The sequence below is a fragment of the Meles meles genome, chromosome 16 (assembly GCF_922984935.1).
Source record: "Meles meles chromosome 16, mMelMel3.1 paternal haplotype, whole genome shotgun sequence".
Classification (NCBI taxonomy): Eukaryota; Metazoa; Chordata; class Mammalia; order Carnivora; family Mustelidae; genus Meles; species Meles meles.
The window spans coordinates 55,074,698-55,215,429 of NC_060081.1; the positions used below are offsets into that span (position 1 = coordinate 55,074,698).

A 140,732-nucleotide genomic window follows, 5' to 3' on the forward strand; every position below is an offset into this window, starting at 1 on the left:
TAATGTCTCAAAGGCTTCTTGTCTTTCTGCCACCCTCTGCCCCATTTCTCTGCTCCAAGGGGGAAATATGCCACCGGGGCTGGCTATTTGAGTCTTCCAAGGAGGAAATTCAGCTTCAGCATTGTCCCTCTGAGAGAGGCCTCTGAGGCCGCATGTTGGCTTTGAGTGTCCCTGGTGCAGGAATGATCCTCCTGTCAACAGAGGGAGTTTACTCAAGATTGAAGAAGTGGAAAGGAATTGGGGCTGACCAAACCTAGCCCTATTCTTAGAGTACCTTCATGCTGCCTTCCCATTCTCAGGGCTTCCTCTGGTGGTCATTCCACCTGTCTGTCTGCTGCACTGCCTTCTTTCCCCTGCACCCCTTTCTTTTTGTCCCCGGGCTTGTGGACTGCCATAGGAACCCCCCCAAATCTTCTCTGTTGCACAGAATAATTGATCTGTTCCCAGTTTTGATGGGAGCAGGGGGACTTGGATACCCCCATAATCTCCAAAACCCCTTCAAAGCCATCCCAAATAAAGTCACTGCCCAAGAAATCGTAGCAGTATATTGTGTTTTTGTAAGCACTGCCCCCGCACAGCTGCCTCCCCCAGGCAAGCTCTCTCAGGCAAACTCCTGCACTCGAATTTGCCTGTTCAAATTCACTGAAGGGCTTAGTAGGGCAAGGGGTCTTCCACCAGAAAGTTTTGCCTTCCAGGGAAAGCTGCTGGGAGTATAAAGGCATGTTCCCCCACATAATCGTCACGAAAATTCTGCTGGCTGGGAAATGCTCTCCTGATTTCACAGAAGTGGAATCAGAGCCTCCTGGCTGGGGTTGGAAGGTGGTGGTGGTGGGGGGGTGTCTGGCCTAACAGCCCCAGGCTCTGGGATGTCTATCTTTCCTTCTCTCCTACAGCTTTTGCCCTACGTAGGTCCAGCTGGGCTGAGGGCAGTACCCCAAGTTACCGCTGTTCCCCTTGCCTGTGCTCAGGGGATCACAGCTGCCTGGACGCCTCCCCAACCACAGCCCTGAGGTCCTTGTTCACGTCGGTCTCCGTATTCTGTCTCATGCTCTGCCCTCTAGGCATGTGGCGGGATGACACTTCTCTGTCCCTTTGAGATTGTGCGGGGTCATGTGACCAGCCGTGGTCAAGGAAGTATTAGAAGTGACATCGTCACCTCAGGCTGGAGCTCTGTTACCAAGTGGAGACCCTCTCCCTCCGCCATGAGAGGGGGGCTGCTCTGTGGCCATGGGCCCCGGACTGAGAAGCGATGGAGAGCCCTCCAGCCCTGTATGGCATGCCACGTGCAGGAGAAAGGACTTCATGTCAGGAGCTGCCAGGATTGGGGTCGTTTGTTGTCCCGGTGTGACCAAGCCTCCCTTGACTAGCACACATGTGCCTCCAGAAAGCAAAACTGGGCTGGAAAGGAGAGATGGCGTGGAGGACGTTCTATCTCTGAAGACCTGTTTCGTGTTCTTTCCTGAGATGCTCAGTGTGGTGCGGCCACAGAGGAGCGATGGTTGAAGTCCTCTCCACACCTAGGGTGGGGCTCGAAGTCACCGCCGAGGTCAAGATTGCATGGTCTACTGATCGAGCCGGCCAGAAGCCCAGAGGAGAGTTTCTTATACTCAAGGGACCCAGAGACCCTTTCCTCATGGAAAAACACTGGGGTAGTTGGGAGGCAGAAGATGGGGGTGGTGCTTGGGGCATGGCCTTTACTGGGGTTTCCATGGAAAGGCAAGACAGGCAGGGTGAGTTTAGGACTGGCTAGTTTGAATGATTTCGGTGGGCTCTGGGCTGTACGGGTAGCCTCTAGTTGCCTGATAGCTGGTCTGGGGATGATTAAAGAGAGGAATATTGCTTCCTGGGACTCATGGGCCTGATAGGGGAGGTCTGGCTCCAGATCTAGAATACCAAATGCCCAAGCCAACTATATGGGGTGACTTGGGACCAGTAGAGTCCCAGGTGATGCTAGGTTTGGCCCTTTGCTGGATCTTAGCCCCATTTGACCTGAGCAACTGAGAGCGCTTGTTGCCCGTCCAATATCTACATTCCCCTGGTTCCTTCCTAACAGAACCCCAATATTACCTGGCAGCATGCCCAGCCAACAGACAGCATTTCTCAGATTCCCATGCAGCTGTGTGGCTGTACAACAAAATCCTCGTCACCTAAGTAGGTGGGCTTCCTGTAGGAGGCCGACTCAGCAGGAGATAGGTTTTGTGTTCTGCTCCCTCCTTCCTGCTGCCTGGATGGTAGCTGTCATGTCTGCAGCACCCACAGCCATCTCGGGTGGTGCAGGGAGTGCGCAGTGAGTGTGAGAACTGTGAACAGGGGGAAGATGTCGCATATAATAAATGCCTCATCCAATAGCCTATAATAAATGGACTCTGCACGAGGACGTGCCATGAGTCTCATGTGCTTTTGTGCCCAGCCAGAGAAGCCCTGCCGTATCAGGTAAGCGACAGGGACCCTGAAAGAGGGTGTCTCTGGGTAGGTTGAGGGGACTGGGGACATTTTCTCCAGCCATGAAGGGGAGCAACTAGACAAGTGGGGAAGTGGGGCTCTGAACATACATTCTAGAACTTTCTTCACCTTCATTCTGCCCTAGTCCCACCCGAACCCATGTACCCCCACCCTCCAGCCTTCTCCAGGGCTACCTCTCTGCCAGGCAAATGTAATTAGAGGGAGGGGTTTTCCCACCTGGCTTTCCATGAAGCCTTCGAAAGGGCGGTCAGGATGTGGGGCGGAGAGGGAGAGAAGCCCAGTGGGGAGAGGCCCCCTGGCTTTACTGTGAGCCAGACCAGCACCGAGGGAGTATCCTCCTCTGAGCAAAGAGGCCTGCAGAGGCAGGGGACAGGCAAACTTGCAGTCTGGCTTTGTGCACTAGTCTCAGTCACCAGAAGCACAAAGCAATGACTTGGTCCTGGCAGTTTCGAGCCCTGGTTCACGGGTCTGATGGATGTGGGTTCCATAGCGCAGCCCTCCACTCACAGGCACTGAGCTTTCTCATTTGTCAGGTGTAGATAGGGATCGAAGCTGAAGGCTGTGAAGCACTTAATGCTGTGCCCTCAAGAACCCTGGGGGGGGGGGGGGCTTCCCAGCCCCTGGTCTGCGTAGACATCGACCATTTTCATTGCCTGCCCTGTGTTCAAACCCCTTTCCCATGTCAGGTGCACCCCTCGCACCTAATGATGCTCCCAATAGAGGAGCCCCAATGTACCAGCATGGTTTGCAGTGAGGCTATCCCAGGCACACCCATCTGCACAGACCTTTGAAGGAACCCACGACCCAAGGAGGCAGGGGTGCCCAGACCCATTTGTTGGGAGTCATCAGGGACAGAGATCTGCAGGGACCGACCAAGTCTGGGTGTCAGCAGGACAGACTGCCATGCTGGGGTCCCATGCAGGGGTTGAAGCCAGGAGAACTCCCAGCTGGGTTCTCTGACTCATAGAGCCCGTTGGCTCCCCTGGGTGTTCAGTGAGTTCCTTTCCTGCTTCCGTAACCCCCAGCCAGTTTCTGTTGACTGCAACCACAAGACCCAGCTGACTCCCCTCCCCGGCCCCAAATGCTGATCCTCCCTTTCAGGCTGTTCTCTGAACTGCTGACCTTCCCTTACTCCAAGTTGCTTGTGGGTTAATTGCTTTTTCTGTGTCTTTGGCCAAAAGGCCTGGCTGGAGTGATCGACCCGCTTTTGCCAGGAAATTACAGAATCTGACCCAGGCCCAAAGGTAGGGTGGTACATTTAGGGTAGGACACATTTGCAAGGGGAAAGCAAGCAGGTTCTGGGTTCAGATCCCTGTCCTAGGACTTACTGCATGACCTCGGGCCCACAAACATCCCTCTGTGCCTCAGTTTCCTTTTCTATTACAACACTCTAGCAATTTTTTTTTAAAGATTTTTATTTGTTTATTTGACAGACAGAGATCACAAGTAGGCAGAGAGGTAGGCGGAGAGGAGAGGAAGGGAATCAGGCTCCCCGCTGAGCAGAGAGCCCAGTGCGGGGCTCAATCCCAGGACCTTGAGATCATGACCTGAGCCAAAGGCAGAGACTCAACCCACTGAGCCACCCAGGTAGGTGCCCCTAATATTTTTTTTTTTAAAGATTTTATTTATTTATTTGACAGAGAGAGAGATCACAAGTAGGCAGAGAGGCAGGCAGAGAGAGAGGAGGAAGCAGGCTCCCTGTGGAGCAGAGAGCCCGATGCGGGGCTCAATCCCAGGACCCTGAGATCATGACCTGAGCGGAAGGCAGCGGCTTAATCCACTGAGCCACCCAGGCGCCCCTAATATTTTATTTTTTAAAGTAATCTGTATACCCAACATGGGACTCTAACGACTGCAAGATTAAGAGTTGTCCCCTCCACCGAATGAGCCAGACGGGTGACCCTCTGATCTATATTTTTAACACGCATGCCCACTAGAGGTCTGTGCTGCAGATGGTTGGGGCCACTGCTCTCGGAAAAATATAGGAAGCCAGTGGGGAGCAGAATGGAGGTGGTGAGGGCCCAGGAGGTTGGGCCAACATAGTGATGGGATGTGGGGTCTCCGACATTAGCTTCACTCTCACTAGAAGCTTCTGCAATAACCATGTCAGGGACAGTCCAATCTGGATTTATGTTCCAGAAAGGATGCAGCTAATTTCCGAATGTTTGATCTTTGACCTCATTACAACAGTAATGGACACATGTCTTCTCACTTGGATAAGGCAGTAATCCAATAACACGGATATTCTAAGTCCAAATTTAGTTAGCCCTTCCCGGGAAGCCAGGCATTACTGCAAGTACTTTTGTCTGTGCTAATACAGGCAAAGTGAAATTATTCTCCCCACTGCTCAGGTGGGAAACTGAGGCCCAGAGAGGGAAAAGTTACTTGCAGGAGGCCACACGGCCCGGGTAGGGATTTGAGGGCAGGCAGGCTGGGATTCCACAGCCGTACGAGAAGCTGTGCCCCTTCAAGTTATCACGGTGGGGTATAGTGAGGGACTTAGAGGCTGGGGCCACAGGCAGGGGCTGTGCTTCCAGAAATGGGGCTCGAGTGTTGGGTGGGCGGGAGTGGGAGGGAGTGCGGGGCATCAGACTCCCGGACCTGTGACTCACAAGGGCTTGGGCCACCACCTGGAAGTTCTCTGACTCAGCTGCTCAGGGATGGGAATGACTCTGAGCCCAGGCAGCTTTATTCAGTTCACGGCCAAGGCCTGGCCTTACCACTCAGGCTGTGTGTCCTTGGGCAAGGTGCTTCACTCTCTAAACCTAGGGCCTGCTGGGAAGACTATGAGATTGGGTTATGCCCTGAGCGCAGCACGCAGAGGGCACTTGAATAGCCCGCCGTCCTCACACAGTGACAGTACCAGAGCAGCCACAGCCCTGGGGTCCACGCTGAGTCCAAGCACACAGCTGGTGCTTCTTGCTGCCTGGCAACCGTCCCCCCTTCTTCCAGAAAGAGTGCTTGTGTTTCCACTTGAACCAGATGACTTGTGTTTCTATAACTTGCAGCCAGATTGCACGAGGAAGTCAGAAACTGGCATTTGTGGCATCTTAGGCTCTGCCCATGCTTCATTCCACTCATCCGCAGGACCAGCCTGCAAAGCCGGTACCACGACTCCCATCTGTAGATGTGGAAACGGAAGCGCAGAGAGGTGGACAACGGCTGCTGTCACAGACCTGGGCCTTGGATCTGAAGCCCCAGAGGGGCCCATCTTTCATTTTTTTAAAAAAGATTGTATTTACTTAGATAGATAGAGAGCACACAAGCAGGGGAAGTGGGAGTGGGAGAAGCAGGCTCTCCACTGAGCAGGGAGTCCCACACAGGTCTTGGACCCAGGGCCCTGTGATCTGAGAAGGCAGATGCTTAACCATCTGAGTCACCCAGGTGCCCCAAGCAGCCCACCTTTTAAATAAGAGTGAGCCTGTGCGTTTGTAATTGATCAATGTGCCAGGAGGGCATTCGTTCATTCAGCAAACACTTAAGAGAGCCTACTGTGGGCCAGGCATGGTGCTAGGCTCTAGCGACAAGGACCCCACAGCCAAGCCCTTGCCCTCAGGGAATTCCCATTCCAAATGGCACAGACGTGTCCCCCCACGGGCCAAATCCAGGTGGCAGTAGATGTCGGTGACATTACTGTGAGAGGACCCAGACCACCTGTGGGCTCAGCAGCAAGGGTGGGAGTGGCTAATCACCCAGTGCCCCCAGAGCACTCCTAGGGAGTTTCTGTGCGTGCACGGCCTAGTGGACACCTGTGTCTTAGACTTCTGAAGGTTGTTCATACGAATATGGAATGCAGCAGATACATAACCCAGTTGGAGCACAAGTTCCAGTTTTTATTTTGAAAACAGCTGCTGTTGATCCAATAACTAGGCCCTGTCCTCAGGGAGCTTCGGGTCTAACTGGCAGCCTGACCCACACAGGGCAGTCCAATCCGGAGGTCAGAGGCTGGGGAGGCCAGATGGATGGGGATGACCAGGGGCCTTCCTGGAAAAGGAGCTCTGGGGTCTGGTAAGGGCAAGGGAGGAAATCCAGAAGTAGCAGGCAGGCACGGGGATGGAAAGGTGATGCGGGCGTGAGGTAAGTGTAGAAACTCGGACTGAAAAGGCAGTAGTGGGGACAGAGATTAGTCCTGACCCTTCCATAGGGAGCCACTGAACTTTGAGCAGGGGCATGCCCACAAAGCTCCACCTGGGTGGTCCGGAAACAGAGTAAGAGTGAGAGAGGGGACGTGCTGGAACACCACAGAATGGAAAGAAACCCCTGAATGTGTGTGGGGGTGGTTTGGGGCCCAGTTTGAGCCTCAGCTCTGTGCTGACCTGCCATGTGACCACGGGCAAGTCCCTCACCCTTCTGGGTCCATTTCCTTCTCCATCTCCTCTCCAAGGCCCTTTCAGACTATGACTGGAGTAAACTGAAGTGTGTGCAGATTGTGTATTGGGGGATGGGGGGACTCATGTGATTCCACTAGTGTCACTATTTTCTAGTTTTCTTGGGCCTTGAAGACTTGGCCTAAGATGGGTCCATCACCCATGGCTTACCTCCTACTTCGGGCCCATATGGCTCAGCCCTTTATCTATGCCTCAATTTCCAGTGGCATTGGTCTCACCGCGGAGAAAACATGGCCTTGGAGCCACTTTCCAGCTGTGTAACTTGAGCAGTCCTTTGCCTCTCACACCTACTTAGCAGGGGGGATATGGGACATTGAGATGAGGGCTTTAAAGCACGATTAGTGGCCACTGCTTCCTTGCTGTTGTTCCTGTGAGCTTTCCTGGGTAGGACTCCTGGCTGTAAGCTCTTGGGAGGCTGGCGGTGTCTCCTCTGTGGGGCTGCACACCAGCTGGGCCCTCACTCAGGCTGGGATGCCCCGGGGCTGGTGCAACTCTGTCCAGGCTTGTTACGGGGACTGTGACGTGGACCTGCCTGGCCGGTGAGCAGTCCCGATACTCACCCCGCCCTGGGTGGGTGTCCTGTGTTGGTGCCCTGTGTCACTCCACAGGGACTGCCCGGCACACAGGTCCCCAGTTCCTGCCCAGCCACCAAGAGGGACAGGCACCCTTGTCCAACCAAGCTCACCAGGACCTAAACTAAATTCCTACTCCTTTTTTGTTTACTTTTATTTATTTGGGGAGAGAGGTAATACCTTTAAATTCTTCAAAATTTAAGAGGTATCAAAAAAGTGTACTATAACCAAATCCCCTCCCAGCCCAGTACACAGCCCCTTATTCCTCTTCCTGGAGAAAAACCATCTAAACTCCTTTTTAAAACAAGCTTAATTTGCTCCCCCCTTAGAAAAAATTATAAGCACTAAAAGCAAAAACTAAGTTCAAACCCAACCCAACCCACCCCCCACTACCTTGGAACACATGTCCAGAATTTCAGCATTTTTTTTTTTTTTTTTTTTGAGGTGGGGCAGGGCAGAGGGAGAGGCTCCATGGAAACCAACGTTGGGGCTCGATCTATGGTCCTGAGATGACAACCTGGACAGAAACCAAGTCGGACACTTAGCCGACTGAGCCACCAGGTGCCCCCCCAGACTTCCAGCACTTCAGTATACGTCCTCCCAGACTGGTTGCAACACACACTCACTTTTTAAAAGATGAAAACCAAAGAGAAGAGCAGAATCACAATACTGATTTTTCAGTATCTTGCTCACTGTCTCGGGAAACTTTCCTTGTGGTTTTTCCTTAAATGACACGAATAGCTTTGTGATCTCCTACAAATAAGGATTTGTTTAGCCAGAACTCAGTGATGGGCATTGGGGATTTCTAGATTTCCTTATTATGAGCAACACGGTGATGGGCTCCAGGACCTCAATGCCTACTTGCTTACTGGAATAAATTACGAGGATGCTGCTGCACAAGGATGACATGTGAATTCGTGAGGCGTCCCATATTAAAAAAATAAAAGGGGGTAAATGCTGGGTCACAAGTTATGGCCATTTTTTTAAGGCCCTGGATGCCCCCTCAAACTGTCCTCATGTTCAGTGGGACTGATGTCCAATCCAAATCTGATTTCCTCAAGGTCAAGAAGTCTTGGTTTCTATCCCTCCCACCAGGGGCTGTGGGCCCCTAAACTCACCTCCACATCTTGACTAAGGCCCTAACCCTCCTCTGGGCCTGGTGACTTGCTTTGTTTATACATGCACAGGGCCTTTACCTAGCTCCATCCGGGTGAGTCAGCTGACTGGGGGGCGGGCACCACCCTTCCCAGAGCAGGACCTGGCTGGGACAAGGGCCACCTGTTCCCAGGGAGGGGAACAGACTCTTGGCAGTGGCTGACAAAGAACGCCAGGCAGCACCCAGGTGGCAGGTAAGAGCTGGGCCCCGTACTGACCAGGACTGAGGTCAGTGAGGTTTGTTCTTATGCCAATTGGCTCCCAGGCAGTTTTCTTTCAAGGTGCCTCCCTCTGGGGGAACAGTGTTGACAGGGGTCTCCTTCTTTGATGCCTGCCCTGGGTCAGGTTTGAGGACTGAGTGATATTTATCTGGATATCATGGGGGCTGCAGGCTCCTTGTGACCTCCTGTGATAGGGCTCGGGACATGCGGCTCACACCCTGCTCATCGAAGGGGGTCTTTGGAAGGTCAGGCAGAGTGGAATTCCACAGGGAGCAGAGAGTATATGCCTCAGTTTCTGTTACTTATGTCTCCGCCTGCAATGGTTTCTACCCACTACCCTAAGTAGGTGGGAAGAAATCTGCTGGGGAACAGGGCCAGTGGCTTGGCCTCACTCAGAAATGGTTTCCTCGTGTGGACGCTGGACACATCCCCACACAGTCAGGGGCACTGGACAAACTAATGGAACTAAGGGGGACAGTCTGTGCCCCGCACAACACGGGGCCTCAGGAAATGGTGCTTCAAATGAGGCTGCTGTGCGCGGGGGAGACACACTGGGTCGTTGCACAGAGCAGCTGGAACTAACGGAAACAACTGTTTGTGTTTTCAGAGTTTTTCTTTGTTTTACAGTCTTGATTTCCAAACTAGTAACAATTCTCACACCACCATCACTACTCCCTGGGGCTCCCTGTGTCCACCCTTGCCCTGCTGGTCTGTTCTCCCAATGTTAGCCAAAGGGGGCCTGTTAAAATGTAAGTTGGCTCAATGTTCTCCAGGGGCTCCCATCTCAGCAGAGTAAATGCCAAATGCTGGCCACGGCCCCCTGGGGACCTGGCCCACTCCCATCCTCTCCTACCTCCTCACCACTGGTCCCCCTCTGAAAGAGACTCCAGTCTCACCGGCAAGATGGTCTCTAAACAAGAGGCATCCCCACCTCAGGGCCACCGCAGTGGCCATGCCCTCAGCTTTGATGCTCTGCCCTACCCCTCTAGGCTTTTACACAAGTCCCTTGTCACTCCCGACCGGCAGTGAGGCCCTTGCGGATGTCTCCACACTCTACTCTCCATCCTGCTTTATCTTTCTCCCTGTGACTTTGACAAGTGTGACACACTTTTCTGTCCAGCTAGAAAGAAACCCTCAAGGATGGATTTTCCTCTTGCTTACTGCCTCTGTACCTAGAACAGCACAGGGACTTAGGTGTTCAGTAAATGTCCTGAATGAACAGCTAACGATGACCGCACGCCCTTTATGTGCTTGGTACTGTGCTAAGTGCCTTCCATATATATCTTCTCTCTTTTTAAGGATCTTTAAATCTTCACAATAACTCTGTGATACAAGTACTGTTACCCATATCACAAAGGGAGATATGACACCCAAAAGGGACTTGTCCATGCTTGCTCTCACGAATTAGAGGCAGCAGCCTGAACCCAGTCCTGTCTGCCTCCCAGGTCTTGCTCCTGCTTTGCCTCTTAGGGCCCTGTACTGGGGAGCACCTGCATTCGCCGAAGATGTTCACAGCTTTCCTCTAGCAGGCAGTACAGCCCTGAGGAGGAGGAGGGGGTACATGCTGGTTGCCTAGCAACAGCCTCTTCCTTTCTAACTCACCACATCCCTGGGCTAATCTGGCCTTCCAGGAGCTATTCCTCTGACACTCTAACCCACGCTTCCCTCCCGCACACACTGTCTTCTGAAGGATGGATGAGTTGTCCACAGGAACAAGTAGGAGTCCCAGATTCAGCTCTTTGGAACAAGGTGTTCCAAGAGAGTGTTCTCATTCCAAAACCCAAAGGTGGGAGCGGACGACCCTTTTCAGCCCTGCTGATCTCCAACCCGACTGCTGGATTGTTGTGGGTGGTATTACTGCTTTTATCAAAAAACACAGAAGTTCAGAGTTGGAAATTCTGTAAAGTGCAGGGAAAGGAAAATTCCTTTGAGAGAGATGGGTTACTTTCCTTTCGCAGGAGCCAATTAATTGCAGGAAGCCAGCACTGAGCTGAGGAACTCTTTCATTGTCAGACTGTAGGAAACAGGCTTTTAATCCACCTCATTAGAGCAGTGGTTTTGTGTGTGTGTGTGTGTGTTTTTTTTTTTCCTCCCTTTCTAGGCCCAGAGTTTCTCTTCAAAGGACTTTTTTGGGGCTTTCCCTTCCCTCTGTGTCTTGCTTTCCCATTCCTTTAAGAAAGAGTAACTGGATTCCTGCCGTGCGCCAGACACTGGGCTCAGTACTGGGGAGGGAAACCGGCAAATAAAAACAGCACAGAGGAAATCCAATCCTAGAGAATGTAGAAGACCTTGCTCACAGAGGTGCTTAGTAAACATTAGTGGAATGAATGATGAATAGGTGAATATGAGGTTCTGGGGTCTAGAGAAGGGAGGTTTGATTAATTCCGTGAGTGTGTGTGGGTGTGGGGATTTGAGGGGAAAGCTTAGAACTGAAGGAACAGGAGTTCACCAGATGAACAAAGGGGAGGGAGAAGCCGTGAATGGCATTCAAGACAAAAGGACAGGCACCTGAAAAGGCAGGGAGGCATGAACTAGGAGTGTGAGTTCTAATGTCAGCAGTCAGTCTGGAATGAATGAAATGCAGGATGAAGTGTGGAAAAGTGAGGAGGTGTGACCGCAGTAGCAGGAGTCAGGTCATGGACATCTGAATGCCAAGCTGAAGTTTAGAGATTTATCCTGAGGGTAAGAGCTCTGTAGGGCTTTAAGAGCAGGAGCTGAGGTTAACTCCCAGATTTCTGGCTCAGACCAGGAGGTGGACTTGGTAGGACAGCTGAAGAGGGGCAGCAATGTTAGGAAAAAAGGAGCTCAGTTTGAGTAACCTGGGAGGTAGTAAAGATCTGGAAGGCAGCTGGACTCTTGGGTCTGGGCCTCCCTATCCTTGTAGTAGCACATTCCACACTCACTCTCTTGAACCCTCCTCCTTCCTTCCTACAAAAGGCTTTCCTGGTTGCCTTAGCCTTTTGTTCTGCACCCCCTAAGCCAAACTGCCTGAATTCCTTACAAGAGCAGTGGGTCTGATTCTAATGTGCGAAGTGATCTGCCTGGCCAAGCAGAAAACCCCTACTCTGGGTAGTGGGGTTCAATCACCACTCAGCTACTCTGGGTGGGATCCTGGGGTGGACCTGCATTGAGTGGGGGCGGGGCACTTGCAGCTAAGTACCTGGTCAGAAGTCGGGGCCAGGCAAAAATACCTGGTGGGAGGGTCAGTGATGTCACAACAGGCAGGAAATCCCCGGGAACTGAAAGCGCTTCGGAAGCCTTAGCGGGTGAGGGGGCTTCTATACCAGCAGCAGGCTGCGGGGAGAGCAGGCATGTCTATACTCCCCTTTTCTCCCACAACAGCCTTAGAAACTGAATCTTATCAGCCATCAGGGAACGGATCACGCGCACCCTCCCTCCTCTGGAAGCCGTAAATGGTCCTCTGGAGTCAGGGATGTGGGGGGACACTCGCCTCTTTAAAGCTCGATTTGCTGCGCGCGGCCTCCAGTCGGGTAAAGAGGGGACAAGGGGCCGATCCAGCCTTCCCATCCCTTACTCTGCTGCTTTACCTGACTTCTTTTTGTGGGTGCCGGCGCCAGCCACGGGCACCTGGAGAACGCGAGAGGCCGAGGGGATTCTAGCAATCCAGTTACCAACCCAGCCGGCGAGGAAGTCGCCATTTTTCACCCTGCTACCGCGGGGCAATCTGGGAGCCACCCGTAGGGGCGCCCTGGCCTGCGTGGGTGGGACGCATGCGTTCTAGATGCCGCAGCGCGCCCTAGCGCCCGGGTGGGGACTCTGCGCAGGCGTCGTAGCCCGGAGCAACTGGAAGACGTCGCTTCCGGCCGGGTTAGGAGCTAAGGGTGCGTCAGAGTGGGAGAAGTTCGGAGAGTTTGAGCGGTGCGACGGATTTGGAAACTGAGGCTTGGGGTGAAGAACAGGCTGTAGCGACTCGTGGGGCTTTCCTCAGCTCCTCATGCATGGACTTTGTGCCTGCTTGCGTAAAGCGAGAAGATTGAGGCTGAGGGAGAAAGCGGGTTCGTCCCGAATGGTGGTTCCCGGTGGGTGAACCAGCCTGATACCGTGTCCTTATTATTAACGCGAAACACGAGCAATGAAAGTAATTTACAGTAGGAGAATACGCTCTTTGCAAAAGCCGAAACAGGATTACTTTGCAAAAGCCGAAACAGGATTACTCCAGATCGTGTTTGTACCTAACTCAAAATGAGTACGTTTGGATTTAAGAGAAGACAGTATTCAACTGAATTCTGCCACAGTTTGTATTTGACGTCTCCAGTCAAAGGCTAAGTGTGTGTGTACAGGTGTGGAATTAGTATGACAGCCAGGCACACGTGGGCGTGTTCTGGTGAGAAGCGTTGACACTGATTTCCCAAAATGGCGAACAAAACAAAGCATAACCTCCCTTGGTTAACCTGGTGTTTGCATGTCTGGATAACATACTGCATATTAAAACCAGGAAGTACTGTAGTTGTGTATGGAACAGGGTACAAGCAGGCTTTATGCCCACATAAAGGTTTGGGAGGACAGTTTGTTGCAGTAAAGGAACGTTCCAGGAAGTCCAGATCTCTGTTCGCTGCTTCCTAAATGTTAGTGATGTCCCCTCAGTCTCGTGACACCCAAAAATGCCCACAGAAATTTCCAATCTGTTCTTGGAAAACTACTGTTTTACTCAAATAACATTTTTTGCCACCATGCATGTTTGCCATTGTTGTAGGGAGGCGTAGAGTGTGGTGAACAGGACACAGTCCCTGCCTGCCCTTGTGAGGTGAGGGATCCGATATGACAAAATACCCAGACGTCAATAATGTGATAAGATAAACAGCTAGACAGTAGAGAGCACAAGTCAGGGTTAGGAACACAAGAAGACCCAACCAACTAGCAGGGGGGCGTCCCACAGCCTGAAAAGGGCAACCCAAGAAATAGCATTTGAGCTAAACCTTCAAAGAGTACCCCACAGGGAGGGGTGGTGTGCCAGAAGCAGCAGGTGACTGCTGGCCCAGGTGACTAGTTCTTGGTGCACAGTAGATACTCAAATGACACGAGTGCACAGACGGATGATTGAATGAGGCACTAAGCATATTTGTTAACTGGGAGCCCTTCCCCACTAAATCATAAATGTTAAAAAGCAGGGGAATGCCTACTTCCTAATGCTGCCCAGAGCCCGAAACTGAGTGGAGACTCACAGAAGGTGAAGGTGGTGAAGCTCCCAGATACAGAGAAAGTGTTGTGTGGTCCTGGCCTGGGAGTGATCTAGGCCAGTGGATCTAGGAAGTGGATCTCTGGTTTTGCTCTCCCAGAGGGTAGCCACTAAAAATACAACTGCTGTGCTGCTTCAGTGGTAGAAAAAGCGGGGCAGGGGTGACCTCTCATTTTCACATATACTCCTCATGCATCATCCTCATAACAAGACTTATTTTTGGCGGGTGGTACCTGCTGAGGACTGTCCCAAGAGAAAAATCGCCCAGAATGTGTGCACGTTGGGGAAAGTCACAGGCAAAGAAAGAGGTCTACTCTCCCTGCTGGTCTAAAGGAGGTCAGAGCCAGTCTCCCTCCCCCCCTGGGACAACCTCTGCCCTCTTGAGGTAATCATTTCTGCCACAAAGACCAGACGAGGGCAAGGATCTGGAGCTGCCTGCTTCCAGGAGGCAAGCAGGTGATGTAAATTTCTGGCCAGATCCTTTGGGAACCAGGAAAGCACAGGCAGCCCCATCTAAGAGGCTGGCTGCAGCTCAGCCTGGACTGGGTGTCGCTGTGCATGATTCCTGCTCTTGCAGTGCCAAATATTTTGACTTTTTTTTTCAATACAAGTTAGAAGTGAAGAATTTTTTTTATTCCCAGACTTTAAAATACTGGTACTAATTCTAATTCAAATTTGAGAAAACAAAAAACAAGACCGAGAGGTGAAGGACCTCTGGTCCTTGTTTCCATCCTGGGAAGGTGGAAGGACGTCAGAGAAGGTGTACACAATAAAGGGGGTCCCTAAGGTGGTCACAGGAACTGATCGAACTGCACCAGGGGTGATGGGACTCCAGCCCTGCCCCGGTCCAGATCCTCTGGGTATCCCCCCTGAGTGGCCCACAGGGGCTTAAGTCATCCTTATCCATCATTGTTCCTCTCTTTCCTCTGCACCTGCTGCCTTGATACCACCCCTCTACCCATGTACACCATTCCTTCTAACTTTCTATCAAATTCCTCCTCATTCACATCCCACCCCTAGCCCCCATGCTGTGTGCAGACCTCCATCATCTTCCCGCCCCTCCCCAGGCACTACACCATCCTCCAAAGGGTTTTGCCTCCTTTCTTGTTCTCCAGATGGCAGCCAATAAGCCCTTCTGCAGGAGCCTGCAATGTCTTACCCATCCTTAGAGCCCCCGGTGGCTCCCCTCTGCTCTCAGTGTCTAGCTCACTTTCCCTAAGCTGGCCTGCACAGACTCCTGATTCCTCCAGAGATTGGAACTGGTGGCTCACAGGCCGGATGCAGACAGGTTTTATTTGACCTTGCAGAATACTTCATACTTTGAAGTTAGTGGCCTACATGCAAAACCCAAGACAAGGAATTTAACAAGATCAGAGCTTTGCAAGAAGAGTGGAAGCCTAGGCTAAGATCAAGGCTGGAAATGGGTGGTATACAGTAGGAACTCAAATACCCAGAAGTGAAGAGGGGTGTGGGAGCTGGGCGAGGGGTTCTAAATGTCCTGCTGCCTCTCTGTTGTAATGAAGACCCCACCTACTTAACACTGGACTGACTTCTGTGTAGTTGGGGGATGATCCTGGACACACCCCTAACAAAGGCCGGGTGTGCAGCAAGTGCTCACTATGAACCTGCTGGATTTGGGTCTTGAGTGACCAGAACTTTTAAGCCTGTTGGAACTTTGAAAAAGAATTTTTTTAAAAGATTTTACTTATTTGAGAGAGAGAGAGAGAGCACAAGCACGGGGAGCAGCAGGCAGAGGGAGAAGCAGCACCCTCCCCCCACCCCCTATGGCTGAGCAGGAGCCTGATGAGGGACTGAGTCCCAGGACCCTGGGATCATGATCTGAGCCAAAGGCAGACCCTTAATCAACTGAGCCACCCAGGCATCCCTCCATCTGGCCTTTGAAACATGGCAGGGAAGGACTTGATCCCTAGTCCTGCTCTTCCCGGCCAGCATGTCCTGGGTGGTCCCCTGGGTCCGTGGTCTAAAGCCCAGAGTCAGCTGAACAGATGGGATGGAATTTTGCAAGGGTGGAGATGATGGGCTTGGGAATAAATCAGACTTGGGTTCAAACTCCACTCCCCCATCTCCAAAATACAGAGGATACCTTCCTGATTTCTTTCTCGTCCTGAGAGTCCTGAGTGGCACACATGGTGGGGGGAGGTAGACATCCCCGCTTCCTCTCACCCCTCCTCATCCTCTGTACCCTGTAGGTGTTCCAAGGAGGCGCCATGTCCACCCTGTACCCATCTCTGGAGGACCTGAAGATGGACCAAGCTATTCAGGTAAGGCACTAGGCATGTGTGAGCCTAGGTCCCCTCGTGGGGCCTTTGTGATTGCCCCAGGGTAAGTAAGGGAGGCTTGTCTTGGAAGGTGCTGGGTACTGGGTCCCTGGGCATGCAGGTCACCCCTGCAGGACCTGCTGGTGGACAGACGTCTAGAGGCTAAGGCAGTGGAGTTAGATCAGGAATGGAGAAGCCCAAAGAGCTGCAGACAGGCCTCTCATGCGTCCTAGAGCTTCCTCCATCCCAGTTCAGGTAGACTCCACTGTAGACAGGCTTCCAGAGTAAGCCCCATAGTCATGGCCTTTGGCCTGCTCATCCCCAGAAGCTCCTTCTTCTTTCCATCCACCTGTGGTTCCAGTGGGTTTTGAGAACTTGGGACTTTTTGACCGAGAATTTCACGGGGAGGTAGACCTTAGTGTTCTGGCTGCCTCAGGTAGTAAGTGGGTCATGACATTTGGTGGGTTGTAGGCTATGGGGAGAACCTTCCCCAGAAACGTGGACATGTACAGAGACCACATTTACACCTCCAAGGTTCATGGATACCCCGCCTTAGGCCCGCCAGCATAACTAATGCCCTGACTCCCAGCCTCAGGAGCCCCAGGCTCCAGGGGTTCTGGGAGTCCTGGCCACAGCTGACCAGCGCTCCCCACCACTCTCCAGGCCCAGGCCAGAGCTGCATCCAGGCTGCCTGCCCTGCCTGTCTCCCAGTCTTCAGGTGAGTGAGCCCGGGGTGGGGGGGAGGTTGGGGGGGGGGGTGCCCCTGACTGACAGTGACCTCTTGTGGCCACTTCCAAGCACTGTCTCTTGCCTGCCCCTGTGCTGTGAGCTTCCTGAACGTTTTACCCTCAGCAGAACACTTTGAGAGGCACCCCGAGAAAACTGTGGCTTAGTAAGAGCACGAACTCCCCTGATTTGGAGCTACCTTCTGAGACCAAGGGAGGAAACCAAGATGTTTGTGGTGGTCCCTTGAGTTGCTGTTGGCAGTCTGGATTCAGGTCCTGTGGCAGCTAACTTGACCTCAGACCCACTCTTTCCCTCCTTGCCATGCAGTTTCCTGGGAGCCGCCCCGAGTCAGACACCGGTCTCCTACAGCTCCTGCAGCCCCCCAGCCCCTGGATTTCCTAGGAGCCGGGGCCTCATGGCCCCAGCACCGGCCCTGGGCTTGGTGTCAGATGTCTGCCTGGTGCCAAATAAAGTCTGTGGCGTTGAACACCAAAGTGGCACAGGAGGGATTCTGTGTCCCAGGCTGCTCCTGGGGAGACCCCTGCCCCTCAGCCCTTCTGAAGAGAGAAGAACCCCCATCACCAGCGAGGGTTCCCTTGCATTCTCAGGAGTAAATAACACCCCCAGGCCCTGTTTCCTGATACAAATGAGTGAGCCCATGGGAGCCAGGCAGGTGTGGCCAAGGTCACACCCCTGAATAACACCTTTCCTCTCCCTCCCATTCCCTTCCCGTCAGTTTTGTACCCAAGCCTGGCAGAATTGGAAAATTACATGGGTCTTTCCCTCTCCAGCCAAGAAGTCCAGCAGAACCTGCTTCAGATTCCAGAAGGTGCTACCGTAGGTATTTGTCCCTTGCCTAATGTGGACACAGAATGTGCCCACTCTCCCTCCCTCTTGGTGTTGCCATGTGAACAGACTGGACTCTCCTCTTCCCCAGCATGTCTGGGCTGTTTCTTGATGGCGCTTTTCATTTTGAGCCATCATTTAAAGGGCTGTGGGGTTTCCTGCAGACTTGGGCCACGGAGGACCCCTGCCTGCTCTTTGGCCTCTCTGGCTTCAGGCGGCTGGATGCGAAGGGAAGGCATTAAACCCAGCCTGAGCCCGGAGGCTTGTAACGAAGGAGCTGCCCGTGCCTTGACAACTCTTGCATGGACAGGCAGGGAGCAACTTGCCACCTAGCTCTGATCCCCAGGTGAAACGACCGTACTTGCTTGACTCCTGCTCTCCAGAGTTCAGGGGAACGAAAGAAATGTTCCCTCCTGAAAAGATGTTCATTTAGAGCCCCCATCCCCACTCAAACCTCCTGCCTCCAGCATCTTCTTGGGCTGTTGGTCAGTGGGCTGGTTGGCCATCCTGTCCCCACGCGGGTGAACATCGGTGGCAGAGCCCAGCTGCAGGGTCTCCTGAAGTGAGGCTGGCAAGGATGAGAACTGCCTCAGCCGTGGGCCAATGAGGGGCTCACAGGAGGAAGTCAACCAGGATAGGGATGCGTGGGGCCCTGGGGTGCTGCTCCACAGTGACCCCCCTCTCCCCCGTAGTCATGCTGTGAAATACAGACAAGAAGCCAAGAAAGTCATGTAGTATATACCTCACTCGGAAGCCTTTGACTGAATCCCTCCTTGTTCCAATAATGAGGACATGAGTGCCTTTCACCTAAATATTGATAAAAACATGACAGATGAATTCATTTTTATAATTAAGAATGTTATGCTTAACTTTTTATTTTTAAATAATCATAGATTCATGGGAAGTCACAAAGATAGTGCAGAGAAGCGTACAGAAAACCGTACCCTCACCCAGCTTTCCCAGGGCTTATGTGGGAAGTGGCGTAACTGTCCGATAAGGAAAGCGGGCATTTTGCTTTGGTCCAGTGAGTGTCTGTAGCTCTGTGTCACTTTGTCACCTGCAAAGATAGACCCACGTAGGTACCAGTGCAACCAAGGCACGGATAATTTTGTCACCACAGAGGTCTCCCTCTGGCTGGTGCCTCGTGATCATGCGCACCCTCTCCCCCGACCTCCCCTAACCCGCTGGCCACCACTAGCCTGTCTTCTGCCTCCACTGTTGTGTTTCCGGATGTTACCTACACGGGATCATATAGTGTTTTCAGATGGGCTTTCTCCGCTCAGCATAATGCTGAACAACCTTGAATTTTTTCCAGGTTGTTCACTATATTAGTAGCTCATCCCATTTTCTATATTTGTTATTTGTTTATTTTGTTTCATTTTATTTTAATTGCAGTATAGTTAACCTACAGTGTTATGTTAGTTCAGTACAATGCAGTGATTCCGCGCTTGCATGCATCACCCGGAGCTCGTCGCGGCACGTGTGTGCTTAGTCCCCCTCACCCGTTTTTCCCACCTCCCGCACCCTCCCCTAGCTCATCCCGCTGCGTTATTAATATTCCATGGTATGGATGTACGGAGGTCTGTTTAACCCATTGAGGGTCATTTTAGTTGTTTCCAGTTTGGGGCCATTATAAACTAAGTTATTATGGGTATTTGTGCAGAGTTTTTTTTATATGGACGTAAGTATTCATTTCTCCAGGATAAATGTCCAGGAGTGCAGTTGCTTGGTTGTAAGATAAATGCACGTTTTACATTTTTAAAAGATACTGGCAAACTCTTTTAAGAGTGGTTCTACGATGTTATTTTCCTGCCTGCAGCTCCAGTTCCTCCCCATCCTCACCAGCTTCTCTTTAACGTTAACTGTTGTGATGGGTGCGGAGTGACGTCTCTTCACGGGCTTAGCTTGCATTTCCCCAGTGGCTGGTGATGCTCAGCGTCTTGTCATGTGCTGTTTGCCAGTTGTAAATTCTCTTCAGTAAAATGCTCTTCATATGTTTTGTTCATTTTCTCAATGGATAGTTTTTTTAAGTCAAGTTTTTTTTTTTTTTAAGATTTTATTTATTTATGACAGAGAGAGGGAACACAAGCAGGGGGAGCTGGAGAAGGAGAAGCAGGCTTCCCGCTGAGCAGGGAGCCCGATGCGGGACTTGATTCCAGGACCCTGGGATCATGACCTGAGCTGAAGGCAGACGCTTAATGACTGAGCCGCCCAGAGCCCCTTAAGTCAAATTTTTAGAGTTCTTTATTCTAGAACTTTTTTTAGCGTTCTTTATTCTATCCTTAGATAAGTTGCTTGTAAAAATTTTCTCCCAAGTGTGAGCAAAATTTTTAGTTGTGACAAGGTTCAATTCATGGATCTTTTTCTTTTGTGGATGGGGCTTTGCTGGCCTGTCTAAAGACATTTACACCAAGCCCCAGATCGAAGGTTTTCTCCCTTATTTTCATCTAAAACCACTATGGTTCTATGTTTTACATTTTTTGGAAGATTTTATTTATTTCAGAGAGAGAGAGAGAGAGCAAGCAGGGGGAGGAACAGAGGGAGAGGGAGAGAATCTCTAGCCAACCCCACTGCAGGCCTTGATTCCAAGACCCTGGGATCATGACCTGAGTCAAAACTGAGTCACATGTTTAACTGACTGAGCCATGCAGGCACCCCAGGTTTTACATTTACATTTATGATGAGGGGCGTCTGGGTGGCTCAGTTAAGCATCTGCCTTTGGCTCAGGTCATGATCCCAGGGTTCTGGGATCGAGTCCCGCATTGGGCTCCCTGCTCAGCGGGGAAACTGCTTCTCCTTCTGCCTGCCGCTCCCCCTGCTTCTGCTCTCTCTCTTGTTCTGTCAAGTAAATAAATAAAATTTGAAAAAAAAATTTGTGATAAAGTTTGAGTTAATTTTTGTATAGGGTGAAGCTTAGGTCAAGGTTCATATTTTTATCTGTGGATGTTCTACTGCTCCCATGCCCTTTGTCAAAGACTATTTCTTTTCCATCAAACCGCTCTGGCACTTCCGTTAAAAAGCAGTTGGCCCTACTTTTGTGAAGCTACTTTTGGAGTCTTTGTCCTAGTCCATTGATTCATGTGTCTGTCTCACCACTGTTACCAAACTGTAGCTAAATAATAAGTCTTCAAATTTGATGGAGTGATTCCTCCTGCTTTATTCTTTTTGTCAAAAAAAATAGCTTTAGTTAGTCTAGTTTCTTTGTCTTTTCATATAAAATTTAGATTAACCTTGCATATATCTACAAACCATCTTGTAAAGATTTTTATAGAAATTGCATTTAATTTTTTTTATTTGACTTTTTAAAAAGATTTTATTTATTTATTTGACAGACAGAGATCACAAGTGGCAGAGAGGCAGGCAGAGAGAGAGGAGAAAGCAGGCTCCCCGTTGAGCAGGGAGCCCGACGACTCGGGGCTTGATCCCAGGACACTGAGGTCATGACCTGAGCTGAAGGCAGAGGCTTAACCCACTGAGCCACCCAGGCGCCCCTACATTTAATCTTTATATCAGTATGAGGACAATTGAGGGCTTCACTATGTTTTTCTAATCTGTGAATAGAAAATACCTTTCCATTTATTTAGATCTTCTTTGATATCTTTTATCAGTCATTTTTTGGTTTTTGTTTTCAGTATACAATTCCTACATATGGTTTTTTAGACCTACTCCTATTTTTTTATTTTTGAGTGATTATAGTTGGTAGTGTACTTTTTAAAAAAATTTCTTTATTTTCAGCGTAACAGTGTTCATTGTTTTTGCACCACACCCAGTGCTCCATGCAGTACGTGCCCTCCCTATTACCCACCACCTGGTTCCTCACCCGCCCCCCCCCACCCCGGCCCCTTCAAAACCCTCTGGTTGTTTTTCAGAGTCCATAGTCTCTCATGGTTCATTTTCCCTTCCAGTTTCCCTCAACTCCCTCTCCTCTCCATCTCCCCATGTCCACCGTGTTCTTTGTTATGCTCCACAAATAAGTGAGACTATATGATACTTGACTCTCTCTGCTTGACTTATTTGATTATGCTGGGCGAAATAAGTCAAGCAGAGAGAGTCAAGTATCATATGGTAGTGTACTTTTAATTTCAGTTTCCATGTGCGTGCTGTTAGTGTATAAAAAGTACAGTTGGTTTTTGTGTGTTGATCTTGTATCCTGTGACCTTGCTGAACTCGCTTATTAGTTTTAGGAGTTTATAGATTCCTCGGAATTTCCTATTAGATTATCACATCATCTGCAAATATTTCTTTTTTTTTTTAAAGATTTTATTTGTTTATTTGACAGACAGAGATCACAAGTAGGCAGAGAGGCAGGCAGAGATAGAAGGAAGCAGGCTCCCCGCAGAGCAGAGAGCCCGATGTGGGGCTCGATCCCAGGACCCTGAGATCATGACCTGAGCTGAAGGCAGAGACTTTAACCCACTGAGCCACCCAGGTGCCCCAATCTGCAAATATTTCTTTTCTAATCCATATGCCTTTTATTTCCTTTTCGTGCCATATTGCTCTGGCTAGTTATTCCAGTACCATATTTAATAGAGGGACATCCTGACTTGTTCTGGGCTTTAGGTGGAGGGAAAGCATTAATTTTTATACTTCTTGCTAACATTTTTTTTCAAGGCAAAAATCATGTCCTTTTTCCCCCTGATTGCTCCTTATTTGCTGAAAATTTTTGTTGTATTTTTAGTTGGATTTTAAAATGGTCTTCTCCTGATCCCAATGTGCCTTGCAAAATGAGGGTCCCTTTTTTGTGTACCCATCCTCTCTCTGTCCTCATTTTCCTGGCCGTTTTTCAGGGGCACAGACTTTGATGCCCCCTAGTGGCTTCACGGAGCCATGTCCCCTAGCAGCCCCTGCAGAGAAGAGTGTAGTTTAGGGATGGGATAGGGCCCAGGGACTACATTCTTCTTTCTCCATCCTGATGAGGCCCCAGAGGCCAGCTGACTCCACCCTGGTGTCTGCAGACAGCGGGCTCTGGCCCCTCGCTGGGCCAGCTGGTGGCACCACTGTCTGGGAACAGCCTTGGCACACGGCGTGCGGAGATCAAGCCTGGGGTACGTGAGATCCACCTGTGCAAGGACGAGCATGGCAAGACAGGGCTGCGGCTGAAGGCCATTGACCAGGTAGGGCTGGGGGCTGGGCAGGAGAGGTGGGGGCATCCCCCCCACGCATCTGCCACCAGTCTGGGAAGGGGCGAAGTGGGCCTTGTCCACAGTAAGGAAGGTGCAGAGCAGGCAGGGGAGCGGAGGCCTACCAAACCTCAGGCTCAGGTTCCTCCTCTCAACCTCCGTTCCCCAAGGCCTCAGGGCTGGTGCTGGGTTCTAGCAGCAGGGACCCTCCACCTACCCCTCCTGGGCTCCTACTGCTCCTTCTCCCCTCCCCTCCATCAGAGGGATCTGGGTTCCAGGCAGCTGTCTGTAGACAGGGGAAGCCAGGGGTGCTAATGCCATCGTAAGAAGCTAGGCAGTCCAGGGGCTGGGGATGTAGCCTCCAGCTAGGGTTGAAAGCCTGACTTAGCTGCTCCCTGGCTATGTGGCCTGGAGCATTTCCTCCCTAGGCAAATGGGGTAACCCCTGTCCTGCCCGCACAGAGCTGTAGCTCCTAGACCATCAGGAGAACAGCAGCAGGAGGGACCCGGGCTCAGAGTGGGCTGCGCAGCTGACGTCAGGGTCCTGCCTCCTCCAGGGGCTTTTCGTACAGCTGGTGAAGGCCCACAGCCCTGCGTCTCTCGTGGGGCTGCGCTTCGGGGATCAGATCCTGCAGGTTGACGGGCGCGACTGTGCCGGGTGGAGCACGGACAGAGCCCACCGGGTGCTGAAGAGGGCATCGGCCGAGAAGATCATCATGGTCGTTCGGGACAGGTGGGTAGCCAGGCCCCCAGCCTCCCTCTCTGCCTCCAGCCACGTCCCTGGCCCAGCTCACTGTCTCTTCCCACCAGGCCCTTCCAGCGGACCATCACCATGCACAAGGACAGTGTGGGCCACATTGGCTTTGTCCTCAAGAAGGGAAAGGTGGTCTCTGTGGTCAAAGGGAGCTCTGCGGCCCACAATGGGCTCCTCACCAACCACGCCTTATGTGAGGTGAATGGGCAGAACGTCGTTGGGCTGAAGGTAGGCCAGCAGGGGCTGCAGAGACTGAGAGCTGGCTGCACCGAGGGAAGGTTCGTCCCTGCGGGTGGGCTGCTGTCCCTCTCCAAGCCTGAGGTCCCTCCTCCTCCAGTTGCTGTGAGGGTTCTCTAAGATGAGGGAAGTAGAGCTCTGAGCACAGGGCCAACCCCATGGGAAGTGCTCAGTAAATACAAGCTATTGCCTGGCAGCCAGGGGAGCGGTGGGGTGGGGGTGAGGGCGAGCGCTGCCAGGACAGGGCGCCTGGGGAGGGGGCTGCTGGCTGTGCAGACACCTCCCTCCTCCCTCCCCGGTGATACTGGCTCACATTCCCCGTAATAGGAAGATTTTAGAAAATTGCTGCTCAGAAACTCACTTCTAGCCTCTGTTCATCTTTGGAGGGTGTGTGTGTGGTGAGTTTTATCTTTAAAAAGCAAGAAGGAGCAAGGGGTCCAGGGTCTAGTGGACACTGACCGAGGGGTGGGCGCCTTCAGGGACTGGGGATGATGAGTCATGTGGCTTTTGGTTCCTGAGCAAGTGTAAAGGGCTTGATGCTGACTCGCTGCCACCTGGACCATGAGCGGTCCTCCATCGTGGCTGTGGCTGAGAGGGAGGATGCTGTCCCCTCCTGCCTTCCGAGTGCAGGTCTCCCCTGGCTGAAGCGGCCTTCTGCTCTGCAGGTGGCATGGATCTAAGCCAGTGCCCCATCCTCTCAAGGGCCGTCACCAAGCCATTCCTGTCCCATCTCTGCTTCGTGTGCTGGACAGTCTCCCCACCATCTTTAGAGGCTTGCTCTGGTGGCTCACGAGCATTGTCATCAGGAATTTCTTCCTGACGTGGGTCTAAGATCCCTCCACCGTGTGTCTCCCCTCCCTTAGGGCTCAGGCAGGACCATCCAAAGGGAACCCTTTGTCTCTAAAAGCTGACACCGCCCGTACCAGTTCTGAGTCGCTGTCTCTCCAGATACTAGCACATCCGCCCCCTTTAAGGCCTTCCACAGTTCTCTGATCTTAACTTCCCCGGGAGCAGACACAGTACCGTGTGCGGCAGACCCTCCCTTCTTCCATAAAGGCTCACGGCTTCGTGAGAAACTTGCCAGTTACCCTGGCAAACTGTGGTGCTCAGAGGCTCTGAAGACTGGGGTTCTCCCTTTCCTGGATGGCCCCACATAGCTGTGCTTTTTGAGATGGTTTTGTCTCCGAAAGCAGATCCGTTTCCACCCTGTGGCTGTCACAAGTCCCACTAGCACGGCTGAGCGCGTGACCAACTTAGATGTCTGTGATCGGTCGCTCCGTCTCTGAGGAAGGGCCGGAAGTTCTGCAGCCATGCTTCAGAGTTTGGTCTGCTTGGCCCACTTTTAGAGCCTTGTCCTTTCTTGTTCTCCCCACGGTCTGAATGGTGTCCGCAGACCTTCCTTGCGTTACTGGGCAACGAGGTATAAGATGAAGGCCTGTGAAGGGTCTGCTCGGCTGGCTGGCCAACAGGAGCCCAGTGGCTGGGTCGTGCACCTGACGGCCCCCACGCAGGGTACTTTTCTTGTGCTTTGGGGCCAGAGCCTGCATGTGACTGACTCCCACACACTGGCCTTTGGGGGTGGGGAGCGTGCTCGTCTTTACTGCAGGGGTCTTCCATTCTTGCTCAAACAAGGCTTCGCCTGGTGTTTGCCTGGGACCCTCACCTGATGGCAGCAGGGTCCTTTAGCCAGGGCCTTGCTGATTCCCCTCCTGCCCACCCCCCATACTGCAGAGGGGCCTCAGAGTCCCCCCTGGCTGCAGGTGACTGCTCACTCACCTCCTTTCCAGGACAAAGAGGTCACAGAGATTCTGGCCATGGCTGGGAATGTTGTCACCTTGACCGTCATCCCCATCGTGATCTACGAGCACATGGTCAAAAAGTAAGGCTGTCCCCCTCCGGCCTTCCCCCTCACCTCCCCACCTCCCCCCACCCAAAGCCAGGAGGGGCACACTGGGCTCAGTGTCCTCCCTTCCTGGTGGCTGATGGCTCCCAGTGTGAGCCCTGAGAGTCTTAGAAATGGAAATGAAGGCCCTGTGGGGGATGCCCTGGCTGGCTGGGAGGAGGGGCACCTCCTGCCAGTTTTGGCGACTGTCCCTGTTGCTGTATCTAGGTTGTCCCCCACCCTGCTGCACCACACCATGGACCACTCGATCCCAGCCATCTGAAGCCAGGAGAGAGAAGCTCAGCTGTCCCAGCCTCCCACCCTCCTGCAGGAAAGGGCGAGTCCTAGATGCTGGGGGAGGCCGGCTGCCAGGCCAGGGCTGTCCTGAGGGGGCACCTTCCGGGTGGGCAGCCACTGAGGCACAGGCCCCCTCAGGGCCTCCGGCTGGGAGCTGCACAGGGTCCCATAGGCAGCTCCCTGTGCTGGTTGAAATGCAGGGCACGTAGGCAGGCTGGCCAAACACTTCTTAAAGTTGCCGCTGGGTCCCTTGTAAGATTTTTGCTGCCTCTGCCAGCAAAGAGTTTCACATTTTGAGAGAACACAACTTCATTCTTCGTTAAAATTTTTTTCTTTTCTCTTGGCTTGCTGTGTGTCACAAACTGTACATAGTACCACTGCTTTTGAATAGATGGGATTTTAAATACAAGCCCTCTTCAAAAGTAATTGAAAATTCCAGAATCCTTGGTCCCATGACATGCCACGCCTGGTTTTCTTCTGAGCAGAGGTGACACGTGGTCTTTGAGAGCAGGGATTTGGCCAGTCCCGAGGTGCAGTGACTGGAGAGGGGGAGCCTTGTGGGACTCTGGAGGAGGGATGCTGGCCTCAGAGCACCCCTGCTCAGCCTGCTTCCACATCTGCGGAGCGGATAGGAGGCCCACTTCAGGGGTGCTGGAGGGCCTGCGGTGCACCGGAAGGCCCAGCAGGGCTGACCCTTGGTGGGGGGGCAGGGGAGGCCCTTCTAGATCCTAGATCCTTTGTGGGACCCAGGACAGGAGTGACTGTCCCATGCTGCGATAGGCACACGGCGGTGCTGAGCCAGCACGTGGCTGTCTGGTTCCCTCCACCTCAGAAGGGAGCTCTTTCCCCTCAGCCCTTCCCTGTGTGTCCACTGTACCTCTGGTGGGATGGTTTGAGCCCCTTGCATCCCTCCTCGGGGGTGCGGGCAGGGAAAACACGATGTAAAGAAAACAGGCCAAGGGGCTTGCTGTGTTTTCATGCTTTAATTCAGAGCTGTCTGCTGCGGGTACAACTCTGTCTGAACAGGACAAAGGAGACAAAATGAAGACCCTCGCCACCTCCCCTTTCCCATACCCCCTGACTTCTCCATCGAGGGGATGGCTGAATGGGAGTGTGTGCTGTGACTTGTTGGTACTGTCCCCCTGGGTCAGAGAAGGGGGTCAGGAGTTCCCTAGGCTCAGGCCCTCGGTAGGCCCCAGAACGTCGGCGGGGCTGCCCCTCCCCAGGCGCTGTCAGACGCCCCGCTGCTAACAGTGCCTGGGAAGCCTGGTCAGTAAAAAGCTAAGCTCTCCCCTTGGGAGATGCTCGGAATAAACTCCGCAGGAGGCCAGCTCTGTGTGCAGAGTCCCAGCCCGTGCTTTGATTGCTGCCTGAGCCCAGAGCCAGAGGAGCAGCAGGAAGGCCCAGACCCAGGCCCTACGACTGAGCAGAAGCCACTTCCAGCCACCGGGCTCCAAGGGACCAGCAGTTCAGCAGGTGCTTCCTGGTGAAATGTCCTGTGGGAGGGAATCAGCTCCAGCCCGAGGCCGGACGGTGGAGGGAGCCCCCCCCCCCGCCCCACCCCCGACGATTTCTGCTCCAGGAGCCGAGGGCAGGAGGGCAAGGCCAGAGCCCAGCAGGAGGAGATATGAAGCAAGAAGGAAAAAGGGGAGTTTTGGAGGAGGAGCACTGGAGGGGGCAGTCCCCCCGCCTTGGCCTTGCCCTCCTGCCCCACACTCTGTGCCCTGTGGTGCTGGGGCCGGGAGCCCAAGCCAGCAGGCCGCTGTGCTTCCCCGCTCGCTCTGAGCCTCGGGCGCCGCGCTGCCCCCTTTGCATAGATGCGGACACTGAGCACACGCGTGGGCACGTGGAGGGCTGGACCGGGGCCGCCAGCCGGCGTGCTTTCGGGGTCCATCCCGGGGCCAGGTGCAGAGCCACCGCCTCCACTGACATGAGAACGAAATGCCCGGTGAAGGCCCCAAGAGAGAAGAGCCTTGACATTGTGCACGAGGGCTCCGCAACCCTGAGCAGCGGCCCCACTCACCTCGGGCGCGGCCCTTCACCGGGACCTCCGGTGGGACCCAGCGGGCTATGGCCCTGACCACTGAAACACGAGACACAATAGGAAGGCCACAGAGAGCAAGACACAGACAGGAGCAGAGGGGCTATGTGGCTCGACTGAATTCCAGTGTGAAAAATATATAGATTTCATGTTGTCAAGTATAGTCAGACATTTATTTTCTCGGCAAAGCTTGGACTATTTCTAAGGAGACGCTACGCAGCTCCGTGAGTGCACAGCACGGGAGGCGGGGTCCACGGCCAGGGCCGGCTTGGCTTTGGATTGGGTGTGTCCACGGCCCCTCCATGGCACAACCCCAGCATCTGTGGGGCAGCCCCAGCCAGGCCCAGGACTTCAGGTGCGCTTTGGCTGGGGTGGTGGTGCTCTGCAAAGGACAGGTGGTCTGAGGCCCCAGTCAGGGCAAGGAGGCTTTGGAGGCACAAAGCGTGTGGCAGAGGGGGCTGCCGGCCCCATGGCTGAGCTGGCTGCCCACTCCCAGTGCATGCAGGGCCCCCCCTTTGATTGGAGGGTGCAGAGAAGAAGGGCGGAGCCCCCAACTCAGGCGGCGGCTGTGGGAGCAGCGGGGGCGGGTGAGCAACCTTGGCAGAGAACCAGAGTGGCCTCAGGGCCAGAGGAATGAGTAAGATACAGGGTCCCGCCAGCGCCACCCGCCCCCTACGTGGGGCCTAATCTCTGAAGAGTGGGAGGGGCCACCAGACAGGTATAAGCCCCACAGGGGTGAAAGAGCGGGTTTACTTTGTCAAATAATAGTGGTGGTAAAAGGTCAGCAGCTTTGCTGGGGGACCCAATGTGGGGTCCCAGGGAAGGAGGGGGGACAGTGAAGCTTCCCAGGCCAAGTGGCCTCAGGCTGTGAGCAGGGAGGCCACAGGGCTCCGGCCTGCCCTGCCCCATCCCTGCCTGGGAGACGACCCGGGTGCCCTGCTTTGGCTTGGACAAACATCATGGCTTCCATATCCCATCTTGCCGTCCATCGTGCTGGCTTTCCTCCGGAGGCAGCTAGGGCCAAGTTTAGGAGCCCTCACTAGAATGCAAGCAGCCCCTCAGTGGAGATGCTGGGGCGCATGAGAGCCAAGCCCCAAAGTGAACATAGTGCAAAGTGGAAGCTGGGCCCGAGGCCCCCAGAGAAACTCGGGCTGAGCTTCAGGGGCCGTCATGGCCTCTGGCTTCTCAAACCAGCGGAGGATTGCCGAGTCCAGCCCGCCTGCCAGACTGCAGGACCTTGTCTCAGAAGGCTGGAGGAGCGCCCCTGACCTGCCAGCCCCTGCCTCCTCCTCTCAGGCCGGCAGAGGCTCCAGCCCCAGCACTAGCCTGTCTGGCTCAGCTCTCACAGGAAGAACGATCTGACACAGGCAGAAGCGTGGAGAGGGAAACGGAGCCTGGGGAAGGTCTCAGACAGACAGACACAGAAGCCGCACTGCGCTCTGCCGCCTCTTGCCCATCACCGGCTTTCCACCGGCCCATGCCTGTGTCCCGACTACACTTCCGAATCCCAAAGCGGGGAGCGGCTGGAAGATGCTAGAACTGCAGCCGGGGCCCAGGGGTTGCAGACCCTGCTGAGAGTCCTGGGCCGGTAGCGTGTACTCTGGGCAGCAGCTGCCTCCACGCAAGGAGGTAATACTGGCCCAGAAGGCTGGACTGAGGGCAGTGGGTGGCTGGGGAGGAGGCTTGGATGGGCAGCAACGGGATGGGCCCCGGGGTGGGGGTGGGGAGGCTCCCCTGGGCACCTCAGGACCGGCCTCCCCACAGCAACACCCCGGAGACTTCTGGGCAGGGGTGGGTGGCCCTGTGTGAAGGTCCAGGTGGACAGGGCTGGGTTGGGGGACCTCCCCTCCTCCTCTCTCTGCAATGTGTCCCTTCCATGGGCCTCTCTGCCTTTGGTCTTTCTTCCCTTGTCTCCTATCACAGTTTGGGGTGCCTTCCCCCAACCCTGACTCCCGGCCCTGACACTGTTCACATCCCCTACCCAAAACTAAATCAAGCAGCTGAGGCCCCCGGGGCGTGAGCAGGAGGAGAGCGGCACCCCTACGATCCTTGGTCAGGCCGTCAGCGCCGCTGGCCGGGGCCGCACGCGCTCACAGCTGGGAGCTGCCGGCCGCCTGGCTTGGGCCCTGCTGGCCCAGCGAGCGGCAGCTGATCCTGCGGATGGAGTGCAAGGCCACAGTGCAGCAGCCCCGCAGCAGGGAGCTGATGTTGTAAATGGGCTGGCCCTGGCGCCGCTGGGAGCGGCACAGCCAGGCTACCGTGGGCACAGCCGGCACCACCACGGCCAGCAGATCCACGATGTAGTGGCGGCTCCAGTAGCTCTTGGGTTCCTTCTCGGCGGCCGCCGCCTCCTCCTCCTCTTCCATGGGGCACGCCACACTCACCGATGGGCCTGGGCTGGGGTTGGCACCGGGCCGGTGTGGGCTCGGCCCCCGGGTGATGGGCTCCGGGGCCTCTAGCTCGTCCCCCACCGTCACCACCACGGCGGAGTTGCGGTCTTTGGGCCCTGAGGGGTGGGGCTCCGGCTCTGGGCCCCTGTTCCCCGATTCAGGGACTGCTCCGCAGACCTGGGCCTGGGTCACTTTCTCCAGGATGGCGTCCAGGTCCGGCTGGTACTGCACGAAGTCCGTCTGGATGGCGCGCTCCTGCATGCAGCTGGCCTGCACGCCGGCCTCCAGGCCACACAAAAGCTTCTCGTAGGTGTTGCTGGCAGGGAAGCGGGGGCCCAGGCCGAAGCTGTTGTGCAGTGAGCCCTCCTCGGGGCCGCAGTCTACCCCCGATGACAGCAGGCTGCTGGCCTCCAGCGCGTCCGTCCGGCTCAGCGTGTCCTCGGTCCCCGCGAAGCCGCTGTCAGCCCCGTCCTCTGCAGAGGCCCCAGGGTGATCGCCCGGGGGGCGGTCGCCGCAGACAGCAGGGTCACTCAGCTTGGTGTAGGTGGAGCTGCGGGTGAGGGAGCGAGCGGGGGACCCGCCGGCCGACTCCCCAGCGCCGTCGTCCTTGGCCGTGCCGTTCTGGGCCACTTCCATGCTGTGCAGCAGCGTCTCCAGCTTCTTGTTCTGAATGTTGATGTCCACGAAGTACTTCTGCAGCCCCTTGTCCTTGTCGATCAGGTTGTTCTTGACGGTGTCGATGACCTGCTTGAGCTGCTTGATCTCCTTGCGTGCCTCCTTCAGGGCCAGCTGCGCCTCCACACGGTGGCACTCCTCCTCGATCCAGTCCTCCTGCATGCGCGACAGCTGCGTCTTCAGGTCATCGATCTCGGTGTCCCTGGGAGCAGAGGAGACACACATGCTCACTGCCTGGCCTGTCACCGCCACCAAGGACAAGCAGGAAAGGACTGTCACCAAGAACAGAGGGCCTGTGCCTCCCGGCCCAGAGTTAGACACAAAAGGCCTGACTCAGTGCCTCCTTCTCACTCCAGAGGGGTGGGGGGTGGCCAAGGGACCTCCTCCCTCTACTCCCCGGGGTCGGGATGGGGAGGAAGGAACGTCCAGGTCCCTCTGCATCCCCAGCCCCGGAGGCCGAAATGCAGATGACTGTCCCCACTTAAATCCATTACCTATAGGAGAGATTAGACAAGAACGATGCCCAGCATATAAACAGATGCCTACTGCTATAGAAACCAAACACACCCATTTTAAAATCTTAACATAAGACAGTAAGAACTAAACATAAAATTTCTCCTCCGTGGGAAGGGACACGGCCTCCTACGAAAGCCAGTAACGAAGACTATCCGTGGTGGGGTCCGGCCAGAGTCATCCCCCCCCGCCCCCTGGGGGAGATGCGGCAGACTGCCCTGCTTTACTGATGGAACTTACTGCCACTGGGGGGGGGGGGGCGGGCTGCCGGCCTCACACCTCCCCTCAGTTCCGGGGATGAAACGTGGTGGGTGCGACAGAGGAAAACGGTGACCACAGGTGGTTTTGTCCACACCAGTCATCACTGCTTTGTATCTACTGTGAGGGGGATGGGCCAGAAAGATGGACAAGAAGGCACAGGCCACTCCTGAGAGAAGAGGCCAGCAGCTGGCAAATCAGACACAGGCACCCCAAGTCACAGATGAATCTGGGGTGCAGGGGAGGGAGGTGCGTTAGAAGCCCCTCCTGTTCAAGTCTGGTGGAAGAGGCAGCACGAGACAGGGCAGGATACAGTGAAGGCCGTGACGGGGGGAGGAAAGCCACTCCCGAGCCGGCAGATCCTGCAGGGTTGGGGGGTGGGGGGACATATCCACCCCTGCACCAATGTGGCCCACTTGCCCCACATTTACGGGAAAGTAATCCACGCAGGGTATGACCATCACTCTAAGGGTGATGAGCCCAGCAGAGGGACCACCCCCGATCAAGCACCATGCGCTTAGCAGAGTCGGATAGGTGAGTCAGTTCAGGAAACGAGGCCAGGAAGCATGTGCTGCGCTATGTCGAGGGTTCTGGGCTGAGGCACTGCGGTGGCTGGCAAGATCAGCAATGGAATTCTCTGGAAAGGGGTGGACTAGACCGCCCAGCAGGACACAGACCTGTGATGGCAGCCAGTGAACCAGAGCTCCTAAGAGTGGCAATGGCAGATGGACCACCGGACATGGGGGGCCATTATTGGGGTTCATTCTGGGGAAACCCACCACACCAACGCTGAGCGCCAGGAGGGAGAGTGAGCTTGGGGGAAGGGATGGGGCATGCTCAGTGGGGCGGGGCTCTGCCCCTCTCTCCTTGGAGCTGGTGGGACCCCAGGCCAGGGAGCTCTGCCTTCCCCACCCTGTCTAGGACGTTGCATTTGAACTGAGCCTTGAAGGGTGAGTTTGCCAAGGAAGCAAGGTGGGGGCGAGGCCATCTCAGGAAGTGGGGACACAGCAAACAAAAGCACAGGGCAAAGATGCTTCTTTACAGAGAAGTCAGGGTTACTGCAGGGACGAGTATCAAAGTGAACATGGGGAGCGTGTGCGGCAAAGGGCTGCCACAGGCCCCTGCAGGACTAACAGGCAGAGAGTGGCCAGGGATTTGAGGTGGAGGCATGTCCACGCCAGGGCGTCGTGCCCAAACCACACAGGGCAGATGGGCTGCCCGAGCCGCTGGGCCAGCCCTAGAAAGGAAGCCAGGAGACGGGCTGTCTGCTTCCTGAGCACAGGAGTGCAAGCGGCCAGGCAGACCCAGGCCACCATCGAGAAGACGACGGGAAATAAAAATAGAAATCCCAACTCGACAGAGAAGGAGGCCACAGAAGGCCACCTGTAAGTTCCCGTAATTCAAAACCACAGCAGATCCAAACCGCATCAGCTATCACGCAGAGCTCTGGTGTCTGGAAGACATGCTCACGCATATGAAATGCTTCCGTTTATATGCGATGTCCAGAACAGATGAATCCATAAAGACAGAGGGACGAGAGGCTATCCAGCGGCCTGGGCCATGACTGCTAACCAGGAACGGCATGGGGTGATGAGAATGTTCTGGGACTGGATCCCGGTGAGGGTTGCACGATTCTGTGCCCACACTAAACATCGCTGAATGGTACACCTGAGAGAGGGGGCTTGTACGGGCCGTGAATGACATGTCCCTAAGGCTGCAGTTTTACAAAAAGAGAAAAGAGGTTAGAAGCCATGGTTATGTCGGCCTGCCCTGCCCCCAGGCCCCGGGGCGGCCCAGAGTCGGCTGCGTGTTCGAACGGACACCGTCCAGAGGGGATGACGAAGAGTCAGAGGGCAGTGCTGAAGCTGCGATGGTAAAGGTGAAGCCCGTGGCCCAGGACGGTAGTAGCCAAAAGGGTCAGGATTTGCCCTCAGGTCTGGAGATTGAGCTTAGAGGTCACCGTGGGGGCTCCCGGGGACCCCTGGGCTGAATAGGAGCGCAAGAAAGGTCTCTCATGATCTCCTATCGTCTGTAAGCAGATGAGCCAGAAAGGCCTCCGGGGCCTGAACCGGTGGGCCCAGAGCCCCCTGGTGACTCCCTGAGCAGAAGCCAAGGGGGGCCGAGGGGTTGTTTCTCCCTGGCAGAGAAGGTAAGACAGGAATATGCCCTGTGCGCCCCGCTCCCCAGGTGGAAAGGAGCCAGGGGCTAAGAAGTGGCCCAAAGGGGCTGCCAGGCTCAGACTAGGAGAGCACCGCCATGGGTGTGGTGAGGACCAGGAGGCCGGCCGGGAGAGCAGCCGAGGGAAGAAGGGGATGGCTGGGGGCTCCAGAAAGGGGATCCTACAGGGCTCCACTGGAAGGGAAAGGGCAGGCTGGGCGCCTGAAAGCCCTCAGCCGCTCCTTCCTCCCAGAAGTGCCCCGGGGCCCTGCGGCCTCTCCATGTGGTGAGGGCAGCGTGCCTCCAGGGCTGCCCCTGGCCAGTGGCTCACCGGTCCTGCAGCCGGTCCTGGGTGTCTTTCAGTCGCGCCCTCAGGTGCCGGATGCACACCTCCTTCTGCTGCAGGGGCGTCAGGTACTGCTCCGGGGTGGGCGGCTTGACGCCGTGGTTGTCGCTGCACAGCGTGTACTTCATGGAGCGCCTGCAAGGGGACACGTGTCAGCGGAGAGGGGGGAAGATGCCCTCACTGTCCTGGACCCATGACCACCGGATGGCTCCGGGCTAGGTCTCCCCCGGCGGCCGGTGTGGGCCTGAGAACGAGCAGGCCTTCTGGAAGGTAGGATTTGTTAAAGCTCTTCTGAATGAAGACCCCAATGGGGAGCCCGGGGCTCTCCTAGTCAGGGGTGAGGACACAGGATGGAGCAGGCGCATGGCCTGGCACCGTGTGGGGCGCTCTGCTGATGCTGCCATCTCAGTCCTAGAGGGGAGTCCCAGAACTCCGGTGTGTGGTCTCCGAACCCAGAGAACGAGGTGGGGGTGCACCCCCCCTGCGTAATTCTCCCAGGGCCTGTGGGGGTGGGGTAAGGACTCACCCCTGGGTAGGAGGACACACCCCCAGAGCTGAGAGCCTTTACGACCCCGAGGGGGGACCCGGAGCAGGCATAACCATCTCTAAACCCACGCCCCGGTGCCCTCCTTGCTGTCCTCATGTACATGTGGGCTTGCACGACTATGCACATACATGTACTCGGTGTGTACAGCCGAGTACAACGGACCCCGGTCCATGCATGCCTGCACGCCCACCTCCGTGTTTGCACACCCGTGCCTCCCACTGCCCTGTGGCCACCCTCAGGGACACTCACAGGGACTAGCTCAGCAGCCACACATGGCGTCACACAAATGCAGACGCTTTCCACCCCCCACCTCCTCCCACACGTGTGAACACCCACGTTCTGGGCAGCCACTTGCTCACAGCTGTGCCCTGAGGTGGTAGCAAGCCAGGGGCACAGGCCACCCAGCCTGGGGTGGCACAGACGTGTGTGTGTGTGTGTGTGTGTGTGTGTGTGTGTGTGTGTGTGAGTGAGACTCCCTGGTCTCAGCACTGCAAAGTAGAGGAATTCCCACTCAGTGGAGGAGGAGGGAAGGCCAGAACTTGTGCCCATGAAGGACAGCACCCAGTCCCAATATCCCGTGGCCCAGCTGCCTCCACCCACAGCCTCTGGCCCGCTGCTTGCTCTGGAAACCTCCTTGGATCATGGCCTAACGGCCCAGGGCAGGTTGTCAGACAGCCTGGCAAAGTCCCGTGGCCATCCCACGCTGTTCCTTCAGGGGACAGGGACACCAGGTTTAGGGAGGGGCAATGACATCCACAGATCTGAAGAAGATAGGCCCAGGTTTGCTGAAGCGGCCACACCGGAGGCAGTCTGGAAGGTTCTGGGGGAGCCATCTAACTTTTACTGAGGAAAAAGTAGCTCAGACTGTCCGCCGCTAGCGAGAACATGTGGCTAGAGGTGCAGAGAAACGGGAACAATTCTCTCCTGCTGACTCACCTTGTCATCCCTGGGTATGACTCAAGTCCTATCACATGCTGGCCTGTTTTTGGCATGACAAGGGGCACGTGTCATGGGTTGGAGCTGGGGACATCCCCTCTGTGGGCCACCATGCCAGGACTTGGGCTAGAGGGGCGCAGAGCGGCGGTGAGTGGGAAGGGGCTCCTACCTGGGCCCTGGGCACACGAGTTAAACTAGGACAGTTGAGAATTGGAGAAGAAGCTGTTTTCACTCTTCCATTTGCTTTCATAAGTGGCTTTTTTCTAATATAGTATTTCACGCTCATACGTTTTTAGTCAATAGCTCTATCTTTGCAGAAAATATATGTAAATAACTGAGAAGGGGGTGCCTGAGTGACTCAGTGGGTTAAACCCTCTGCCTTTGGCTCAGGTCATGATCCCAGGGTCCTGGGATCGAGCCCCACAGGCTCTCTGCTCGGTGGGGAACCTGCTTCCCCCTCTCTCTCTGCCTGCCTCTTTGCCTACTTGAGATCTCTGTCTAATAAATAAATATAAATTTTAAAAAATAATATTGGAAAGAGAAATTGAGCTTTAATAAATAAATAAAGAAATAAATAAGTAACGGAGAAGAAGAGGATACTGTAACTCGTGGGTGTCCGCTGTTCCCACCTCAGGATGCCTGTGTGCACTAAGACCACAGCCAAGGTCCCCCTGCTCACGCATAGCCACCACTGTCCACATGGGCAAGAATACCCTCCCACGGGGGCGGTGCTCAGCCTCAGGGCTGGGATCATCCCCATGCACTGCAGTTAAGATGTGCACTGCAAAAATCTGCTGCTAATGAGAAGGTGTTCAAGTTGCCAACTGGTTTTGTGAGCACATCATCATGTTCACGCCCCCTGCACTTGGGGTGGGGTCCTGGCCAGGAGGCTGGGGCATGGGTCCTGCACGCGTGCATCACCCATTACATGCGTCAAGGTGGAAAACTCTGAGAATGGCTGCCTCGGCGCGATCTGAGTATCACTTCCCACCAATGACATCCTCTCCATTGGAAGAGCAAAACCAGCCTTCCCATGTGGCCAAGGGAGCCACAGGCCAGCCTTGGTTGCTCGGGATGCTCATGTGGGACCCAAGTCCTCATGGTGGCAGCTCCCCTTTATGGGCCACCTGCAGACATCGACTCAACGAAGCCTGCGGGATGTTAGCCCCACTTGACCGATAAGGGAATGCAGGCTCAGGGACAGGAAGTGTGAACGCCCAGTCTGCGCTCCCCGAGCTCCGGGCTCCACTGGGGGATCCGGATGGAACGCTTAGCATCACTTCACGTGCCTCCCCAGCCTGCTTTTCTGGTTCCATTCTGCCATTCCTGAGCGCACAACATAGCCTCTGCCACATCCGACTGCACTCGGCCTCCCACACCGGCTGCACCCCTGCTGCCACGCAGGTGGCCCCCGCCCGAGTAGCTTGCCCCTCTCCATTCTTGCCTTTCCCCCGGGAGAACCCCAATTCTGTGCACGGAGGCGGGGTAGCAGGGACAACGCTGGTGGCCCCCACGCCACCTGGCCGGCAGCCGCAGCCAGGGCCGTCCCCCAGTGCCAGCCGGCCAGGTGCGGATGGCATCCCTGGCGTAGGTGTCCCTTTTCAGAAAACATGAGCTTCTTGTCATGGGGGTGGCCTTTCTACCTTCTCGCTTCCTGGCTCCAATGCTGACCTGATGCCTAGGGGTGTAGGACTGTCTGGTCAGGGTGAGGACAAAAGCTGTACCCCAAGGATGGTGAAGCAGGAAGACAGGATGGGACTCCCGACACTTCAGGGAGCTGCCTGCTGCTGGGCCCCGGTTCTGGGAGCATCACCCCTGGCTCGTGTAAGCCCCGGTCTTGGGGACAGGGAGTCCCAGAGCATACAGACAGGAGTTCCGCTTCCCCCTCTCGGGCAGGAACTGAGCCTCTGGGGAAACGAGCTGCTGGAGGCCAGTGAACGCCGGAGTCAGCCAGTGCCTGCCCAGCCACACGGGGCACAGGAGCAGGGGCACAGCTGGCCAGGCCCAGGAGTGGGGGGGGCTTACCTGGGCGTGGGGCTGCTGTCGCTGCCCTTGCAGGAGCCTGAGTTGCTGCTGCTGCTGAGAGAGGAGGTGCCGTAGGCGTCCCGCACGCTCACGGGGGGAGAGGTGCGCCTGGAGGCAGGAAGAAGAGGCAGGTGCTCGTTCTGGCTGGCGGGCAGCTGCGGGCACTGGGCAAACACCGCCAGGCCGCTGCGGCCCAAAGGGCCCCCGCTGCGGGGTCATGGGCCGGGGAGGGAGAGAAGCAGAGGAGAGAGGGGGACGCACAGACAGGGGTGACAGAACAGACAGCGCAAATCAAGATGGAAAACCAGGTGGAGGCCGCTCCTCCTGGCTCCCCAGGACAGGAATGGAGGCTGGACGGGGCCGAAGGTGGGGTCCCGTTTGCCCTCGCTAGGGGTCCTCAACTTCCACGGTCCCCTGAGCCCCAGGGAGAGCCCTGCAGGGGCTGACACGGGTGGGGCAGAGGGGGCATGCAGGGGTAGGGACCGGACGAGGGGCACACACAGGCCAAAGGGGGGCGAAGCGAGCCAGGGCGGAGGAGAGCAGGAGACCCCTCTGGTCACTGGGAAGCTCGACAGCAATACTGAGGTGGAGGGACCCAGGGGTTTCCACGTCAGAGAACTTTTTACCCTCTGTGTCACTTGAGCCCTTCAACAGCTCCTGGGGGAGGTGAGCGTTAGCAAGCCTGCTCTAAGGCTGGGAAAACTGGGGAGATGACCTGCTCAGGGACACACTGTAAGTTGGTGGCAGCGGGGGTGGGTGGGGGCAGAGACCCTCCCTCCTCCCACCCTCCGAAGCCAAGGGGACACTCACCTGCGGGATCCAGCAGAGGCCCGTCTACTGCCCGGCAGGGACATGGCCATGAGGCTGCGGGTCCGGGTGAGGGGTGGGAGAGGCGGTGTCCCCGGGGCTGAGGAGAGAGGGCGCGTTGGGGGTGCCGCGGGGAGGGCCGGACCAGGCCATGTCATCCTCTCACTGGGGCCGCTGCCTGGCATGGCTCCTCCTCTTACCCTTCGGCAGGACACCCCAGGACCGAGCAAGGGCCTGGTGGGCCAGGCGCTAGCCACGGCGGCCTTCACCAGCGATGTTACCACACTCCTGTGCCCTGACTCAAAGTCTCGGTCGTCAGGGCCTTGGGAGCAGCCAGAAATCATAGATCCAACCCCGGGTTCTCCAGATGACGGAGTGTGGACAGCGAGCTTGAAGGCCTTGCCCAAGGTCACACGGGCATCGGGGCAGGGCCACGTGACCACCAGCGCAGCACTGTGTCCTCAACGCTACAAGCCAGGCCCCCCGATCCCTGACTCGGACCCCACCCCGCGCTGGACAATCCTCCCTCCTCGGCGGGGGCCGCAGGCCGGAGCACTCCTGGAGCAGGACCAGGAACCCCAAGTTAGGCTGGGCTAGTCTCGACGTCACCTTCCCAGAGTGCCCGCTGGCGTGTGGCTTAGGGCTTCCTGTCTATAGGGGAGACAAGACAGACCAACAGACCGGCACACGTGTAGAAAGACATATGGACAAACACGAATGTGAAAAGGTACCACATCCCTGCCATTCTGAGACAGGCTGCACACATCTCTGGGAGCATGCTTGGGGCCTGCTCATGCAGTGGGACATGCAACTGCCCCCCCCAACATGCGTGGGGCACACGGGCATGCTGTACCCCTCTATGCAAACATGCGTGCTGACTGGCATGCGTCAGGACAGAGCACAAGCTCGAAGCAGATGAGCAAGGGGACAAATGGTTACAGAAGCTCTCCTGGGGGCGGGGGGGCGGTGGTGGTTCTTGGTGGGCAGGAACAAGTAGGAAGCAACCAGGCCTGCAGAGACCCATCCTTGGCACTCTTAGGGCAGCCCTAAAGGGGTTTAAGGAGGCGGGAAGCCCCCCCGTTGGGCTGGACGTTGGCTGTTGTAGGAAGGAGTCCTGCACTGGGCATCATTGCAGAGCTCCGGGAACCCGAGATGGAGGGGTCTGGGCTCTGGGCCGCCCCGAGTCCTGTGCCGGCTCCAGATAGCCCTGTTCCCTCCTTCCATGCTCAGAGCAGGGACAAAGGACAGGAGCCTGGGGTACTGGAGACGTGGCCAAGGACACCGTGCCCCGACCTTCCCCCATGCTGGAGAGAAGCGTTCACCGAGCCCCACTGCGCGCAGACCCCGGGCCAAGCTCATTACGTACAGTGCGCCATGGGCTCCTCCCAAAAACCCTATGAGGAAGCGCTGTGATTAGTCCCCATACAGATGAGGAAGCTGAGCCTTCAAGAGGGAGGGACGCACCCCATTCACACCCCCAGCATGGGGCAGGGCCAACAGGGGGCAGGCCGGCACCAGCTGTTGAGGCTCAGACAGAGCCGGGGTCAGACTCTGGAGTCCCCTGGCCAGGCATCACCCCTTCCCACGTCAGGGCCTCTGGGGAGCCCGCTCGGCCTGCCCGGTGGCGGAGCTGCCTCCTAAGGGGACAAAGGCACCGCTCAGGTGGCCTGTTTCCTGGCTGTGACACAGAACGGAGCCTGTTCCCCTGGAGGGCCCAGACACAGGCGGCATTGTCGACCCGGAGGTGTCGGGTGCCCTGCGCAGGCCTGTGACCTGAGCTGCTCGTCCCAGCTCGGGGAGGTGTCCCACCCATCATGCCCCGGTCACGTGGACAAGGCCTCCTGGCACCATCGGGCCAGCCCCTGGAGGAAGAACCATGGGACCTTAGTGCTCCCCGCACTTGTCAGGAAGACCACCAAGGCACTGCCTATGGGCCAGAGGGGTGATTTGTTATCAGATTTGGGCCCGACATGCCCTAGCTCATGGCCAGACAGACCCTGGCTTCTAGTCCCGGGCAGCCTGGCTTCCCTGGAGCCTCACCCCTTCCCTTCTTGCTTTTGGGATGATGCACTGAGGGGGCAGTGCCCTCAGGAGGACTTCCTGGCAGAGGCAAGACTCGGGTCGAAGGACAGGCCTCTCTCTTCCAAGCCAGCTTGGGCCAGGGTTGCTACGGAGCTCAGAAACTCCAGGTGGAGGCCCAGGCCTCTGTCCGGGGAGGCAGGCCACATGCATGGTTTGCCTTGGAGCTGAGTTGGCCTCAGTACAATGAGGGCTTTGTCTCAGCGGTCCCTGCTACTACCTTACCTCCCTCCTCTTGCGCTTGCTCTTCTTTCCTCCCTGGCCAGGGGTGCTGGGAAGGGGACAACATTTGTACCTGGATGGACCCAGTGGTCTCCGGGGAGCCCAGAGCTGGCCATCCCTCTGGGACAGAGGTGGAAGTGGCATTTCCCCTGCTGGGATGGGACCTTGTAGGCGGGATCCCTCGTGGGAGGGCAGAAGCCACCCAGGCGCAAAGAGAGCCACCTCTCCAGGATCCTGCTCAGAGGCTGGTGCGCTCTCTCCAGTCCTCCCTCCCCTTCCGGGCCCCAGAGAGGAGGCAGGTTGCCATGGTGCGTGTGTCGCCCGTGCCGCGTGCCTGCTCCCAGAGTCCCCCAGCCCTGTGCCCAGGCAGCCAGAGCCGGCTGCTCGGAAGGGAAGCTGCGAGGGAACCCCTTACTGCGGGGGCTAGGCTGAGAGTCTCTTTAAATCATCTCAACACCAGAGTAAAGGCAGGCCTTCCCTCCAACCTCCTCCACTTCCCCATCCTGCCTGTCCCCCGAAGGCCTACACTGGGGGTCCAGGGGATCCAGCGGGATCCAGGGAACAGGAGACAAAAGGATACAGAAATAGAGCCAAACAGATCTGGGCTCAAATCCCAGCTCCGTCCTCCGGGTGCCTGCCTTGGGCAAGTCATGCCCCTTCTCTGCATCTCAGCTTCCTTATCTGTGACAGAAGGCACCTCGTGGCCTACTGTAGCTGGGGCTTGCCCAGCACCGTACACACTCAAAAGTGGGACTCGCCAGTATCTTGGAAGTTGATCATTGCAACACAACGTCAGCTTCAAAACAGAAACACAGTCAAGGCATTACGTGGCCTCTCAAGGGTCAGAGAAAGCGTCTCCAAAAAGAAAGTTACACTGGGTCTTGAGGGATGAATATGAGTTCGTCAGTCAGAGAAAGCAAGTGGGAGGGAAGGAGAAGGCTGGGCAGAGGCAGTGAGTCGTTCAACGGCATGGCAGCCGAGGAAACCAGGGTGCCTGGTGAGGTCAGAGGCACAGTGGCGGGGGGGCTGCAGGACGAGGCAGTGCCAGGCCACACAGAGCCACCTAAGCCAGGATCGTGGGCAACAGGAAGCCAAGGAAGGGCCTTGGAAGGGGGACGGACGCGATCGGACTTGCAGTCTAGAAAGCCCCTGAGGTGGGGGCCTTTGCGGAATGTGGCTGGGGAGAACATAGGCGGGGAGACCAGGTGGGTTATCGAGCCCTCCCAGGTGAGACGTGAGAAGAGCCATGGTCAGGGGGCCGCAGAAGCAACAGAGGTGAGGCCATGGAACCTCGAGGTGCATCAGGGGCCCCGATTATGTAAAAATTAGGCATTACTCTTGATTCTGGCATTCAAGGCCTGCTCCTCTATACCCCTGCCCCGTGTTCTCAGCGGCCCTCTGGGAAGTCCCCGCCAGTCACTCCTGCTGCTCTGCCTGGGCCATCAGTCCAGCCTGCAGCCTGCTCCCTGCCTGTCCTCATGCACACATCACGTGCCTTCTGCAAGGCTGTGCCCCGTGGTCCTCTCCCCTGGACTTCTCCCCTCACTCACCGTCATGACCACTCAGCATGCATGCCCTGGGGGGAATGTCAGGGAACAGCACCCTCTGCGGAGTTCATAAAAACAAACACAATCCAACACACTAGTCTTAGTAACACGGTGGTTTGAGCAGGCACATCTGGGAGGCCAAGAGTTAGATTAGATGGTCTCTAGGACACTTCTGGGTCCAGCTTTCTCTGATTCTGGGCTGTTAAGGAAATGATGGACTTTCAATGAATGCTTTCTCTCCTTCCATTCCTAGGGCTCCTGGGTTTCAGCTTCCACCCCTGCAACCTGAGAAAGCTGCACTCTTCAAAGAGACACTGGCCTTTTACTCAGTGTCATGGGCAAGAAACCAGGCACTTGCGTTAATCTCATATTCTAGCTAATTGAAAGTCCCCATACATACTAGAAATGATTTTTTTTTTTTTTTTTTGCAAAGACTCGGCCATCAATAGAAGAAGAAAGCTATCCTGAAATCCAAGGGAACAGAACAGCCTGTGTCTCATGACTCAAGCCTCTGACAGCTGCAGAAAGCAGAGCCTTGCGATCAACAGAACAGAACTTGGGAGGGGTCCTCTCTCTGCCAAGACAACACGAGAAGGCAGAACATTCCTCCTGTCAAACAGCAGAGCGCCTGGTGCTCCTCGAATGCCAAAGCCAGGAGAAGCAGGAGGTGGAAGGCTGGCCCGGGTCTGTGCCAGCAGCCATGCTCTGCGTCTCGGAGGATTAGTGTACCAGGGCTCTCCATGGCCGAGGAGCTCAGTAAGCCTTCCAGTGGCTTCGTGACCTCAACAGCCCCTACGGTTGTCTACATGCTCAGAGAAACTGAGGACCTTTCTCCCTGAACTTGGGAAGCGGGCAGCGGTGCCATTTCCCCAGCTTGCTGCCTGTGCTCTGCGCCAGCTGCTCTTGGAGCTGGACCCAGAGATGGGAACCTCTGGGCTCCTTCTCACTGCGGCCACCCCAGTGCGGTAGCTGGACACACAGACCCATGACCTGGCCAATGCCCGAGGCCAGAGGGACAGTGCGGAGGGCTGCGATGGCCACTCCACAGCGGCCTTCAGGGATTAGACTTGGATTCCAGGCCTTGGTGAGCGTCAAGCCCTGTGGTTTGCAAACCATTGGGAGAATTTGCCTCTGGGGTGTGTGGGGTGGGCTCAGGCCTCCTTCCCCGCTTCACCTGCAGGGACCCCCCCTCCCCACCCAGCATCTGACCCACACGTGCAAGGTCTGCAGGCAGACTGCTGCTCTAGCTAATAATGCTTCGCAGTTTAACATCTACGTACTGTGTCTTTTCCACAGGGAGCCAGTTCACGTCTAGAAGGAGGGATGCTATCACCAAAAAGAAGGACTATAACCAGTGTGGGGGCAGGAGGGGAGAAGCCGGAGCTCTCGTGCCCTGCTGGTGGGAATGCAGGGTGGCTGTGGGAAAATGGGGGGGCATTTCCCCAAAACATTAACTGTAGAGTTACAACAGAACCTAACAATTTCCCTGGTAGGTAGATGCCCCGAAGAACAGAAAACAGGAACTCACACACCAGCTGGTTTAGGAACAGCAGCACTATTCACAGTGACCAAAAGGAGGAAACCAACCCAGGAGTCCGCCAGAGTCCAGTGACTGGATGGACCAAACATGGTACATATGGTGACTGGCAGGACGGCACCTGCCACAGCATGGGTGAACCGTGAAATACACCAGATGAAAAAAGCCGGACACAATAGGCCACACGTTGTCTGATTCCATTGATATGGAATGTCCCTAGCAGGCAAATCTGCAGACACCGGAAGTGGATCAGTGGTCACCAAGGGCTGGGAGAAGGAGAAAGAGGGCCTGACGGCTAGTGGGAGGCTCTTTTGGGGAAGATGAAAATGTTCTGGAACTAGATCGTAGTGACGGATCACAACACTGTGAATATATTAAACCCCCCTGAATTGTACATTTTTTGGAGGCGTTTCTTCTCAAATTAATTTATATTCAATTAATTAACATATAGTGTATTAGTTTCAGAGATAGAATCTAGTGATTCATCAGTTGCTTATAATACCTCGTGCTCATTATGTCATCTGTCCGCCTTAACGCCCGTCACCCAGTTACCCCATCCCCCTACCGACCTCCCCTCCAGCAACCCTCAGTTTGCTCCCTAGAGTTAAGAATCTCTTACGGTTTGTCTCCCTCTCTGCTATCATGTTATTTTACTTTTCCCTCCCTTCCCCTATGATCCTGTTTGGTTTCTTCAATTCCACATATGAGTGAGATCATACAATCATCGTCTTTCTCTGATGACTTATTTCACTTCGCATAATATCCTCTAGTTCCATCCATGTCATTGCAAATGGCAAGATTTCTCTTTTTTTGATGGCTGAGTAATATTTCATTGTCTGAACTGTACATTTTAAAAGGGTGGATTTTATGGTGTATGAATTTTTGTCACCATAAAAAAAACCACATTTTTTAAACCTACATTATATGTGTATATATATTAAATGAACAGACAGGCCTGGTCCAAAAAAGGGGAACTCATGTAGGGTGGCTCAGCCAGGGGCCATGGGGTAGGAACCAGACGGAGCCCATAGCCCTCTGCCTGACATCAGTCGGCTGGCCCCAGGCCCTTTCCTGGAGCTCCTGACTCTGGGTCAGCCCGGAGGAGACAGGAGACAGAGTTTGCCCCTTTGGAAGTTTTGTGCCGCCACCAGCCCATCTGATTCTTGCTCATTCCCGGTGCAGGGAGGCCGGGTGGACACCGGTCTGTCTGATGTGTGGGAAACCTGAAGCTGCAGAGGTGGCAAGACTGCCCAAGGTCACACTTGGATTTACAGGCCGTCGGCGCCTGCATTTCTACCGCATCAGAAGGTCTCATAATATAATGCAACCGGGACACATATCGTTACGCTGCACAAGAGAGGAGAAATCTGCTTTCCCAGAAGACTCAGACCATGTGGAAGAGAGGGGGTGTGAGGTGCTTCTGCAAGCTTGGACACCACCAGAACAGGAGGTAAGCAGAGGAAGGAACAGCATCAAAAAAGACATTTCTCACGTGCCTCTCCCCCAACCAGTGTTTCTCTCCGCACCCCCCAGAACCCAGACTGTGGGTAAAGGAGAAGCCATCACGTGAAGACCACCGTTCTCCCCTCCCAGCAGCCCTGACATCCTGCCCCTTCGCCGGGCTGCTGAGTGAGCTCTCCTCCACTGAGGGGCCCTCAGCTCCTTCCGGCCACCTTGTTGGGTCCCTCTTGGTGACCTTGAGTCTCAGTCATGGTGCATTTGGTGGGAGTCACCCTTCTGACCCCACCCTTCTGTCTAGGACCCAGCCCACAGAGTGGGTGGACAGATAGATGGAGGGCTGGGGATGTCCTAGGCCATGGGAGGATGGAGAATTTCTGGCTTTTCCTACCACAGCTTCCCAGAGGGAGATCTCTCTTTTCCATTCTTCAGACAGTCTTTGTTCTACCACTACCTCGGGAGCGACTCTGGAATTCCTGGCGCCCTCTCCCAGCCCAGCCACCCTGGGGTGGACTCCTATGTGGGCAGGGGGCAGCAGGGGCACACCAGTTTCTGTCCCCGCCCTCCAGCTGCTCAAGGGCTGCCTGTCTGCAGACATGCACGGGGAGGTAGGGGACCCGAGGGGCTCTGGTGCTGGCCTAGCTCAGTGGCCGCCTGGCAAGTGACTCTGGCAGATGGAGGCCCTCAGCGACCTTGGCTGTAGCATATGCTCTCCTGGGCTTCCTGGCTGATAGAGCTGTCAAGCCTGAGCCTGGCTCCTCTCCCCACCTCCTCCTCGCAAACTTCCAGCTCTAAAGCGCCAGAGGAAGGGGAAGATGGAGGGACCTCTATGTCTCGGGACTATCTTGCTGGCCCAGGTCTTCTCCTGGCCCCCTCCCCACTCCCACATTTACCCCCAAGTACCAACAGGGCAAACACGCTCTCAGAAGTCCAGAATGGAAGGGATCCTGGGTAGACTTTGTCACGATCTATCATTGTGCAGCGAGAGAACCCCCAGCCCTTGCCCTCATTTGGATCCAGGCAGAAGTTCTAGAAAATAAGAATGAAGGGTAGCTTTCTGGGTAAAGAAGTCATGGAAGGGAGGCCTAGAGGTAAGACCGCATACGTCCCACCCAGTTCAGGGCCGCTCACAATGGCATGCGGTAAAACATACACCAAAACCGGGGAGGGCAGAAGGGAGTGCCACAGCCCGATGACAACGCACTGTGGACGAGGCTCAGAAGCAGCTCTGAGCTTCCTGGCCACCAGCGCAAAACAAGAAATGCTGCCCAGTCTCGCTCTCACGGTTACAGGAGAACAAGAAGCAGACCAGTTCTTCAGGAGACATAAAGATCTTGAAATGAATGCTACAAGAGACACGTCTGCATGGGATTTGCAGTGGGGAAGGACTGCCCATTGGGAAACCTGCAAGTTCAAGGAGGGACAAGCCCTCAGAGCCTACCCGGAGGACCCTGTGTGTGCCGGTGCTCCACTGATGGGAGGCTGCAGGACACATAAACACATGGGACACAAGGACCGAAGAGATGTGGGCCTGTCATTCCCTCTGCTTGGGATCACAGCCCCTTTCCATGGAGAGCCCCTCCCCATCTGAGATCAGATGGCGTCCATCTTCCTGGGAACCACATCAACCCCAGCTGTCTCTGGCTCTCCCTCCCTCCCACTCTCACTCTCCCCAGCATTGCTTCACAATCTAGCCCAACTGCCACTCTTTCCTAAGCAGAAAACCACAGATTTGCCAAAGGCCACAGTGTGACCTGTGGGAGCAGAGACATGATACCAAGGAGGGCCAGCTGATTCCCATCCCACCAACCGTCCTGGACATGCTGCTCCTGCTGGGATCCAAGTCTCATCCATCTCCTTGAAGCTCCTGGGGGCTGCGCAGGGGGACATTAGTCCCACTGGCCTAAGGAGGGGGGACACTAGTCTGGCCCAACCGGTGCTATTTGAGCCCAGGAGCCACGCCCCGCCATGTCAGCATGCTTCATCTCTCTTCCCAGGTCTCCTTTCCTTCCCAGCGGCTGGCTTCCCTGCCATCCTCAGCAGATGATCCCTGTCTGGCTGATTTCCAGCGGGCATTGCTCATGTCAGGCCCAATTCTTTCACTGTCGCTAAGGTCGGGGGCCTTTTGGCAGGGCCTGGTATGGCTCACACTTGCTAAAGGAGGGTGGGTAATTATAAACCTTTCTCTCAACCAGTCTTCCCTCTCTGAGGAGCTGCCCCACCCCTTCATTTACTGAAAACGAGCAGTTAAAAATGCCTTAAAAGGGGAGGCGCCTGGGTGGCTCAGTGGGTAAAGCCTCTGCCTTTGGCTCAGGTCATGATCCCAGGGTCCTCAGTTCGAGCCCTGCATCAGGCTCCCTGCTCGGCAGGAAGCCTGCTTCTCCCTCTCCCACTCCCCCTGCTTGTGTTCCCTCTCTTGCTGTGTTTCTCTCTGTCAAAGAAATAAAATCTTTTTAAAAAAAAAAATGCCTTAAAAGGGAGATTCTGCGACCATCTGTTTGACTTTGAAAGTCCTTTGAATAGTTAAGGTTAAGAGGCTTAGTCTAAAAGGCAGGAACCATGGCTTTGGCCTCCAGTATAGCTGGATTTGAATTCCAGACTCCATCACCATCTCTGGGACAGCAGGACTTGACTTCTCTGAACCTCAGTCTCTTTACCTGTAAAATGGGGCTACTTCCAGTTGTTGCACATGGTCAGCAAGAGGGCCACGACATGCCTAGCAGGAGCCCAGCGTACACAGCGTTCCACAAACAGGAGTCATTATTTACCAACCCGAATCTAGTCTTAATTCTGGTGTTATTCATACATATTACATCTTCACCCCAGTCCAGAATCTAATCTGAAATATTATAATAACTAGTATCTCAGGGGTCCCTGACCACAGAATCATTCGTAGGCACTTAGGTCCGGTGCAAAAAGAAGAAAAAGTCACAAACCAATCCTTGCCTACCAAATGGTGGGATTTCAGGACATCGCCACTTTGATCTAATGGAAGGTCTTAATAATGAACACATCCAAAATACGAACTCCTGCTCTGGATGTGAGGCCTCCCTGCTCCCTCTCTGGCCCAAGCCAGCAGCTCCCTCCAGGGGATGCACCCATCAGTACCGAGGGCTTTTTGTAGTATGACTCTGGTCCTGCCGCTCCCCTGCCCAAAACCTTTCCCAGTGGCCCATGCTGGAATGGAAGCGGAAGTCCTTACTCTGGCTAATGCTGAGCCCTGCAGACTCCCCCCTCCTTCTCCCTCTGACCTTCACCTCCTACTCCCCTCACGCATGCTGCCCTATAGCCACACTCCTTTTCAGGGCCTTTGCACAGGCTCTTCTCTCTGCCCAGAATGTTCTCCCCGACCTCTGCCCGTGTGTTCTCTCTCCCCCTGCGGGTCTTTACTCCAAGGCCACCTTCTCAGTGAACCTGCCTCGACCACTTTGTTCAAATAAAATACAATCCTTCCTCCCCAGCACTCCTTCTTTCTGCTCATGCATTTTCTCCATAGTTCTTAGCGACAGATGGTTCTATGTTACTTTATTTCCAGAATATAAGCTCCAGGAAGGTAAGGAAGTCTATGCCTTTTGTTCTTTATATAATTCTCAGCACCTAGATCAGTGCCTGGCACATCAGAGGCCCTCAATAAATATTTGCTGAATAAGTGGGGTGATGTCATCATCCAAGTACGTGCAGGCTTCTTAGCAAATCAAAACGGGACGGGGGCGGGGGGGAAGCTCCATGGCCCTGGGTTAATATTATTATATTACATTATTATAGTCCTTCGTACACGTGGTGCTTTCCTGCTCGACCATGAGCCGAGAGTTACCTGAATCATCAGGATGTAGCAGGGACCGGAGGGCAAAACCCTTAATAACCACACCTGAGGGGAAAGGATGAAAGCCGGCACTTAGTCAGCACCCAGCCAGGCCCTCCGAGGAGTCCTGGGGGCTCCACATTTATGCTCGTAATTCACACTTACATCCCCCCCACAGCTTAGGGAGTGTTCTCTCCATTTTACCACCAAGGAAGCTCAGACTCGGGGGACCCACTGATAGGTATGAGGTGGCAGTGCTGGGAGGGGGGCGCCCAGGACCAGCGCAGCTCCCCCTCCCAATTACATCTCCGCACCAGAAAGCCCAGTTAGTTGTGCCAACAACTCCTAATCTTGGTAGCACCCCCCCAGAGAAGGATGAAGGATACACGATTCTAGGGAAGCCTCATTATCTGCAGATTCTGTATTTGCTAATTCACCTACTCGATAAAAGTTATTTGTATCCCCCAGACCAATACCCACGGTTCTGGGGGACGCACACAGCGGGTGAAGAACGTGAGCTCCTGATGTGCACGTTCCCAGCTGGGGTGGAAGTGACCTTGTTTCACTTCTTATACTGCAAACAGGTCCTTTCTGCAGCCTTAGTTACCTTTTTTTTTTTTTTTTTTTTTTTTTTTACATTTTTGTGCTTTTTGTCGGTGATTTTGCTGCATAAAATGACCCGCAGTGTAGCTCGGGGGCTAGCGTTTCCACGTACAAGAATCTGTGATGTGCGGCGAAAATCCGTGTGTCAGGCGATATCGTTCAGTAGGAATTACCGAGCTGTCTGTATGAGTTCCACATGGATGACATCAACAGTTTATATTAAAGAGTTGTCTTTAGACAGAAACACCCTAAACTGAGGCAACGTATCGATCCGTGGACGGAAAGGGTGTGAGCATTGGCTCGCCGGAACCCAGCCCTGTGTTCTTCCTCCGCAGCGGCGGTTCTGTAGTCACTAACTCCAGGTCTGCTGCGGCTTCGCAGAACACACCAGGGCAAAGAACAAGCATGGACTACACTAAGCCCAGCTCTCCAGGACACTAAGCCCAGCTCTCCAGGTTGGCACACCCGGGCCCAGCTGTGTGTACGCACAGTGTGCACACGTACTCCCACTCCGCGTGTGCTTGGCTCCAGGTACCCAACATCCCCGTTAGCCCCGGCACCTGCCAGGTCCCCTCCAAGGGGCATGATGGTCGCACACAGGGCCAACTTCCTTGTGGGCGTGTGAGGTTCATCATGGTCAGGATGATGAAGCCAGGCTGTGCAGGCCAACTGCCAAGTGCTGTGCCCAGTCCACAAGCCGCAGCTGGGGCAGTTTCTGGCAGGCAGCAGGGCAGAGCCTTTTAAAGTCCATGTATCAGCCCAGGGCCCAAGAGAGCCTCTTAGGTCCACCTCTTCCTAGCAGACTGGCCTTCCTCCTCTGACAGGCGTGGGCCTCCTTCCGCCTAGGCCCCTCTCCATTGGTAGACTAGGAGTCCAGGAACCAGACAGCCAAAGCCAGAAGGTGCCAGAGATGGTGACTCCAGAGGTCCCAGGTGGGCAGCCCACAGGCCACATCATCATGCCTGTAGACCGCTTTCCCTCGGCCTGCATATGTATGTATTTTCATCTGAGTTGGCATTAATAAATTGAGACATTTTGTATTTTTTAAAAATCTAGATTGCAGGGCACCTGGGTGGCTCAGTGGGTTAAGGCCTCTGCCTTTGACTCGGGTCATGATCTCAGGGTCCTGGGATCGAGCCCCGCGTCGGGCTCTCTGCTCGGCAGGGAGTCTACTTCTCCTTCTCTCTCTCTCTGCCTGCCTCTCTGCCTGCTTGTGATCTCTGTCAAATAAATAAATAAAATCTTAAAAAAAAATCCAGATTTCTGGCTTGTCTGTCTCTGCATGGCTCTGACCCACTGAGGCTGGGAGGCAGTTCCTTTTGGCTAGCGTTCTTATCCGTGCTCTTGCTCTCACACCTGGGCTGTTTTGCTTGTTAGCCGCCTGGCGTTGGACGTTGGAACCTCTGGTCTAGTCCAATCTCTCTAAGTAGGGGGTGGGTGGTTTGCCCGAGGCCCCAGGTCAATCAGTGGTGGAGCCAGGACTCAAACCCTAGACTGAAGCTTTGCATCTCCAGCACTGAGAGGCACAAGGAGGCTGGGAACCTGCAGAATGGGGACGTGGACTGAGGGGGAGAGTTTGTTCAGCTAGAGGCTGCTGAGGCCAGAGAGTTAAAGCAGAGAACACCTGCTCTGCCTGCTGTCAGCCGAAGGCACTTCTCCCCACCTGCTGGCGAGCTGACCCTCCCCACCCTGTAAGATAAACTCCTGCACAGGCTCTGTTGACACAGTGCTCTCAGGTGTCCCTCTCACCTATCCTGTCCCACTCCCCACCTCCCTCCTGTCCCACTCCCCACCTCCCCCGCCCCCACCTCGAAGTCAAAGATCTTCAGAATCATAAGGGTAGGGGGTGCTGGCATGCCCGGCAGGGGCTTAGTCCTGGGGCAAAACCTAGTTCTTAGCAGAGAATCCACTGTGAGCGTTACCTTCCTCATCTGCAAAATGGGGTATCTGTTGGCAGAATTTAATTAGGTAATGGCCCAGTGAACACTAGTTTCTTTCCCTTATTTTATAAATAAGGGAAATAAGGGCCTGGAGACAAGTGAATGATTCATTCCAAGAAGTTCATGGAATTGAAAGGGACTCCCTTAGCTCCCACTGGATAATTTTAAAAGGTTAGATATAGTTATATTTGTGAAGGTATTTATTATAGTTATAAAAGTAGTGCAATTAAAAAAAAAACCTTTCAGTTTTGCTACTCAAAGATAAACCACTGTTTAATTTCATTGCCGTTTCCTCCAGTTTTTTTCTAAGCACAGAAAAACACGGTTTTGAGGGGAGGTGGGGAAGTGTTTTTACGTCGTTATAAGCATGGTACATATGCACCTTTACAGCTTTTAAAAATTTAACGTGGTTTAAGAATTGCCTATGTCATGGCATGTTCTTTATAAAAAATATTTTTCCTAAAGATTTTTTTTTTTAAAGTAACCTCCATACCCAACGTGGAGCTCGAACTTACAACCCTGAGATCAAGAGCCGCACGTTCCACCGACTGAGCCAGTCAGGCGCTCCTATAAAAGGTATTTTATGGGCTGCACAGTTTTCCATTTCATGGGCCCGTCATGGCTAAGTTAACGTCCTCCCTTGTTGACTGTTTAGACTTTGCCACTAGCAAAAAAAAAACCCGCTACCATACAGACCTCTGTGCATAATTATTTTCCTGTATGCAGACCTACTTCCTCAGGATAGATCCCCGGGGGTGGGTTTATAGCCTCACCAAGTATGCTGCCAAACTGCTTTCTGAAAGGCCTGAGTTACCAGGTGATTCTCTCCCCCGTCGCACACGCACATCGGCTGTGTTTCCCACTTGACGAAACCACCGGCGCTCAGCTCTGCCTCTTAAAAGGCAAGAAGTTCAAGCTCAAACAGGAATTATCCAGGATGATCTTTCAGTGTTTCTTCAGCTTTGGGCCAAGTATCTTCACCCACATGGGGCAAGGGGGAAACTGCCAGAGGCACCGAGCTCAGGAGTGGCCTGACTCCAAGCAGGACTGAAAGCCAGTCCCCCAGAGCCTCTCCTCCCTGCTGACAACAGCACTTCTTCCCCATATGGCAGATGTGGCGGGTGGCTTCAGTCCACGTTCACCCAGCCTCTGCTGTGTGCTGAGTGCTCCCTAATGGCCCAAGACTCCCTGTTCACAGTTCCTGCCAATGAGGGGCTATGACAGGAGGGAGGGGGCCAGTCCCTCTGCAGAACTCAGGAGAGAGACCCGTGAGCAGTGAGCAGGGCTCTGAAGGATGGGTGCAGAGCTGCATCCCAGATGCTGGTGGGGAGGGGGTAGGGGCCAGCAGGAGACAGAGAAGGAGGACAGCTCAGGGGCAGTGGCCCAGGGGAGTGGAAGGGGAGGCTGGACACAGGCGGAGGGCCTTTGGAGCCTATGAGTTCTGAGCAGAGGAATGACAATGTCGGGTTCATCTTATAGGAGATGATGCTGTCCCAGCTGTGCTGGGGATGGGCTGGAGAGGGATGGGGAGGGGCACCAGGAGACCCTAAAGGGGAGCAGAGGAGAGGGAATGAGAGCAGCAAAGATGACTTCTAGAGAAACTGAGGACGGAGGCTCCTGAGGGCCCAGAAGAGAGGGACGGTGGGGAATGAGGGCACGGGGAGAAACGTGGTGGAGGTGTCTGGGTAGGCTCGGTGCGGGGTGAGGTGGGGGGCAGACACCACTCACCGCCTGCCCAGTGTTCACTCTCCCTCTTGGTCACAGGACCCTAGTGTGGGACAGGGGTGGCGACTGCACATCCGACCTGACCCACACAAGCCCACAGAGCAGCCTCAGCAGTACTGGCCTCGCACCGTGAGCCGCAGCACCCCGCCTGGGCTCACAAATGTGGCCGCAGGTCTCTTAGCCCGCAAAGGCCCAAAGAGGAGTGGGCCTCATACTTCCGGCCGCTCGGATCTCCCTAGGGGCCGGGGACACGGTGGATTCCAATTCAAGGCCCAGCAGACACCTGCTGACAGAAGTCAGGCAGCCTAACAGAATGATCCGGGAGTCCTGAGAACCCCACGAGCTCACCGTGTACTGGGAAAGCAGCCCAGAGAGGGGCCACTTCTCCTGGGCCACAGCCTGACACAGTGTCAGCAGCCAGGACCCTCAGCTCTGCCAATGACTGACTCACGAGCCTCAGGGCACAGCTCCCTTGACCTCTTGGTACCTCAGTCTCCCCATCTGTAGAATAGAGAAAACACTTTGCACCCAATGGAGTGGCTGTGCTAACCTGGCAACTGCCTTCCTCGCCAGCCTGCTTCTCATCACGTCTGAGCCCACCCTGTGAACTCATGTTTTGCCGATGGCAGTGCCCTCTGCCCAGAAAGCCCTTCCAAGCTCTCCTCATCCTCCTCATCTTCCAAGCTCATCTCGAGCAGGGATGCCTGCGTGTAGCTTCATAGGAGCTGGAGTTCCCACTTGCTCTTGGGGAGCCCCTTGGTCACGCTCCCTTCAGAGCGCTTCTTACACCACAGGAGGTAGGCTGTTTGCACACAGGCTCGCCTGTGTGGAAGTCTTCCACCTTCTGAGGGTTTCTAAGCCTGTGCACGAGCACGCACACACGTGCGCACACACACACACAGAGGCATCTGGCGTAAGCAGCAGGTGTGCTGATGGCTAGTGGTGGGAGGCCCTGGCAGAAGAGGTGATGAGGCCTTCAAGCAGACACCACCCAGCCCAGAGCAAAGCAGGAAAGGCTGCCCAGTGCTGCTCCAGCCAGCACAGCCCCAGACTCGGCCCAGGGCGAAGCCAGCAGACCTTTCTTAGTGGATACACAGCTCCTTCTCCTCTGCCTCCCAAAGGCCGCTTGGTGGCCATAGATCACGCCCACACATACTCCATGTCCTTGGAACTGGGCAGCCAGATAGAGAGCTCCAGGCCTCTAACTCATGAGCTGTGCCCACCTTACAGACCAGGTGTAAGGTAGGTCAGGCTCAGGAAGGTTCCCTGACTTGACATGGGTCAAGCAACAAAAGGCACAAGGTACCCCTTCCTCTCGAGATCAGAGGTCTGTGTGGGCTCTGACACCACACCCCATGGGATCTCAGGGACCGAGAAGCTGTTGTCATGTGTGACCTTTAAGAACTCTAGGAGCTGTCCTTTGTATTCTGCATGCAGCAGAGAAGACATGGATCCAGAAGCAGGAGTCCCTCAGGAAGCCAGTCTCCTTCAGAACCTTTCTCTCTGTCTCTGTCTCTTTCTCTCTCACCCACATGTGCACATTGAATCTGTAACTCCCACTGGGTCCACTAGGGCAACAGACACATATTTGACAAAGAACTTGCATCCAGAATGTATAAAGAAGTCTCACAGCTCAGTAAGAAGAAGACCAACAACCAAATGATTAAATATTAAAAGTGGGCAAAATGTTAGAACTGAAATTTCAAAGAAGCTATATGGATGGCAAACAAGCACACGAAAAGATGTTCAGCGGCATGTGTCATTAGGAAAATGCCAATTAAAGCCATAAAGAGATCCCACTGCACACCTATTGGAATCGTTAACAGGGAGAAGACGGACCACACCAAGGGCTGGTGAGGCTGCGGGTCTGAAGATGGGATTATAGAATGGTACGGCCACTCTGGAGACCCTTGGGAGGTTTTGCCCAAGAGGATGGGAAAGTATTATCTACACAAAGACATAGACACGCTCCCATCAGCTGTATCTGTGATAGCAAAAAACTGGGAAGAAACCCAACTGTCCATCAGCAACGGAAGGGATCAGCTGTGTTTTTTCTTCATCCACACAATGGAATACTACTCAGCAATAAAAAGGAATATATTGAAAACCACATGAATCCCAAAATAATTATGCTGAGTGCAAGAAGCCAGACCCCCCAAAGGCAACCAAAAAAGCACACACTGTAGGATTTCATTTTATATAAAATTCCAGAAAATGCACAGTCAATGGACAGCAAGAGAGAGCACATCAGTGGCTGTCTGGGGATGGGGGAGGTGCGAGAGGGAGGACTTACACAAAGGGGCAAGAGGAAACTTTCGGAGATGATGGATTTATTTGTTATCTTAACTGGGGTGACGATCCACACTGTGTCAAAACTTACCAAATCGTACACTTTAAATATGTGCAGCTTCTTGCCTGTTGACTACATTTCCATAAAACTGGGAGAAGGAGAAAAAGGGGAAGGGGTGGGGGAAAGAGAAGGAGAAGCAACCCCAGCAATGAGTAGTGTTTCTCAGGAAGCCAGGCACACACGCACGCGCGCACACACACACACACACACAGACACACACATACACATACAGACACTGAGTACGAAACTGCCATTTGGCCTCTAAGGGTCTCTCAACCCAGGATTCCGGCTAAAAGGGACACCAAGTTACTTATCATTTGCTCATGACTTTTCCAGGACTCCCGCCCACCCCATGTGTGTGTGGCTCGAGCTGGGCCCTGGGGCTTAAGAGATGAAGTTCCTTCTGCCAGCCATACTGCGGCTGCTCCAGAATTTGGCCTCGACCCTAAGCCACATGCTTCAGACACACTAGCCGGGTTCCCTTCCACTCCATCTGAGGTCCTTCTCTGCTCTAGGCTTTGCCCCCCAGCAAAGGCCAGCTTTCCCTCTGTGCCAGCCACACAGCTGGGCTGTATGTGCGGAGGGCACTCGTGGGCCGACCCTCAGCATGATCTGAGCAGACAGCAGCAGACCTCGGCAGCAGGGCCAGTGTGGCTTCCAAAGAATGGGACCTGCCCCCCAACTCCTGCACCAAACTCCTCACACCTGTCTCTCAAGGGTGGCTTCTGTGCCAGGCCTCATAGGCCGCCAGCCAAGCCCCCTCTTTGGAAGATGCTGACCCAGCTTCCAGAGCCCCTGTGGCAGGGAGGCCCAGCCAGCACCAGCTTCAAGAGGGACAATGAGGTATCTGGAGGCCTCAGTCCTGGGAGACGAAGCCGTGGGCCCAGAAGAAGGAGATCTCACAAAGTACCAGAGTCATCCGACCTTGTGGACACCAGGTACCCTGGCCCAGGTCTGCAGTTCCAACTTCATCGCCTTTCCCTGCCCTCACTCTCTCTTGGCAACTGTGGAGCCCTAGGGGCTGGTATCTAGAACTTCACATGGGAGGATGCCCATGGAGGGTCGGCCGCAGACACATTTTGATAGACAAATGTTGCCCGGTTGGCCACATTTTAGAAACAAAAGATGTCACAAACATCCCTGTTCTTGTAAGTCAGAGGATCCTCAAAACACGGGACCAGCATGCTGGCATGGCGAGAGAGGTGGGAGCAGGCCAGCTCTTGCCAGCAAGTGCTTGGCAGGGGGCTATAGTCCCCGACCAGCCTGGAGCCCCATTCTGCCTCTGTCAAGACAAGGGAACTTGAGGTCCCTTGCTCTCCATGTTTTATTCTGGCATCTAGACCTCCTGATGACCTTACAAGGTAGACAGCCTCATGTCCCCATTTCACAGAATAGAAAACAGGGCAGCGTGACTCCAGAGCCAAACACAAGAACACGTCTGCGATGCACAGAGAAAAATGTGGACAGCAGAGTTTTTAATAAAGCAAAATGCATTTAATTTGGAGTATCTTTTTTTTTCTACCTGATATTACATAGTCTTCTTGCTTTGGGGGTAGAGGTGTTAAAATGCTCTTTCTCTCACTGTACGGCAGTGGTAGTAAACAGAAATTTGTTTAAGTGTCATTTGAATGTCCATCTGACAAAATACAAAGTTGGCAAAGCTAGGCCAGATTCCCAAATGTACTGATCTTTGAGATCTGAGAAGCACTGCTCTGCTATATAACCTTCCAGTCCCAGAATGACAGCATGCTTTTGCTCTTTCTCTTGGTTAAAAAAACAAAAAACAAAACAAAAAAAAACCCCACCAATCCTAAACCATCTCTATCTGCACCTCATCCTGCCTTTGAAGAGGTGGCTTTTGAAGCGAGCCTTCCCCAAGCCCCCTCCCTCCAGCAAACCTGCAGAGCCTTTGCTCGTGCCTCTTGTTATATTTCTCTCATTCCTCCTCAAGTTATAGTTACCTGTATCCTACCCACATTTGCTCCCCTGAAGAGCTTACAGAACAGAAGAAAGAGCTGGTCAGTCAGCGCTTGAAGGACCCTCAGACACCTCCACCTCTGCCTGTCGGTTTGTGGGTGTGGAAAAGCCAAGGCCAGGCCACCCAGGGAGTTGAGGGCAGAGCAGAGTGGAGACGAGGACCTGCGGCTCCTGATCCCTGGATGCTGGCTCTTTCCACTTTCCCAGGCTGCTTCCCAGACACTCCCTTCTGGTTGGCTCAGCATCTCGGTTCAGAGGACAGTGCTGAGCATGTAACAAATCCTGCATGAGTATGTGTCCATTTGGAGGGACAGAGCAGCCCGAGGGACACAGGCCTCTTCTCTGCAGGCCCCCTGCTCCAGCTCCATATCACTGGCATCAAGCCTTCCCTCAGCATGAGCTGTCCATCCAGTGAAGAAATGGCCCTCCAGCCCCTGGTGACCTGGATGCAGAAAGACCCCATATGGCTCAGAAATACAATCCCAATTAGGCCAGAGTTAAGATCCCAGCCTTGCAGCGTAATTTTGGGCAAATGCCTTCACCTCTCCAGGTGTCAGGTGCTCCAGACAGGTGGCACGCTGAGAAGAGAGATGAAGAAATCCCCAAGCTACTGGCTTAGCAATCTAGCACTAGACAGGGTTGCCAAGAGGAATTTCAGAGAGCCTTGCCTCTAGAAGCCTCTAAAGACAGGAAAGGTTCTTGGACTCCTGGGACAAATGGATTATTCCACTAGAGCTGTGCCAGGGTGAGCATGAATGGTCCCTCAGACTCCATGGCCACTTTTTGTGTTGCTGGGGTCCAAAAGCCAACAAATCTTTAGAACAGTCTGGAAATGTCCTAAGCTGGGTGGAGGACGAGGATGATGCTGATTCATAAACTCAACTCCGAAAACAAGGATGTGACAATGGCACCATGTCTCTCGAGCCTTCCTGGCCCTCGGAGTAAGAAAGGTCTTCTCCCCTCTCTGACCTGCCATTACACACCTTTATCAGTGTGCATCATGGCTCCTAGACAGTTTATCAGACCTGCATGTTTAGATGTTTGTCTCCTGCTCAGGTATCAGTTTCTTGAAGCGAGGGATCACCTCTTTTTTTTTTTTTTTAAGATTTTATTTTTATTTTTTGATCGAGATCACAAGTAGACAGAGAGGCAGGCAGAGAGAGAGAGGGAAGCAGGCTCCCTGCCCAGCAGAGAGCCCGATGTGGGGCTCGATCCCGGACCCCTAGGATCATGACCTGAGCTGAAGGCAGAGGTTTTAACCCACTGAGCCACCCAGGTGCCCCTCGAGGGGTCACTCTTACTCTTTCCTGTATCCCAAGCACTTAGCCCAGGGTCTAGCTAAGAAATAATAAGCAAATGCTGACCAGCATTTAACTAGACAAGGAACACCCCCCCCCCCCCCCACACACACACTTTTCTAGGACAAGGTGGCTGTTAGGTCTCTGTCCATCTACAGGGTGGAAATGCCAGCTTTTAGAGGGAGACCGGCTTACCCAAAGTTACTCAGTTAACACAAGGGACCAGGCTAGAGGCCACCCCGCTGACTCCCAATATGGCGTGCCCCCAGCTCATCAGCTGTGTGACTCTGGGCGGGGCTCTTTCTCTCTCCACCCCTGCTTTGTCTCTGGTGAAATGGGTCAAAGTCATACCAGGATAACCTCAGGAATAAATGAAACAGAGCACAACCCATTGGGAGCACTTACATTGTGCATCTCTCATGACTATTGTTCAGGCCCAGCAGTGAAAGGGCACCCACCACCCACCAGCAAAGCAGGGCTCATGGTGAAAGGAAGGCTTCCCACCCTGACATACACGCTCTTCAACCCAGCAAGTTCCCTGAAGTCATCACTTTGGGGAAGCACCTGATCTCCGGTCACGGTCCCTTCACTGCTTTCCCTTCTCCAAACCCCGAGGCACATGCACAAGAGCACACACAATTCACGGTGATGACAACAAAGTCTGCATGGGGTTGGGGAGAGAAACCTTTGGAAGAGCACACGCTTCCGGGTCAGACAGACTGGTGTCAGGCAACATGCTGCCCTTCCTATCTGTACCACCACAGCCAAGTCAGTCTCTCTCAGCCTTGGGCTCCCCAACTTCCAAACAGGTATAATGTGTGACGAGGACCACCCGAGGTAGGTCGTGGCCTGGTAGTCCACAGATGAAACTAAGAGTAATAATACTTGTCCCATTTTCATTTAACAAAATGCACATGACAAAACGTCAGACCAGAAGGGGCTTTAAGGATCAAGTCATCCAGTCCTGTCATCTGGACTTGTCATCAGGACCCAGAGGTCCTGACTGGCCTAAGGTCACACACTGAGGGAGGGGTGGAGTGAGACCTGGGGCCTGGGTCTCCAGATTTTCTACTGCGTGTGCACTTTGGCCCACTTGATTCTCCTCATCTGCCCCCCTCCCAATACCCACAAGCACAGCGACAGGCAGGAATCACGTTCTTCCCAACCCTCTTTCCTTCACGCTCCTCTTAAACCAGCAGGCACCATCTGTTTGCCAACGTCACCCCTCTCCCAGCCTCACTGAGCCCCTTCCAGCTTGCCTCGAGGAGAAGATGAACCAACTGCTGGCTACTGGCATTAGCACTAATGACACTATTAGTACTAGTGATTAATGGCCACCAGCAACCTGCACAGTGCCCTGGGCTTAAGAGTGCTTTTCCTACAACCGTCAACCTATTCCTGCAGTTTCTCCCTAACCTAGTGGGCTTAGGGACATAACTTCCCCAAACTCATTCAACGTTTACTGAGCACCTACGTTGTGCCTAGCCAGGGGCTAGAGGTTGAAGACATAGATAGGAAAAAGACAGGGCCTCCGTCAGAGGCACTCACAATCTAATGCGGATTTAGGGCAGGTGGGGACATAACTTCATTTGGCCCAAATGATGCAGCAGCAAAATGCCCTGCCCCAGCCTGTGGGGAGGCTTCTTTATCATGCTATCAAGAGGCAGAGTGTATGGGGCGCCTGGGTGGCTCAGTGGGTTAAGCCTCTGCCTTCGGTTCAGGTCATGGTCCCAGGGTCCTGGGATCAAGCCCCACATCAGGCTCTTTGCTCAGCAGGGAGCCTGCTTCCTCCACTCTCTCTCTGCCTGCCTCTCTGCCTACTTATGATCTGTGAAATAAATAAATAAAATCTTTAAAAAAATAAATTAATTTTAAAAAAAAAGGCAGAGTGTATCTGTGGAATACATTGAAGCAAGAAACGGTGAGTGCTGGGCTGGAAGGAGAGCAGGAGGGAAGATAAAGAATAGGAAATACAGACACCAAACACTCAACTGTCAGTCTCAGGGAGATTCTAGTGAGAGACTCCAGGGAGGGCAAGGAAGCAGCAGCGGGACCCCTATGGGATCAGGAGGCCCCAGCCCCTGACCCCTGCCAGCACACAAGATTCTGATGCTTCTCTTCCCTTAGGGGCTTTGCCCTTGGATGCCAAGAGTTTCCAAACCCAGTGCTGGGCTGTATATGCCTCCTTGGGACCATCATTTGCTAGAATGATGTCACGGCCCTTGCAGTGGAAATGTTTGTACCTCCTGGATGCTTCCTAGGCCCTCAGCCCAACATACTCCAGCATTCATTATCCCCTGGCAGGGATGCCATCCGCAGGGACGTGGAAGAGATCTGTGGGGTGGGAGGCAGGGAGAAGAAACTAAAAGCAGCCGCCCCTCTTCTCTTCCCTGAGTCTGTCTCTCAAGTCCTGCAACCCATGAAGACCTACTATGTGCCAGGCACAGGCACTGTTTTAGGTGCTTCCTGACATTTCTCATTTAATCATCACTCAACCGTCTGAGGCATGCCTGCCTCTTCCCAGATTTACAGGTGAGGAAATTGAAGCTTGGGGATGGAAAGCAACCCCACGAAGGTCACCCCAGCTATGGAGTAAGGATGCCACTCTAGGACTGCCTGGTGCCTCCTGTTTCACAAGGCTCACAAGGTCATGTTTCACTAGAGAAGCCCAGAGTTGAAAAAGGCCAACTGAGGAAACCCGAATTATTTCATAAGCCCAGACTTAAACTGGGTTGCTTTCGAGGGGTCCCCCTGACATGTAAGAGCTACTTGAATGACATGTCATAACTATACAGACCATTGAATCCAACTCCTGCATTTAACAGATGAACAGACAGACACCCACGCCTAAAGGATTTTAAGATGGCTACTGGGGGCCTACTAGCAGCCTAAGGGACTCAAACCCCACTCTCTGGCACTTTCCCTACACCACCGTGCCTGCAGAGACCACCTTTTCCTGGGAAGTTCCTCCAGCCCATCCCACACCTCCAGATGGGCAGAGAGGGCAGAGGAAACAGAAAGCCGTGTGACCAGGCCTCTCCTCAGAATGCAGGGTCGAGGAAGGGAATATGAGGCTTCCCAGGCTAGCAGGTGTTCTGCTGAGGAGGGAGGGAGAAAGCATCCTTTCCCGCGGGAGCTCCTGGAGACTGAGGCTCAGACCTCCCACTGTAGGGGTCATGGCTATGTTTTCCAGATCTACTGCAGAGCCCTGCCCCCTCGCAGGGGGGAATGTGGTAAAGAAGCAGTCGTTGGCACTTGACCTTGGCTTGGGGGGGGGGGGTTCCACCCTTCTTCCAGCCTTCTTCCACCCTAGGTACCCTTGCTCTACCTCAACAAGGGAAAGGGGCTTAAATATTTGCTAAATGCAGGAAGAGGAAGACATTTAGGAACGGGATGGTCCCCAAACCTCTCCTAATCGCCCACCTTGGGCATCTTCCCCGCAGCAATCAGCATCCAGTAATTAGTGATTTTCACGGTTTGGGGGTGGGGTGGGGGGGATGAAGGGAGGGTAGGAATGAGTCACAGTTAACCCCTCCTCGGCCGGTGCCCTCTGAGGGATTCTACCGCAGCGGGCGGTTCCCAGCGGCCCCCGCCCGCCCGCCCGCCCGCCGGGTGCAGCGCAGGGCCCCCTTTCGACTCCGCCGCGGCCTCCTCACCTGAGTCCGCTGGCGTTCCGCAGCCCGCCGGCTCGCACCGCTCCGGCCCCGCTTGGCGCAGCGCCTCTGCAGTCGCGGCTGCGGCTGTCTGGCCCTGCTCAGCAACCTGCGGCGGCGGGGGAAAACACACAGACAGGGGCGGGTGAACGCGGGCGGGGACACCGGGCGGCCGAGCCCCCCGCAGCTGCCAGCTGGGCCGCAGGAGCCAGGAAGCCCGGGGGGCAGGTTGCTTGCCTGCCGGGCTCTTGGTCCAGTCTGCTTCCCGGCGCGGCCCGCGCCTCCCCTCCCCCCACCCGCACTCGGCACTCGCCGCTGCAGTGGGCGCAGCTGGGCGGTGGGCCCGGAGGTCCCCGGGGTCCCTGTCATCACCTGCGGAGGCTTCCATGGCTTCGGCTGCCCTGCCCAGGCCGCCGACCTGCTCTCCGGAGCCCCTGCTGGAGGCGGCTCGCCAGGGCTGGGGCTGCCGGGAGGGAGGGAAAGGGAGGGTGAGGTGGATGGAAGGGACCAGCCAGTGGGCGGCTCGCTGGCAGCTGCGTAAGCGGCCCGTCTTCACTTTCCTTCTTAAAGAGATAGTTGGCATCTTGCTCCAGAGGGCGTGGGAGCCGGGGCGCGAGCACGCATGGGGTGGGGTCCTCTCGCACCTACACGCCACCCTGTGCTCAGAGCTGAGCAGTGGGGCCCTTAGGAAAGCGCATTGTCCACGGACAGGCGGTGGGATCCTGGGCAAGTCCCTTCACCTCCCTGGGCCTCAGTTTTCTCATCTGAAACATGGGTCGATGATACCAATCTCACTTCCTGGCACACCGACGTTTTATGTTAACTAGTAATGGCATCAGAATTCCGTGAGGAACACTTTTCGCTTCTGAGTACCCGGGTTACTTATTTAATGTGAACAGCATTTGGACTACTAAGGAAAATGAAGGCAAGAATCTTAAATATCTGAAAATGAAAATGTTTGTCTTTGAAGTATTAAGATGGTTAATCTTTGAAAACACAGAGAGAAAATCACATCCTGAATTAAATGTTCATTATACACCTTTTCCCTCTGTCTTCCATCTGCTAATGCAGGGGGGATAAGGGGACCAAAGAGCCCAGAAAAGTGGCTTCTCTCCCTAGCCCTTCCACTTCTAGCCATGCAAGCTTAGATAAGTTAACTAGTTCTCTGGACTTGTTTCTTATCCACTCCATGTGTAAGAAGTGGGGAGCAGTAGAAAGGGGCTCTTCTGAAGCACCTTTCTGGTTAGTCATTCCTTGCCTCAAAACCATCCCTCGCTTTTCCAGATCTTGGCTCAAATGTCACTGCTCAGGGAGGCCTTCCCTGACCACCCTACATAACATAGTAATTTCCTCCTCCCCTACTCCTTTTGCCCTAGTTTTGTTGTATTTCCAGCTGACATGTTGTATATATACTATTTGTCTGTCATTGTCACCCTTACTAGAATGTACGCTCTATGAGGGAAGGAACTTTGTACTTTCCCTTGCTATTGTGGCAGTGCCTAGAGTAGTACTTGACACTTACCAGACGCTCAGTAAATACTGAGTGAATGAGAGAGCAAGAACACCTTGTGCCAGGCCCAGTCTTCCATACGAACTAGCCCAGATGCCATCCTTGTCTTCTAAGATTTAGGTCAAGTCTGTCTACTCTTGACAGGGATGAACTTGGTACCCTCTGCCCTCCACCTAAGCTGAAGGAGAATTTGTAAAGTGATTTTGCCCACTTTGTATCATGATTCTGCAGTACTGGCCTGGCGAGAACAGTATTTATAAAGTACAGGGGAAATTTTTTTACTTTAAATTTACTGTTACTTTTCAAAGTTAAATCTTTTTCTGTGGCTGGAATGTGTGATAATCCTCCTCTCTGTAACAATGCCTATAATTCTGAAACTTATGTCTACAAATTTTTTTGGTGTTGATTGTATTCTTCCTTCTATTCTATTAACTTGAATTTTCCTTTCAGATGGCCGTCATTACATTATGCGTTGTGGAATAACATGGCAGGGCAATTGTAGCAGGAATAGGAAATTGTAGTTGAAAAAGTCATGTGAAATAAGGTCTGCTGTCAAAAAACAAAACAAAAACAACCTAATGCTGCATTAGCAAGTTAATCAATAATATGTTCTATCTGCCATAAGGCCCACTTAAATTGTGTGACTTCTTTGCACTTGAAGCCAAACCAAAGAAAACCACACAATTTGTTTTCTTATCAGGAGATAATTTCGAGGATCCTCACTAAAATAAATTTTGTCTGTCCCTATGAGTTTTGGGGTTTGGTTTTATTTATTTATTTATTTATTTATTTGGCTTGGTACTTAGAAGACTACATTTCCCAGAAATCTCTACAAGCAACTTCCCCCAATCAAGAGAGCACCTGCACCGACATTACTTCCATCTGGGATGGTGTTAGCTAGTAAAGAATTCTCTCCTCAGCATTATAAGCACGTGATGAAGAGAACCAGTATTTAGTTATAATGTAAATTACAACAAATGTGGATTTTAAGCATAAATCAAATTATTCTAAAGAAGTTAGTAATTTGGGGGTGCCTGGGTGGCTCAGTTGGTTAAGTGGCTGCCTTTGGCTCAGTTCATGATCTCAGGCTTCTGGGATCAGCCGCCCTCTCCTCTACTGACAGTCTGCTTCTCCCTCTGTCCCTCCCCGCCACTCATGAGTGCACGGTCAAGCTCTCTCTCTGAAATAAATAAATAAAATCTTAAAAAAAAATTAGGAGTTTTATTTTATACTAATTACGAGATACTCAAATTTGCTTTATTTCAAAAGCAATTTTGTTTCCTATTCTGGATAAACAGAATAAATTGAATGCAGGAATAAAACCTGAACAAGTAGCAGCTACATGAGGAGTCTGAAGAGAAAATACTAGCAGGCAAATTGGGGAAGAAGGCCAGAATTTCCTGGTTTAGTGACTAGCAAACTTACCATTTTTGTTTCCTCTGGAATCTCCTGGCCTCGTCTCAAGGCAGCCCAAATCTGGATTTGGAGAATCAACACAGAGAAAGCTCCCAAAGCAGCTCTCTAGTTCTGACCTGAGGTTCAGGAAAAGGAGACCCTCTTCTGTTCAGTGTGAGTGGGGGAAAATAATTTTTCTTCTTTAATCTTTTCTCCATTGTCTCATGACCCAGGCCCCAGGTGATCCTGCAGTGGTGGCTAGGACAACAGGGACCCACATGTCTCAAACTCTGAGAGAAGGAAAGACTTTTCCAATCAGAGTAACTGTGGTCCTGAGAGAGGGTGAGCCTCTGCTTTGTCTCCTTATGTCTTCCCATCATTTGGCTCCAGAGGCAGGTGCAAGTGTGGGAAGAAGCCAACAAAAGAGAAGAGTAAATAAATATCCACACTCCAGCTTTCTGATGAACCCCAAAGAGAGAAACCGAATAATAATAATAATTTAAAAATGATAATAATTTTCAGTTACTAGTGAAAACTTAAGGAAAAAATCTTGAAAGCAATCAGAGAAAAACTATGTATTAATTAAACAGGAAGAGTGATTTGAATAACTGTGGATTTCTCAATCAAAACCATAGATGGCAAGAAAAAAATGGAACAAAATTTTTAAATCACTGAAAGAAAAGATCAGACAACCAGGATTCCATATCCTTCAGGAATAAACGTTTATAAATACATTCTCAGATAAAGAAAAGCTAGAAGAATTCATTGTCAGCAGACCTGCTCTGAAGGAACTGCTGAAGAAAATTCTTCAGACAGAAGGGAGATGATATAAGGAAACATGAAATATAAGGAAGGAAAGAACAATAAAAATGGCAAATATCTGGGTAAATTTAAGAAACTATTTTTCTCTTCTTGAATTCTTTGAAGTAAGTTTGACAGTTGAAAGCAGAAATCATAACACAGTCCGATGGGGTTTCAATATATATAGATAAGACAATTATAATATAAAGGAGGAAGTGTAAAGGAAACTACTATGATGGAAGGTTTCTACACTCCACTTAAAGTGGTAAAATACTGATTCTAAGTAGGGTGTGAAAAGTGTATATATTGTAATTCTTAGGGATCCTTAAAAATATCTATAACAAAAGATATAATTTTAAAAAACCAGGTAAATTAAATGGAATTCTAAAAATATGTTCAAATATTCTAAAATAAGGCAAGAAAGGGGGAACAGAGAAAAAAAAATGGGGGGAACAAATAGTAAACACATATTAAATGGCAGATCGATGTCCAAACATACCAATATTTATATTAAAAATAAATGGTTTATTTTTTTAAAAAGATTTTATTTGTTTGACAGAGGGAGACACAGCAAGAGAGGGAACACAAGCAGGGGGAATGGGAGAGGGAGAAGGAGGCTTTCTGTTGAGCAGGGAGCCCAATGCAGGGCTCAATCCCAGGACCCTGCGATCATGACCTGAGCCAGAGGCAGATGCTTAATGACTGAGCCACCCAGGCACCCCCAAAATAAATGGTTTAGATACATCAATTAAAAAGAGATAATCAGAATGGACAAAAAATGACTTAAATAGATGCTGTCTATAAAAACTCACTTTAAATATAATGATACAGGTAGTTTAAAAGTAAGACATAGAAAAACACATACCATGCAATCATGAAAGCTAGAGTGGTTTAAGATGAGAAAAAGTAGACTTCAGAGCAAAGAAAATTACCATGGTTAAAGGGAATCATTATACAAAAATAAAAGGGTCACTTACCAGGAAGACATAATTGTAAATGTGTATGCACCTAATAAAAGAGCTTCGAAACACATGAGGCAAAAGCCATCAGAACTGAAAGGAGAAATATACAGATTCACAATTACAGCTGCAGAGATGAATTCTCTTTTCTCAGTAATCAGTAGAATGAATAGACAGAGAACAAGCAAGGATAAGGAGAAATGAAGAGTACTGTCAATCAACCAGGTCCAATTGACACTGACAGAACACTTCACCTAACAACTGCAGAATATATGTTTTTCAAGTGCCATGGAACATCCGCCAATACTGGGTCATAAAACAAACCTTAACAAATTTAAAAGAATCAAACTCATTTAAAATATGTTTTTTTGACCATGATTTAAACTAGAAATGAATTACAGAAAGATAACAGGAAAATCTCCCTTGAAAATTAAATAATATCCTTCTAAATAATCTACAGGTCAAAAAGGAAGTCTCAAAAGAAATCAGAAGATAGGCGTGCCTGAGTAGCTCAGTTGGTTAAGTACCTGCCTTTCACGCAGGTTGTGATTCTGGGGGTCCTGGCATCAAGCCCTGCATCAGGCTCCCTCCTCAGTGGGGAGTCTGCTTCTCCCTCTCTCTGCCTCTCCCCCCAGTCATGTTCTTTTTGTCTCTCTCTAATAAATAAGTAAAATCTTAAAAAAAGAAATTAGAAAATATTTTGAACTGAACAAAAATGAAAATATATCAACATATGGGCAATGCAGCTGAAGCAGTACTTGAAGGGAAATACATAACATTAAGAGTTTGAATTAGAAAAGAAGAAAGGTCTCAAATCAAGTAAGCTTCCATTTTAGCAAAAAAAACCCTCAAAACAGGCTAAAGGAAAGAAATATTAAATATCAGAGCAAAAATTAATGAAACTGAAAAAAGAAAAACAAGTGAGAAAATCAATGAAACCAAAAGCTGGTTCTTTGAAAAGACCAATAAATTTAATAAGTCTCTAGTATGACTGAAAGGAAAAAGAAGATACAGATTAACAGTATCTGGAATGAAAGAGGGGTTATTACCATCGACCTTGGAGACATTAAAAGGATAATAAAGGAATACCCCAAACAACTCTACACACATAATCACCAATTTAGATGAAATGGAACAATTCCTCGAAAACTACCAAAAATCACTCAAAATGAAAAAGATAACTGAATAGGCCTACAACTATTTTAAAAATTGGAATTCATAGTTTAAGACCTTCCCAAATATAAATCCTCAGATACAGATTGTATCATGTGTGAATTCTACCAAACATTTAAATAAGAAATAACACAAATTCTATGTAGTCTCTTCCAGAAAAAAAAAGAGGAGGAAACCCTTCCCAAGTTATTTTATGAAGCCAGTATTATCCTGACACCAAAACCAGAAGAAAATCAATAAGAAAAGACAAATACCCTTATGAACTAATATCCCTCATGAATACATAGGCAAAAATCCCAAACAAAAACAAAACACCAAATCCATATGAAAATATGTTCAACATCTTTAGTTATTTGGAAAATGCAAATCAAAACTACGAGATATTTCACATTCACTAAGATAGCTATTATTTTTAAAAGGAACAATAATAAGCACTGACAAATTGGAACTCTGATACATTGCTGATAGAAAGGTAAAATGGTGCAGCTACTTTGAAAGACAGCTTGACAGTTCCTCAAAAAGTTAAACATGGAGTTATAATATGACCCCAGAATTCCACTCCTTGGTATAAATCCAAGCAAGATGAAAACATGAATATACAAAAACTTAAATACTCATGTTCACAGCCACATTGTTCATAATAGTCAAAAAGTGGGAACAACCACATGTCTACCAACTGGTGAATGGATAAACAAAATGTATATCCATATAATGGAGAATTAATTTAGCCACTAAACAGAATGAAGTACAGATTCATTCTACAACGTGGATAAACCTCGAAAATGTTATGCTAAGTGAAAAAAGTCAGACACAAGACATATACTGTGTGAGAGTCAAAAGGTGCATTAGCGGTTACCTGGAGCTGGGGAAAGAGGGAGTGAGGAGTGATTGTACTAAGTATGGGGTTTCTTTTTGAGCGATGAAAACAGTCTAAAATTAGACAATGGGAATAGTTGTATAACAATGTGAATACACTAAAAACATGAAGTGATCATTTTAAAAGGGGTGAATTTTAAGGTATGTAAATTATGTCTCAATAAAGCTGTCAAAATAAATTAGCAAACTGAATCTGGAGATCAAGTAGAGTTTATCCTGGAAATGCATCGTAGCCAAGTAGAGTTTATCCCAGATATGCTAAACTGATTAAAAAATTCAAAAATCAATTTGTGAAATCCACCATATTCAGTGTAAAGAAAAACCTCATGAAACAATCAATTCAGAAAGTGGCAAAATTAACATCCATTCACACACACACACACACACACACACACACACACAACCAACTCTCAGCAAACTAAGAATAAAAGGAATATCCTCAACCTGACAAAAGTTATCCCTCCCCCCCAAACCATTATAGCTAATATCATACAGAATGGTGAAGGGGAACGCTTTCCTTCTCACACTGGGAACAGACTGACAAGGAAGAAATAAAACTGTCCTTCTTTGTAGACAGCATGACTGTCTATGTATAAAATCCCAAAGAATCTACCAAAAAACAAAAACAAAAACAAAAAGCGCAGAAACCAAAAAACCCTCCTGGAACTAATTTTTAAGTTTAGCAAGGTCACAGAATACAAAATTAATTGTAAAATTGCATGAATGACAAAATTGTAGAGATGGAGAACAGATTAGTGGTTGTCAGGAACTAGGGAGAAGGGTACAGAGGGAAGCAGTTCTGGCTTCAAAAAGGTATGACAAAGGATCCTCATGATGGAGCTCTTCTGTTTTTTGACTGTGGGGGTGGTCACATGAAGCTACATATGTAGTAAAATTGCATAGAACTAAACACACACAAATGAGTGCATATAAAACTGGTGAAATATGAATAAGGTGAATAGACTGTATCAATGTCAATTTCCCATGATATTGTACTATAATTATGCAAAATGTTACCATTGGGGGAACTGGGTGAAGAGTATACAGAATCTTTCTGTTATTTTTTACAATGCCATGGAGTCCTACAATTATCTCAAAATAAAAAGTAACAAAAGGTCACTTGTAACTCATACTGCTAATGTGAGTGCAAAAATGTACATCTACTCTGGGAAATGATCTGATAATTTCTTATAGAGTTAAACATGCACTTACCATTTGAGCCAGTAATCCCACTCCTAGCTATTTGCCCTAGAGAAACTGTACACGAGTGTATTTAGCAGCTCCATTTATAATTGTCTAAAACTGGATACAACTTCAGTGTCCTCCAGGGGGTAAATGAATTCAGCAATTAATAGTATCAAACCACTGGTAAGTGCAGCCACGTGGACAAATCTCAAAGGCATACTGAGTGAAAGAAGCCAGTCTCAATAAGGTTACGTATTATTTGATTCCGCATATATGACATTCTTAAAAAGACAAAACTACAGTCATGTAGAAGAGTGGTTGCCAGGACTTAGGATGGGGAAGGGAATGATTACAAAGTGATAACACAAGGGAGTTTTGGGGGATGCTGTTGGTATCCCAAATGCAGTGATGGTCACAGGAATCTAGACTGTGTGCCAAAATGAAAAAGTCAGTTTTCCTGTATGTTAATTTAAAAAATAAAAGACTTTTTTGGGGTGACTCTAAGTCGTGTATGTATCTTTCAAAAAACAAAAGACATTTTAAAAAAGACAATTTTGACATTTCAATCCTAAATAATTAATATGTTCAAAGAATTTAGAATTTAGAATTCCATTTGCAGCATAATTCCAGATTTACAAGGGGATTGAAGAGAGTACTACAGGCTTCACTTTGAAGTATACTATGGGGTTCACAGAGCATTATATGAAAATTTCCTAACTAAAACTTCAACCAAGAAAAAAGAAAAACAATGGTTTTAAAGTAAAAAATGCTCAGTAAACACCAAGTAAAAGAACATTTATTTTAATGACCTTTACTTGAATTTTAGTTTTAGACAACATGCTGAATAAGTGTCTGTTAATTTTTTAACATAAGAAGACTTAGTTTTGTTGATACATGAATGATAGTTATAAAAATCACTAAATAATAAATAAAAATGTTAAATGACCTATAAATAGACTAAAATCCACTCAGATAATTTAAAGCAAAGATGAATTTTAGAACCTTTAAATTAAGACATTAGATTAAAAACCACAGTGTTAGGTCAAATCAAGGATGGTCTGCATTAGAATCAAATAAATTATTGTCTACAGGGAAGTAAGGGAGTATTAATTATTAATTACTCCTATACAATTTATGTAAATGATCCAATATAAAATGGCTTTTAAAAATATCATTAAATGTTTCTTGAAGGCAGATAGTATTTTAAAAATGTATTCTAAATGCAACATTCAAGTCAGGGAAATGGTAAATACTATACATTTAAGTTAGCTAAGTTAAAAATATTACTCAGCTACAATTAAATATTTCTGTAAGCACAGAGGTTTCAAATTCTGGCTATGATTATTCTGAATTTACAAAGGGGAAATAGGAGTCAGCCTATATATGAAATGGATCAGACTTTTAGCTACTTCCAGACAGCTTCTGCATTAAACTGAATGGTCTACACAGAAATTCCAATGATTACATAAATCTGCATGTTCTGGATTTCCTTCACATTTTATGGAACATTGGTCCCACTGTAGCTATAATATCTGCATAGGGAGTACTCTGGCTCAGCTCGATAGCCTGCTGTTTTTTTAGGACAAGAAAGCTATAAAATTTGGCAGCAGCTTGTTTTCGGTCACTATTTCTGCAGAGTTTCATCAGACTAAAGTACTGCATTCCCATCTTGTTGGATTCCTGGGAAAATATTAGAAAAGAAGAAAGGAAAGAGAAACAACATCATCAAAGGTAGAGCAGGCTGTGGATGCATCATCAGTAAAATATTAATATTTTTGATAAGTAAGTGTGAAGTCCTAAAATGGAGAAATGCAAAAGACTCATTAGTAAATTTAAAAAACATTATTGGTCATTGAGTATAAGCTTGGTTCGCATGCAAAAGAACTCTTAAAGTGTTATACAAATGTTAGGTCTTTTAAAAATTTGATGTTAACATAAGTGGCTTTGTGGAAAGTGAAGTTAGTTTAGACTTGCAGGCAGAAAACAAGCCACAGGACTTTGGGAGGCTTCAAATACAATGAAAATTATTAGCCCTATTAGGCTTCTTCTCTTTAAAGGTACTGGGAGGTGGGGGTGACTATAAACAACTATGGTGATAAATGTAAAATTACATTTATATCTTAGTGGCAGAAGAATATGACTATATAAATATCTCCCAGTTTCCTGACACAGATTAAAAAGATGTTGGATTTACCATAGGGCACCTATGAACCTACTAGAAAAAACTGAGATACAGTATAGTAATTGTGGATAAAGATAACTCCTTTTATGAAGACTTGTACCTGGAATCAGAGTTCTAGAATGGAAAAGTATAGTACAGTATAGTACAGGGCTGTCTATAGTACAGTATAGTTTTTTTGGTCAGAAATACTGTGATGAATACTAGCCAGTATGGCTTAAGCTTCATACTCCTTTGATAGCTGTGAAGTATTTTTAGAAATACAATATACAGGGGTTTTTTTTTTGCTAGTCCACAACATTTAGCAAACTAATAAATTAAATACTTTATCATACTTTATCTAAACAAAAGGACAAGAAAAGAAGAGTATCAGCAGCCTTTCAGAGGTGGCATATGCCAAACCGCTTATTCCCTCTTGAGGAGACAAGATGTGGATTGACTGGCTTTTTCCCCTGGAAGAGAAGAGGGACACCTTTTTCAATTTCAAGAATCTTTTTGAAAAACACCCCAATATGCAAGACTGAACACTCATGCTTATTTTTCTGTTCCCTCCAGAAAGCCCTCTAAAATGAAGGTTAAAGAATACAAGGTGACAAAGGAAGGGGATAAAGACAAAGTGAAAGACTGACTGAGCAGAGTAGAGAAAGTTAAAATCTAAGTACCAGCAGGAAGGAAACCCAGCAGAAAACTAGTTAGTGTGAGCTACAGAACCTTGGAAAAGCTCAGGAATTGCAGGTAACAGTATGTTGGAAGATAGAGATAAGAATTCCTCAGAAGTCTACTTGGGAGCAGTTAGACCCTCAGGTCCACTCTACCAGTTCACTGAACCAGGAGATCACAACTCCAATACCCTGCCAGGAGGCAGGAAGTTGCCTTTCCAGAGATTTTAACGACTGAGACTCCAGAGTTGGGACACCAAGCACTGTGGATGGTGGAGAAGTGTCATACCACAAGCTGGGAGTTAAGTGAAATTCTACAAACTAAACAATGAGACAGTCAAGGTTTCCCCTTCCCCCTCTTGGGTCCTGAATCACTGGCATCATGCTTTTTATCTCCTAGGCAGTAGATTTGAATATTTAGCTGGGAAAACTGACCATGGGTGCCAGGGGATTAGGGGAACGACAGATAATGGCACCTGTGTGTATGCAAGTGTGTGTGTGGCGGGGGGGGGGGGGGGGGGAGGCATAACCCAATTATCTCACTGTTAAGACCGTAAGTCTACAAGCCCCACCCTTGCTTATATAACTTCCAATCTGATTTTTGCTGTCTACTCTATTTTTTTAAAGATTTATTTATTTATTTTAGAGAGAGAGCACAAGCAGGGAGGGCAGAGAGAGAGGGAGAGAGAATCTCAAGCAAACTTCTCGCTGAACACAAAGCAGAGGTGGGGATTGATCTCACAACACTGAGGTCATGACCTGAGCCAAAACTGAAAGTTGGGTGCTCCACCAACTTTGCCACCTAGGCAACCCTTTGCTGTCTCACTTTTAAATAAGAACCGATAAACAAAGATCTACCAGACATTTGAGTTTAATTTCTAACATTCAAGAGCATTACTAACATTTAAGAGAATCACAAAGCAAACAGAGACAATGTAGGGACCAGAAGAAAACTATAACCTATGAAAGAGAAGACTCTGTATCCATAAAATGATGAGGAGGGGGGAGGGGGACCAGTGGGAGAGATGGGACAAAGGATTATCAAGAGGCACAAGGAAATTTTGGGGGGTTGTAGATACATATGTTCGCTCTTTTGATTGTGGTGATGGTTTCACAGGTATATTCATGATGTCAAAACTTATCTACTGTATAATTTAAATAGGTGTGATTTATTGTATGTTAAGAATACTTCAATAAAGCTATTAAAAATTAAATAAATGAGAAGATTAGGATGCTAAAACTAAAAGAATAATTAATAACTAAGAAAAAAACTTTGGAAAACAAAAGAGGTGAAAGTAGAAATACAATTCAGTTAAAACTGGAAGATAAAGTTGAAGACATTTTCTAGAGAGTAGAAAAAAAAAGACAAAGGGAATTAATATAAGGAATAAAACATTTTTTTTTAAATTAAGAGGGAATTCAGAGGATCCAACATCTGACCTATAGGCAATCCAGAAAGTTAGAATAGATTAACAGCAAGGAGGAAATCTAAGAAATACTATAAAATTTCCATGTTTCTGTAGTGTAGTGGTTATCACGTTCGCCTCACTATAAAATTTCCTAAAATTCAAGGACATGAGCTTCTAGAATAAAGAACCCATTACCTGCTCAGCACAATAAATGAAAAAAGACCCATATCAAAACACATCATCATGAAATTTCAGACCAGTAGGAGCAAAGAAAAGACCTAGAAGTTTCCAGACAGAAAATAAAGGTCACCTACAAAGGATTGCCAACCAAGCAGCATCTAACTTTTCAGGAACAACACAAGAAATCTAGATATGTTACAAAGCCTTCAACATCTGAAAGATATTATTTTCAAACTATGTTCAGAGACACCCAATCAAGTTAAAGGTAAAATAAATAAATTTTCAGACTTGTACATAAGGTGTATATCTCCTATGCACTCCTTATCTCAGAAAACTATGAAAGGATGTTAACCACCAAAAAATCCAGTAAAGGAAGATCAAAGCATTGAGAAATAGAGAAACTAATATGGGAAAAACAAAGGAATTCCCATGTTATGATAAAGGAATGTCCCAAGACAAAAACAATGGAAAAGACCTAGAGAGCAGCTAGTCCAAAGAGAACAAGAAGATGATGAGTTCTGGAAGGAATATCTTCAAGAAAACATACTGGAACTGATCAATCAATTGACATATTTGAGCATACTAAAAGAGGTTTCATTATATTGTCAGAGAGTTTGGGAAAAGAATTAAGGATGAATATATAGACACTAAGTAAATGGGAAAAACGAAGCAATGATTAACTCCAAAAAAACCTACTATGAAGTTCACAAGAAAAGAAACGTAATTACACTAATTTTTACACAGTCTTTGTAGCAGTGACTACTGATTGTTCCTTAATATTCATTCTTGTCTTCTTTCATAGCAATAGAATAATTAGCTGAGCTCAAGGTTGCCAGATAAGGACTACATTTCCCAGCTAGATGTGGCAAGGTGACTAAGTTCTGGGCAATGAAATGTGAAAAGTGATACACACAATTTCTGGTTGTACCCTTAAAGGAAATTTTGCTGCTGAACAGAATGCAGATGTGGTGGGTACTGAGCCATTTTTTATTCTGAGAATAAAGGAAATGGGATAAAGGTAACCTGGGTCTCTGACAACTTTGTGAGGGTAGGGACTATACCAGATTATACTTTACCTTTTGAAACCATTGATACTTTGGCTCTTTGTCAAAGTCAAACCTACATCATAACTATTACAATTGTAACAATGTAAACATTGAATACTGTGCTAAAAACAGACTGTGGTGAGAAAGCTATAACTAAACTAAATTTTCATTCTACACTGAAAGAAGTCAACAGATAAAATAGTAAGAACATGAAATTAGAAGTATAGATACAAACACTAAAAGAAACAGCTTAATATAGTTGCCTTTGGTGAGCAGGACTTAGGAATAAGGAAGATAAGATAAAAAATTCCTGTGTTTCCTTCTTAGCCTTATAGCATAGAACGATCGAACTTCAAAAATTATATACATTTATTATATTGATAAAAATATGTAAATTTTTTTGAGAGAGAGAGTGAGAGCAGGGAAGGAGGTGGGAGGGGCAGAGGGGGAGAGAGAATTTCAAGCAGGCTCCATGCCCAGCACAGAACCCTACTCAGGGCTCCATCTCTTGCCCCTAAGATCATGACCTGAGCCAAAATCAAGTCAGATACTTAACTGACTGAGCCACCCATGTGCCCCAAAATATAAGTTAAATTTCAAAATAATCTGTTTTACTCTGAAACTGTTATAAACTTAGTTCCATATAGAGAATTAGTTCAGAGCCTGCTAAACACAAGAATGGGACATACATTGGATTTCTAGGAGCATGAGTATAGGTAAGAAGTTGATTAGAATATGCAGGCACCAAAAGCAAACTCCCACAGTGAGCCCTGGGTATACTGCTCAAACTAATTTCATTCTAGTGGAATTTGGTCTCAACAAAAAAATAATGAAGATTATTTCATTTTTATTAACATCTAGAAGACTGATGTCAGCATTTTATTTTTAAAAACAAAAATAGGATTGACAAACCCTACCATCTTACCCTCAAACTATTTAAGATCTGAAGAATTCTTCGATTCCATCTCTCTGTCTCAGTATTATGTTCATTCTCCGATGATTCCTGTTTGAATGATTGATAAAATATTTCATTTAAACAAATCTTACCAAATGCTTACTATTTGCCAAGCATAGTGTTAGCTGCTACAAGAAACCCAATTATAACACTGGGTCCTGCTAAAAAAAGAGCTTATAGTCTGATAATAGAGAGACTAGGAAACATAAAAATATGTATCGATCCTTTGCAGGATTATATCAATGTTACCTAGGCAATGAGGGTCTCCAGAAGAGGAGATTCTGCAGTCTTTATTAGTAGTGCATCCAAAAGCATTATGTCTTTACTCTCAGAAGTAAAATAAGCAGTGACTTTTGGTTAGGACTATCCCAGCTCTAGTCAATTTGAACTGAGTTGACAGGAATAAACATAAATCTTAGAAAAACTGCCTTGTAAAGGCCTTTATCTGAACTTAGCTGGTGACAGAAGCTCTAATTAATACGTGATGTTTAGCCATCTGTGTACAATTGGATTAGAACCTTTTTGATTTCAAGGGTAACTTGTCATATTGACAAGTTATGACACTTGTCATATGACACTTCCTGTCATATTCTCTGAATAGATTCATTCTTTTCAGTCTTTAAAATTTAGCCATCTTCAGAGACACCTCAATATTTAAAAATCGTCAAGTTGAAATCCCTTCACAGGAACTCATTCTAAGTTCTTATCAACTAACACTTTATGAGCTAAGAACAGAACTGGGCATAGGAAAGGTGCTGATGAATCTGACAAAAGAGCAAGTCTACAAAGTGCAGGGGTGGGAGGTTGTGGAGGGGAGGAAGGTGGCACAGAACTGACCTACTTTATAATTTTTCCTAGGCTAGCTCTGACCATGCAATCATCCTTACCACAGGTACACTGTTAAGTGTCACTTCACGTGTACCTTTGGAGCCCAGACACTTCCTGTCTGTTTTCAATTTCACAGACTCCAAAATGATTTCAGAAAGTTCCAGCATATTCTGGATGATGTTCTGAATCACTTGAAGCAAAGGGGACTGACTGCGGAGTCCTCATTCCTACCAGTTATACTGGCTTCCTGGTCCTGCCTGTATAGCATTCTTTCTTACATTCCAAAGGGAATGACCCCAAAATATGGTCACTTTATTCTGAAGAGTTTTCCAAATCCCCTCAGCTATAATTTACTCTTATTTCTTTCTGGTCTGCCCTGGGATAAATGAGTTCACCCAATTACTGGTACTTATTATATTGTTAAGTACACAAATGCTGCTTTTCAAATATAAAAAAGCAATGGCCCAAGTCTTTGTTAAAGATCCATGAGACCACAGTTTCACCTATAACTGCACAACTAAACTAACCAGGAAAATGCTTAGAAAAAGTAGTCTATGCGCTTTGTTGAAGCCTGTCTACTTGATCTATCCGGACACCCTACTGCTGAATCCATTGTGTGGAAAGCCCAGCGGATTATTAAAACAGCTGAACTTGTGCTGTGCTGTGGTTCGCTTGACCATGTAGGAAAATAACCTGTGTCTACTGGAGCAAAGAGAAAGGCGAAAATGAATCACCCCACTTCTGGCTCTAAGGTGTTCAGGTATCTGTCCTGTCCTAGATTATCTAGAGAATCCAGTCTATTTTTCACATTTGAAAAAGCAATCTAGTAGTCTTGGAACTCAGTATAAAGATTATTTATTTAAGAACAAACTACCGTCTGGCATTAATAGGTATTTTGATATTATTCGATAAGAAACTTTAGCTAAAATTCATTACAATCTTAAAAATGCCTTCAGCACTGTGGTCCAAAGACTGGAGAAATAAGAACATGATATGTATGGAAGCAGGTGAGTCAGATATTACTTCTGGCTTTGCTATTGAATTGTGGCCTTTCAGCAGGACCACTTTCTTTTTAGTGGTCTGATATAGGCCTTGAGCCACATAATGTTTTGGGGGGAAAATGCTATGTTTTGTTTTTGTTTCTTGTTTTTTTTTTAAATTTATAAATAAAGTAAAATTTCAAACACCCTAGCATGTACCTCTATTATAGCTCTGCTTCTTTAAAGATGTTATACGTCAAAACAGTGATTTGCAATAGTTTTAACTATGACTACCTTTGATAACATAAAAATTTCACAATTTTCTTTAAAATTATTTGAAGTTTCAAAATAAGTTAAAGAAAGAAAAAAGGTCAAAGCAATTCTGAGTATGTCTTATCAAACTACTTACATACCTCTTTGTTGAGATCACTAATTTAATAATTCTAGAAGTAACATGGCAGCTCTAAAACCAATTTTTAGGTAAATTAAGTGGTAACTATTTAGGAACAAAGTTTTTTGGTTTTGTTTTTTAAGATTTTATTTATTCATTAGACAGAGAGAGAGAGCGTGTGCACAAGCAAGGGGAGCAGCAGGCAGAGGGAGAGGGAGAAGCAGGTTCCCTGCTAAGCAGGGAGCCTGCTGCAGGGCTCCATCCAGGACCCTGGGATCATGACTTTAGCCGAAAGCAGACACTTAACTGACTGAGCCACCCAAGCACCCCAGGAACAAAGTTTGTAAGAACATTCTCAAGACTATGCATATATTTACCAACTCCACTGTACAAGTCTCATTTTCTTGTGCTAAGATGGCATTCATTAAAGAGGATTCCTCAGTAGCTAAAGATACCATTTCAACAATATCCTGCTAAAGCAAATTAGGGAAAAATAGGTAAGTCATCACAGTAGTAGTAATCATAGGAGCAATTTTATTTTGTTAAATGCTTTAATCACATGAAGGCTCATTTCTAAAATTAATTTAAAATACTACTTGCACTCACAAAATATTATTTCTGAAATATCCCAGACAGGCTGCCCTGTTTTCCATATGCCTCCACAAATGAAGAAATGGCGCATCCCTGCCCTCTTTGCTGCCCATCCTTTCCACTCCTACTTCCTTCACCACTGACGACCTCATATCAAACATCTTCATAGCTGTGTGGCTGTGATCACTTTCCTTTGAAGCATTTTGTCTAGCCCCAGCCCTTACCTCTATCCTCACACCAGTACCAGGTGGTGGAGGAAGAACTATAAACAGAGGGCTGAAAATGGGGGAAGGGATATTAATATCCCTACCTAGGGCCATGGCAAGATTCTTGCCACCAAGGCTGGAGCTGTCACTGGCAAAAGGGAAGAAAAACTGTGTCTTCTGGAAGGGGAGCAAAGGCATAAAGGAAGAAGGAAAAAAAGAAAGCCAGAAATTCTCCATTCCTTATCATCTCCTTTTTTCATTGTTATAGAAGTCACAGGCCCCTTTTTCATATTTAACAGTCTTCAAGTTAGGAGCCTACTACAACAAAGGGTATTTGATTTTTCACTTTATCTTTTAAAATTTTTAGTGAATGTAAGGAGTTGCATTTTATTCTTTAATCTACATGTTTGTGGAGACTTATTTTTTTCTCTTTTAATTTCTATGAATAGTCTATATTTTAGGTACTCTCCATTTTGTAGTTACTTTACATAAAAATGGTTTAGGAAGAATTGAAAGCAATGAATCAGAATCAATATTTTTGTCTTGTCAATATTTCCCATTCCTGATTATATTTCACATCTGTTCACCATTTTTAGAAGCACAATAAGAATGGAATTGAAAATTAAAGCATAAGTATAGAGAAAAGGAGTTAAGAGGGTCAAGAGAACTCATATATCAATCACTTTACTTCAAGCACTTGGGAAAATCTATCTTGTTAACATATTAAAAAATCGTGAACTAAACAAGCTTGCCTGATTATAATTTTCAGTAGGTGCACTCTAAGAAATGCTTGAGCCCAAAATAAGGAAGACAGTAGTACTCACAACCCAGTATCTCAATATCTAGTATACTATCAAATATTCAGTAAAATACATTATTTTAATGCATTATGAAATTGTTTTTCCTTCCAAGGGCATTCAGTTCCAATGTGGATTGACTTTGAATTCCCTGAGTGGCTATCAATATACAGTGATGAAGGAACAAACCAGAAAAGCACTAGTTTATTTTTATCTGGTTTGGTTATAATATTTACATTTGTACAACCACTAAAGTGACAATGGGGAATATATTTTAAAGTGCACTGTTTCCAGTGATGCTTTTATTTTTTTTTAAGGATTTATTTATTTATTTATTTATTTATTTGACAGACAGAGATCACAAGTAGGCAGAGAGACAGGCAGAGAGAGAGGGGGGAAGCAGGATCCCTCCTGAGCAGAGAGCCCACTGCAGGGCTTAATCCCAGGACCCCGGGATCATGACCTGAACCAAAGGCAGGGGCTTTAACCCACTGAGCCACCCAGGGGCCCCATCCAATGATGCTTTTAAAAAACTATGTTTTTTGAATAAAAATTACTTCTTCAAATAAAATTTTTAAAAAATTTTATTTGGTCATGGATTTTAGATAGTCTTTTGGATTCAAGACTAAGATAATTATAGGTCTAAGACATAGTCTTAGACATGAGAAGAGTGAATTTATGATCAGGAAAAAAACACAGGTGTACTTTCCAGAGTCCTAAAAAATTCCATGCTATATTGAATGTGGGGCCCAGTAGGATTCTTGGGATATAACTGGATTCAAGTACACTCATTTATTTTATGTATCATGCAAAATGTTTCAGTATGAAACTACTTATCTTGTGATTTACTATACAAAACTTCTAGAAAATACTGTTCTGTAGATGAAAATCATGCTTTACATAGTACTGCCACTTACTAAACAAATTACAGAATAAGATAAGATGGAATATAAACTATAATGTAAGAAGACTTATCAGAGTTCCAAGGTTCCTTCATTCTGTATCAGAAAAATAATATTTTTATGATTTTCTTTGATTAACTTACCTCAGAACTAGTATTCTTATTGATATCCCTATGAGAGCTACAGTTAGATCCATCAATCACATCCTTCCACATTTTGGATTGATTTAAGTCTCGCTGGGAATTTAGTTCTTCCATTACAGAGGTCTCTGAATTATTAAGGAAGTAAAGAAGATTTCACCAAAATATCTTTCAATCTTAAACTGGAATATGGTTGTTACAAAAGAAATCTTCTGACAGAAAACTTGGAATCTGAGAATTTAAGCAGAGTATACAAACTTTCTTATAGTTTCCCAAGTCTCACATATTTGTCTTCTCTTCCCCCTTGTCTGGTTCTCATCACCTCCACTCCCCATCCTCCACCAACTGTCTCCTCCACACTCACTCCAACACATGCATTCACAAGACAACATGGAGAGTTCAAGTCCATCTTGGTGTATGGTTCAGTAGATTTTTTAAAAATGATTTTATGTATTTATTTGACAGAGATCACAAGTAGGCAGAGAGGCAGGCAGAGAGAGAGGGGGAAGCAGGCTCCCTGCTGAGCAGAGAGCCTGATGTGGGGCTCGATCACTGGACCCTGAGATCATGACCTGAGCTGAAGGCAGAGGCTTAATCCACTGAGCTACCCAGGTGCCCGGTTCAGTAGATTTAATGTCTTCAGGACAAATGATCAGGAAGCAGAGATTCGCTCACTACCAAAGCTGGTTTTATTATTCCTTTAAAATTGTCACAATAACAATCAGTAATTTTTAATACTCCATGTATCCCTCTGAGTGGATGGAAGTGTCTATGTCTCAGGTTAATTGTATTCTTTAAATGCTATTCTTATCACTAGGTGACTTATCATGTTCCTTGTCTTAAAGTGAAACATTATCCTCCTAGATAAAATAGTTTCATCTGTTGAAGGTTTATGAGTAGGGATGTGGGAGATAGGGAGGAGTGAAATTAGGGATAGGGAGATAGGGAGGAGTGAGATTAAGGAGGTAGGGAGGAGGAGAAAGATTACGAAGAATCCGCATGAATATATATACCTCATCTTTTTAATGTAGTTTGTTGGATGAAAATTAACCTGTAGGCAATGCTGATGTAACAATTTCTTTAAGCTGAAATACTCTTCTAGAGACAGCATTTATACTTGGGAAATGGAACTGGACTCCATTTTCACTTGAAATGTAAAATGACATTTTTGTTTCTACGACATTCCCCTCAACACCAACAGTTAGGATGTCTCACCTATTATGTTTTTGCTTTCCACTTCTTCCCTTACTGATTCCTTCTGTATCAATTTTCTTCCAAGTTTAAAGCCAGAGGACAGAAAGCATTTTGTAAACAACTGTAAAAATATACATTTTAATTTCTTGTTTTTCTACAAGTAAAACAATTCAATAAAATACAAACACATGTGCCAAAAAGTGAAAACTATAATTCAAGCACACATACATCAAGCAAATTAACTCAAAAGGAGGTATTTTTCATAAGTTTATATTCTGTTGTATACATGAACGTAAATATGGATTTACTTATTTATAACCAAACACTGTACCTACATAAAAAGATGCAAACTGTTACCATTTTCAGTTCAGCATGAGTCAAATCCTGGGCAGCAGTTGACAGAAGTGTGTCCACTCCTCCCTTCTTCTTCCACATCATCAATCTTTGGGTAGGAGGTGCAAGTTCCAAAACCATGAGTGTGTCCGCAAAGGAAGTAAGCTGTTTATGCATAATTTTGCTACTGATCTCCTTGATTGGATCTATGAGCAATTTCCTCTTTTTGCCTTTTCTCTTCTCAGCAATGTCTAAATATAAGAAAAAGGCACAAATGTGATTGGTTGTACAGCTTTGTAAAGTGATATTCTAGGCACTGCATATCTAAGAAACATCTACCACAATGGAACCTACGGAGTTGCCATGGGAAGAAAATCCCTTTCCCTCTACTAATAAATTTTGCTTCACAAGGTTTTTGCACAGCTAGACTATCTGAGCAGCCAACAGTGGATGCATTTTATAAAGTGTTCGTTCAAAGTGCTTAGGAGGGACTCTGTTGACCTAGCAGGCAGACAACTGAGGAAATGCGGAGCAGAGGATATAATCAGGGAAGTAGCTCAATCTTGAAGTTCCCTAAAATATCTATATAAGAGGATATTTTGAAACATTAATTTGTATCTGTTCAGTATATTTTTCCCTCCTCCATTGAAATTCATACATAAATTCCAAGTCAGTAGCTAGGTCCATGGGATTTCACTCCTTTTAGATAATTTTACCAGGTAGAAAGAAGAAGTCAAGCTTTTCCTTAGTAAAGATGCAAAAAGGGAAGATGAGATTTCCCAGAATGGGTGAAGATCTGAGATCAGATGGAGCCAAATGGAACAGTAACCTGCCTGCTAATGTGCCTTAGTAAAATCCTGGGAATGTGGCGAGATCCCAGAAGGGCTGCCGTGTGATGATCCCAGAGGCTACATAGACTGGGACAGCGGGTACCACAAACTGTTTTGATTGTTGACCAAAGTTTCCTTTCTACCTGTCACACCCCTCCCCCAAATTTTGATACTACATAGCTTAGGCCACATAGGGGAAATGTACAGATTCAAATTTTTGCCAACCCAGTGAGATAAAAACTCAGAGTTGCATAAAGTAGAGAAAAAAGCTTGAATGCTTTATCCCTTGCATGCCTGAGTTTATAACTGAAATTCATATCAATTATACTACTTAAAACTATGATGTCCTTACAAGGTCAAGTTATATTCGATTCATATTTATCTTTTATTCCTAAAAATATGCATGAGGTTAAATTTTAGAGGTCATAGGCTTTGCTTTTGATCCTTTTGTCTTATTTTACATTCATTTGCGTGTTTATCTATCTTCCCAGACTGTAAGCCTCTTAAAAGCAGTACTATGTCTTCTTCATTTCTGTGCCCAACAGAGAGTAATGGTTCAGTAACTACTGGCATTGAACTCGGTTTTAGATTTTCCAGTTTCCCACACTGGTTATGGCTTGACCACAACTGACTATAATGAAAGGATCACCTCAAATATCTTCCACACCCTTTCCCTATCATATTGCAAATGTTATTACTGGGTTCACTCCCTCCAATAATATTTCACAGATTATCTCACAGTAAATAAGATAATAGTGTATCAAAAATAAAAACTAAGCCTGGGAGGCTTAGTCGGTTAAACAGCCAACTCTCTTGATTTTTGCTCAGGTCATGATCTCAGGGTCATGAAATTGAGCCCTGTGTTGGGCTCCACACTCAGTGGGGAGTCTACTTGTGGATTCTCTCTCTCCCTCTCCCTCTGCCCCTCCCCCTCAAATAAATAAATCTTTAAAAAACTTTTAAAAATAAAAACAAAAACACGATTGAGTCTGACCTGAAGCATCAATTGGGTCAAGAGTAAATCCTTGTTCTTCATTTGATAATGTGTCATCCATTTTTCCATTTTCAGGTAGACATATATACTCTGGATTATCTGGTTCCACTAATAATACCACCATAAAAGGAATTATTAAAAAATAATAGTTATGTTATAACTTAGATGCTTATATGAGAATAAAAGCAAAAGATAATGATAATTGAAGACATATTGTTAACTGGAACCAAATCTGATTTTTAGAATCACGTACTTAATGGAGTTGAAGAGACACAGAGATTACGTGGTCTGAGGCAGAGTGTTTAAATGCACTTACATACCAAATAAACCCAATTCTGGTTAAATACTTTTATTGTAACTTTCTCGGAACCTAGTTTCCTATTTCATATTGTCCAGGGTCAGACTCAGGAGAGTTTGAGGGACAACATTCTTTGCTATATTTCAGTATACTATTTTGCTACTTAAATTATGCAGTTATAAGGCTTAATCTGAATATTAGTATCTGTTCACTTTCTCCAGAAAGGATAATTTCATCATACCCATTATAGTATCAGGAGGCTCAGGAGGCAGAGAAATTTCTCTGCTCAAATGCATGTCTTCTAACAGGATATTCTGATCATCTTGCAGTAGATTGTCTTGAAAAACAATAAATACTTTTGTCATACAAAGTTGAATCTGTCATTTGTTCACTAAACATTTGACACTATTATATATAAGGATAAGGTACAACCCTACTCAAGTAGATTTGATTGGTTACACAGACTTGTATTTCAAACTGGATAATGTAAAATTATATATATATCATTTCCTTTCCTTTATTAAATAGATGTTTAATTTCAGGAGATATTTACTAAACTAATACCAAGATAGTAACCTTGTCACATAACCATGTTTAGATTTCAAATCAAGAAGTAAAAGCTTTCAAAATTCTTTAGTAGAGATTTAAGGTAGAACCAAGTTTTTCATAATTTTGAAATTTCAGAAAGTTTGCTATAACCAGCCTTTTAAAGCAAGCTAGAGAATTTTAAAAAAATTTGTTACTTAACTATCAATATCTTTAGAACATGTGTATTTGGATTTCCCAGTTTTTGTCTACCCTATTTCTATGATTATTTTATAAAAACATCATGATATAAATATAAAATTATAATATAAAATGTCAGACAGATCCTTTAGCTGTTTCACAATTTCTGTTAAGGAAAACAATGTTTTCTAATATAAGATCTAATATATTTTGTGAGGAATATATTAACTCCACTCCTTCCCCTTTAAAAATTAGGAATTTGTAAAAATAAAAACAAGTGGTATTTTATAACCTAAATGAAAAATGTGTTTAAATAGATAGCTATTCACTTAGACCTAGCCTAAATGTTTAAATACACCATAGATTTTGAAAAACTTGTGTAAAAAATATATTGATTTATATGACACAGGGGCATACCTGAAATTTTAGTTTGATCTAATAAACCTATTAATACATTCTAGTATGACTGAAATAAATATCTGATTTCTATATAACCAGACAGCATACCAATCATCTCTCCTGCAGCCCCTTCATCTCCAAATCCATCTCCACTGTCATAGAACAGAGACTTTTCTCCAGCAAGGCTTCCAGAACTATGTTCAACTAGAGGACCACTGGAATTCAGCAATATGTTGTCATCAAAGAAGCTATGTCTTCTGAGAATTTCAGATTCTTCCCCTAAGTGAATATATATCATTAATACTGAGTTAGCCATAGAAACATAAAGTTTTAGGGTTAGATGGAAATTCAGATATCTTCTTGTATAGACCCTCCCATTTTACAGATAAGAACAATAAGAGCTTAAAAACTTATTTGAGGGGCGCCTGAGTGGCTCAGTGGGTTAAAGCCTCTGCCTTCGGCCCAGGTCATGATCCCAAGGTCCTGGGATCGAGCCCTGCATCGGGCTCTCTGCTCAGTGGGGGGCCTGCTTCCTCCTTTCTCTCTGCCTGCCTACTTGTGATCTCTGTGAAATAAAAAAAAAAAATCTTAAAAAAAAAACTTATTTGAATTGTTCAACTAATGTCACTCAGTTAATCAGTGGAGACTGGATTTTTAGCCTAATACTTTTTCCAAAGCAATGGGAAAAAAACATTAGGATTGAGTTTTTAGTTGTAGTTCAATTTAATAATTTCCCAGAGGGTTATTATTGGCAGTGGAACAATTTCTTCTGCATTAGAAAGGTCATGTCTGGGGCACCTGGGTGGCTCAGTGGGTTAAAGCCTCTGCCTTCAGCTCAGGTCATGATCCCAGGGTCCTAGGATCGAGCCCCACATCGGGCTCTCTGCTCCACAGGGAGCCTGCTTCCTCCTCTCTCTGCCTGCCTCTCTGCCTAGTTGTGATTTCTCTCTGTCAAATAAATAAAATATTAAAAAAAAAAAAATATTAAAAAAAAAAAGAAAGGTCATGTCTGCTTGATCAAGCATTATATCATATAATTTCAGTTTCTTGTGTTGTTTATCCATAATGGAAGTTTGGGAAATAAGAGGCATGTCTGTCTTCTCGGGAATGGAAAAGTGGGTAAAATATTAAAGAATGGGCTTATAATATTCATTCAATAAATACCTATTGAATGACTGGGTATTAAGCAATCTGCTAGGTGTTGGACATACAGCACTCAAAAAGAAAAAACGCAGTCAGCTAACATTAACCTTGTACTTATTATGTGCATTATATTATGTAACAGAAAATACTATTACAATCCTTATTGTACAGACAAGGAAACACGTCCACAGAAAGGTTTTATAATTTGCACACAGTCATACCCTAATAAATGACAAAGCCAGGATCTGAACCTAGCAGAGACAGTGACAGTATCAGTGTTAGAATTTCACTGATAAAATATATTGCAAAATGGCAACTTATGAGAGCAACTCCTAAGACACTGACAGCAGCAGATAAAGTGAACGCCCTGCTTCAAACTGACTTGCTTCCAGATTGGCTGTCAACACATGTATATTCTTTCCCTTTCTTGGGTTTGAATCTCAGGTCCAGGAGTCTGAAACCAGTGGTCAGACAGAGTTGGGGTTTCTCTTCCCTCTCTCTAACAACCATGTTAGTATTAGTAAAAAAATAATGAAGTATCATTTACATTAAGAGTTCTCTATAGGCCCACACCTCCTAGAAAGGAAAACTTGAAAAAGGGAGCCTTCATTGCACTGGATTAAATATTTGTTCAATAGAAGACTGACTTAAAAAAACAAACAACCCTCTCCCCACCAAAACCTAAAAATATGTTCACATTTTCCAGAAGCAGCTTGAAAGTTCCCCAAAGAAAAGCCAGCTTTGATCAATAAGATAATAAAATTTATCAACAGACACTATATTCTGAGCATTGAGCATCACGATACAAGATTACTCAAAAAAATTTTTTTAAATAATCATTGCTTTCAATCTTATATTATAGTTCAGAATAGTATTGATTAATATTAAACATTTCTCAGAAAACATTAGGTTTGAGCTAGTTTTTGGAGGAGAGAAAAATCATTTATTGGTGAAAAGAACTGAAGGAGGGAATAAGGGAAGTAACTCTCTGATGTTGCTAGTAGTATTTCAGTTTACAAAAAGGGCAGTCAGGCTCAGAGAAGCTAGATGATTTGCCCAATATCACACAGCAGGGCAAGAGAGAAAGCTGATTCAAACTTAGATCTATTGGGATACTAAGAACATGTTCTTCCCCTTTTTCGAATTGTGGGAGACACAGACTGAGAACAGCTAAATTGTATTTGTTGGCTGGTAAGACATTTAGAGCAAAAACTCTGTAGTGAGAGTATAAAACAAAGAAGGTAATATACTTGTGGAGGGCCTTGAGGATAGGCAGGGGTGTCTAAAGTAAGTCGTAGGAATCCAAGATACTTAAGTAGAGGAATATGACATAAAAAAATGAATTTAAGGACAATTGTTCTTGCAGAGATATAGAAAATGTGGGAAGAGACTGGGAGATATGTAGGAGGGTATTATAGTACTCCAGGCCTTTAGTACTTGTGAAATATATATATATATATATATTTTTAAAGTAGACTCCACGCCTAGCATGGAACCCAGTGTGGGACTTGAACTCACAACCTGAAATCAACCTAGGCTGAGATCAAGAGTTGGATACTTCATCAACTGAGCCATGCAGGCACCCCACTACTGGTGAACTAGGGTGGCTAGGGAAATAGAAAGAAGACCTAAGAGGCATTTCCAATTTTTTATTGTTGTAAATCAGCACTGGTATGAAGCTTACAGAAAGTGTAGTTAAAAGTGATCCTAGGGGGGCATCTGGGTGGCTCCTTCAGTTAAACATCTTACTCTTGGTTTTGGTCATGATCTCAGGGTTGTGGGATCAAACCCTACATGGGGTTCCACACTGAGCACAGAGTCTGTTTGAGATTCTTTCCTCCTCCCTCTCCCTCCCACTCTGCTCCTTGCCCCCCCCAGCTCTTTATCTCTCTCTCAAATAAATAAAATCTTAAAGAAAAAAGGTGATCCTAAAGTTCAGTCCTAAAGAAGAGTAGTAGCATTTACAGGGAAATGTTTAAAGAGTTCTTGGGCAGTAGAAAATATGATTAACTTTTCGCCAATGTATTACATTCTAAGTCTTGGGGTTACAGACAGTAAAAGATCCATGCCCCTCAAAGTATGGTCTATGAGTTGGTCCTCGTCCATGACAGAGTAAATACACAAATTAGAGGTAAAGTTTAGAATGTCTTATAGCAATTTTACAGAGTAGTTTTATATATGTTGAATTTAATAACAAAAATTGAAGCATATATTTTTATTTTTAAACTTTTAATTTTTCCAGTGATCAATTTTTTAATATTTTATAAAAATATTCCATGACAGACCAGAAATTAAAAAAATTATAAAACTTGTCCTGCACCAAATCATTTAAGAACACAGCTATGGATTGCAAGAGTTATGGAGGGAGAGTTAGGATAAGAAGCGGAGGTTAGGGGCGCCTGGGTGGCTCAGTGGATTAAGCCACTGCCTTCGGCTCCGGTCATGATCTCAGGGTCCTGGGATCGAGCCCTGCATCGGGCTCTCTGCTCCGCGGGGAGCCTGCTTCCTCCTCTCTCTCTGCCTGACTCTCTGCCTACTTGTGATCTCTCTCTCTGTCAAATAAATAAATAAAATCTTTAAAAAAAAAAAAAGAAGCGGAGGCTAGGGGCGCCTGGGTGGCTCAGTGGGTTAAAGCCTCTGCCTTCGGCTCAGGTCATGATCCCAGGACTCTGGGATTGAGCCCCGCATCAGGCTCTCTGCTCAGCAGGGAGCCTGCTTCCTCCTCTCTCTCGCCTGCCTCTCTGCCTACTTGTGATCTCTATCTGTCAAATAAATAAATAAAATCTTAAAAAAACAAAAAAAAAAAAAGAAGCAGAGGTTAGAGATGTAGCTCAAGCATTACTGCCTTGACCACCCATCCCCACCAAACACAGATTTAGGCTGTCTCTCTATGCTCACAGCTTCAGGTACTATAAACGAGTCAAAGATGAATATGACACAGATCTTATCATCTTGGGGTTTTCAGATTAACACAGGATATAGATAATATCATGGTATAAGACAGAGGTAAATGCCATAAAAAGAACAAATACTATATGGCCTCGATTCTAGAATACACTCAACATTTTCTGTTTCACAATCATGAGTATGTATTTAGCATCTGGTATTTTCTCCTTAGTCCCAAGCCATGTTAAAATCTGTTTGTCTGTTTGTTTTTTTACAATTGATATCATCATATACTGGAGGAATTATATTTTGAAGTCACGCTATATGTAACACACACGTAAAACCTTATATATATGTTACCACAGCAAATGTTTATTTGCATGTCTCTCTCCCACCCGGAAGCTCCTTCAGGAAATGCCTCCGCAAACTTTGTAGTGCCTGTGCCTATGATAGCACCTACATATATTAAGTATGCAAAAATGATTGTACACTAAGAAGGCAAGTTTACAGCCTAAGACTGAGTCTTGGCATTGACACCTCTTTAGAAAAAGGTAAAGGCAAACTTACTGAGAGTTGCTTTTACACAAGAGATTCATTCTAAAGATATTTCTAATGGTGTAAAGATAGCTATTTCTATTGACATTGTTTCAGTACAAAAATGCAAGTACAATTGATTAAAGCTTATAATTTTAATTTCTCAAATATTCTCACCAAAGCTTCCAGCTTGGAAAAGTAGGTCATTACCATAATCTCTAAGTGTGATTTCCTCTGGTCTGCTTTGGTTCTGAGCAAAGTGTTCTGAAACATCAATAGCACTATGGAGAAAGAGAAGATTGACAAAAACATGGGAATAGAACCCAAGGATTTTGCAGTATCCTGAAAAAACCCCAAACCCCTAAAACAAAAAACAGGTTTTATCATAAAATTACTTTTATTTTCTCAATAGTATTATTTACAAACACTAGTTTATTATACATGCATATATACAAATGATCTCCAGGTTGCCAAATCCAGGGGTCGATTCTCAGTGCTTATCTTACACTAACCAACCGCATTTGAAACAGATGTTCACTCCCTCATGGAAGAGTCTTCTCTCGACCTACTTACTTCTGATTTTTTCTCTACCTCACCGGCTGCTCTTTTTCCATCTCCTTTAATAGTTCTTCCTCATCAGACTATTAGCTACTAGGAATGACCCAATGCTCTGTTCTCAGATCTCTCTCTTTTTAAAACATTACACACATTCCCTGTGGGTCTCTTATGACTCATGGGTGAAGTTTCAACAATATGTTCACAGTTTTCAAATTTATATATCCCAATCCAGACCTCTTTCCTGAATTTCAGACCCAGATATTTAACTACCTGCCTACTGTCCTTGGATGTGCAACAATCCTCTCAAAATTTATGTCTAAAGCCTAATTTAGCCTTTACCCTGCCCCTCTTAAACCTGCCATTCCCTAGTTATCCTCATTTCATCAAATGGTTAACTCCATTCTCATGCCCAAATCATATGATCTCTCTTTCCCTTAAAGCCATATCCAGGGCGCCTGGGTGGCTCAGTTGGTTGAGCGGCTGCCTTTGGCTCGGGTCATGATCCTGGAGTCCTGGGATCGAGTCCCACGTCGGGCTCCCAGCTCCATGGGGAGTCTGCTTCTCCCTCTGGCCTTCTCCCCTCTCATGCTATCTCTCATTCTCTCTCTCAAATAAATGAGGAAAATCTTTAAAAAAAAAAAACAACAAACCAAGTCTTCAGGAAATCCTGTTGGCTATGTCTTCAAAATATATTCATAATCTGACTGTGACCACCTTGATAACATGAAGACTGAGAGTGAAGTGATCACAGACACTGTCATTTCTCCCTTGGACTTCTTTTTTTGTGTTTTTTTTGTTTTGTTTTGTTTTTTGTTTTTGTTTTTTTGGCAGGGGTAGTCCCATTTATTAAGGAAGAACAAGACAAAGACCACAGGAAGGTTCCTTCAAGGACACAGAGGCCAGGCATCCTGACCCCACATCTGTGGGCTGCTGGTGGGGAGGACACATCCCCCAATTAGGCCCTCAGGCTCCCACAAACAGGGCAAGGCTGTCATGTCCCCTTCCTGTCCATCCCAGTCATGAATCCTGGGATCCCTCACCCAAGGCACTAACTCTTTTCAACCACCAATGCCCTCCTTCCCCCATGTCCCCTGGGCCTTCACTTTCAGATATGGTCTGGTGTGGGCAGGGAAACCCTCTCAGTTCTGGGCTCTCCCCCAGCAGCTCCTGGTAAAAGCTGGGGTGGAATTTCTGTTGTAGCCCCTGAGGGCAGGGGCCCCGGGCTAGGTGTTAGGTTGGAGGGGTTATCTGGACCTCTTACTGAAATAATCTTCTCATAGGTTCTCTGCTTCCTCACTTTCTCCCTTACAGTAAGTAGCCTGAGAAAGCATGTTGAAATCAAGTAAGATCCAGTCACTCTCCTATTCAAAACCCTCCTATGCTTCCTATCAGAGTAAAATAAAAGTCCTTAATGCGGCCTACAACACCCTACATCATTTGCACCCTTTGCTACCTCTCTGACCTCATCTCCTACCACTCAGATGCTCATTTATAGCACTCCAGTCTCACTTGTTTCCCTGCTGTTCCCTGAAAATGTACGATGTGTTCTGCCTTAGGGCCTTCCCACTTGCTCTACCTGGAATCTTCTTCCTCAAGTTACTGAATGATTTGTTCTTACACCTCCTTCAGGTTTCAGTTCTAACCCTTAAAACAAAAAAACAAAACAAAACAAAAGCCTTTCCTGGCCAGCCTTATTTATTTACTTTATTTTCTATTTCTTTTCATATTGCTGATAATTTCCTGGCATATTGTGTACTTATTTGTTTATTGTTTGTCAAAATGTAAGATTCTTGCAGACAGAAACTATTGTTTACAACTATCTCCTTTGTGCTTAGAACAGTGCCTGGCATATGGAAGGCACCCAATAAATACTTACTGAATGAATGGAAGAACATACTGTCAATAGTGCAAACTACATTCAGCAAATATAATGATATATTTTTGGCATTGTATTTCAAAATTTCACACTGAATTTAAGTTTTGTGAACTGCATGTGTTTCAGTTGTTACCTAGATTTCACTTATGTTCATGAAATATGAAGGTGAAAACAACAAAATATCAGGAAAATCAAATTGAAGGAAAATAAATTTTAAAAATTTACTTCACATTCTGGGTGTCAAAATCATGAAATTCTTCTGGCAGTGTAATAGTGTTGTAAGCAGCTTCAAAACTCTCTTTTGGAAGGTCAACCAGTCCTGAAAAGAATAAAAAACCACATTCAATGAGCAATAATGTTATATAAGTAGAAAATCCCAACTCCTGACCTTCTTCAGTCCATTCTCTACAAACAGCCAGAGTGATATTAAAAATATTTAAAAAGCAATCAGATCAGCTCACTTTTGTGCCTAAAATGATTTAGTGACTTCCCCAGTGCATTTAAATAAAATCCAAATTTCTAATCAGGGCCTCTGGAGCCCTATAAATCTATCAGCATCATCTTTTCCTCATTCACTAGACTCCAACCATACTGGCCTTTTTTTCCTCCAGACCTTTGGTCTCACAGTTCCCTCTGCCCAGAATGCTATTCCCTCAGGGACTTTTTACATGGCTGGGTACTTCTCATTCTTGAAGTCTGACGTTAAATTCTATCTTCTCTGAAAGGCTTTCCCCAATCAGCCTAACTCAAGTAAAGTTTTCTGTTATTTTTTGTTGTAATACTCCGCTTACATTTCTGCATAGCACAATCGCAATCTATAATTATTGTAATAATTAAAAAAAACTTTTTGTTATTTGATTTCCTCACCAAACTGGAAGAGACCTTATTTGCCTTGTTTGCCCTTGCATCCCAGAGCCTAAATTAGTGTTTGGCATAAAATATGGGATCAATAAATACCTGTGGATTATATAAATGAAATAATAAACAAATGAACCATATTTGTTGAGTATAAACTTATGTAGAGATTCTGCAAATATTTTAAATAAAGAAAAAAAACCCTGTCAACCCCAATTCAACAAATATTAATTGAGGGAATAGTATGTTCAAGGCACTGAAACAAGTACTATAAGAGATTCAGAAAATAAACACGACAGAGATGTTGCCTTCAAGGAGCTTGCAAACTAGTGTAAGAGGCAAGGCCTGCACCTAAATAACCATAATACGAGATAGAAATGATGAATATCTTTAAGTTTAAAGGCATTATATTTATAATGCATGTAAACCTCTAGCACTTTTGAATGTCTATAGATTTTCTATAATGTTTCATAATAGCATGCTGCTTAGAGTCCTAAGAATTCTGAAAATAATGACAATTATAATATCTGGCTTTTGTCAATTACACTTCATCTCACAGAGGCAGAAACAGATACAGCAAACTAAGCAACCCATTAAAACTGATCTCAGAATTTCTTACATAATTGTGGTAGCTTTACATATGTTTTTATGTAAATATGCAGGAAAATTACAAGTTTTTGAAAGTATAACCTTTACCTGAAAATACAGGAAAAGAGCAAGGGAAAGAATATAATTTGTCCTTAACTATGGAAACTTAGAATCAGTGAAAAGAAAGTTTATATTCATTATACAACCTGGAGTTATAGAGTACCACTAATTAAAATAGCCCTCCCCAAATAAAAATGCCAAAGGGAAGCAAGAAAGTGAGACAAATGAACATTGCAAGTATACCTGGGCGAAATGTCATCTTCATTTTAAGCAATGCTTCACTGCAATCTGCCAAAAGATATTTTGCCTTCCTATCATAGATTCGCACAACTCCCAAAAGAAGGTGTCCTGAAGTTCGAAGTGCAATTTTCACCTTTCAATAATTTTTAAAGTATTAGAATGTTAAGACCTAGATCCATAAACCCTATTTGAAAATTACAAAATCATAGAATTTCTTCTCTTTAAAAAGCAGACATTTTGCTTATTCTTATTTAAAGTGAAATACTTTTACTTCATCTTGTAAAATGATGAACTTTTGTTCTTACTCAATGAAGATAATCTCATGTACCATTTAAGTGAAATGTGTTCTTATTGGTTTCATGGGAATAATATAAACTCTGCAGTCAGGCAGACTTGGGTTCAAGTCTTGGCTCAGTTACTGAGGTTGTCATTCAACCTTCTTGAACTTCAGTTTATTAATAACGGCTACAATTTATTATACATTTATTTTGTGCCAGGCATTTTCTTAAGAGTTCTTCATATATTATTTAATTTTAACAACACCCTCCTTTTACCAAAGAAAAAAAACAGACTGAGAAATGTTAAGTGGCATGTCCAAAGTAACACAACTACTAATGGAGTAGGAATTAAACTTAAATTTGACTAACTCAAAAGTTCATCCCCTTAACTACCATACTTCACTGAGGCTAAACGAAGCCCGTTTCATAGTTACTATGAAGATTAAATAATCTAATGAACATAAAGCCTAGCCCAGTGCCTGATACATGGAAGGTTTTCAATTATCATTCATCCATCTTTCAAGCAGAAAAACTTAACCTAAAAACACACAAAAACAATACTTTAATGCAAATTGTAATATCTTATTACAGTGTCTTAATAATGAAGAATTTTCATATATATATTTTGAGTTATACTCAATTTTTTTCTATTCTGCATATTCATCTGTTCACATTTTTTTTTAATTTTTTTTTCTTTTTTACAGATAGAGAGAGAGAGAGAGAGAGAGATTACAAGTAGGCAGAGCAGCAGCCAGAGAGGGGAGGAAGCAGGCTCCCTGCCAAGCAGAGAGCCCGATACGGGGCTCGATCCCAGAGACCCTGAGATCATGACCCGAGCTGAAGGCAGAGGCTTAACCCACTGAGCCACCCAGGCGCCCCTGTTCACATTTTTCTAAGTAGTACTTATTTAGTTCCTATGACTTACATGGTATTTGGTTAAAGAAATAAGAAAGGATTACAAAACATGTATAAAACATGACCTCTCACATTGGGAGATGGAGAGGAGAAGGAAGTTGAGGGAAACTGGAAGGGGAGGCGAACCATAAGAGACCATGGACTCTGAAAAACAACCTGAGGGTTTTGAAGGGGCGCGGGTGGGAGGTTGGGGGAACCAGGTGGTGGATAATAGGGAGGGCACATATTGCATGGAGCACTGGGTGTTGTGCAAAAACAATGAATACTGTTACGCTGAAAAAATAAATAAATAAAAATTAAAAAAAACAAAAACAAAAACATGACCTCTCTCCTTCAGGGTCCAATCTGTTCATGATAAACATATGAAATAGTATTTACCAACAGAAACTGACATATGTTTAAGCTCAGGTAATAAATGTTATAGGAATTAAAAGAAAGAAGACCATTTCAGAAGTAAAGTTCCTTGGAAGTTTTAGAATTTTAATTTTATTTATAAATAAAATTTGTTTATAATTTTAATCTATAATTTTAATCAATAACATACCTTAGGTGAAAGAATTCTTTCAATGGTTATCTCTAGATTACATTCAAATACATGAGCCTTTGTGAGTTTCTTCTCCCAGTGAGCAGCAAGCCATATTTTGGCCAATGGCCCTCGCTTACTCATAAGCACATGTGTGTAGAACATGTTGCCTCTATTCCTTAGCTGTATTTAACAAACTAGAAGGAACATTAAAAGATATTTAAATGTTGATTACAAAAACATTTCAGTACTATTTTATAGCAAAAACACTAATTCTATAAAATAACAGATTATCTTGCAATTCAAGGCATAATTCAAATTCATATTTTTTTAAGAAGAAACTGTTATTTAAGATGTGAAATTAGAAACTAACAAGAGCTCTGTTGGATTGTGAACCACACCCGGTTTAAATGTATTCTGATCTTTTATGGCTTCTTACATCCGACTTTGTTTTTTACATCCTACTGTGATTTATCCTGCAAAGGATTTGAGTTTTCTTATGAATATAGTCAAATAAAAAGAGGAGGAAGCTTGGGGAAAATCGATGGAAATAGGGAAAAAAGCAACAGGAAAAGGTGGACAAAACTAAGAAAACTGAACACATATCATCTCTTTTCTAAAACTTAGGAATTTGAGAAATGTTGGATCCCTGACTTATAACCAGGTTTGAATTTCTTTGTTTTCTGCAAGATGCTCTGGTTTATTCAACAATGTATTAACCTTTGAAGTTAAAATAATGGAACTCTAGAGGATTATAAACTGGAAAAATGAAGAAAACAAGAAACTACAGGAAGAGAATCACAAAGCAAGAAAGGAAACAAGAATCAAATTTAAATGTTTCCAAACAAGAATGATGAAAAAAAAAAACAAACAACCTTAAGTCAGAACAAAAACAATTTATGAGCATTTCTACCCATTGTACTATTATCAAGTATATCATAAGGCTCCGTTTAAGCAAAGGGATATTATAATACTTTGACTTCTAGAGAAGAATTAGGTTATTGCTCACAGATAAGTAATTTTAAGCTGCCACTATAAAAGCTTTTTTGCTTCTTTTCTACTTAAAGTTCTGATCAAGAGAGAAAAGCCAAATGAACACAAAAACAAAATCAGTCAGAGAATTCAAAATTTAGGTGACTTAGATCAATACCCATTTCCACCTCAAAAATCAAATCACTGTGCCTGAAATTAAAACTTGGGCAATCTACCAAACCACATTCCCCAGTGAGAGAGCAGGCGATTTTAATGATTATGGCCTGCGCTTGCTCTGGTTCTACTTTCTTCTATTCCGTTCTGTGTTTGGTATCTTAGAATGAATTCCAATTTATCTCACAAAATTACTCCCAGGTATACGTTATTTATGTATTTTAAGGAAAAACAACCCCGTGATTTAATTTTCCGGAGACACAGAATGTCCCGAGCACATATTGCACCCTCCCCGCCCCTCCCAACACCCGCCACCCCGCACAGCCCCCGGGGTGTTTCTAGATTGGACTGGCTTCGCGCAAAGCGGAGCTGACGAGAATCTGGAACCGGGAGCCAAGGAGAGGCCGCTGCTGGGAGAGGGTCCCGGGCAAGGAGGGGGTTTGGGGGAGGGAGGAGTAGGATGAGGAGGGAGGCCGCCGGCGAGGGGGAGCGAGGGGCGCACAGCCGAGCAGGCGGGCCGCTCTGGGGCAGAGGCGTGGGGAGAGCCGGAGGGCTCCTTCAGGGGGGCAAAACCGGGTGAGGGGCGACGAAGAGGCAGGCGCAGGAGGCGGGGTGGGGGGGGTCCGCGGCTGTGAGGGAAAGACGGCGAGCGCCAAGGGCAAGGACGCCAGGGGCTTCCTCCACAAACGACTCCTCAGACTTCAAGGCCGCCTGTTCAGAGAGTGAAACTGAGGCCAGAGAGGTGCCCACAGGCGCCCGTTCCTTCCTGCAAAGGCAAGGAGCGCCGGGTCGCGCTTCCAGCCCGAGAGGCTGAGCCCTGAGCCTCCAGCTGAGGGCGGCTGCGTTCCTCCCTCAGGCGCGGTCCGCAGGTCTCGCGCCTCTGAGGAGCTGGCGGGGCGCGTGTGGGGATGTGGGTGGCCGCCGCCCCCATTACTTAGCTCGCCTTCAGCCCCCGGCTCCCGCCCAGTCCCTCAGGCTGCGCCCTACTTTCGGCGCTGGGTGTGAGGAGAGGCGTGCCCGAGCAGGGGTTGGAGGACGAGTCGCCGGGGTCCCAGCGTCGAGTCAGAAGCGCCTCGCTCCCAGGGCTGCCAGGCGTCAGCGCTGCGCGGCTGAGCGATGGGCGGGGCTGCAAGGAACGGGGCGGGGCTGCAAGGAACGGGGCGGGGCTGCAGGGGACGGGGCGGGGCTGCAGGGGACGGGGCGGGGCAGTTGACCAGGGATGGGGGGCGAGGGGCGGGGCGGCAGATATGGGGCGGAGAGAGGGGCGGGGCAGTAGGGCGGGGGCGGGGCGCTCCAGTCCTGGTTGGAAGCCTCCTTCGTGGTGGTGGAGCTGTCAGAGCACTAACCTGGGATCCCCTTAAGCAGTGCGGCGGGGGCGCTAAAGAAGGGATGACGCGGGCTGGAAGCAGCTGGCCCTACAGAACAACTGTGAAAGGTGGTGCGACCACGCCTGGGCTCCGGATCCCTAGGATGGACTCTCCTCTCTTCCACTAACTACCTGAGAGGTCCCTGGAGAAATTATTTAATCACTTAAACCTCAGGTTTTCTCATCTGTGAAGTGGAAGTGATGCTAATAAAAGGACCTGTGCCATAGGTATTGTCAGAGATAAATGAGACGAAGCATGTAAAGAACCTGGCAATAAATGCTCAAGAAACATCAGCTATTATTACTGTCATTATTAAAAAGATCAATCACATTGACCCACCCTTTAGGGACAGCAGTTATTTTCCTGCCTGGGAACATCACAGCTTTCAATAGCCAGAGACAATTGCTAGAACCTAATAAAAATCATTCCACAGAATAAGGATCCAAGGCTGGTTTCCTCCCTTGAGATTCATTGTAAATACTAATAAAACCTGGAAGAACAAGGGCATCCAATATATAGGTTATTGATAACGTCCCAGGCTCCTCCTGATAGATTGTCTCATTTACTCATGTTAAATAACACCTATGAAACCAGGTATATTTAAAAAATCTAATTGGCTTTACTAAACGATTTGTGAATCAGGCAGCACCCTATCTAGGAAGTAGGAAAAGTACAAACAAGGTTTTTATGGAAGAGCAGTGCGGCATGAGAGTCAGTAAAAGACAAGGTTTGTTTCAGGCAAGCTTGCTTTCACTTAGGGGCAAGGGCAAGGGATCTTACTGTGCAGATTAACTCATCTTTTGGGGGGGGGGGATGGAGAGGGTTCCTGTGGCAGCCTCAAGGGTACCCATCAGAAAATTCCTGACTGAGCAGTTAAGACTACATTTCTGGGAGAGGTTGAAACTGCACTTAGCTCATTAAGTCCCAATTTAGGCACTCAGCCTAAGTGATATAATTTTGGGCTTGGGTTTTCCTTTTTCATTTATTTTTTAAAAAATTTTATTTATTTGAGAGAGCGACAGAACGAGTACAAGCAGAAAGAAAGGCAGAGGGAGACAAGGAAGCAGGCTCCCTACTGAGCAGGGAGCCCTATGCAGGGATTGATCCCAGAACCTGAAGATCATAACCTGAGCCACCAAGTTGCCCCTATTTTTTTTAATTTGATTTATTTGACAGAAAGATAGAGAGAGAGAGAGAGCAGAAAGAGGGCGAGTAGCAGAGGGAGAAGCAGACTCCCCATTAAGAGCAGGGAGCCTGTTGCGGGGCTCGATCCCAGTGTCCTGGGATCATGACCTGAGCCGAAGGCAGACCCCCACCCAACTGAGCCACCCAGGCGCCCCTGTGGTTTTCAATACTCTTCAACCTCACAAGGTAGCTGTTAGTTTTCCCCATTTTGCAATAAGGAGATGACCCAAAGAGAAGATGTGACCTGTCTGTCACAGAGCTGGGAATGGTAGAGACAGGATTCAAACTCAAGTCTAGCTCCCATTTTCCTACCTCAGGGTGGTGTCACAGCAACCATTCAAGAGACTATCTGGGAGACAACCTTGATGCCCACCTCACCTCTACTTAATGTCAGTCCATCAGCAAGCCCACCCTTCAGCTTCACACTACCACTTCTCACCACCTCTACCCAGCCCACCCTCATCTAAGTCACCTCTCTCCTGGAGAAGGTCCCCCAGCCTCCTCAGCAGTGTCCCTCATGTTACTTGCCTCCCTTAAGCCCACTGTCCACAAAGCCAGAGCAGGCTTTGAAAAATATAAATCAAATCACATTGCACCCTGTCTTCCTCCCTTAATGCTCTCTATGCTTTCCTGTTGCTCTTAGAATAAAATCCAAACTCCCTCCTAATAACTGCAGAGTCCTGCATAGTCTCCTCCTTATTATTCTTGCTCCATTTCATGCAGGTGGTTTTATCTTGACAATAGTCAATTTTCAGGTTCAGGGCCCTTGTGCTTGCATGGGTCCCTCCAGGGCCCTGGATAAAACACAGCAATGTGTTCATCTGGGTGTATGTTTTTGTAAACATGGCAGAAGTAAGATATTTAACTGCAATCCTTTTAAGGTTGCTGTCTCCTTCCACCCCCAGCTCTCCACCCATCCCAGCACCTTGGTGGCAGTGGGGTACCTGAAGGATGTAGCTGTTAACCTTAAAAATATAAACGGCCAGTTATTTTACCCGCCAAAGAATGAATAAACAGCGCAAGAACTGTAGGCATGTCCTGGGAACAGGTGAGGGGCATGCTTTTTTAAGGAGAAAGGGGGTAAGTTGGAAAGGCTGTTATGAACTAAACTGGGAGTTTGAAATATGGTGGCTTTTTATTGGCTGAGCTGTTGCTGGAGGGATAAGGAAAATGTCTTTTCCTCCACCTGGAAGAGTAGTAGAGTAGTATCCATGTCCAAGGTCAAGTTTGGCTCATCTTGCTGGGACTGTAACTGACTTGAGTAGTAGGGTGTGAGAGCTCCCCCTGCCAAAACCTCCCCACTCCATTTTAGTGAGGTTCCCTGTTAACTAATTTTCACACAGTTAAGGCAGAATTGAGTTAGGCATACATTTAATTTTGGCTCAGAGATGTTTTGGACTGAATGGTTGCGTCCCCCCAAAATTCATATGTTGAATTCCTAACCCCCGATGTGATGGTATTAGGTGGTGGGACTTTGGGAGATGATGAGGACATGAGGCGGAGCCCTCATGCATGAGATTGGTGTCCTTATAAAAGAGACCCTGCCAAGCTCTCTCACCCTTTCCACTGAGTGGGGACACAACGAGAAGAGGTGTCTATGAACCAGGAAGCAGGGTCTCACCAGACGTGGAATGTGTTAGCACCTGAATCTTGGACTTCCCAGCCTCTAGAAGTGTCAGTGGTAGTCTTATAGCAGCAGCCCAAAAAGACCAAGACAAGAGGGATCCATTTATACGGTTCACAGATGTTTTCCTCTATAGTAAGGTCACTGCCATCCATCTCAGTGTGGCAATTCTTCCAGGAGTACTCCTACTGGCCACTGTTGACTCATCCCATACTGTGACACGAAGGTGCAAGCCATACGTCATATTTGAGACCCAGCATCAAGAGTAAGTACATCGTAGGTGGAAAATAAGATTTGAAACATACAGAGCCAGAAGCTAGTCTACGAATAATGCTCACAGTCATCAGACATATTAAACTATAAGCAGAGGATTTGGTTCTCAGCGAAGCCTAGTTAAAGCAGACGTCCTTGCCCGTCAGAAATATACTGGGCAGGCAGTATAGGCAATTAAAAATGCACTATATGTTTTTTCCTCCTTTCTAATAGGAATTGCATCAACTAGAAATATCAGACTCCTGGGTTTATAGGCCATGTGGCAAACTCACGGCAGGATTACAAACAGCTAGTACATCCGTGCGGGAAGTCGGGTGTTTCGTGACCTCATCGCACTGTGTCATGTCTTTCTTAGCACTTCTGCCCTAGCAGTATCTGATGCTTACTGATAAAATGGCCTGCAGATCATAACAAAAGTAGTGATTCATTAAGAGGAATGGGTACATTTCAAATCAAAATAAAACATAGACCTGGATTATTTATTTAATAGTCTAGCTAATTTAAAGGAGTGAATTAGAAAATTCATTAGGAAAAGATTAAAATTTCTCCCTTGTGGGGCACCTGGGTGGCTCAGTGGGTTAAGCCTCTGCCTTTGGCTCAGGTCATGATCTCAGGGTCCTGGGATCGAGTCCCGCATCAGGCTCTTTGCTCTGCGGGGAGACTGCTTCCCCCCTTTCTCTCTGCCTGCTGCTCTGCCTACTTGTGATTTCTCTCTCTGTGAATTAAATAAATAAAATCTTAAAAAAAATAAAATTTCTCCCTTATAACATGAAATACTGACAGGATAAAAAGTTCATCTTTTGGGGGGTGATTCTGACCAACTGGTCAAGGTGGTGTCAACGCAAGAGTACTTACCATTGGTCCCTACTGTGCATAAGACTCACAGCTCAGACATAAAAATTTAGAAGTTTTCCCAAATTTGACAATATTCTGAAAAATTTACATGGCATTAAGCTTTACAACTTAAAGAAAATTGTTTAAACTAGTCACAAAAAAGTTAATCTTATAAAGGCCGAATTATCTTCCTTTTCTAGAAAGACAACAAAATCATTGTTTTATGACTAGATCATCTAAGAGTACACAGCAAAAAATCCAGAGAAAAATTATTATAGAACTATATGATGGAGCTGATTATTAAAAACAATATTCAATGTCTCTAGAATGTATGATGTTTGTGATAGTGGTCAGTTTTATAAGCTGTAATTTGTTATTTCTTCTTTTAAAAATTCCCTTTCTGCCTAGTTCTGTATTTAGGACTTGTATTCTGTTTCTTTAAGAAAAGAATACCCTAGATTTTAAAAGCTTCAGGGCTCCATAAAACCTGGTCCTGTCCCTGTTCAACCCACTTCCCCTCGCTTCCTGTCCTTAGCCATATTGGATTCCCTCTATGCCCACCACTTAGAAAAGTGCCTGACACATAGTAATATCAGAAAAATATCTGTAGATGAATGAATGACTCAGAAACTGGAATGCTAGAATGTTAAGTACGTGAAAATGTACACTTTGTTTGATTCATTACTACATTCCCACAACCAGAATATTGCCTGGCTTCCAGCAAGTGCACAATTCAAAAATTTAAAACTGAATCCAGTCCTATTCAACTGCAGATAATGCTTATTTCCATTGCCTCCAATTATTCCCAGTTTACAAAGCACTTTCTCAAGATCCTCTCCACAGCTTGGAGAGGTGTCATTTTCATTTTAGAGTTAAGGTTAAATGGGGGATCGGAGGAAAATGACTTGCCCTAGGTCACTCAGTCAGTGGCAGAGCTGAAATTCAAACCCAGAGCTCGAGGACCAGAAAACCTCATCCTCTGTGGTGCTCCCAATAAGATGTCCCACACCAGGAAAGCAGGTAGTGAAGGAACCAGTCCTACACCCCAGAACAAGCAGGTACTGGAGGAATTACTCCGTAAGGACACCAGGTGGCGCCCATGCACAGAGTAGTTACCCGAGTCTGCCAGCCTGGGAAGGAATGCAAAAACGATACAAAAATCAAACTTTGAACCACTGTTTTAATTTGCTCTTGACTGTCCCGCATTTGCTTCCTTGGCTATTGCTCTTTGGTCCTTGATAGAAAAACCTGATCTTTTCCTCCTGAGTGGGGAAAACCCGTTCTCCACACCTCCTATGTGTTTCTCCTTTATTTATACATAGAACACTTCTGGCACTTATGGTCAGGAAAGGTGTTGTCCTCCACCCGCCCCTCTCCCCGCCCACTCCCAGCAATTCTCTGTGATACCAGTTGGACGCCCTAGAATTTAACTCAGTTTTGACACTATCTACCTGGAGATCCCACAGGTGAAGGGCTCAGACCCAGACTTCTCTTCCCCATTTCAGATGTCCTTAGAACTTCTGTCTGGTTTGGCTACAGATTGGAGAATCTGATGACCCCCTCCCTGGTTCAGTTAATTTCATAGAATGGCTCACAGGAGTCAGGAAATGCTTACTTACCTTTACCAGCTAATTAAAGGACGCAGATGACGAGCCAGAGGAAGAGATACATAGGATGGGGTCTGGGAGGGTCCCCAGTGCAGAACTTCTGTTCCTGCGGCACTGGAGTATGTCACCCTCTGGTGCATGGCTGTGTTCACCAATCTCGAAGTTCCCTCAAACCCCTAATATTGGGATTTCATGGAGGCTTCCTCACATAGGCACTATCAATTATGAACTCCATTTCCAGCTCCCTGTCCCCTCTGGAGGAGGGGAGTGGGGCACTGAAAATTCCAAGCTTTGTATTCATGGCTTTGTCTTTTTGGTGACCAGCTCCCATCCAAGAGCCAGCCACCCAGGAGCCGACCAGAGTCACCTTATTAGAGCAAAAGATGCCTCTAGTGCTCTTATCACGTTGGAATTTACAAGAGATTTTAGATGCTCTGTGTCAGGGATGGGGTCAAAGACAAATATTGGAACAAGAGATGCTCCTAGAGCTCTTATCACTTAAGAGATTACAAGGGACTCAGAAGCTTTCTACCAGGAACCAGGGGCACAGATCAATAAATATTTTCCATTATCTCACAGAGCCTCCGTTTTCTCCTCTGTCAAATGGGAATATTAATATGCGGTCCCTAGCCAGGTGATATGTTTTGGTGCCTGTGCATAGTAGATAGTCAGTAAGCATGTGTGTCCTCCTTCTGACAGGGCCCAAGGCACTCCCCAGCCATACAGACTTCTTCTTCTTAGCCCTACATATTGGCCAGAACATGATTTCCAGAAGGGATGGGAGGGAAATTCCCTTTCATTGATCACCTACAGTGGTAGCTGAAAAGTGACCCTCACACCTTCATCCCTGGCATTTGTGAATGTTACTTTACATGGATAAAAGAAGGGGGAGGCAAATCTTCAGAGATGTGATAGAGTTGAGGATCTTGAGATAAGATTATCCTGGATTATTCTGGTGGGCTCTAGAGGCACTCATACATCCTCCTGTCAGAGAAAGGCAGAGGGAGAGTTCTCACACAGAGGAGAGGACCACGGGAAGACAGAGCAGAGATGGGAGTGATGTGGCCTCAAGCAGGTCACCAGGAGGGCTGGTGGCCACCAGAGGCTAGGAGACGCCAGGAACACACTCCTTTCTAGGGTGTCCGGAGGGAATAGAGGTCTGGTTGACAGCTTGATTCTGGCCCACTGGCACTGAGGGCTTCAGTGACACAGGAACAGCACTAGGGCCCGCGGGTCTGAGGCAGGACAGGCAGGGGAAGGGCAGGGCTCCACCTAAGATCTGGGGCTCAAGAGACGCTGGGGACACAGAACAGGTACCTGACTGAGGACACGAGATTCTGGGCCAGCTTCCTAACCATGGTGATTCCACAGGGGTTGTCCTAGGTGTCTGACTTCCCCTCCCACACACAGTCCCTCTTGTCCAAGGGCAGGAAGATGGAGTACCTGAGCCCAGCGTTTCTGCCTCCTCTCTCCCAGGGCAGCCCTCCCGCAACTGTTGATCAGAAGAGCCCAACACCCCATGCATAAGAGCTCTGCTCGGGCAAGAGCTATGTCTGCCTAGAGATTGAATGCCACTGCTGACCTTGACTCATTGTATTGTTCTGGTCAACTTAGCTCCACTAAACCTCAGTTCCTTCATCCGTAAAATGGAGATGTAATATCACTCTTGCAGAGCCATCGAGTGGGTTGAGTGCAATAAGATCTTTACAGTGTTTCATATGGTGCTGGTAGTTAGAGTGAGTGATTACCAATGAAAACAAGTAGCTTACGTGGCATGTACACAGCCCTTATTAGATGGCAGGCACTATGGTAAAAGTTTGACTTTATCAACTCATTTGTTCCTCACCACAACCTCAGGAAGTAGGAAATACTATTATTCCCATTCTAAGATGGTGAAACTGAGGCACAGAGAGTCTAACAACTTGTCCAAGGGCACATAATTAGTGACTGGGATTTGAACAGAAGCAGTGAGGCTCCAGGCTCCAGACTCATTTAAAAATGGTAGCTGTTATTTTTTTAAGGTTTATTTAATTATGAAAGAGTGTGTGTACATGGGGCAGGGAGAGGGGCCTAGGGAGAGAGAGAAATCTCAAGCAGGCTTCATGCCGAGCACAGAGCTCGAGGTGGGGCTTAATCTCACGATCCAGAGATCATGACCTGAACTGAAATGAAGAGTTGGACACTTAACCGATGAAGCCACCTGGCTGCTCCAAATGGTAGCTGTTATTAATTATAATAGCTGAAATTTATGTGCCAAGGTCATGTTAACACATTTCATTTGCTCGGTAGCCCATCAGGTAACTTCTGTTATTATCCCCACATGATCGAGGAGTAAACTGAGGCAAGAAGAGTGATTTGCCTAAAGTCACAGACCTAGTAAGTAACAGACCTGGGATTCAAAGCCAGGCAGCCTGGTGTCAAAGCCCTCACTCTTAATCCCTACATCATATCACCTGTGTACAGATGATGAATGAGAAAGGCAGGGAGGAAGAGTCGGAGGGGGAGGGAAGAATAAACCTACCCTACACTAGCAACCTACAATGTGTCCAGGTGTCAAAATTTGAGCAGATCCATCAGATTCCCTCTGTAAGGACTTTGACGTAGAGATGTAGCAGGAGGGCAAATCTTTTGCCGTCACAGTGGAGACTAAAAGATGCAGAGGGAAGACCAGAAAGTAAATCCCAGGAGGCACAGTCACGGGAAGCGGAAGGCACAGGGTAGAACCAGGATATAGCCCTGGTTCTCAGACTTGCCCTGGGTGGTGGAGCGGTAGGTAGGGGCATGCAGACTCCGTCCTCAGGTCCCCACCCAGCAGCTTGGACCCAGCAGGCCGGGATGGCACCCAGGTGTCAGCATTTCGAACACGTGCTCAAGGAGCTTCTGATGAGAGACGGATGAGGACCGGCTCTGACAGGGTGGACAGCTGATCTGTGGAGAGAGAATGGACGTGTGTCTGGGGTGGAGGGGCGAGGGGGCGTTCCCCATCCACTCCCTACCGGTCCCAGCCTTTTGCTGGGACATGACCACATGACCAAGTCTAGTCAATGGGCTGTGGGCAGAAGGGACATCTATCCCTTCTTGGCTGACGCATCAAAGAGCCAGTGACTGACTCTCCAGATGTATCTCTCCTGCTGTGACATCCTGGATGGTGGCTGGGTCCCTGAGCAGGAGCACATTCCCCGACCCACCTGCACACGTGGTGTGAGCAAGAAGTGGACACTGAGATGCCAGGGTCTGTCATAGCAGCAGAGCTGAGCCCACCTGTCGGTACCACGTTGTGACACTGGAAAGCTGGGGACAACACAGTGAACTCTTGTAGACCCAGGCATATCCTCCACCACCAAGAGTTTCTGCTCCTGGATGGTGAGGACGTTCTCCCTCTCCTATCATGCTGCCTGTCTTTACTGCAAGCCCCGCCTGAGTTAGTTTCTGGTCCTTGTAGTCTGTGCGCCCCCCTAGAAAGATCTCTGGCCCTTCTGGTGTGTTGGTTTTAAATCATGCCTGCCAACTCTTTGCACCCTCCGCTCAAGAGGTGGAGTCGAATTCTCTTCCTCTTGAATATGAGCTGGTCTTAGTGTCTGACTTCTGTACGGAATGCAGGGTGCTGACACGGTGTGACTTCTGAAGCTACGTCATAAAGGCCATACAGCTACCTCCTGACTGCCTGGATGCTTGTTCCTGGCACCAGCCACCACTCTGTGAGGCCACATGGAAGCGGCCTGTGTAGACGTTCCAGCTGACAGCCGCGCGTGAGATCCCCAGCAACAGCCAGTAGCCGCTGCCAGGCACACGAATAAACCACAGCCACCATCTGACTGTACCCACCTGAGGGACCTGTGGCAAGGGCCAACCAGTTGAGCCCCACCAATCCCCAGAAATGTGGGCAATATGTTCTACTATACTAAGGACGGGTTGTTGTGATAGTAAAATGATTGTCATTGTTTTAAGCCTGGGGACAGTCTGTGACCCACAAGAACACAGGGCCCTGCACGGTGTCACTCCAAGCCCAGGACTGGAACCTGGCACCACACAAGAGTGAGCCTCTGATCATTTCTCATCAGTCACGGTGTAAGTCCTGAGCCGCCTGTCCTAACCCACCCTGGCTATCACATCCTGAATGGCTCTTCTTCCTGCTCCTCATTTTTTAGCTTCCAACCTCATCTTTTTTTTTTTTTTTTTTCACATTTCTGTCCCATCCTCTCCTCACTCTTGGATGCGAGGCTTGGGTGTATGGTCTTGTTCTGCTGCTTTAGCAGAGAAAACACTGGATTTCCCTTTCTGAAACCATGACACCATGCTCCCTCTGGTGCTTACCGTCTGTGCTGAACATACATGATTTCCAGCCCAGCCCTCTAGGAGCCCATGCTGAAGGTGCCACTTCCACTCCAAGCCTCCTTGCCCCACTAACCTGGGGCCGAGTTTGCTCTGACCGGGCATCAGATGTGGTTCCAGATGTGGCTTCTTGGAGAACAACAAATACCCTAGCAGAGGAGACAGGCTCAAGGGTCCCAGGTCTATCCTCCTAGATTGGTAGAGGGACACTTGGCAGGGGATTTTGGTCTGGGGGGCCCAGCTGTGGGAAGCTGGGAGGGGTGGTGGGTGCTGGTAGTTGACATGTCAGACCAGTGTCCTTCACTTTACATGGCTGGGCAGATATCTCGCTCCACGATGGTTGCTAACAAGCTTGTGTATCTGTAATAGTTTCACAAATCAGTACATAATCACAAGACAGTAATGACAAGTTGCCATTTATTAGCCTTTCCAATGCCAAGTGCTGGGTCAAGTGATTTCTATGCATTTTTTCATTTAATCTGTACAATCATCTCAGGAGGCAGATATTAACTTTTTTTTTTTTCCAAATGAGATAACTGAGGTTCAGAGAGTTTGAGGGACTAATTAAAAAATATAAGTCGGGATGCCTTGGTGGCTCAATCAGTAAAGTGTCTGCCTTTTGCTCAGGTCATGATCTTGGGGTTCTGGGATTGAGTCCTTAATGGGACTCCTTGCTCAATGGGGAGGCTCTTCCTCTGCCTGCCACTCCCCCTGCTTGTGCTCACTCTCTGTCGCTCTCTCTCAAAAATAAATCAATAAAATCTTTAAAAAACTAAGGTAAGTAAATGGTGGAGCTGGAATGAGAATTCAGGTTAACAACCACGTTTATAATCAGAAGCATGCATGTTAAGATCACACTGTGATACCATTTTAACACCTACTCTCTCGGCAACAATGACACCAAGTGTTGGTGAGAATGTGGAGCAACAGGGACTCTGAGACACTGCTTTTGAGAGTGGGAGTGTCCCACTCTGGACAACAGGTTTCTCGTAAACTTGAACATTCACCTACCTCCAGTTCAACCCTCCGTTACACACCCTAGAGAAACTCGTGTTCCCGCGCACCAAGGGACATAGACATCAGTGATCCCGGAAGCACTGGTAGGACTAGCCAGAGCTGAGTCAGCCAGAAACAGGCAGGAGACAGAAGCCACCTCAGTTATTTAAGGGAGAAAATTTAACGTAAAGAATTGTTGGGGCTCCTGGGTGGCTCAGTCGGTTAAGTGTCCAACTCTTGGTTTTGGCTCGGGTCACGATCTCAGGTGATGAGCCTGAGTCCTGTGTCAGGCTCCACACTCAGAGGGGTCGGCTTGAGACTGTCTGCATTCCCCCCACCCCCGCCACACACAGCTCTGCTCTTGCTCATATGTGCACTCGCTCTCTACAAAATAAAATAAAATATTTTTTTAAATTGCTAACTAGGTATAAAGTTGTTAACTAGGTGACTGAAGGGTTATAAAAAGAACTCGAAGATAGAATGAAGGTAGCGCCAGGGCTGAGGGTAAAAAGAAAAGCGACTGAAATTAACATTTAGAAACAGTGGAGGAGCCCTGGGGAGTAAACTTCAGATATTTGAGAAGGGAGCTCTGCTCAGCTGGGGCTCATGTCTCGCCCACCTGAGAAGGTCCAGATGGGGCAGGAACCAGGCTTTAAGGATGGAGGCTCAGGTCATCTGGAGCTGGTATCTCTGGCTTTGGGAGAAGGGCCCTTCTAGGATGCGACCTAGAACCTTGAGAAGAGAAGAGCTGCTGTGAGACGAAGCCCTCCTGGCTGGTGCTCCCAGGACCTGGGGCCCCAGCAGCTTCCAAGAACCCAAGAACCGAGATGAAGAAGCAAGTACTTTCTCTCTGCTCTAGCCCTGCTGTGAGCCCTTCAGCCTCACCCTGCTTGTTGGCAAAGACTCCCAAAGTCTAACCCAGAGCAGCTGGTTAACACAGAAATGTGGTTTTTGGGGTCCCAGTCCCAGCATCACAGAACAGGTATTTTTTTTAAGTATTTATTCTTAGCTGTGATAAAACGTAGCATAAGGTCAATGTTACCTTTAGACACTAACTCCCCGTTGTCCCCTCCCTAAGCTCCTGGCCACTACCCTTCTATTCTCTGTTTCTATGGATTTGACTACTCCAGGTGCCTCATATAAATGGAATTGTACAATGTCCTTCTGTGACTGGCTCCTGTCACTTAGCATCATGTCTTCAAGGGTCACCCATGTTGTAGCATATGCCAGAATTTCCTTCCTTTTCAAGGACTGACATTCCATTTCATGTATATACCACATTCTGTCTACTCACTCAGCTATTGATGGACAAATATTTTTTATATTATCAAATATTGTATTAAAATCCCAGGTTAGTTTGACTATAAACATTGTACATATAACACTCCTCTCCCCTCTTTGCCTCTGTATACAATGGGTTTACTTTTTCAAAGCCATAAAGACGATATTCTAACAACACGTAAGTGGATTTTGCAAAAACAAAAGTCCTACCAATAACTGGACCATCTTAACACGAGGCTTTTTAAACTTTCAGCTAACTTGAAGTCTATCTTAGGCAGATAGAGTCTGTCAAATTGATGAGGCCAGCACCCCACACAACTGAGCACAGACTGGGTCTGCCGTCGCAGAGCTGTTGCTGTCAACCCTGAGTGAGCAAAATGCCCTTTTCTTCAGCATTTCTCTTTGTGTCTTTGAACATCCAGATTGTGTTCCACCCAATCCTTTCGGTTGCACAGGAGGGAAACCCTCCTCAAGTTGGCTTAAGCAAAACCCAACGTGCGTGTGGCAGAGGAAGGCGGTCGTGGGACTTACTGATTTCTTTCACTGGAAAGAATGCAGAAGTAACTCACAGAACTAGGGCCTGAAACCAGGGACTAGAAGGAGCCAGCGTCTTCCTCTCTGCCCAGCTCTCCATGGCCCTCCCTCCACCTCTCTTTCCTTGCTACTGCGCTCAGGTCTTCTTCACCTGGCAGGTGCATGTGGCCCTTGCAACTCCAGTGGCAAGAACATCCAGAGAGGGATCCCAGAGAAGGATCCCAGAGAAGGGCTGTGATTGGCTCTGTTGAGTCGCATGGTCTCCGGTTGGGCCAATCATGTTGTTAGGGTGATTGCGAGTTATTATGTCCAGGCCTGGTCACATGCCCATCGGTAGGGCCAGATTGGTAATGGGGTCTATGGCTTTCAGACAGAGGAAAGGGGAGGACTCCTGGGAAGACAGAAAACAATTGTGGAGTCACTATGATGGGGCGGGGGGTCTGTTTTTCACCATAGTAACAGGAAACATCCTGGGCACACACTGAGTTCTTTCTTTGTTCTAATGATCACCTTGAGGGGAAATGCCAGGAGGGCAGGATCGCTGTCCTGGTGCTGGCCAGAGGCCAGTGTTTAAGAAACAAGTCAACATCTGATACCTTATTTGTGCCTCACCCAAAACCCGGAGGAGCAACAGAAGAGTTGAGTGACAGGTTTAGGGATACACCGCGGATGACAGCAGAGAAGATCCCAGAGCCCTGGCTCCCTGACTCCCATTGCAGTGTTCTCCCCCAGCAACATCACAAAGCTTGGACAAGTGGTGGGAGGGTTCAAGCCGGGGGGTCAAGCCCGGCCAGTTAAGGGAGGGAGCTTCGTCTGCTGTCCGCCCCTTGGAGGAGCTGGGAGAGCCTCTTGGTGGAGATGGGAGGACGGCCCCTAGTTTCAGAGCCTGCTCGAGCTCTGACGGGTGACGTCCCTCCGCTGGACCTGGAGTCCTCCCAGTGGGCACTCTCAGTGCGCAGCTCCTCCAGGACGCTGTGAAGATGTCTCAGTGTGAGCAGGAGTCTCTGGTCTTGAACTTGCATCTCTGCCTAGGAGAGAGAATCAGCGTGAGGGGGCTGGGCGTTCCCCAGAAAGCTTATTCCCATCACTGCCTCATTGGAGATAGACCCACAGCCTCACAGAAGGAGTGTCCACCCAAGCCTCAGTTTCTTTATCTGCAAAGTGGAAAGCAAACTACTTACCTTTCAAGGCTCTTAGGAGGACTGAATAAGCCAGTCTATGTTTTAAAATATGAGATGCTCCAGGCGCCTGGGGTCTCAGTAGGTTGGGCCTCGGACTCTTGATTTGGGCTCAGGTCATGATCTCAGGGTCATGGGATTGAGCTCTGTATACTACTCGGTGCTCAGCATGCAGTCTACTTGAGATTCTCTCTCTCCCTCTCCCTCTGCCCCCATACTCACACACTCTCTCTCAAATAAATACATCTTTAAAATATGAGATGCTCAACTACCAAGCCCTGTGATCATTTTCATCATCATCATCATCATCATCAAATGCTCATCATCATCAAAAGCTCACTATATGCTTTAATTCTCATTGCAACAAACAAATCCTTTATAGGAATAAGGTGAAAGTGACTTCATATTAAAATAAAGTGGAGTGCACCCTACCAGCAGGCAGGAGCCCTTTGGAACAGTGATCCTCAACATAAGGCCCAGGGACCCCTTGGATCCCAGAAACATTCAGGGGTTCAGGGAGGTCAAAACGACTTTCATTACTATACTAAGATATTGTCTGCCCTTTTATCCTTTTATGAGCCTACAGTGGAACTTTCCAGAAGCTACATGATGTGTAACGTGGTATCTGATGGCATGCATAAGCAGATAGGAGAATCCAGCAGTTTTCTATCATAAAGAGTTTACCAGGGGCGCCTGGGTGGCTCAGTGGGTTAAGCCGCTGCCTTCGGCTCAGGTCATGATCTCAGGGTCCTGGGATCGAGCCCCGCATTGGGCTCTCTGCTCGGCAGGGAGCCTGCTTCCCTCTCTCTCTCTCTCTCTCTCTGCCTGCCTCTCTATTAAAAAGAAAAAAAAAATAAGAGTTTACCATTGTTCTTTTTAAGTGCATTAAGTAAACACTAAAAATGTGTCCTTCTGTCCACACTGGTCAATATAACTCACATAATATGACGTTAAAACTTTCCTTTTCAAACTAGGTAGTTCTCACACATGATCCAAAATTGAGAAGCTACAGAAGGGCATGTGGGGAAGTTTCTCCCACCTCATCCCACCCCCTCCAGCAACTCAGTCTGCTTCCCAGGGGCGCCTCTGGAAACAGTGTCCCTTCGGTCTGACTGTCTTTCCAGAGGTAATTATTAACATTATTTCTCCACTAGAATAGCTTTTTATTTTCATGACCAACTAATTACTTCACAGGTGTGAAGATAAAGACCATTTCCTACATGCCTGCAGAAGCCGGCCATCCCACGGAGTAGATGGAAGGAGGGAAAACCACCTCCCGAGAATGCTGGGGGCTCCCCAGGTTGCAATGAGCATGGTAGTAAGGCCACCCCTTCCCAAATTCTTGGGAAAACATTAAGTCTGTGTTTTCTCACTTTTACGGTTTTCCTCTCACACATTTTTATCATTCAACCTTTAGTGCCAACTCTGGGCCCTGGCTCGCGAGAATGCACCCAGCGGGGAAGCAGTGGTGAGGGAGGTGGGAGACTCCATGCCCTTGGATTTGATGGCCGTGAACCCTGAGCAAACTGGCTTCCCCAGGAGGGCGGTGTCCCGTCTCACGCGGTGAGAGAGCTCTGGGCTCAGTTTGTTCAAGTTCTGTACTGAAAGTTCTTTCCTGCCTCTGAATGAGTGCCATTGAGTCATCAGACTGGTTTGTTTTGTCACCAGATGGTGACAGTTCTCTCCCCTCTTTTAGATCCCACCAGATCTTTGGGGCTTCCATGATCCCCATCTTATAAGGGAGGGGAGAACATCGGACTTTGGTCCATGGTAGTTCAGTGTTACAATTTGTCCCTTCTCCTGCATGAAGTCACTGCCCAATATTGATCCTTCCCTATCAGTCAAATGGAGCCTCTTGGCTGGGCTTAGGTACCCTTATGGAGTCAGGTAAATCCCATGTGATCGAGGACAAAACAGGCTCACCTGGGCAGCATACAAGCTGGCATCCATAAGTGGAAACTCAAGACTCCCATCTCTTGGCATCATGTGGAGGGAGGTGTTTGGGCCTGGGAGTCTATGCCCTATGTGGGCTTCCCCCAGCTCTGCCTTGTTTTCCCTCTTCACGTGGTTGGAGAGAGACCTTATCAGGTGGATATTGGCCCTTTGGGTTCAGGCACCAAGCAGACTCAGCACGGGAGCCCATTGTTTAGGGAAGCATGAGGGAGACCCCTGTCCAGCCTCTGGATCCCTGTGGACTGTGAGAAGCTGTCCCTCCTGCTGCGGGAGTCCCCTGGTCCCATGAGAAGCCCTACCGGGCTAGCCCTACCCACTAGGGTGAGGATAGGACTAGGTCCCAGCTGGGTCTCCTGGCAACCGAGAAAGGTTGTCTTTGGATAATCCCATGGGTTTCTCCCCTGACTGAGAGGCTGGCCTATTGGGATCCAAACCCTGCGTGTTTTTTGAGGTTCCCTGAACTATTTCTTTTTCTCTTTTTGGCTGCCCATGCACTTTGGGGGGCATCCCCCTATTTTTGGACTTAGAGAAAATGGCACAAAGAGGGACATAAGGCTGGGCTTCTTAAGCAGTCCCCAAGGGACCAAGTAATATAACCCAGAAATTCAGGAAAGTTAAGGCCTATGGGGTGGGTCTCTACCATAGGGAACAGGAGACAGGAGTGATCTGGGCAGGCAGAGTTCCTCTTCTTCCCTCTCCCCAGGGTGCAGCTCCCCTTCCATCCCTGCCGAGAAGCCTGCAGCCAGGAAAACCATCTGCTGAAAGAGCGCCGGGCCTCTCGAGGCCCCTTGCAAAGTGGTGGCCTGCTTAGTGGCACGGTACATGGCCTCACATGGCACCACCCTTTGCTGCCACTCCCTGTTTCCTCCCCTCTCACCGTCTGGGCTGCCCCTCCAAATAAATCATTAGTACCCCAGTCCTTGTGTGGGCTTCTGCTTTCTAGAGCATCTGGGCTAGGACAGTGGGGGTGCTCCATGTCGTCCTGGGCCACGGTGGTGCTAGCCAAGCTGACACAAAGTGAATTACACCTGCCTCCTTCCCATACTAGTAAAATAATGCCTGCGGTGTTGGTCCTGTCGTCATCCCCATTGTATGGTAAGGAAACTGAGTCTCACAGAGGTAAGGCCACTGGCAGAGGCCACACAGCAGCAGAGCTGGGCGCACTCCCAGGACGTGGTGTGATTCCAAGGCCAGTCTGGCCACCACCGCACCCAGAGCCGCCTCCTATGTAGGCCACGACCTACTTATCCCAGCCCCCGAGACGGCCATTGTGTGCCTTATGGCTGGTATCCCCGGGGTGGCAGGGTGGGGGCCGCAGGACCTACACCCTCACTGCAGCTTCTGCCCCAGCCGGGGGGTCCGAAAAGGGAGGGTCCCAAGGAACCTGGGAAGATATGGGGTGGAGTGATCAGGTAAAAAGAAATGCAAAGCCTTACCAGCTCCTTTCTCAGCCACTCCAGGGTCTGCCCAAGACTTGCAGTTGGCTCTTCTGTTTTCATCTCAGTGTCCTTGGAGGAACTGTTGACGTTGACCTGCTGATGGGCCCAAGGGATCTTTGATTTATATGGTCTCCTACCTGCTTCCGGGAGGGAGCGGGGTCTGGCTAAGTCACTGAGGATGGAGTTAATGAGAGCAGGATGTGGCTTATGGTAGAAAAATGTGGGGTTTTTTTTTTTTGGTTTTTTTTTTTTTTAAAGGGCTTCAGTGCTTTGAACAGAATAAGGAGGGAGGGAGGGAGACCACTGGGGTATGGGCACCTCAGTGCCCAGTGGCTCCAGAGTCCAAAGTCTGATGCCAACAGGATCATAGTGATTGTAAAGCTTTCAGTGATAATATTAATAATAAAATTAGTAGATTAATAATAAAATTAATATAGTAATAATATAAATATTAATTGTGAATTAACAATTATAAGAATAGGTGTCCCTTTCTGAAGGCTTAGTTTTCTCCCAGTGCTTTACATATACAGGACCCCATTTGGGGCAGATACTGCATCTGTGTCCCTAATCCCCTCCCTCCTTCTTCACCTCGCCATAGAGTCACTTTCCAGGTCCCCTAGTTTCTGGGGTGTCCTTGCGACCCATTTCTAGACAAGGAGATCAAAGTAGAAATTTGTTGTTACACTTCTAGGGAAACTCACCTTCCTGAGAAAAGGAAAAATGTCAATGAAGCTCTTCCTAAACTCTAACTTCCTTCTCCTTTCCTCAGCCTGGAATGTGGACATGATGCCTGGAGCTACGGTAATCATCTTGCAACCCTAAGACAAAAGCCAAAAAAAACCTGCAGAGACATTAGCACAACTGAGTCACAGAATCAAGAGCATCTGCCTGTTTTGTGAGACAATAAACCCTCACTTTTAATTGGGCAAACACAGGCCAACAGACACACCTTTATTCCTCACAACATACTATGAAGTGGGTATTTTTTAAGTTGTCTCTTTCAATAAACCCTTATAGAGTATCTATTATGTGCCAAGTTCTGCTCCAGGCATGGATATGGCCCCAAATCAGAGAGACACAGGTCTCGCTTTCCTGGAGGACATTGGAGTGGATGGAAACAAACAATAATTAAATTAATATTATGATGGAAATAAATAGGATCTATTCCCACATAGGGTTTAAAATAATTTATTCTATCCACATGAGCCAGGAACCCCAAACTAAGAATTAACATGGTAATCCCAGACAGAGAGTTGAGGCAACCAGCAAAACCAACTCAACCCATTTTGGAGGGACCTGCCCTCAACCTAGGCCGCAAAAGTGGTCCAGAGACAAAGCTCTTCTACAGAGGCATTCAGAATTCAGAATTACAAGGGAATCATGTACCATAAGTGAGAGTCAGCAGACACCATCAACAGCAGGTTAGGCTCCTCTTTTCCCAACAACTTCAGATAAAGATAACAACAAAGTGTTTTTGGAAAGAATTCAGTTCATAAAAGAAGGAATTAAAAAAACAGAAGAGAAAAGACTACTAAAAAAGGCAGATTGAAAAAAGAACTAAACAGAATTCACAGAAGTAAAAATGAAATCAAATGTTTATAAATTAAAGAAAAAAAGAGCATACCTTTAGAGTAGTCCCAGAGCTAGGGCGGTGGGTACAGGACCTAGAGAGGCAGACTGGCACTCGGTGGGAGGAAAGTGCTGTACAGAATTCTCCCCAGCAAGCACTCAGTGGAGTGAGGAGGCACAACCACCAGCTTGGAGGCGGGAGCTGGGGCTCTTGGCGAGCCTGTGATCCACCAGGCAGGAAAAGGGGTCCCTACAGGAAGCCAGCACACCTGGGATCTAACCCCAGCTCTACCAACCTTTCTATGTGAACTTGGGCCTCATCCTTTCCATCTTAGGTAGGATGAGACTCAAAATAGTTACCAAACTGAGTTGTAAGAAATGTCACATTTCTTGGGCCCCTGGGTGTTTACAGCCTGAGACGGATTCTGCCACATGCAGAGAAAATTTTGTGTGCAATTTCTCCTGGTTCCAAGGTCACTCTTTTTAGAACCAAAGAGGGTCCGAGAAACTCCCATCTGCCACCTTCATATGCCTCCTAACCAGAGGGGCCAGAAACCATTTCTTGCAGTCAAGTCACCAGCTGTGTGTCACATGACCCTGTAATTATAGGACAATTGTCTGGGTCAGAGGTGGGTGTCCCAGCCCAAGGCAACCATCTGACAGGACAGTTTGTGGTATGAAACAGTGTGAAAGGACCTGTGTCCTGGGTGGTGACCAAATGACTCAGTCAGATATCCTCTCGAGAAGGGGAATTTGCCAACAGATGGGGAGGTCAGACTGTCACAGAACACTGTGTGACAAAGCTCTCCAAAACTCCATACCTTCAAACAGCAATTACTTCTTTTCGCTCTTGACTGAGATGGTCTGCAGATCAGCAGCTCTGAGCCTGCTCTGTGGGCCTCTGCTCCCCCTGGAATCACTGAGCACGTTTTTCTCCTGGCAGTGACAAAGGATAAGAGAGCAGGTGGAATCACGCAACACTTAAGGCCTAGACTCAAGATGCCCCACTGTCGCTTTGGTGTGTACCACTGGACAAAGAGAATCACGTAGAGCAGCCCAAAGTGAAGGGGCAGGGACCCACACTCCACCTGCAAAGAGATCCTGCCAAGCGTGTGGAGTCAGGGAGGAGTGGAGAAGTGGGAGCCCCAATTCTAGACCAGGAAGGAAGGTAGGTGAGGAGGGGCCCTGGGCATGGAGGGGCCCAGGGGGAAGGTGGCAAGCAGAAACGAGGAGATGGCAGGAGCCCGAGGCAGAAAAAAATTGCTGCGGTATTGCTGGGAGACAGAGAAAGAACAAGAGAGACGGTCATTTCAGAATAACAGCTGAAGGATGATTTAGGATCACCAGCATTTTTTTATCTACTCTAGACCAGGCATCAGGCTAAGCCCCTGACATGCATAATTCTGTTTCATCCTCAAAACCGTATGGCTGTAGTTCCCAAACTATGTGCCCAGTTCCCTGAGACACTGTAGAAAACTCACAGAGACACCGCAAAATATTTTACGGTTCTGAGGGAGATACAATGACATCTGTCAGTTACTGGCCGAACTACTATTAATTAAGTTTTTTGAACCCAGCTGCTTAATAAACAAGTCTCTGGTATTTCTTTGAGCTGGCACACTGTGAAAAAAATGATGGAGATGGTAAGGGTGCTGTGAGCTTCTGCCCATGAGGTAGGTACCCTTGTTTTCCATGCTTGATAGTTGATAATAGGTAGATCCTACTATTAACCTCTTTAACAGATGAGGGGACTGAGGCTCAAAACGTCGTGGATTTTCCTAGGATCCACCCAGCAGGTGAGCAGCAGGGCTCCAGCCCTGCTGAAACTCGAACCTGTTCTCCTTGACCTGTCCCTGACTGGGACGGTCTTGCTCCATGTCACCCAGGAGTGGAGGGTCCTGGAAGGGCTCTAGCCAGGCCCAGTGGGTTCTCTGCTCAACACGGTAGTGGTGCTGATAGGACCACTTGGCAGTTAGAGTCCGACACTCTGTCCTTGGCCTCTAGCACTGATGCCCAATTACCCTGGAAAGCCATTTCTTGTGGTTAACTTGTTTTGATGCACTTTCATTTATTTTTAATCCCACTCTCAAGATCCTGGCTCACAGCACAGTTTATTTCACGGGCTCAACAAGGGTTGGAACACAGGGACAAGGGGTGGAGGAGGCCAGGAGGCCTGTAAAGGGACAAACTTAAACCCTTGAGTGAGGAAAAATGTCCTCACCAAATACAAAAGCCAGAATGGCCACCCACTCATCATCCGTGGGCCACTAATAATATGGCTTCCGCGTCGCAGACTCTGCCCTGGATGCTGCAGGTACCAGTGGTGAGCAAGACAGACCTCACACCAGACCTCTGGGGCCAATGGTCCAGCTAGTGAGAGGATCCATTAGCAATCAAGTGGTTCAAAAATCATTCTTCACACTACAAGCATGGCACATATATGCAATATAATATATAATTGATATATATCATGTAATTGATTATATATTATATAATTGACATTTGATATATCATACACATTATATAAATATATAATATACATTATATATCATATTATATAATATATATGCCAAAATATATTGTATGATACATATAATGTAATACACAATACAATATTATATTGTATTATATTATGAATGAATTTGCAAACAAAGAAACTATGGCTCCTCTGGACATGTAAATTGCCCCCATAAGTCAGCAACTATGGTAAAAATTGCAGGTGTCCCTCAATATCCCTTCTCCCTTTCACACATGGCTAAAGACTACATTTGCAGGCTCCCTAGCAAGTAGGTGTGGCCATGATTAAATCCTGGCCAATGGGATATGAATGGAAGTGAGGTGTGCAATTTCTGGGTTGTGCCTTTAAAAGGAAGGAGGAGGGTTCCTGTCCCCTCCCCTTGTCCTCCTTCTGTTGATTGGAACGTAGACTGAAGGGCTGGAGGTGGGGCAGCCATCTTGGACCACAAGGGGTAAGAAGGCAGAGCAACAAGATAGAGGGAATCTGGGTCTCCTGAGATTGGTGAAGCCCCACGCTAAGTATACATTAACGTGAAGGAGAAATAAGTTCTGTTTTATTGAAAACACTATTGTTTTGGGTCTTTACTACAGGCGTCCGGCTCCTAAAAAAATAGCAGCAGAGCCAGCAGCAGAAGCCAGGCTCCTTGATTTCCCCCGCTCAGGCCCTTTCCATAATCCACCCCCTCCCCCACATATTTTATTTTCTTCCACATGTTTTCTTGTTCATGACCTGATCTGTTCCTCACAGCAGTTCTGTAAAGTCCATAGCAGAGACAGGATGTCTATGATGCTTACCCAAGAGGCAAGAATGGTAGGTGACCTGCCCTGAGGCACATGGATGGGGCAAGTGGGGTCAGAGATGTTACCTTATTCTGCCTCCACGTCTGACTCTGAGTCTAGGGTCCTATTCAGCCTTTGGTGCTATCCCTCCTTGTACCCTGGGCACCTTTTGCCCTCACCCCCACTTCTCAAAATATGAGCAAGATGGAAGGTTAGCAAAGAGATGTCTCTGCGTTCCAAGAGCCTCGAGCCCTCTCAGTCTCCCATCCCACCATGAAAGCACATGCTAACACACCAACGGGGGGTGGGGGTGGGCTAAGGATGGAGTCCAGCCAGCATGGGGGGCCCAACACCACCTCTCCTTCTGTGGCTGCTTATCCCCTTCCAGCAGTCCCCACTTCATCCCAGACCTATAAGGCCAGTAATCCAATCACTTGTTTGCTCCCCTACCCTGTATCTCTGTACCTATAGGTCCTGAGCCAATGTCCCTCCTCCATCCATAGCCCCTCAACACCCACCTTTTCAATATATGTCCAGGCCTCCTTCTGCAAAGTACATCTCTCTACTTAGGAAACATGCTCAACCCATGCAGAGGACAGGCTGGGGCACAGGAGCATCCCTCACCAATGACAGGGGTCAGTGGGTGAATACCTCCTTTCCCTCAGCTCTCAGGAATCCTTCAGGACGGGGCCCAGGTGCCCATAGCAGTCACATGCCCACTGATACACCGGCAGTGCGTGGAAGGCCTTCCCTTCTCAGTCTCATTTTCCCACTTCTCTACTGTGCTTTCCAGGTCCACCTTCCAGAAAAGCCACTTGCTCTCACATTCTTGTCTCATGTCTACTTCTGACAGGGAACCGAACCTACAATATGTCCTCTCCTCATGTGCCCCATACACAGGAGTCCCAGACACCTCTTTCTGAGCCCACCTGTGCTGTATATGAGTGTCCTTTCACGGCGCACTAGCCCCGTGGTATGCAGGTGTCCTATGCACACCTGTCCCATGGCCAGTATCCAGTACACAGTCCTACATCCTAGGACAGGACAAGCATAGCCCCTGCCCACAGTGAGGTGGTAGAGACTCTAGTGAAGTAGAAAGGGGCAGTGGGAAGAATATCCTGGACCCAGTTGACCTTGGATGTGACTCTGAGGTGAGGTGCCTGTCTGATCCAAGCTCCTGTTTCGTCCCCTGGTGGATGAGCTCCAAGTGACAAAGCTGTCATGGATGCAGGGGAGACAAGCCCCGTGAAGTACAACATGGGGATAGGCGGCACACTATGCTCCAGCAAGCCTCCTCCTTTCTTCCCGCGCCCACCATCTCCCAGGGGGTGCTTTAAATCCAGGGAACCCCATGCCTCCAGAGCACTGACCCTGGGCTGGCCTGGGAAGAAGGGCACGGGGATGAGAGGAGACAAGGGCCCTGTTCTCATGGAGTTGCCAGGGAGAGGCGCTCGCTTTTGCAAAGCCTGGGTTCATAAGTCTTGATTCCCCTTCTGTCTATCTCCAGGTTAGGGAGAAATCACAGCATCCAGGTTTTTCATTCTTCAAAGCTGGGAGCTTCTGACAGACTGCGTGCAGAGGAAGGAAATGGAGGCTGAACTGGCTGAAGATGTGTGTGCATGTGGGTGGACACTCCCTCCAGGGCCTGAAAAATGCATAGCCACCAATTCATTTTCTCTAATCCCCGAACCATGCCCCGTTATTGGGATATCAGGCACTCCATAAGAGCATCAGAGCGCCAGGAAAACCAGATGAGCTGGGCAGGTTGGGACTATATATGTGTGTATACACACACACACACACACACACACACACACACCACCAGCACTCAGCAGGATGCCCAGAGACAGATGAAAGTGAATGGGGTAGGGGACAGAAGGCATGTGGCCAATCAGCGCTGGAACTTGAGGTCTGTCTGACGTCCCCAAATCAACCTGGTAGTTGGAGGCCCTTGGTTCTGCTTGCACTTCTACTAACCCTCATTGTGGCCAGAGATCAATCTCTTGTCTCTTTGGCACTCAAATTTTCCAAATGCAAAAAATGGGAATGATGTCAACAACTCGGAAGTTTTACATGTGCTTTGAAAATTATGATGGGACCCAGCATAGTGGTTATGAGCACCGAGTTGAGGTTTGGATTTTTTTTTGAAAGAATGAATGAATGAACATATGTATGTATGAGAGAGGAGAGTGCACACTCGTTCCAGAGTGGGAGCAGAGGGGCAAGAGGAGTAGACAGGGAGAGAGAAGAGAATCTCAAGCAGATTCTGTGCTGAGCCTTGAGCCTGACACAGAACTTAATCTCAAGACCTGAAGATCATGACCCTGAGATCATGACCTGAGCCAAAACCAACTGAGCCACCCAGGCGCTCCTGAGGTTTGGATTTGAGTCTGAGGTCTGTGGTATATTGACTGTGAGCAAGTAATTAACTTCTCTATGCCCAGTTGCCTCAGCTTAAAATGAGGAGAATAGCACCTGTACGATAAGGTTGTTAAAGTGATTAAGTGGGCTAATATTTGTAAAGCACTTAGGATAGTGTCTGGCGGGATGCCTGGGTGGTTTAGTTGGTTGAGCATCTGCCTTCGGCTCAGGTTATGATCCCAGGGTCCTGGGATCGGGTCCTGCATTGGGCTCCTTGCTTGGCGGGGAGCCTGTTTCTCCCTCTGCCTGCTGCTCCCCCTGCATGTGCTCTCACTGGCTCTTGCTCCCTCATAAATAAATAAATAAATAAATAAACAAACAAACAAACATAAATAAAATCTTAAAAAAAAAGAATGGTGTCTGGCATATGGGGAGGTTTGTATAAGTGTCTGTCAAATAAACACACAAGTAATTCGCTACTATCACTTCATCTCTGTTTAAGTGTTATTACCTCTCCCAGGAATACTCTTCCTTTGTTCCTTCTCCTTCATGCAGCAAAACGTCAATCTTACCTGGGTTATGCTTTCATATCACCCTCTTGGACACACTGTTTCCAGAGTTTTCTCACTCGGAGCACAGGGGCCGGCTGGATCCGCATTTTTCAAACTTCCACCACCACTCTCGTATCACTTCCTCAGTTTTAGCCTACCCACCTCTACTTTGATTTACTTAGATTTGTCTTTAAACTGGCCGTATTAGATAGGAATAGTTCCTCTGAGTGACAGAAAATCCCAAGTAATGGTAGTTTATAGAACATAGGAGTTTTTTTCTCTCACAAATAAAAGAATGGGAAACTATCCCAAGCCGGTAGTCCCGCGGTCATCTGGGATCCAGATTCCTTCAGTTTGTTGTGCTTCCATCCTTACGTGCTTCCACCTCATGGGCCAAGATGGACACAAGTTCCAGCCACCAGGTCTGCATCCTGAAAGCTGGAACAACAAAAGAAGAGAAGGAGATCACGTCCCCTTCCTTTAAGAACACTCAATACACTTTGCCCACACACCACCTCCTCTGACAGTCTCAGGGCTTACCATTACACTTAGTCACATCTAACTCCAAGGGAGGCTGGGAAATGGAATCCTTATTTAAAGGGCACTGTGCCAGGTCCTGATCAAGGGTTCCATCTCAGTGGGAGAAAGGGAGAGTAAATATTAGAGGAAACCAGCAGATTATGTTGCCCCGATTTTATAGAGACTCGTATTTTTTTCCCTCTCACTCTTAGCAATAGTACCCACAATATCTCTGGTTTCACGGGCTAGTTATATATTTTTCTAAAACACATTAAAATACATACCTAGCCATTAAAATCAATACATATATACATATGGGGTGCGTGTATAGGTACAGATATAGACATACTCTAGAGGGTGGGAGGTGGGAGACTGTTACCATCCCCAGTGACCCAGGCCTCTCGGTATTCACACCCTTCTGTAAACCCCCTCCTTGAATCGGGACTGAACTGTGACTTGCAGCAAAGCAACAGAGTGCAGCAGAAGTGACACTATGCCTGCTTCAACCCCCAGCCTTTTGTTTGTTTGTTTTAAGATTTTATTTATTTATTTTAGAGAGAGAGAGAAAGAATGAGCAGGGGGAGGGCAAGAGGAAGTGGGAGAGGGAGAGAAAAAATCCCCAAGCAGACCCTGCGATGAGTGCAGAGCTCAAGACAGGGCTTGGTCTCACAACCCTGAGATCATGACCTGAGCCGAAATCAAGAGTCAGACACTTAACCAAAAGAGCCCCCCAGGCACCTCTCAACCCCCAGCTTTAAGAAGCTCCCACAGCTCCTTCTTTTGTACGCTGGGGAAAGCTGAGTGCTATATAAAAACTCTGACCACCTCGAGACCATCATTGTGTGAGGAAGCCCAAGCTTATGACCTAGAGACCACGTGGTAGAAACACAAAAACCCTGCTGGCAACCGACAGTGAGAACCAGCTCCCAAAGACAGGGCCATTTCCAGCCAACTCCCAGAGCTACAGACCCCTCCAGCAGATGCCGTGCAGAGCAGAATTGACCGGGTCCCGCTGAGCCCAGCCCCAACGGCAAACTGAGCAGATAAATGGTGATTTTCTTTTAGGCTGTTAAGTTTCAGGGTGTGGTGTTACGCAGCGATATACAACCAAAGCACATTTATCTATGTAACACCTAAAATCACGTTATGCGTCATTACTCTTTGAAAAATTCTAGATTAAGTGATGCTCTAATATTCTAGAAGAGCTCTCTCTCTCTCTCTCTCACACACACACACACAGACTCAGACATCACCAGATAGATACACAAGCAGGAAACTGATTGAAGACTTGTGGCACGCCAACATAACCACAATAACCTCCCCAATGGTCTCTGTTTTTGCTCTTTTCCCCTTTGCACCTGGGAGCAGCCAAAGAGAGGATGTTTGCAAAATGGAAATCTGATCGTATCATCCCCCTGCTTATCACCTACTGCAGGGTGCATGAGGGGGTCTCCTCGGGTTCAACCACATACACTCAACAGATGACCATAAGCCACACTTGGCGTTGACCTACTCTGAAGGCTATAGGACAGGAACCTTGGCTTGCTAGCAGAGCACTCAATGAACGCTAGCAACACGAACTTATCTCACTGGGGGTCCTTCCTGCCCGCCAGCAGAGTAAAGCACGGGTACAAGGAAATGAGATCCCATCAGTGGGTGCAGGAGCCACCCCAGCTTAAAAGCTTCATGTCCCCTGAGAGCCCACATCTTTGGACCTGCCTGGTTACATGAGTCACCATGTGCAGGAAGCCCAAAGCAGGATTTTCCACCAGGTATTTACCGTTCCTTCCAGTCCAGATGTAGTTACCAATCTCTCGATCCTCGTTTTTTAAAAAATTACATAGAACAATTTTAGATTTATAGAAAAAATTGGGAAGTAGTACAGGGTTCCCCTAGACCCAGTTTCCCCTATTATTAACATCTTAGGTTGGTACAGGACATTTGTTACAATTAATGAACCAAAATGGATACATTATTATTAGCTAAAGTCCACACTTACTCAGAGTTCCTTAGTATTTACCTAATGTCCTTTTTCTGTCCAGGATCCCATGGGGATACCACGCTACATTTAGTTGTCACGTCCCTTTAGGCTCCTCTTGGCTGTGACAGTTTTTCAGACTTGTCCTGTTTTTGATGACCTTGACCATCCTGAGAAGAACTGGTCAGGCATTTTGCATAATGCCCCTCAGTTGGGATTTGTCTGATGTTTATCTCATAATTGGGGTGGGGGTTGTGTGTTTTGGGAGGAAGACCTCAGAGGTAAAGTGCCATTCTCAGGATAGCATATCAAGGGTACATGCTATCAACATAAACTGACTGTTGATGTTGCCCTTGATCACGTGGCCGAGGTAGGCAGGTTTGTCACGTATGTCTCCTATAAAGTTATCCCCTCCTCACAGTGTACTCCCTGAAGGGCACTATGCTCAGCCCACCCTTAAGAACTGGGGAGTTACTCCTTGGGAATGGAGTATCTACATATTTGGAATTCTGTGTGGAAGATTTATCTTTTCTCCCCCTTCTTTTTCATTTGTCATACTTTAGGCTACAATCCAGTATTATTTATTTGATCAAAATTGTCCAGCTTTGGAATGCTCCCAATGCCCTCCCAATGCTCTCTGAAACACCCCCATCATTGTGTGTGTATGTGTGTGTGCTGTGTGTGTACTGAAGGACCGCCTCACTTCCCGCACTCTAACATGCTCCACGCTCATCTCCTACATGTCCTGCTCCAGTACCACAATCAGCCCGTTTCTCCCTGGTTCCTTGTGTTGGTGGATGGTATTAAAAACCAAGTTTGGGTACCACGTGTGCTCTCTGAGATGCAGTATCATTGTCTAGGCTCTCTGAGCTGACAGAGGAAGGAAATGTACATGTGTATATTAACCTGTGTGCACACACAGAAGCCATGAATATTTCTGTATGTAATCTTCTGCAGCTAAATTAAGCTAAAGATGAGTTCATACTGATAGCTCCAGTTGTTGTTGGTTTGTTTGTTTTTTTAGATTTCATTTATTTCTGAGAGAGAGAGAGAGTGCGCACAAGCAGGGGGAGGAGCAGAAGGGAAGGGAGAGGGACAAGCAGACTCCTTGCTGAGCAGGGAGCCCAGTGGAGGGCCAGATCCCTGGACCCTGAGATCTAGACCTGAACTGAAGTCAGACGCTTACCCACTTAACCATCTGAACCACCCAAGCACCCCTGACGTCTCCAGTTCGAATCAATTACCACATGGCTCATTCCAGCCTCTTCCTCAGGGGTCATTTTTATCATAGCAATGTTGCCTAGTAACATAGTGGACATATGTTTATCTGTTTCCAAGGAAACAGAGCTAGATAGTTAACCAAAGGTCAAATTCTCCTGCAAAAGCGGAAGAGGTTTTGTTAACCCTTTACTCACCGGCATCAGTGGTTCCCACTGCTCTGCGGGTAAGAACAAACTCCGTGGCCTAGGACCTCTGCAACCACCGGCTTGTCGACGACAGTCCAGACTCATCTTTTCCCATGTTCCTCCTCGGCAACCACCTCTGCCAAGCCTCACCGTCCTACTTCTCTCCCAGGGCCTTTGTGCATGCCAGTCCTTCTGCTAGGCAGGCCCCCTTTCCCTGCCCTCTTTATCTGGTTGCCCCTCTTCATCCTTTGGACCTCAGCCCAATCCTTGCTTCTGCAGGGGATCCATCCCCATCTCTAAGACTAGAGATGCCAGGCTCGGCACAGCACTGCCTGCTTTTGCTTTCTGCTTTTTGCTTTTGCTTTATGGCATTTATGACGGAAGCGGTGTTACATTTTCTCGCCCTTTCCTCCCAGTAGAATACAAGCTTCTTGAGGGTAGGGCTGAAGTTTCCCTAGTTAACCAGTATATAACAGGCACTCTAAGTAAATATGGGCTCACTTGCTTCATTCCTCATTTAATAAGTATTTATCAGGGGCCTTCTATGAGTTGGCCCCTTTTCGAGTCTCCGGGATACAGGAGAGAGGGAAACAGGCAAAGCTTCTGCCTCCCGGTACTTACTTTTGGGGGGGGGGGGGGCAAAAAACAAACAAATAAGCTCTTGGCAGGCGTTGACCAATGCTACGGAGAAAAATTCAGACTTAAGGAGTAAGGGGTGCTGGGGCAGTGCTGGTTTTAAAAGGATGGTCTGAGAGGGTGTCTCTGAGAGGGGAGCATCTGACCAAGGACTTGAAGGGAGTGGGGGAGCGAGCTCTGGGGCTATCAGGCCGTAGAATGTTCCGGGAACAGGCAACAGCAAAGGCAAAGGCTCTGAGGCAGGACTGCGCATGACTGTGGGAGGGGCCCGGAAGCACTTTATGCTGAGGTTTCAACCAATCAGCAGAGCCCTTACTCCGTCCATTTCACAGATGAGACCACCCGGGGTTGTGGCAGTGCTGGGAGGCACGCGCGGGAGTCTGGCCCCACACTTAGCTTCCCCGCAGAGTCCAGAACAGGAGGCCAGGCCTCCGAAGGCAGGGAGAGACTGAAACCTCCCCATTCCTGAGGTCCCTTCCAGGTTTCCACCACTCTGGCCTCAAAGGCGCAGGCCCCGAGTGAGTCTCCAGGGAGGCCTCTGGCATCCTGCTTGGCAGGGACCGCACAGGCCTTCGGAGCAGGACGTGTCAGGCTCTCCCATGAGGTGACTGAGAAGCCAGGATAGGACATCCTCTTCTGCCTTTCCTTCCAGGTGGCCGAACCCGGCTGATCTTCTGAAAGGCCCCAGAGCCCGCATTTTCATGATCCCACTGACAGAGGTGAGCACTGAGGCTCACAGAGGTGAGATGACCTCGCTGAGGACATGCAGGTGAGCTGGCCTCCAAGTCTTCGTGGAAACTCCATGATCTCTGGACCGAACTTCCCTCGGGGCTTGTTCTGGGCCTTCAGAGGCAGAGTGTTACCTTCACTTTCGTGCTCTGGTTCCCTCTCTTGATGCCACCTTAATCTAGGCCCTGTAGAGGAAAGAAACAGCTAGCGCCTACCCACTTTTCATCCATGCATACGGGTTCTAGGGGATCAGACAGGGGCCCTGTGCTCCAGGAGTGGCCAGTCTGATGACGGAGGCTGACCACAGGAAAAATAACTTTTAGAGATCGGAGCGATAGTGCAGGCAAAGGACCGGCGCAGCGGAAGGGGTCTGAAGTCGGCTTCCCAGGGGAGGAGGCGCTGCAGCTAGGCCTTGGAGGGCGACTGTGTGTGTAGCCATGGGCAATTCCCCAACAGAACACCCACCTTGGACAGTGCACCTCACTGTCCCACAAAGAAGAGCAAGGAAAGGGAGGGGGGTTCGTCAGAAGCTTCCTTTCAGCCTTCAGGTGGCGCCGTTGAGCCACGGAGCCGCACGCGCCTGGGAAGACTGTCCCGACCTCAGGACCCGGGAGAGGACCCAGGTCTCACCTGGAGGCTGTGCGCGTAGGAGCGGGTCGGGGCGGAGGGAGCGACGCGACTTTGCACCGCAGGGGCGGCTTAGCTGGGGGTTGCTGGGGGTAGGCAGGCGGCGGGGGAGGGTCTCCCTCACCACCCACCCCCGCGCCCCGCCCCTGCACCCGGCCCCGCGGGCTCAGAGCTTCAATTCCCCGAGCCTGGGCGCCGGCGAAACAGATAAGCCCTCGGGGGACAGGGAGGGGCTGGAGCCAGATCCCCCGCGGGCCCGACACCCAGCCTGCTATCTGCCTCCCGGTCCCTCCCCGCGCTAACTCTCCCCGCGCCCTAGCCGGCCGCGGGCGGAGCTCGATCTGCGGCGCTCGGAGCTCCCGGGCCCCCGCCCCTGCCCCTCCTTCCCTGGAGCCCCCAGCGGCAGCCGCCGTAGAGCCCCGCGCGGCGCGAGCAGGTACGTGCGCCTTGTTGGCGGCTCCGGGCTGGGTCGCGCCGGGCCGGGGAGGGGGCGGGAGCCGGGGAGGAGGAGGCATTGGCGGGCGCGCCCGGGCTGCGACGCAGCGGAGACACCGGCGAGCGGGCGCCGGTGCGAGGAGGCGGGAGGGCGCCCGGGGAGGACTCGCCCCTGCCCCGGCCTGCGGGCCGCTGGTGCCCGCGTCTCCCGCGCGCGGAGACGGGGAGGGAGGCCCGGCGCAGGTACGCACGCGGACCGGGAACGGCGGGAGCCGGCAGGAGGCCGAGGGCCCCAGGCGTGGAGGGCCGGCAGGGGAAAGCTGGCCTGACCTCGCGGCCCGGCCGAAGGACACGCGGCGACGGGACCCGGGCGCACGCGGGTCCCGGAGGAGCCGGGCCTCCCCAGGCCGCCTGGCCGCTCTGCTACTGGCGCCGCCCGGCCGCATCCGGCCTGGCCCAACCCCGCCGCGTTTGTGGTCAAGGGCAGGAGCAGGGGGTGTGAGCTGCGGGCCGGCGGGCGCGCGGTGCGGCTGGCAGCCGGGGTGCGGGGGTTTTCAGCGTGGAACTTTGGGTATAACAGCGTGGACCTGCGTGTGCGTATGTGCGCGCCCCGAGGCTTTGTGTACAACTCGTGCGTGTGTGTATCGATTGGGTTTTGTGAAGCCTCACCCACAGCCGCTGTGCGTCTGTCTCCCCGCGTGTTAGTGCGTGTGCGGGGAGGCGGTGGGGTGCTGGGCTACCAGAGGGGCTCGGTGGGTGCCGTCTTGGGGGGGGGGTAGTTAACTGTGTGCGCGTAACAAGCCCTACCCCGTCCCCGGGTGTGAGTCCCAGTGTGGTCTGCGGATCTGTGGGTCTCACTGCGTGGTTTCCCATGTCTCTGGGTTCTGCCTGTGGAAAAGGCCCTTGGGGGTGTGAATGTGGATCCGGGGTGTGTGTCTTTCGGTTCTGTTGGGCTGAGATGAAATTGGAGTGATTGGAGTGTTACTGGTACCGTTGGCGGGAGGAGGGGTGTGTGGTGAGCAGTGGACACCAGCATCTTTGTCAGTTTCTGCTTGTGTATGTGTGTGTGGGGGGGGTGGTAATTGACTGGGCATTCCCATGTATGACTGGTGGGGACTGGTGGGATTTCTGAATCTGTGTGGGAGATATCACAACTCCGGGTGACAGGGAGCCTCTTTTTTTCTCTGCCCTTTTCCTAATTCTGGCATCCTGAGAAAAAGTTTCGGGTTCCTGCTAGCTGAAAGCCCTGCTCCCAGAATGTGGGTGCCCTTAGTTTCCTTGGGATACGGAGGTATCAGCATGGGTGCTGAAGATGGGTGGAGGGGGGCACATCTGGACACCTAGTGGACAGGAATGGTCACCGCCCCTCCCTGTTTGTGGTGGCACTCAGGAAAATGATTTTGGTGCCAAGACTTAAGAAAAAAAAAAAAAAAAAGCCAGCCAGCACACCACACCACACCACACCTCTCTTCACGGTTTACTGGAAAGTGGGGACAGCCTGGACAGAGCCTGGCTCTGAGTAGGTTCCCTGCTTCCCCGGGGCCGGGGAGGGATTGTCTTCCCTGGGGCCAGTTGCCAAGCCATTCCTGAGGGCTGTCTGTGTTCCAAGCCAGGGGGCTGGGACCTGGACAGGATTCAGACACATCCCTGCCCTCAAGCTGCTCACTGTGGCCTTAAACGGTGGGACCAAGTAGTCTACAGGTGGGGGCTGGAAGAGCCAGTGAGGGAGGGTGGAATGATGTCATGAGTGCAGAGAATGCAGGTCTGCAGGTTTGTAAGAGGTAACAGTTCTTAGGGAAACCATGTTCAACTTCTGGCCCCCAGGTGCATGCCAGGGGAGCTTGCCCCGGTTTGTAAAGTAGAGGTAGTAATTCCTGCTCATGGGGCTGGTAAAGGTTACAGGAGAGAATCCTGAGCTGAAGTGCCTACTGTCGGGCGGGCGCTCAGTAAACGTTTATTAAATTGGAACTCAGGCAAGAGGGCCGTGGTGCTAGGAATGGATTGTAAGTGGAAACAGGCTTTGTACTCACATGAAAGGCCCGGTGTGTGCTAAGAGGAGGTGTCTGCTGCAAAGTCCACGTTGGAAGCAAGATCAGAAGGATTGAAAAACGTGCCTTCTTGCACTGAGGTTCCATGAGTTTCATTCATTCATTCGTTCCATTCATTTGCACTTCATTGGCTCATATTCTCTCTCTCTCACTCACACACACACACACATGCATGCACGCACACACACAGAACCAAAGGGCACAGGAGAGTACAGTCAGGTTTGGGAATGCAGAGAAATGTCTTGATTTGTGTGTATGTGTGTGTAGACATACCATGGCATGTGAGCTGCTCTGTACCTGGGGGTCTCTGTATGTAGGGCACTGGGACTTGGGTCTGTGTGCCTGGGGCCCTGGGCGTTTATGCCCCCAGGATGTCAGTGTGTGCAGGGAAGGCTAAGGTGGGTAAGGGGCCTGAGGTGGGAGCTGGGAGCGGGGGCAGCACTGGCTGTCCTGGAGGGAGGACGCCGTCCACTCCAGTGGAGGGCGGCTGTGAGGGAATGAGAGCCTACGTGGGCCAGAGTCTTCCATTTTACGAGAGAAGCCAGGAATCCAAAGTTTAAAATGTAAAATCTTTTGCTTTTTATATATTGGCAACTACTTCAAAAACAAGTGAACAGACCAGAAACAACAAAAAAGCAAAACTTCTGCCAGCCAAATATGGTCCGTTGGCTGAAGCTGGCATTCTCTGACAGGAATGGACATGTGCTGTCTGTGTGTGTGGGTGTGTGTTCGGATCCTTGGGTGGGGTGTCTCCTCTTTGAGCGGACACTGCCCCCTCCTCCCTTCCCCCTCAGCTCCCTTCCATGATCCCCATCCAGGCCCCCGCCATCTTCTACATCCATAAAGGCAGTGGGCTTTGACCTCAGTTACGGCTCTCAAATGGGCTCCTTCCTCTTCACTCTCTCAGCCACCATCCCTGCCACCCCCGACCACGGCAGATTCCTTCCAGGACCCCGAACTCCACCCTTCTCCATCGTGTCCTGTCTTGTACGTAGGAAGGAGCCCGAGAGAGCTTCCTGAAACTTAGGCAGATGTCAGCACTCTGTGGCCACACCTCAGCTCCCTGGCTCCTTGGTCTGGCCTCCAGAGTCCTTTGAGAGCTGGTGCCCGCTGCCCTCTGAGGCACCCCTCTCTAGAATGCCTTCACCACCACCCCCAAGCTGGGGCCTTACATTATTTTATGAACTCCCCACATCAACCCTAGGAGGGAGGCATTTCACTTATTCCCATTTAACAGATGAGAACATTGAGTCTGGAGGAGTCACATCACTTGTCCAAGTTTGAGTGGTGACGCTGGAATTTGAACCCGAGACTCACTGTGTGAATGGTAGCTTACTGAGCACCTGCTGTTCTGAGTCCTTTGAATGGATAATGTCAGTTGCTACACCGGTCCCATTAAGTAGGAAGGAGTAGTGTTACTATCACTTAATAGTCCGGGAAACTGAGGCCAGAGAGGGTAAGTGGATTGCCCAAAGCCATGTGCCAGCCAGTGAAAACAGGGTCCTGGCCTGGATTGGATGACTCTGTCATTGTCTGAGTCCCCATCTCCACGTCTGTCTGGCAGGCTCCCGCAGGTGGGAACTGTGCCCGGCCATCCTCACATCACTCCCAGCCGAGCCTGAGGCCCGGCGCCAGCAGGCTCCTGGCAGAGGTTTGTTAAATTTGCCTTTCTCTCTTCTCTTCTAGCTGCCAAGGGCCAAGGGATGAGTGGGGGCCCTCCTTCCCAATGGCATCTCCCCCCGGTCTGGAACTGAAGACACTGCACAATGGCCCCCAGATCCCAAGGAGACCACCTCCTCTGGGCCCAGCGGCTGCACCCAGGGAGGGTGTGGAGAACATCTGCTTTTCCTCAGAGGAGCACGAGACCCATTTCCAGAACCCAGGGGACACCAGACTGGGTAGATCCCCCAGTCCCCCAGTGGGGGGCCCCTCACGGCCCCGATCCCAGCGATCCCAACGGGACGATCTATCCCTGCGTTCTGAAGAGGGGCCGGGCCTGGAGCCCGTGAGCCGCCCCGTGGATTACGGCTTTGTTTCTGCTCTGGTTTTTCTGGTGAGTGGGATCCTCCTGGTGGTGACAGCGTACGCCATCCCCCGTGAGGCCCGCGTCAACCCTGACACAGTGACGGCGCGGGAGATGGAACGACTAGAGATGTACTATGCCCGCTTGGGCTCCCACCTAGACAAGTGCATCATCGCGGGCTTGGGGCTGCTCACTTTGGGCGGCATGCTTTTGTCAGTGCTGCTGATGGTCTCCCTGTGCAAGGGGGAGCTGTACCGCCGGCCCACCTTTGTCCCCGGCAGGGGCTCCCGGAAGACCTATGGCTCCATTAACCTGCGCATGAGACAGCTCAATGGGGAAGGGGGCCAGGTGCTGGTGGAGAACGAGGTTGTCCAGGTCTCAGAGACCAGCCACACCCTCCAGGGCTGTTAAGTCAGAGCCCACCCTATCTGGCTGCTTCAGCTTCAGGGCTGCAAGGCCCCCTGAGAGCCTGGGGTTGCAGACTGAGCTTCACAGAGGGCCCTGCAGGAGGGGCCTTGGGTGCTGGAGGGGGAGTCTTGGGGCCAGACCCAGGTGGCAGGTGGGAGAGCGCCCCCCCCACCCCGGGATCTGTTGGCAGCTTGAGGTTTTGCATTATTTGGAGGATGGCTTCTGCTGCTAAAAATACAAAAGTTTGGAAACCACTGCCCATGGAGGATGAGGTTTCTTGGCGTTTCCAAGGATTGAGAGCCATCTGAAAGGCTGCCCCTCCTGTTCCCCATGCCTTGGGGAATTTCGGGATCTCTGTGGTCCTCATCAGCCAAGTGTGGGTGTTGGGCGACCTTGGGGGGACCCCTTTTAGCCCTCACGTCTCTTGGGAGGTGGCTTACCGACAAGAGGAGAAATCAGTACTGAGGTGACCGTCCTCTCTCCAGGCCTCAGTCCCCCACCTGAAGTGAAGTGAGAGGGTTGGGCTTGATGATCCCCGGGGCCCCTCCAGTTCTGCCCAAGGAACGGGAGCCCAATAGATCTCTGCCTCTGGCCACCTCTACAGGAAATGAGGGTGTTCGGCAGCCGCTCACCATTCTCTGTGCCATTTTCTGGTCTGGCTCCAGTGGCCACAACCGTCACACATGCAGCAGCTCGCGTGATCCTGCCGGGGAGCCTCTTAAGTCCCCCTGGTTAGGCAGGGTTCAAGTCCAAAGTTGGCTACAGCCTGATTTGGATCTTGGGATTGAATTACCTACAGTGACCAGATCTTAGCACACACCTAGCAAGGTTAAGTGCATAGTTTTCACCAACCCCCTCAGGATAGGAGGGCTTTGTTATATTTCCTTGGACATGACGTGGGCTTCCAGTACCTCCCCCTTCTCAATATTATGTCTCCATGCCTCATGTTCTCAATATTATGTCTCCATGCCTCACTTTATTCTGGTAGCAGGAAAAAAAAATTTTTTTAATGCCAAGTTTGTAACCTCCCTACTCACCTTTAGCAGTAAAGTGAGCCCCAGTGTATGTAGGAGAAATCAGGTATGTTCTGGTGGCTTAGAAGCTCCCAATGACCACCGTGTGTCCCGTTTTTCCTGTGGCATGTTTGCAGGCTCTGTCCAGACTCTTTAAACAACTGACCAGGAAAGAAGTGGGCCATGGGGGGCAGGGAGCTCCAGGTGCTTGAGGACTGGGGGAGGCATCGCCCAGTATGAATGACTCTAGGGGGCTTTGAGAGTACGTACCTTCTAGACCCCCGCTGGTGTGAAGACTCTAAAGGGGTCATTTCTGTGAGTCCCCTGACCCCACACAGGTCTTACTTCGTCTCCATTGGCCATGTGGGTCCTGGATCCTAACTGTCTCTTGGGAGTGGGAGGGCGGGGTGGGAATGGGGTCTGGAGGCCGGAGCAGCCCCGATTAGCTGTAACCTGAGCCTTCGCTCTGGTGAGCTGAACATCTGGGCAATGTAACATCACGGCTTCGAGGACAGATCAGATATCTGCTCCTGCTGGCGCGTTTTGCCAGGAGCAGAGGGTCGGGGAAGGACTGGAGGGGACAAGGGCTCTTCGGTGTGGCCTGCCGGGTTCCCTTCCTGGTGCTGAAGGGGTGTGGTTTGAAAAGAACAAAGCCTCAAGCGGGTAGAAGATGCCCAAGTCAGGGCATCCCTGGTGTGTTGCTTCCCCAACCCGCACTATAGGGGAGGAGTGCAAGCACAAAGTGGCGGGAGCTGTTCTAGGTAAACTACAGTTTGAGCTGAACATTCCAAATGATGGGCTGAGGCCTTTCCAGTCCCTACAGTGATGATAATACAAATACTGGTCCAAGCCACAAGGATTACCATGGTGGCAGCGGGGATGCGGGGGGAGGGCTTGTTTGACTCAAACCTGTTGAGTGGATGCATCTGGGACCATTAGTGTCTATCAGTTTAAAGGCAGTGAATTGTATTTAGGGGCTAAGTGTGTTGGAAGATGGAATCCCGGGAATCTCAGGTTCTCTCCAAGCCAGAGAAGCCTGCTTTGCATCCTAATGCAGAAACTCCTTTAGAAAATGTGTATAATGGATCGAGGCAGTCATTACCTTGTCAGTAAATTAAGAAAACTTGAGAGATGCCAAAAACATTTCCCCAAGACTGCAGCTGAGCTCTCCCAGTCAGTGGGGCAGAAATAGGTTTAGGAAAGAATCAGGGAGGAGCACACAGCACAGGGTGCTGAGAACATTCTTTATAGGTTTTCTGGGGGGTAGGTGTGACGTCTCAAGGGACCCTGTGGTCACTGGAATGGCTTTGCATGCAGGAACTGCCTCTCCTCCCCAACATGCTACTGGGGGCCTCTCCCAAACTTGCTTCCCTAGTGTGTTAGTTATCTGCTTGAGTTGGTAAACCTGGCTTTAATCCAGGCTCTGCCATTTCCTGGCTGTGTGACCTTGGGCAAGCTACTCCACCTCTCTGAGTATTGTGTTCTTTATCCCACTTTATGAAGTGGGAGAGTTATGAGGTCCAGTCACTAAGGTCACTCCTTTCCCTCTTCAGTTTGGGATAACTGTATTAGGCCTAAAATCTGCCTTCTCTCCTACACCTCCATCCTACCCATGAGCATATCTGGTTGGTTCTACGTTAAGAATCTGCCCCCTGACCACCCATCAGCCACAATTACCGGCTGCACATCACTATTCTAATTTCGCTCCTGTCCACACTCTGGGCCCAGTTTATCTTTGCTCTGCAGCCAGACAGATTTAATTGGGTCAGGTCCCTCCTCTGCTCAAAACCCTCCTATAGCTCCCTCTCACTCTGGGCAAATGCCAAAATTCTCCCTCTGACCAGAGGTGGATGTACTGTCCAGGCCCCTCACTTGCTCCAGTTACCCTGAATCCAAGTTTTATTTGTAATTTTGATTTTTTAAAAGGATGGTCCCTTAAAATGCATACATTCAGGTCCCCCTAGACGTGGGTCCATCCCCCATGGCAGCTCATGAAACCCTACACGATCTGGTCCCTGTGGCTCTCTGACCTTATTTCTCACCCCTTGCCTTCTTGCTCACTCTAACGACACTTGTTTCCTTGCTGTTCCTCAGCCCTGCCAGGCACACTCGCACCTCAGGGCCTTTACATGTGCTACCAGGGAGGCATTTCCCCTTGATAGGTGCAAGGCCCACTTGCTCACCTCCTTTAGGGGCTTTATTCAAATATTACCTTTCTCAATGAGTCCTCTGCTGACTGCCTAACTAAAATAGCACCCTTCCCCCCAACTCAACCTCATTCTCTCTTTTCCTTCCCTGTTTTATTTTTCTCCAGAGCACTAATTGCCACTCAGCCAGCTGTGTTTTATGCTTCTTGTCTCTCTAACCCACCACCTCCCCCACTGGATTGCAAGCAACATGAGGGCCCAGGGCTAGAACAGTGCCTGACACCTGGTAGATGCTCAGTGTTGAATGAATGAATGAATGAATGAATGAATGTAACCCATGCTTCCTCCACCTGCTGTGTGGCAGCCAGGCCCTGGGCGGGTTCCCAGAGACCACAGCCCCTACCCCACTCCCTGGAACTCCCTTTAGGGCAGAAGATCCTGTGGCTGGAAGGAGGGACAGTTTGTCCCTGGGACTTGAAGTTGGAGCTTCGGAACCCATTTGCCTTCCTCTCTCAGGCCCTTGGTACTGCTTTATGTGGGAGAGGTAGAGGGCTTTCTCCTCTGATGGAGGAAGACTGTTCTTCCAGGTAGTCTTGGGGGACATTTACAGGCTACCTAGGAGCCTGTGAAACACACCAGCCTGATTATCTCTTACTCAAGAAACTTGAATGCCCAGGCCTGGGCCTTTGAAACAGTAATCTGTCCTCACCTCTGCTCACTGACACCAGGCATCCTGAGTCTTCAGGCTGAAAACACCTGCTGTCTGAGATCCCACCGTTATCGCTCCCTTCCTTGAGAATAAGCATTACCTTCTCTGGGATGCTCTTCAAAATGCCCCCCTTGGTACATGCACACACCCACACACATGCAGGACACATGCTTGTGCACGCACCTGTGTGTGTGTTGCACGCACACATACCCCCGACTTTCTCTTGTTTCACCTAGCACAGAAGCCAGGACACATACTCTTATGAAGCAGCTCCAAGCCAAAGCAACCTCTGGATTACTGAGAACGTATTCTCTTTCTCCAGAAGACACAGGCCTTGCGGTTCCCAGGCTGCTAACCTCACAGCAACAGTCAAGTTTCCCCTGTCTGGGTAATGATGGTGTCTCTATCCTTCCTGCTTCCCTGTGGTTCGCAGGGGAAGAGATGTCCACAGAATGTTTCCACCAGGCATTTGGGGAGGGGACTATGTGGTCCTGGCTGGGAACCAGAGGAGCTGGGTCCTGCAAGTCACCCCTTCCCTGGGGACCTATGGGCCAATCACCTCCTATTTGGTCCTCCAGAATGAAACTGGAAACCTTTCCACTCTGCCTTGTCTGGGAACTGAGGAGATCAGGAAACACAAGCAGAAGGCATTGCAAAGTTAAGAGCATGTGACCTCATGTCTGGAGAGCTTTGTAGGGGCAGGAGGAGGGAGGGGGAAGGGAGGCATTATGAAGCCATAGGAGCTGGAGCTTTGTCTGCGAGGGAAGTAGGGTGCCGGTGGCACTGACAAAGTCAAAGAGATGCCCTCCATCCAGAAACCCTGTTGGTTTCTCTGGGAGAGAGTGGACCCCCCTTGATGTCCCCAAGGAGGTAGATTTTGGCTAAGGGAGGGAGAAGCTTGCTGAGACGTTGTCCTGGTTGGAGTGGCCAGGAGCTTCTTGTTAGTGCAGTTATGTTAGTTACTGGTCAGGTGTTGGGTATCTTTAGGGATTGGAACATAGTAGAATTGGAGAGGATTTAATCAAGAGGCTCTCCCAGCTCCCAACCCCTATTCTTTAGGGGCCAATGTCCCAATGGCCCTCTGTATCTTCCCTTTGGCCCGAATACCCTCTT

At 48.9% G+C, this 140,732-nt stretch overlaps 5 protein-coding genes across 21 annotated transcripts; 2 read left to right on the forward strand and 3 right to left on the reverse strand.

Annotated features, from left to right (window-relative positions):
• Positions 1–8,741: 8,741 nt before the first annotated feature.
• Positions 8,742–27,656, forward strand: SDCBP2 (syndecan binding protein 2). Of its 2 annotated transcripts, none has more exons than XM_045981116.1 (9): positions 8,742–8,772; positions 16,207–16,278; positions 16,939–16,993; positions 17,738–17,838; positions 22,803–22,961; positions 23,524–23,699; positions 23,777–23,948; positions 25,745–25,836; positions 26,068–27,656. In XM_045981116.1, the coding sequence occupies exons 2-9, from the start codon at positions 16,225–16,227 to the stop codon at positions 26,120–26,122; spliced, it is 864 nt and encodes a 287-aa protein (XP_045837072.1). In that variant the 5' UTR covers positions 8,742–8,772; positions 16,207–16,224; the 3' UTR covers positions 26,123–27,656. The 2 variants fall into 2 exon arrangements, with proteins under 2 accessions (XP_045837072.1, XP_045837074.1); XM_045981118.1 differs by lacking the exon at positions 8,742–8,772 and adding an exon at positions 12,714–12,839.
• Positions 27,657–27,685: 29 nt separating this feature from the next.
• Positions 27,686–63,509, reverse strand: SNPH (syntaphilin). Of its 12 annotated transcripts, XM_045981105.1 has the most exons (8): positions 63,395–63,509; positions 63,026–63,131; positions 42,683–42,737; positions 40,198–40,225; positions 38,835–39,482; positions 38,025–38,231; positions 34,502–34,651; positions 27,686–31,444 (listed from the first exon to the last, which is right to left on the reverse strand). In XM_045981105.1, exons 5-8 carry the CDS (start codon positions 39,173–39,175, stop codon positions 30,268–30,270), a joined length of 1,875 nt encoding a protein of 624 aa, XP_045837061.1. In that variant the 5' UTR covers positions 39,176–39,482; positions 40,198–40,225; positions 42,683–42,737; positions 63,026–63,131; positions 63,395–63,509; the 3' UTR covers positions 27,686–30,267. The 12 variants fall into 12 exon arrangements, with proteins under 12 accessions (XP_045837061.1, XP_045837068.1, XP_045837064.1 ...); XM_045981112.1 differs by lacking the exon at positions 42,683–42,737 and having other exon boundaries at positions 38,025–38,132; positions 38,835–38,931; XM_045981108.1 differs by lacking the exon at positions 42,683–42,737 and having other exon boundaries at positions 38,835–38,931.
• Positions 63,510–72,412: 8,903 nt separating this feature from the next.
• RAD21L1 (RAD21 cohesin complex component like 1) lies at positions 72,413–97,579 on the reverse strand. 2 transcript variants are annotated; one of them, XM_045981830.1, is made up of 13 exons: positions 97,436–97,579; positions 95,702–95,831; positions 94,181–94,274; positions 91,699–91,802; positions 87,067–87,237; positions 86,075–86,170; positions 85,536–85,643; positions 83,736–83,962; positions 83,400–83,499; positions 82,188–82,312; positions 79,926–80,018; positions 77,320–77,397; positions 72,413–72,601 (listed from the first exon to the last, which is right to left on the reverse strand). In XM_045981830.1, the coding sequence occupies exons 1-13, from the start codon at positions 97,577–97,579 to the stop codon at positions 72,413–72,415; spliced, it is 1,659 nt and encodes a 552-aa protein (XP_045837786.1). The 2 variants fall into 2 exon arrangements, with proteins under 2 accessions (XP_045837786.1, XP_045837785.1); XM_045981829.1 differs by having other exon boundaries at positions 79,926–80,021.
• A 14,422-nt stretch (positions 97,580–112,001) lies between these two features.
• Positions 112,002–117,267, reverse strand: C16H20orf202 (chromosome 16 C20orf202 homolog). Its single transcript, XM_045981564.1, has 2 exons — positions 117,161–117,267; positions 112,002–113,621 (listed from the first exon to the last, which is right to left on the reverse strand). The coding sequence occupies exons 1-2, from the start codon at positions 117,221–117,223 to the stop codon at positions 113,388–113,390; spliced, it is 297 nt and encodes a 98-aa protein (XP_045837520.1). The 5' UTR covers positions 117,224–117,267; the 3' UTR covers positions 112,002–113,387.
• Positions 117,268–130,029: 12,762 nt separating this feature from the next.
• Positions 130,030–136,837, forward strand: TMEM74B (transmembrane protein 74B). 4 transcript variants are annotated; one of them, XM_045981290.1, is made up of 2 exons: positions 130,030–130,249; positions 135,006–136,837. In XM_045981290.1, exons 1-2 carry the CDS (start codon positions 130,182–130,184, stop codon positions 135,751–135,753), a joined length of 816 nt encoding a protein of 271 aa, XP_045837246.1. In that variant the 5' UTR covers positions 130,030–130,181; the 3' UTR covers positions 135,754–136,837. The 4 variants fall into 4 exon arrangements, with proteins under 4 accessions (XP_045837246.1, XP_045837249.1, XP_045837248.1 ...); XM_045981293.1 differs by lacking the exon at positions 130,030–130,249 and adding an exon at positions 130,631–130,832; XM_045981292.1 differs by lacking the exon at positions 130,030–130,249 and adding an exon at positions 130,885–131,272.
• Positions 136,838–140,732: the final 3,895 nt, after the last annotated feature.

Bases quoted from the DNA above. Each gene is read 5' to 3' on its own strand.
- SDCBP2 (XM_045981116.1), top strand. From the start codon at position 16,225: ATGTCCACCCTGTACCCATCTCTGGAGGACCTGAAGATGGACCAAGCT. The intron at 17,839-22,802 runs GTAGGTATTTGT...TGGTGTCTGCAG, and splicing joins AGATTCCAGAAGGTGCTACC to ACAGCGGGCTCTGGCCCCTC. The intron at 23,949-25,744 runs GTAGGCCAGCAG...CCTCCTTTCCAG, and splicing joins AGAACGTCGTTGGGCTGAAG to GACAAAGAGGTCACAGAGAT.
- SNPH (XM_045981104.1), bottom strand. From the start codon at position 39,175: ATGATTTCTGGCTGCTCCCAAGGCCCTGACGACCGAGACTTTGAGTCA. The intron at 38,232-38,834 runs GTGAGTGTCCCC...ATGACCCCGCAG, and splicing joins GCCTCTGCTGGATCCCGCAG to CGGGGGCCCTTTGGGCCGCA. The intron at 31,445-34,501 runs GTGAGCCACTGG...CTCTGCTCCCAG, and splicing joins CAGGACCGGCTGCAGGACCG to GGACACCGAGATCGATGACC.
- RAD21L1 (XM_045981829.1), bottom strand. From the start codon at position 97,579: ATGTTCTACACACATGTGCTTATGAGTAAGCGAGGGCCATTGGCCAAA. The intron at 82,313-83,399 runs GTGAGACATCCT...TTAATAATTCAG, and splicing joins GGAAAGCAAAAACATAATAG to AGACCTCTGTAATGGAAGAA. The intron at 80,022-82,187 runs GTAAGTTAATCA...AATTTGCTTTAG, and splicing joins ATAAGAATACTAGTTCTGAG to CAGGATATTGTTGAAATGGT.
- C16H20orf202 (XM_045981564.1), bottom strand. From the start codon at position 117,223: ATGAAAACAGAAGAGCCAACTGCAAGTCTTGGGCAGACCCTGGAGTGG. The intron at 113,622-117,160 runs GTAAGGCTTTGC...TCTCTCTCCTAG, and splicing joins AGTGGCTGAGAAAGGAGCTG to GCAGAGATGCAAGTTCAAGA.
- TMEM74B (XM_045981290.1), top strand. From the start codon at position 130,182: ATGATCCCACTGACAGAGGTGAGCACTGAGGCTCACAGAGGTGAGATG. The intron at 130,250-135,005 runs GTGAGCTGGCCT...CTTCTCTTCTAG, and splicing joins ACCTCGCTGAGGACATGCAG to CTGCCAAGGGCCAAGGGATG.